The sequence below is a fragment of the Bufo gargarizans genome, chromosome 6 (assembly GCF_014858855.1).
Source record: "Bufo gargarizans isolate SCDJY-AF-19 chromosome 6, ASM1485885v1, whole genome shotgun sequence".
Classification (NCBI taxonomy): Eukaryota; Metazoa; Chordata; class Amphibia; order Anura; family Bufonidae; genus Bufo; species Bufo gargarizans.
Genome location: NC_058085.1, coordinates 245,408,301 through 245,526,842, shown reverse-complemented (window position 1 = coordinate 245,526,842; position 118,542 = coordinate 245,408,301). Strand labels below are relative to the sequence as shown.

General features: G+C 44.0%; 1 protein-coding gene across 1 annotated transcript; it reads left to right on the top strand.

Moving 5' to 3' along the window:
* Positions 1-17,702: 17,702 nt before the first annotated feature.
* LOC122942111 (zinc finger protein 850-like) lies at positions 17,703-74,552 on the top strand. Its single transcript, XM_044299608.1, has 13 exons — positions 17,703-17,799; positions 22,789-23,635; positions 26,386-26,483; positions 26,597-26,678; positions 29,352-30,197; positions 32,161-32,258; positions 32,345-32,456; positions 38,341-38,424; positions 43,361-44,395; positions 70,097-70,162; positions 70,270-70,370; positions 70,445-70,550; positions 72,475-74,552. The coding sequence occupies exons 2-13, from the start codon at positions 22,864-22,866 to the stop codon at positions 73,575-73,577; spliced, it is 4,503 nt and encodes a 1,500-aa protein (XP_044155543.1). The 5' UTR covers positions 17,703-17,799; positions 22,789-22,863; the 3' UTR covers positions 73,578-74,552.
* The last annotated feature ends 43,990 nt before the right edge of the window (positions 74,553-118,542 follow it).

Genomic DNA, 118,542 nt, shown 5'->3' with positions numbered 1-118,542 from the left:
ATGAAGCTTGTCCTACTTTCTGTCAGTTTTTCGGGTCCGTTGTCCATTCAAGTCAATGGATCCGCATGATATGCACAAAACCATACGAATGTCATCCGATTTTGCGGATCCGTTGACAGGAAAATGGATGAAAAAAAAACTGAATAACGGAAACACGGATTCGGAAGCACTTTAGTAAAAAAAAACAAAAAAACGGAAGGTTGTACTGAAAAACGGATCCGCAAAAAAAAGGTTTATCTGGAAAGGTCAAAATACTTAATCCGCTCCGTGTTTCCGTTATTCAGTTTTTTTTTGTTTGTTTTTTCATCCATTTTCCAGTCAACGGATCCGCAAAATCGGATGACAATCGGATGGTTTTGTGCATGCCATCCGCATTTATGCAGATCCATTGACTTGAATGGACAACAGACCCGAAAAACTGGACAAGCTTAATTTTTTTTCAGGATCCGCATACTCAAGAATAGGAACACGGAACGGATTCCGTGATTCGGACAGCACTATGAATGGTGTCCGCATTTTTGCAGAGGCAATTAAAATGAATGGATCTGAAAAAACGGACGTGTGAATGGACCCTAACTGTGACCTCCACAGTAGCCTGCCCCTAGGGTGGCCAAAGTTCCAGTTTTAAGCGGGACAGTCTGGCTTTCAGACTTCCTGTCCTCCGTCTGGCGCAGGGCCTGTACGGACACAAGGATGTCCTTTTGACCAGCTCACTCTCAGACAGTGTGAGCTGCAGGGAGAAAGTCACCGTCCCTCCCACCCCTGCAGCTGACAGAAGTTGATTTTTAACTTCATTTGTTTCAATCCCTGTCGGCTGAGGAGTGGGAGGTGGCCTGGTCTAACTTGATCGGGGCGTGGCTTAGCGGGACCTAGAAGTTGATTTTTAACTTTATTTTTTCAATCCCTGTCGGAGTGGGAGGGTGTGTGGCCTAACTGGATCAGGGCGTGTCCTTTTGAACAGCTCACTCTAAGGCCTCTTTCACACGGGCGTGAGTTTTTTTGCCCGGATAAGAGCCGGGTGCGTTGCGGGAAAATGCACGATTTTCCCGCGCGAGTGCAAAATATTGTCATGCGTTGCACTCGCGTGAGAAAAATCGCGCATGTTTGGTACCCAAACCCGAACTTCTTCATAGAAGTTCGGGCTTGGGATTGATGTTCTGAAGATTGTATTATTTTCCCTTATAACATGGTTATAAGGGAAAATAATAGCATTCTGGATACAGAATGCCTAGTAAAACAGCGCTAGAGGGGTTAAAAAAAAATAATAATAATTTAACTCACCTTAGTCCACTTGATCACGAAGCCGGCATCTCCTTGTGTCTCCTCTGCGCTGAACAGGACCTGGGGTGAGCTGCTCCATTAAATACAGGTTAAGGACCTTCGATGACGTCACTCCGGTCATCACATGGTACGTCACATGATCTTTTACCATGGTGATTCACCATGGTAAAAGACAATGTGATGACCGGAGTGATGTCATCGAAGGTCCTTAAGCTTTTAATGGAGCAGCTCACCCCAGGTCCTGTTCATCAGCAGAGGAGACACAAGGAGATGCCGGGCTTCGCGAGCAAGTGGACTAAGGTGAGTTAAATTATTATTATTATTTTTTTAACCCCTCTAGCGCTATTTTACTATGCATTCTGTATTCAGAATGCTATTATTTTCCCTTATAACCATGTTATAAGGGAAAATAATAATGATCGGGTCTCCATCCCGATCGTCTCCTAGCAACCGTGCGTGCAAATTGCACGGCATCTGTACTTGCTTGCGGATGCCATCCGATTTTCACACACCCCATTCACTTCTATGGGGCCTGCGTCACGTCAAAATCGGACAATATAGAGCATGCTGCGATTTCAACTGAACGCACAAGTGATGCGTTAAAAACATCGCTCATGTGCACAGCCCCATAGAAATGAATGGGTCAGGATTTAGTGCGGGTGCCATACGTTCGCCGCACGGATCGCACCCGCACGGAAAACTCGCCCGTGTGAAAGGGGCCTAAGACAGCAGCACTGTGCTGTCTGAGTGTGAGCTGCAGGGAGAGAGTCACCCTCACACGCCTGCAGCTGACAGAAGTTGATTTTTACCTTCATTTTTTCAATCCCAGTCGGCTGAGTGGGCGTGGTCTAATTAGATCCGGGGTGTGGCTTAGCTGGACCTGGGGGCGCGGTTTTAAGTTCATCTTTTGAGGGTGGACACATTGTGGCAGGGGGCATGTCTGGGCTCCTTCCTGCAAGAGTGACGCCCCTCATAGAAACATAGAATGTGTCGGCAGATAAGAACCATTTGGCCCATCTAGTCTGCCCAATATATCTGAATCCTATGAATAGTCCCTGGCCCTATCTTATATGAAGGATGGTCTTATGCCTATCCCATGCATGCTTAAACTCCTCCACTGTATTTGCAGCTACCACTTCTGCAGGAAGGCTATTCCATGCATCCACTACTCTCTCAGTAAAGTAATACTTCCTTATATTACTTTTAAACCTTTGCCCCTCTAATTTAAAACTGTGTCCTCCTGTGGTAGTTTTTCTTCTTTTAAATATGCTCTCCCTCCTTTACCGAGTTGATTCCCTTTATGTATTTAAAAGTTTCTATCATATCCCCTCGGTCTCTTCTTTCTTCCAAGCTATACATATTAAGGTCTTTTAACCTTTCCTGGTAAGTTTTATCCTGCAATCCATGGACCAGTTTAGTAGCTCTTCTCTGAACTCTCTCTAGAGTATCTATATCCATTCTGGAGATATGGCCTCCAGTACTGCGCACAATACTCCAAGTGAGGTCTCACCAGTGATCTGTACAGCGGCATAAGCACTTCACTCTTTCTACTGCTTATACCTCTCCCTATACATCCAAGCATTCTGCTGGCATTTCGTGCTGCTTTATTACATTGTCTTCCCACCTTTAAGTCTTCTGAAATAATTACTCCTAAATCCCTTTCCTCAGATACTGAGGTCAGGACTGTGTCAAATATTCTATATTCTGCCCTTGGGTTTTTACGCCCCAGGTGCATTATCTTGCACTTATCCACATTAAGTTTCAGTTGCCAGAGTTCTGACCATTCTTCTAGTTTTCCTAAATCCTTTTCCATTTGGCGTTTCCCTCCAGGAACATCAACCCTGTTACATATCTTTGTGTCATCAGCAAAAAGACAAACTTTTGCTGAGCTAGTTTTTCTTCTGCCTGAGCTTTAGAAGTTCTTATAACTTGCTTGGCCTCTTTCTGCCTAATCTTGTAGATTTCCTTATCTTCATTGCTCTGTTTTTTTTTATAATTACAAAATGCTAGCTTTTTATTTTTAATGATTTGGGCCACTTCTGCTGAGTACCACAGTGGTCTCTTCCTTTTTTTGCTTTTACTGACAAGTCTAATGCAATTTTCTGTTGCCTTCAATAATGCACCTTTTAAGTAGTCCCATTTCTCCTGGACTCCATGTAATCCGTTCCAGTCTGATAAGGACTCATTTATGACTAATTTCATTTTTGAAAAGTCTGTTTTTCTAAAATCTAAAACTTTTGTTTTTGTGTGGTGGGACTCTTTCACAGTTCTTATATTAAACCACACTGACTGGTGATCACTAGATCCCAAGGTTTCGCCAACAATGACATCATATACCGAATCCCCATTTGTGAATATCAAATCCAAAATGGCCTCCCTCCGGGTTGGCTCCTCCACCATTTGTTGTAGGGATAACCCCAGTAGGGAATTTAGAATATCTGTACTCCTGGTAGAACTTGCTATTTTGGTTTTCCAGTTTATATCTGGAAGATTGAAATCTCCCATAATGATAACTTCTCCTTTCATTGTCATTTTAGCTATTTCTTCAACTAGTGGGCACCTTACTGGCTCATTTGCATACCAAATAAACTGGATTTTCAGAGGATAAAAACATATATTGCTGGAACAAACACATCTAGAAATAAGGTACTAAGTGCTATTAGGCCATGGCTTTACTTCAATTGTGATTATCCTGGTGACAGATTTTCTTTAAAGCTCACCTACAGCAGTGAAGAAAAATAGCTGGGTTGTTATGGAAACCTGGAGTAAAACTGTGTATGTGGAAGCTAACAGCCTGTGAGCTTCTATTGGCTGACAAGGGTCATGTGACCAAGCTTCTATTGGCTAATGCATTTTTTGTGAATATCTCAGGAACGGTACGTCCTAGAGACCTGGCCTAAAATCCTAAAACATTTCCCGGACACCTGATGTACCTGTGTGCCAAATTTTGTGATTGTAAATGCGACGGTGCGGATTCCTTTAGCGGACATACATACACACACAGATACACTCAGCTTTATATATTAGGGTACTTTCACACTAGTGTTATTCTTTTCCGTCCTAGGGGCTTTATACCGGAAAATAACTGATCAGTTTTATCCCCATGCATTCTGAATGGAGAGCAATCCGTTCAGGATGCATCAGGATGTCTTCAGTTCAGTCTTTTTGACTGATCAGGACAGAGATAAAACAGCAGCATGCTATGGTTTTATCTCCGGACAAAAAAACTGAACACTTGCCTGAATGTATTAGGCCTCTTTCACACTTGCGTTGTCCGGATCCGTTGTGTACTCCACTTGCCGGAATTACACGCCGGATCTGGAAAAACGCAAGTGTACTGAAAGCATTTGAAGACGGATCCGTCTTCAAAATGCTTTCAGTGTTACTATGGCACCCAGGACGCTATTAAAGTCCTGGTTGCCATAGTAGGAGCGGGGGAGCGGTATACTTACAGTCCGTGCGGCTCCCGGGGCGCTCCAGAATGACGTCAGAGCGCCCCATGCGCATGGATGACGTGCCATGCGATCACGTGATCCATGCGCTTGGGGCGCCCTGACGTCACTCTGGAGCGCCCCGGGAACCGCATGGACGGTAAGTATGCTGCTCCCCCGCTCCCCACTACACTTTACCATGGCTGCCAGGACTTTAGCGTCTTGGCAGCCATGGTAACCATTCAGAAAAAGCGAAACGTCGGATCCGGCAATGCGCCGAAACGACGTTTAGCTTAAGGCCGGATCCGGATCAATGCCTTTCAATGGGCATTAATTCCGGATCCGGCCTTGCGGCAAGTCTTCAGGATTTTTGGCCGGAGCAAAAAGCGCAGCATGCTGCGGTATTTTCTCCGGCCAAAAAACGTTCCGGAACTGAAGACATCCTGATGCATCCTGAACGGATTTCACTCCATTCAGAAAAGCATTAGGATAAAACTGATCAGGATTCTTCCGGCATAGAGCCCCGACGACGGAACTCTATGCCGGAAGAAAAGAACGCAAGTGGGAAAGAGCCCTAACCTCTCCAGACATGAGCTCAGAGGAAAAGCCAACTAAAACATGAAGCATCCAGAGAGAACATGCACTGGACAATTGATTTATGCACAGTTTATTGAAAGTTTAGATATACTAAGTAGTACTTGCCTTAAAGGGGTTTTCTCAGCACGTGGCTGACAGTTTGGTGTGTGTGTGTGTGTGTGTGTTCTCCGGCATATATTAACTTACTGTGACAGAGCAGGGGATTGTGATCTCTAACACCATTGCAGGTAAAGCCGTGCTTCTTAGTCCTCACAACACCTGGGCCTTTTTGGTTACTGCAGGTAATCTGGTGCCAGGACGGATACGTTTGGCTCAGGTTCGTCAAGTGGACAGCAAATTGCTGCAGGCAGCGTTTTGGTGTCCGCTTCCAGAGCGGAATGGAGACTGATCGGAGGCAAACTGATGCATTCTGAGCGGATCCTTTTCCATTCAGAATGCATTGGGGCTAAACTGATCCGTTTTGGACGGCTTGTGAGAGCCCTGAACGGATCTCACAAACGGAAAGCCAAAACATGAGTGTGAAAGTAGCCTAAGTTCCCTCTGAGCTCGGTCCCATCATTCCGTGGGGGTGAGGTCACTCTGCTCTCAGCTAATCTGGCATGCAGGTTACCATAGAAACCTGTGGGCAGTGAGAGACCCGCTGAACTGTCCAGACTCTATGGTTCATGACTAAAGTAAAATCTACTGACCAATGGATTTAGAAAATGTCTTCTTTTAACCGTCCCTTTATGTTGAAAGTTAATGTTTGTAACTAGTGAGAAAACCTCTTTAATCCTGTTTTCTCCAGTAGATTGGAGATGAGTGCAGCCATTCCTTCCCTTCACTGCTGCGCATCTACATAAAGGGCAGCACACACTCATCTCAACTAAAAGCCTAGATCCTTAGGTCAGGAATAGAACATTTCATCATTTCCCCAGATTCTTATGAAAATATATTCAGCTCATGCACATAAACGTATTTTCTTTCTGTGTCTGTTCTGTTTTTTTATGTGGAACCATTCACTTCAATGGGTCTGCAAAAAAAAATTTAAGTTACTCTGTGTGCATTCCGTTTCCATATGTCCGTATTTCCGTTCTGCATTACGTTCAAGGATAGGACTGTTCTATTAGGGGCCAGCTGTTCTGTTCCGCAAAATACAAAAAATGCACAAGGATGTCATCCTTATTTTTTGCGGATCCGTTTTTTGCAGACCGCAAAATACATACGGTCATGTGCATGAGCCCTAACACTACATTGTACTAACTTAACCAATTTATTATATATTTTTGGAGTCGGTCCATTTTATAATGACTCCGACTTCACCAAAATGGACACCGACTCCACAGCCCTGGGGGACATCCTCTGGAGGAAAGAAGGTTTGTACACAAACATAGAAGAGGATTCTTTACGGTGAGAGCAGTGAGACTATGGAACTCTCTGCCTGGGGAGGTGGTGATGGTGAGTACAATAAAGGAATTCAAGAGGGGCCTGGATGTATTCCTGTAGTGTAATATCACAGGCTATAGCTACTAGAGAGGGGTCGTTGATCCAGGGAGTTATTCCGATTGCCTGATTGGAGTCGGGAAGGAATATTTTATTCCCCGAAAGTGGGGAAAATTGGCTTCTACCTCACAGGTTTTTTTTTCCTTCCTCTGGATCAATTTTGTAGGATGACAGGCCGAACTGGATGGACAGATGTTTTTTTTCAGCCTTATAAATGCATTGTTATTATCCATATTGCTTCCTTTGCTGGCTGGATTCATTTTTCCATCACATCATACACTACTCATTTCCATGGTTACTACCACCCTGCACTCCAGAAGCAGTGGTGATGCTTGCACACTATAGGAAAAAGTGTCGGCCTCTCTGGTAGCCGGGACTGTGGGAGCGCACATAGGTTGGTGCTTTTTCCTATAGTGTGCAAGCACGGCCACCGTTGATGGACTGCAGGATGGTCGTAACCATGGAAACGTGTAGTGTATAATGTGATGGAAAAATGAATCAAGCCAGCAAAGGAAGCAATATTGACATTCCCAATACATTAGTAACCGCCTTGTATTGACTTTCTCTACATGATAAATTCCACTTGCTGAAGTGAGACAACCCCTTTAATACTGACACATTGACAGGTTACAATTCTGCTGTAGCGACTAGTTAGTTCACTTTTAGCCATGTTGTTGTAAGTGGCCAAATGTGGACATCCCTTTTAATTTTTACTGATCAGTCAGCCTCTCTCTAAAGAATCTGTACACATCTATAAAAGTCACCTACAGCTCAAAAGTCTGGAAGATAGTTTTGGTGTTTAATGGCCATTGCAGACAGGCAGATGTAATCATCAACCACTGGTTGAGATGAAGGCTGACATCCTCAACTATTTGCTATCCATTTCTATGAATGGTAGGATGGGGTGCGTACAACACTGAGAAGAACGAGAAACCATGGGCTCAATATGGCAGCAATAGACCTGTCTCTCATTTAAAGAGGACCTGTCACCACTCCTGATGCGTTCCCCATATAATACACATCCTGGAGCATCTATTCTTATAGCTCTGCAATGTGCCATTCCTTTATTATTTCTGCTAGAAGTCATGAATGAATTGCTAGTAGTCTGCAGTAATGGTACAAAAGGGGTGGTAGCCAGGGTTAACAACTGTCCAAAAATTTCTGGACAGTCAGTAAAAATAGGTGACTTTTTCCCTGTGTCTGCATTTTTTTTTAGGCTGGAGGTTCTTGATTAGTTTATTTTGGTGGTAATTATCATCATTTTACAGCTCACAGTAAATGAGTTATTATCAGTATATTGAGCTGGATTACTTATAATTATTATCATTCATTATGGTTTTCCAGTTTGTCTGTGAAAAATGTTGCCTGTCCGTGATTTGGGGATAATTTGTTAAGAAAAAAGAAAAATTCTGGGTGGCAACCCTGGTGGTAACAAGTTGGAGGTGTTTACCTCCTCAGTCTGAGAATGGCAGCACTGAATGGATAGAGTGAGCCTCCTCTCTGTACCATTACCCTGGGTTCACACCTGAGCGTTTTACAGCGCGTTCAAACGCGCTGTAAAACGCTCAAGACATGAAATCCAATGCTTCCCTATGGGAATGGTTCACACCTGGGCGTTTTACAGCGCGTACGAACGCGCTGTAAAACGCCCGACGCTCAAACAAGTACTTGAGCTTCTTTGGGGCGTTTTGACGCGCGTTTGTGGCCATAGGACACTGCAGTCAATGACACAAACGCGCGTCAAACGCGCGTTTACTATTACAAAAAACGCGCATAAAAACGCGCGACAAAAACGCGCGTAAAACGCGCGTTTGCGCAACGCTCAGGTGTGAACCCAGGGTTACTGCAGACTGCTAGCAATTCATCCATAACGTCTACTAGAAATAATAATGGAATGGCAGAACACAGAGTCATAAGAATAGATGTTCCAGGATTGTTATTATATGGGGGATGCATGAAGTTATTAAAGGGGTTATCCCACTCTACCTTTTTATACTTACCTGCTGCCACCGCGCCGTTCACTTCCTGGATTCTGGCTGGGGGTGGGCTTCATCATGAAGTCTTCTCCCGGCCGGGCCACGCGCTGGACTGAGCGCGCATGCGCCATGGTGACTTATTTCTGGCCAGTCGAGTACAGAGCCGGCGTGCGCATGCGCGGCAACGTGCGCGTTCAGGACAGCGAGCGGCCCATCGAAACGGAGTCTTCTGCACAAGCGCAGCCATCGGGATTTTGGAGAAGAGTGGTGGCTGTAACCAGAGAAGACCGAGTCACAACAATAAGGTAAGTGGGGATGAATTTTATCCTAATCGGTGGGAATTTGTTAATAAAGTATATTTACAAAAATGATCACTGTCAAATCATAAACAGATTCAGCAGATGGTCTTGGTTTGGAGGACTTGTTCCAGGAATGGCTGTAGAAGACATTTGCCATACAGATTTCAGTCAGTTAGACTGTTCTGAAGAGCTGTGGCTTCCACCATTATGTAGGACATGGTTACGGGGAACCATGGGGCAGTCACTGTTAAAGGGGCATTCCAACATGTATCAGATATCCTTAGGGTTGCCACCCACTGGCAAGGCCGGTATTTTTGTGGCCCTGCCGGTATTTTCCATTATGGATTGCTCAATAGTGCAGCCTTTACCCCCCCCCCCCCCCCCTTGTGTTAATAAAAAAAAGCACTCTCCCACTCCATTTGCTTGCGCTGCTCACTGGATGTACAGGACAGGACCTGCGAGACATTATCACGTTGGAGCGCAGGTCCTGTCCGGAGCTTCCAGTGAGCGTTCACCGCAGTGCAAGCAAATGGAGGTGAGTGTTCTTTTTTTTTTTTTTGCAGACGCAGAAAAGGGGACATTATTTTTCCTGGGAGGCAATAATGGGTGGCATTATTCTTCCTGGGACCAGGCACAAATGGGGGGCATTATTCTTCCTGGGGACACAAATGATGGCATTATTCTTCCTGGGGACACAAATGGGGGGTATTATACTTATTGCGGCGCACTAATGAAGGCATTATTTTCACTGGGGGGCACTAATGGGGCCATTGCTCTTATTGGGTGGCATTATTCTTCCTGGGGACACAAATGGTGGCATTATTCTTCCTGGGGACACAAATGGTGGCATTATTCTTCCTGGGGACACAAATGGGGGGTATTATACTTATTGCGGCGCACTAATGAAGGCATTATTTTCACTGGGGGGCACTAATGGGGCCATTGCTCTTATTGGGGGGCATTAATTCTGGAGACCAGTGCTTGTCACGGCTATGGGGCAACTGTGAGTGAGATGCTGTCATTGAGAGCTGGGAGACAAAAGAAAACTACAATACCCGACAGCCTGTGCGCGCAGCTTGCCGCTGACGTCATTAGTCTGCGCGGCAGAGACGTCACCAGGGAAGCGATGATTGGATGAAAGCTGACCGGGGCGGAGCGGTACGCAGGTCAGTGCTCGGTGGCTTTATCCGCTAGTAACTTCATGGCTCGTAAGCCCTTAGAATGATGCGTGGGTGGACGTTGTATATAGAGGTCACCCTCTCCAGACTGTTCCGGATGCTGCCGGATTATAAGGCTGCATGATCGGAATCTCATTTCTCAGGTAGGATGCAGCCCTGCCAGACTACGCTGAGGTGCCTGACCTACCGGACAGCCACTGACATGGGGTCTGGGACCTCAACAATGAAACAGAAAAGTCACGAATTATAGTCCTATATTTACTATAAATGTAGAATGTGTTGTAATTAACCGTTTCTTCTTCTAACAGATGCCGTGCGGAGCATCTTCCCGGCCTCTGAAGCGCGGACCGCGATCATGGAGGCTCTGCAGGAGCCCGGCTCTAACCGCCGTGCTGCACGGGGCTGCTCGTGTACATGTACGTCGTCCAGACAGGACACCGAGACGCAAACGGAAGCCTCATGGCTCCGCTACCCCTCATCGTGCTCCTCCAAGGACTCTCGGGAGGTAAGAGCCTCTGACAACACGCTGTGTATTCTCTATGTCATACCCTAAAAGCAAACAGACGTACGGTTCAGATCCCAGACTGAAAGTGGGAAGTCTGGGGGTTTCAGGGTCCGAGCAGCAGAACCTCGGCTCAAGGTGTCTGTGCTTTACCTCTGCGTGGCCATCTAGTGGCTGTGATGTGAATTGCAGCCTGGCAAGGGTTTTTCTTTTACTAGCTCATGGAAATATTTTATTGAATTTGTTTTTGTAAGTGGTTGGAATCCACTTGATGCATCTGTAGTTTCCCCTTTGAGAACTACCATTGCTTAAAAAATTGACCCCAGATCTAGTGCTAGGAGGATTGTCCCTGGCTGTCTGGAAAAGCAGTCATGAGTCGTAATCTGCAGAGGTATATTGCACGTGCAGTTCCCTAGAATAGGGTCACTGCCAAAAATTTATTGTTGTAATGTTATATTGTTGAGTAAAATGCTCAGATTTAATATGTTTGCATAACCAACAGCATTGTATGGATATGTCAGGGTTAACACCTTGACTCGACTGATTTGGGTTGCCTGGAGATAGACCTGGGTCTGCCCCTTTGTTAGTGCAGCTAGCGTAGAGCCTAGTGCTAGCTGAGGAAGAGATGTGCTTAATCCTCAGCTCAGAGAATCTTCACCTCAGAGATCTCTACATCCAGAGAACACCTTCTGCATTAAAAGGGTTGTGTCACTTCAGCAAATAGCAGCATTTATCATGTAGAGAAAGTGAATACAAGGCACTTACTAATGTATTGCGATTGTCCATATTGCCTCCTCTGCTGGCTGGATTCATTTTCCCATCACATTATCCACTGCTCGTTTCCATGGTTACAGACCACCCTGCAATCCATCAGTGGTGGCTGTGCTTGTACACTAGAGAGGCCAGTGCTTTTTCTTATAGTGTGCAAGCACGACCACCACTGATGGATTGCAGGGTGGTCTGTAACCATGGAAACGAGCAGTGGATAATGTAGTAAAGAGAGACTTATGGATTTATAGCTACTGACTGACTCCTCCATCACCTGCCAGGCACCTAATTCACATTCTTGCCTGACACCCCGCCAAAACACTTAACGTCAAGGGCACCCAGTCACCACCAGGCCGGAGCCCCAAGACCAGGGTGTGCCCTTCTGTCACTGCGCGGTCCCAGGGAGATACAAAGAGGGGGAATTGCCACTGTGAGTACTACTACCACCTTCAGCGCCAAAACTGCCATCCTTGGCGGTCTGCTGCACACGAGACATCCACTTTATTATAAATAATATCTGACGCCGTACCTCACTTGGTTCCATTGTTACGCTGTCTTCTCTATAGCTGATGATTCCTATGACTATATGTATCACTGATACTAGGGCACATTACGAACCTTTAATGGCCCCACTTAAGACTGTGCTCATTAGGTGTGTTTTGTATTGTACTTGTAGACGTCCTCCATGGCTCAGTCATTCCCATCCCAATTAGAGGACATCAAAAGAATTCTAACGCTTGAACAGGACCACAGTCATTTTACTGAGGAAATATTGAAACTGGCTCTGAAGATCATCTACCTGGTGACTGGAGAGGTGAGTGCTTCTGGGAACGTTATTGCATGGCATCACCAGTACATCTGCTCCGGACTCAGTCCTGTCCCTGACTCATCTCAGGTTAATTTGCATATGTATCAAATCGTTCTTTTTACACAATAAAAGCACACAGAGCTATGGGGACTGGGTATTGCGGATGTGCTAGCGGCCATCTAGCAACCCATGTCCTCCGCTCTATACACAAAATCCCGGTGACATGTTCCCTTTAACCCCTTAAGGACACTGCCATATTTCACTTTAAGGACCGGGCCATTTTTTTGCAAATCTGACCAGTGTCACTTTGTGTGAATAACTTAAAACGCTTTTACTTACCCAGGCCATTCTAAGATTGTTTTTTCATCACATATTGTACTTCATGACACTGGTAAAATGGAGTTAAAAAAAAAAATATATATAATTTTACCCAAAATTTTGAAAAATTAGCTAATTTGAATTTCTCTACTTTTATAATAGTAATACCTACAAAAATATTATTATTTTACATTACCTATATGTCTACTTCATGTTTGGATCATTTTGGGAATGCCATTTTATTTTTTGGGGACATTACAAGGTTTAGAAGCAAATCTTTAAATTTTTCAGAAAATTTCTAAAACCCACTTCTTCAGGACCATTTCAGGTCTGAAGTCACTTTGAGGCTTACATAATAGAAACCACCCAAAAATGACACTATTTTGGAAACCACTACATTTATTTTATTTTTTTACGGTATTCACCTGAGGGTTTAAGTCATGTGATATTTTTATAGAGCAGGTTCTTACGGATGCAGCGATACCTAATATATCAACTTTTATTTAAGTTTTACACAATGATTTTATTTTTGAATTGACCGAGTTCGGCGGCGATCGAAAATACACAGGACGTACCTGTGTCCTTAACAGGTTTAAGGGGATGTGCAGGCTCAGAAAAGCATGCCTGCCTTCTTTCATAAACAGTGACACACAGATTATAGGTGAAGCTGGGTGGCACTGTTTGTTAACCCTTTGACTAGAGTTGTTGCGATACCAAATTTTTTATTCTGTTTCGATACCATAAAATAGTATTGCGATATTCGATACTACATGAAAAAAATTAACTCCAAAAAAGCCACGTGCATTTTAAAAAAATGGCGAATCGCGTAGTTTTTATTTTCTGTTCCAGCATTTACCGCATAGATTTTTAAAAATATTTTAATAGTTTGGACTTTTCAGACTTGGCGATATGTTTTATTTATTGTTTATATATTTTTATATTTAAAATTGGGAAAGGGGGGGATTTTTACTTAGGATATGGATATATATATATATATTTATATATATATTCCCCTCTTAGGTGCTAGAACCTGGGATATTTTCATCCCTTGTCCTATTCACCCTAATAGAGCTCTATTAGGGTGAATAGGACTTCACTCTTCCTGCTGCCCTGTGAATAGTACACACAGCAGCAGGGAGATTACCATGGCAGCCAGGGCTTCAGTAGCATCCTGGCTGCCATGGTAACCGATCGGAGCCACAGGATTAGACTGCTGGGGCTCCGATCAGAAGCTGCCACTGCACCACCAATGAGAAGGGGAGGGGACTCTGTGGCTACTGCCTCCAATGATTTTAATACTGGGGGAGTTGAGGGGGGCGGGCGCCACCAATGATTAACCTTTAATACAGGAGGCGGTACTGGCAGCAGATCAGTAGGTGCCGCACCTGAGGGGTTAACTGCAGCTGAACACAGCTCCCTGTCAGAGGTAGGATGCCGGCTATGTGATTCTGCTGCTGGCACCTGCCTCCTGTATTAAAAGTTAAAGACCACCTTTCATGGGTTCGGACTTTAAGCTAGCAGGCTACATAGAGTGGTGCCCAGGGATCTCCCTGCACCTACTATTATTCCTGGGCGCCTTTCCATTCGCCAGTTGTGCCCCCGTTACCGTCTCCTGCTCTGTATGCTAATTACTACTATTGGAGCGATGGGCAGGAGACATCAGCTTCTCTCCTGGGCGTGCGTTCTCCTTGGCTGTGACGTTCTGCACTGTGATTGGACAGCACTACAGCCAGGGAGAAGGAACACCAAGGAGAGAAGCTGATGTCTCCTCCCATTGCTCTGATAGTAGTAATCAGCATACGGAGCAGGAAACTGTGACCAGGAATAATAGTAAGTGCAGGGAGATCCCTGGGCGCCGCTCTATGTAGCCTGCTAAATTAAATTCCGGACCCATGAAAAGTCCTGCTATCATTGGTGGCGCAGTGCGCCCGCCCCTCTCTCCTCATTGGTGGCAGCAGCAGCACAGGGGGGAGGGAAGCACCTGCTTCCTTCTCCCCTGTGCTGCTGAGGGAACATGAGCGCGCTGATAGCAGCGCGCTCATGTTCTGTGATACTAGACTGCGCAGCCCAGTATAGAAAAAATGGAAATCCCTGTATTGTATCGATACCCAATCAATACTTTTGTCTCAGTATCGAAATTTCGATACCCGCAACAACCCTACCCCTGACGTTGTAAACTATTTTCATTTTTAACTTTGTTTTTTGTCCTCCCTGTCTTCAAAGAACCATCATACCTGTCTATTTTTTACTTTCCTGTTCAGATAACGTGTGTGTGTGTGTGGTTACGGCTTAGACAGTCTCCAAATTCCTGATATTTGCCATTTAAATATACCGTGGATGTTGACAAGGATTTAAAGAAAGCAGACATTCTTTTCTAATCCGATAAACCCCCTTTTAAAGGGAATGTGTCTGGTAATTATGGTGCCCTATCCGAGAGCATGATATGATGGAGTAAAGCCTGACAGGACTCCTCGGAGAGACAGTGAGAGTCCTGATTACCCCGCCCACCTAGCATGATTGACAGCTCTTCATGTATCAGTGAGAGTACACAGATGGCTGTGAATCCTGTGTGGGGGGGGGGGGGGGGGATAATCCGGACTCTCTGTCTCTTCTAGGAGTCCTGTCAGGATTTATTTAGCTTTTTACTCTGAAATCCTGATCCAAATCCAGTAATGCATATCAGAGCTCAGGTTCTCTCCTTCTTTCCTGCTCGTAGATGGGACAGCAGAACTCACCTGACCGGTTCACTTTAATGTTTGGACAGAGCAAACTTTTCTACCCCAAAATCGGGCTAGACAACTTTATGTGTAGCTCCCTGACAGGGTTTTAAGAGAGCACCACTAGGGTCTGCGGAGTGGAGTCAGTTGTTAGACCTCGTCCCGTCACTACCCTAGACCAAGAGGGATTTTGGCCTCAGATCTGTAAACCATGGTTCAAGTTGGCATTAGCCAGGGACGTTGGCAGTAACCACAGTACTGCCCTATATCAATTGGAAATTTTAATCCCTTATACCATAGACAACTAGGAATATTAATAGTAACTACCTCACACTAGGCAGCCAGGGTTGTGACCATTAACCATTTATCTACCCAGACTACCAGGGAGAACACCATCAACTCTTGATCCAACAAGACCACTAGGGTGGCAATATTATGTTGTGTTGGCTGCTTTTGATGTTGTGTGACATGGTGTATCTAACTGCTGTATGGCTAATACTATTGGCATTGTATGTCAATATCTATCTGGTGCTATTTTGGATTAGGACATTGCCCCAAATTTTACCGCTCCTAGCTACGAAGCCTTACACACAGTAACCATTGCTTCTTGGAATGTATACAATGATATTGAGCACGCTCTCTGTACACAGGGCGACACAGTAATGAGGACATCTGGTAAATGTGTGATTCCTGGAAGAAGTCCCCAAGTGTCAGAAGGATGTAGCAGGGCCCAGAGCCCCATCACAAAGGAGTCTGCACCTTGGTCACTGATACATGGAAGGAAAAACGAGCAGAAGATTCTAGAAGTGACTTACAAGATCATTGAGCTCCTGACTGGAGAGGTGAGCGCTGCTGGGACATCATGTAGTAATACAAGGGATGATGACTGTATCACTGTGTCAGGTTCCTATAAGGTGTCAGGATGTCACTGTAGTTCTCTGTTGAGGAGTGGGAGTACATAGAAGGACACAAGAACTTGTACAATGATGTGGTGATGGAGAACCCCCATCCCACCACACCACGGGGTACGAGGAGACTTCCATAATTTGTAAAGAACAGAACAGATTTGAGGGTCAACTAAATGCACCTATCATCTGATCGTCACGTCATGTAGGTTTCCACAGATGGATTCCAAGCAGCCAGGCCCTTCTAACCAGTTTTTTTTTTTTTAACAAAACCCTTGCAAAGAGAAAACCTAGTTTTCCTTGCTGTCAATTCCCTGGCTGCTTTTTAGAACGTATAGGACAGGAACCTAGGTGAAATGTAGACTCCTACCACTTTCCCCCTGGTCCTGTCACAGTACTTTCACACTTGCGTTGCCAGAACTGCCTGCCGGATCTGGAAATCCGTGCGCAAACGGATAGCATTTGTAGACTGATGCGGATCCGTCTCACAAATGCATTGCAATAACTGTCATCCAGAAAAAAACGGATCCAGTATTTATTTATTTTTTTTCACATTTTTAAAGGTCTGCTCATGCAGAGACCGGGAAACTGGATCCATTTTGCCGGAAAACTTGGTGCCGGATCCGGCATTAATGAATTTCAATGGAAAATAATGCAAGTGTGAAAGTACCCTAATAATGTATATGTATGCCACACAGACATGTATATGTGCATACACACAGGAACATTTATACTGGAGATTGCTTGCAAATGGAAACCAAACTAGGAGTTACCATTCTCCTTTGTCAGTGGGGCATGTCCAGACACCGCAACGCCTTATTGACAAGGAAAATGGTAACATCCTTTTGTCAGTTAATTCATAGATTTTCCAGAGGTCTATGGGCAGATTTTTCCAGCATTGTTGTTTTTAAAGGAATACAAGCGTTTACTAAAGCAGACATGTCGGGAGCACTGACAGGTCTCCTTAAAGTGTAACTGCTGTTTTATTTTTATTTGTGTAATGTATAGGGGCAGTGATACTGACCATTTTTGTAGTACAACTTTAATTACTGAAATCATACATTTCTATTAGAAAAGTAGCTCTAAAGTGGCCCATTTTGAGCCTCGGCAATGCTCAGTGTTAGCAAGTCGCCACTGTTATGTAAACAAGACAGGAGCGCTGCTGAGGCTCCAAATGGGCCACTTTAGTGCTATTTTTCTAATAGAAATGTATGATTTCAGTAACTAAAAGTATACTACAAATATGGTCAGTATCACTGCCCCTATACACAAATAAAAATAAAACGTCAGTTACACTTTAATTGGTGGCCGTTCTGTACGTGGACATTGATGCAGTGGTAATTTGCCTTACAAGGTTGAGGAAGGCCAGATAAGTTATCTGGCAAGTACCGTATATGACCAAACTTATTACAGCTGATGCACTGGTGCTCTTATTTTTAGGGTGAAGATGAGAACCATATAAAGGTTGAAGCTACAGAGGGAGGAGAGGCTTACCGTATGGACGGTCGGCAGTCTAAGAAGGAGGAGATCCCTATAGGTATCGGCAGAAGTGACTAATGAAATTGGTCTATTTATGCACCTACCTGTGTCATTAAAAAAATAATAATAATTTTTAATTTATTTTTAAAATATAAAAGTTTAGCTTATCCTTAGTATATGCCATCAATGTGCCCAGAAGCCATTGTCCTTTATCTGTAGTTACCGATAAAGTAAGGCTAGACACATACATTAAACCGCTGTCATTCAGCCCACAGCTATCATTCCTGCACCCCTCAGCCAGGCTTGCAGGTATCCTGATCTCAGAAAGAAGAGGAAGCCATATCTGAAACCTCCCGCACTGATTTATATCCCCAAGAACAAAAGGATTGGGCAGTTGAAATTCATCTGCTTTCAGTAGACTAACATGAGATGTTCAGCCGCCCCATGGGTTTGGACTACATGTATCTAATGTGTACAGACGCCTTTACTGCCCTACCTATAAACTCTTCTTTCTTCTGATCAGTGAGGGTTCTGGGGTAGGACCTCCACCTGCACTAACTGTACATGGGGTTTTCATATAAAGGTACAGATAGGTATTTTTCAGACAGAATTGTGACATGCTCCATGGGATGCTATATATACGATGGCACTGTCCCCTAGGTTTTCTAAGGGATAATATCTTTACTTGGTGCACTTGCCTGAGGTGGTACCTGAGGGCTGTACGGCATCGTGCAAACGGCTCATAAAATGACATTCATGATGTGACACCCATTTGTTAACTGGTATCAACTCATGTTTGTCACTGTGCAGGTAGGTCCTTTGTCACTCAGCTCTTCTATAAGCCCCATCTATTACCTGGAGCAGAAAGAAATCTGTAAGAATCAAATCTTTATTTAGTAATGTAGTACAATTTGTTATCTTTCCCAGCAAATGGGTAAGCAGGAGCCAAGCTACTTTTTCCTGTAGAAACATATCTCGGCCATGTGCCATCCCTTAAATTCTGTGACTGCTTTTGGAGTGCTGTGACTCATTCAGCCATCTGATGGATGGGGTAGAACTTTCTGGAATTCAGCCCTTCATACTGTGACGAGGGGCTCCTTTGCTGTTATTACCTACAATTAATCAAGAATGACTATACTGTGGTTAGCCCTTCACAGCAATACCCTGGAAGGCTGCTAGGAGATGGTTTAAAGGGGATGTCCGAGTGTTTTAGAGGAATGACGTCCTGAGGCTAGGTCATCAGTATCTGATCAGTGGGGTCTGACTCCCGGAACCCCCACAGTCAACTGCTTGAAGAGGCTCCAGGTCATCTCAGCTTATCCTAGGCCAGTGACATCATGTTCATTATCGGTCATGTGATCTCAGCGCAGCTCCGTTCCATTAAAGTGAATGCGGCTGAGCTGTGATACCAAGCACAGCCAGTATCCAATGGATGGCTCTGTGCTTAGTAAACTGCAAGGAGGCCACAGTGCTCACCTTATCCTCCTCAAGCTGCTGATTGACTGAGGTCGCGAGAGTTGGACCCCTACCCATCAGATACTGATGGCCTCAAGCAACCTGCCCTAGAATGTGAGCAGTACTACTGGTGCCTCCACTTGCTGAGCGGGGTGAGGGGAGGAGGCCCAGGGGCGGATTAAGTGCATGATAGGCCCGGGGCTGTCTACCCAACTTAGGGCCCCCCCCCCCTCCATTTTAGTTTAGTTTGTTTTTGTATGAAGAGGCTGCGGTGCTTCATGGGCGCCACAGTCTCTTCTTAGGCCATATGACATCTTCAGACTAAAAAAGAATACCCCAAATTGGGTCCTAAACTGAAAAATTTGGTCGCCAAATTTAAAATACATATAATTGTAATAAAAAAGACATAGAGGAGAGCACAGCACCACATACCTGTTACATCCAGTGACATCTCCTGTCATGTAGACCTTCTCTTTCCTCTTCTCCTCCATTTGACCCAGACCACTATGGCAAATTCTTTCAGCCGCATCTCGTCTCTACAGTTTGTAACACAGACATGTTAGATTTCTAAATTTTTCCATCAACTTCCTCATCCTGGTGTCCCCACAGTGTCATCCTGCTGCCACCCCCAATACTGTGCCCGTTGTGCTCCCCAATGCCCCAGGAACTATACTGCTGAAAAAATAGTGACCCTGATAGATATAATTGGGGTAATTTATCAAACTGGTGTAAAGTAGAACTGGATTTCCAAAAGAGCTGTGAAATATGAAAGGTGGAATCTGATTGGCTGCTATGGGCAACTAAGCAGTTCTGCTTTACACCAGTTTGATAAATTACCCCAAATGTTCCTATAGTGTCCACAGCAGTTATAATGTCCCCTAGAGACCCCAGTAATAATAACACCCTATATTGTGCTCCAGGTAATAATCCCTGTATAGTATCCCCAGAAATAGAATTGCCCCTACAGTGCCTCCCCAATAGCAACACCCCCATATAGTAATTTCCACCACACTGCCCCCACATAGTAATCCCCCCATAGTAATTTGCCCCCACACAGTAATTTCCCCCAAACTGCCCCCATATAGTAGCTTGCCCCCACACAGTAATTTGCCCCACACTGCCCCCATATAGTAATTTAGGAATGCCCCAATTTCCCCACACTGTTCCCACACACAATAGTTTTCCCCACACTGCCCCCCCATAGTAATTTGCCCCCACACAGTAATTTCACACAAACTGCACCCATATAGTAGTTTGCCCCCACACAGTAATTTGCCCCACACTGCCCCCATATAGTAATTTGCCCCACACTGCCCCCACATAGTAATTTCCACCAAACTGCCCCCACATAGTAATTTCCCCCCACATAGTAATTTCCCCCCACATAGTAATTTCCCCCCACATAGTAATTTCCCCCCACATAGTAATTTCCCCCCACATAGTAATTTCCCCACACTGTTCCCCCACACAATAGTTTTCCCCACACTGCCCCCACATAGTAATTTCCCCACACTGCCCCCACATAGTAATTTCCCCACACAGAAATTACCCCACACTGTCCCCACATGGCAATTACCCCACACAGAAATTACCCCACACTGTCCCCACATGGCAATTTCCCCCACACAATAGTTTCTCCCACACTGCCCCCACATAGTAGTTTGCCTCCGCATAGCAATTTCCCCACTGTCCTCACATAGAAATTACCCCCACACAATAGTTTCCCCCACACTGCCCCATATAGAAATTTGCCCCACATAGTAGTCCCTCCCATAATAATTTGCCCCCACACTGCCCCCACATAGCAATTTGCCCCCACATAGTAGTCCCTCTCATAATCATTTGCCCCCACATAGCAATTTGCCCCCACACTGCCCCATCTAGTAATTTGCCCCCACATAGTAGTCCCTCTCATAATAATTTGCCCCCACATAGCAATTTGCCCCCAAATAGTGTAGTCCCTCATAATAATTTGCCCCCACACTGCCCCCACATAGCAATTTGCCCCCACATAGTGTAGTCCCTCACATAATAATTTGCCCCCACATAGCAATGTGCCCCCACATAGTGTAGTCCCGCTCATAATAATTTGCCCCCACACTGCCCCATCTAGTAATTTGCCCCCAAATAGTGTAGTCCCTCTCATAATAGTTTGCCCCATACAGCAATTTGCCCCCACATAGTGTAGTCCCTCTCATAATAATTTGCCCCCACCACTGCCCCCCCCCCCCAGAGTAGGCACATGAAATAAAAAAATAAAAAATGAACAAAAAATGAAAAGATAAATACTCACCTATGTCCAGGGCCAGGCGCTTGCTCGCAGAGGAAGGCGGGATGAGTCAGGCGCGTCACAGTGCTGCGTCCTGGCACAGGCGCGCGATGACGTCATCACGCACGCCTGCGCCGGGATTTCACTACCGCATAGGCCTCAGGCCTACAAGGCCTGAAGCCTATGGCGGTGACCGGCGACGGGACAGGGAGCTATGCGCTCCCGTGCCCCGCCGCAGTATGTGGGCGTTCGGGTCAGCGCTGGGCCCCCCAGCGGCGCTGGGCCCCCCAGCGGCGCTGGGCCCGGGGCTGCCGACCCGAACGTCCCTATTATAATCCGCCACTGAGGAGGCCACACTACACTGCTCTACAATGGATGGTAATGATGTGATCCTGCCTACGATCTGCCATCATAGCTGAGCAGCCTGACCAGAATGTTCACCAATGTGTAGTATATGCAGGTGCCAGAGGGTAGTGTGTAGTTAGGATCTAAGCCTTAACCCTCCTAGGCAGCTCTTTAAGTGGAGTCAACCAGTCCTGCTCACATTCTTGGGCAGGTTGCTTGCAGACATTTTAAATCATTACTGGGAAAACCCCATTAAGCACCAGTGCTCTGTGACGTAATAGTACATCACAGAGCATTATTGTCTTAAGCCATTGCCTCTGCAAATCACTTTGTAAATGGCCACTATTGCCCCTTTGTCACATTGTTAGGTATGATTGTGAGATTTTACCTGTTTAGCTGCCTGATCTGTGTATGCTGTTTGCTTATATATGTTCCTTTTTTTCCACATATCCCTTAATATATTGTCAAATTTTTTTTTTTTTGTTATGCCTACAAATATCTAAAGAAATTATATCAAAATAAAAAAAACACAATTTCTTTACACCTACAAACATAACTCAATTTTGATGAAAATTACTATCTGGACAAAACCAAAGAAAATATACCGTAATCCTTGGAATCCCAACAGTTTGTGTTTTTTTTTTTTTTAAATCAGCGGAGAATGCTCTAAAATAATAGAATGGATGCCTTATCAATACGAGCTTCTCCTGTTTAAGCACTTCTGGGGTCCTCTGCCCATCTTTGTATTCTGGCCTCCAGTGATGGCAGGGTGACACAGACATGTGGCTGCAGCAGCCAGTCACTGACTATAGTGGTGACCTGACAACACCATTGCTGGAGGCCAAGGGACTGTGTTAGAACAGCTGCAGTGTGGGTCGTCAATGTATTACTAAATAATATAATTATTGACCATTGGATAAAATTGAAATACCTTTAAAATTTTGCATTAAAGTGTGAATATTTTCTTATCTCTAACAGTTCCACTAATGTGTTCACCTATCTCAGAAAGACACCCTGTTTGGTCTCCGGACATTGTAACCGAACACAACATTGATGTCCAAGATTCTTCTAGAGATATTCTTACTACTCAAGCTATATCTCCAGTTCTTCACAAAGTTGATTTATCATCTGATCCTTCTAATCACAAAGAACATTTTCCTGAAGTTTTCTCTGTTAAGACTGAAACCCCCTGTTACAAAAAATATACCCTCAGTCCTGTACCCTGGAGATCTATCTTCTGATCCCTCTCATGACCTGTCCCATATTTCTACCGGAAGCACAGGTCAAAGAGGAGGGAAAAGGTTGTCATGTTCCGTATGTGGGAAATGTTTTACACAGAAATCCAATCTCATTGTGCATCAGAGAATTCACACAAGAGAGAAGCCATATTCCTGTTCGGAATGTGGGAAATGTTTTAGTCACAAGTCAAATCTTGTTCAACATCGGAGAATTCACACAGGCCAAAGACCACATACATGTTCCGAGTGCGGCAAATGTTTTATTAAAAAGTCTGATTTGGTTAAGCACCAGAGAACACATGGAATGGGAATGCCATTTACTTGTTCAGTGTGCGGGAAATGTTTTTCCATGAAGTCAGACCTTGGGAGGCATGAGAGAATCCACTCCGGCCACAAGCCCTTCTCATGTTCTTACTGTGGAAAGTGTTTCACCCTCAAATCCAATCTTCTTACACATCAGAGGATCCACACAGGAGAGAAGCCATTTTCCTGCCCTGAGTGTGATAAAGCTTTTACTCACAAATCAAATCTTGTTCAGCACCAGAGAATCCACGCAGGAGACAGGCATGTTCCTTACACTGAATATGGTAATTGTTTTATTCAAAAAGTTGTTCTTATTCAATGCCAGAAGAGTCTAGTGCAATACTCACCCAGTCCTTTCTGGTGTATGTATATAATTCAATATAGTATGATGCAGGTTGATGCCCTTCATGCGTCGTCAGTGATTGTGAGCCAAAACCTTATACCTTTATGTCTGTGGAGGCTCTAGTCCTGGTTTTGGCTCACATTTACTGATGGAAGTCACTGACCAAACACTGTGTGAATGAAGCTTTACTGTCTGGTTTTCTTCAATGCTTCATATGTGAAAAGAGCAGGACACTAATGTTTCAAAGACGTTTCACTTGTGCCATTATACCAGGCACTCAGGCAGCGGCTTCTTGTGGGTTTAAATTTCTGCCATTGTGTTCAATGGCGGTTCATGTTGCCACTGTTCTGTGTATTGTTTTAGTTTATGCCTACGTGCTTGTTATTTCTCCTCAGTTCTATATTGCGAGGGTTGGTCTTTCCCTGGCTGAGTGTGTGTGGGCATCTGCCTGTTTAATGAGTTTAAGCTTTATATTTCCTGATGTCTGTCTGGTATATGTCTCTTAAGTTCTGTGACCTGACCTGGTTGTGTAACACGTTTTCCTTGAATCTGCTTAGTTCCTGTCTGTGTCCTGTGTTGGGCTTTGTCTGCCATTACCTGTAGAGTCTGAACTGTGTATTATTGACAGTGTGGGTGTCTGGTGCTTCCTCCCACCTAGACATATTAACCACTGCTGTCCAGTATCGACTGTGTTTGTATGAGTTCCAGTAGTCCATATGTCTGGTTGTTGTACTCATTCTGTCACCAGTGCTCCATGTTTTGTCTAATTCCTGTATCTGTGTTTGCCTTGGATTCACCTGTATTATACCTGGTTCAGATTTAGTGCCTTGTCTGTGCCTCTGGTGCACTAGTGTCTCTGACCTCCATGGGTCAGCTGCCAACTACACTGGGACTATTCCAAGAGGTCATGGCCTGGTGGCTTCCCTACAGTAATGTTCAGATCCCTGTATAAGGGGTTAAAGGGTGAATACTAGGAGACTGCCAGGATAACACCCTCATGTCTAGCCCAAGACAAAACTGGTAACTTGGCACAGTAGTTCCACAACCATTTTCTGTACACCTATCTGTAACAACATTTAATATATGCTTTTTAAAGGTCTTATCAGATAATCATGTCTTGTATATGAAAAAACATAGGTCGATACATAAACCACAAAGCTGCAGATTGATGATTAAGTTGTGTAGATCACTAGATCTACTTTACCATTTATGTATTGAAATGGATCAATTAAATTGATTGTGCGTTGGCAGAATATTGATGAATTATCCCCAGGATAGTTAAACAGTATTGGGGGGGGTTCATATGACTCGCAGCACCCACAAGCGATCTGCTGTTTAAAGAGACCATGGGGCACCATAAGCGCTGCTTCCTCTTCAAAGTTCACGTGCGCTTCATCTACTTTGTAGTGGTGGTGCAGTGTGATTACGGTACTTTCACTTTCATGGGATTGAGCAGTTGTATTTAAACCACTACAAATGACACAACATGCAAGTGAATTATGAAAAGGAAGCGGCTCTTACACGAGTGTCGCAACCCATTCACACAGTTGATTGCCAGGGGTGCCAGGAGTCTGACCTTGCAGATCTGATATCGATGACCCATCTGTGATGAGTTACCTCTGGAACTCCAGCTGTGGTAAAAGTACAACTCCCAAGATGCACACTTGCTTGGCTGTTCTCAGAACTCCATAGATATGAATGGCGCATGCTGGGCGTCGTAGTTTCGCCACAGCTGGAGTGCCGGAGTTTAGCCATCACTTGTCCTATCCTGAGGATAGGTCCTCAATATTATGCCACAAGTTATTCTGACTTTGGGGGTACTTTCTACATGGCTCATACCATACTTTTGCAGATGTACTAAAACTCGTTGCACAACAAGCCTCATTAAACACACCTTATTTTTCAACCAGGTTTCTCACAAGGATGTCATTTGAGATAACATTCTTTACGATATAGATTTTTTTGTAACCATGGAGTCATATGCCTCGTCATAACTTGGCGGCAGCGAACACAGATATGGACTATAATGTGCATATTCTAAGTGATTTGTGCTTTGGGTTGGGGGGGGTTGGGGGGGGGGGGGTTACTATTGTTGTTTTGTATAACAAAATTTTTGAAAAAGCAATACAAATTATCTGATTAAAAAAAAAAAATAACTTGGCGGCAGCCTCCTGCAATGTGCGGGGTTATCATGGATAAATCAGGGCCTTTAGCTTGATCTGAATTTTTTATGTATATATTAGCAGTGGGGGGATCCGTAAGTTAAGTATTTATTTTTACACCATTCTGAATATTGTTTTGTTAATGTAATTGGTCGGACAACCCCAATAATGTAAGGCTAAATCCCTGCAGAAAATTGAGAAATTGGATAATGGCCATGATAAGAGTCTAGAGTAGATTTACAGACATTGATGATTTGCCATTACTGTTCACACTAGCTAAAGTCTGAGAAGTGAAAAAGATTGAGATATTTTATTTATTTTTTTACGCTGCCCCAGCTTTGTCTTGCATAATGCTTGCATTAGCTTTGCAGCAGTCAGTAAAATGAGATGCCTCTTATTGTCGGTGTGCGTAAAACAATGTTCAGGGCCTAATAGACTTATGGCACCCAGTTGCCCTTGAACTTGTACATCCATAGTCTGATAATCACCTATAAACAATGCAGTCAGTCACTGTGTCTATTCACTGCAGATGGAAACCGTAAGCGAAATCCACCAGAGAGATGTCCCAGTCCTCTCTACTTCCAGGATGGTTCAGAGAAAAATCACAATGCTCCTCAGGATTATCAGGTAGTTTGATTTGATGTGTTAATATGTACTCTATAGAAGCTGTGTGATCTATTTTTTTAATTTTTTATTTTTTTTTTTAACAGTATTTTTATGTTAACTGTCTCTGTATTTAGAATGAAGGTTTCCTCAATATTAAAGTTGAAGATCTAGATGATCATCAGTTTGAGACGGAACATCCTTCTGATATCAACGAAGGTGAGTAATAACGGCTAAATGCAGAAATCAATGTGGTCTCTCCAGTGCTTCCTCTTGTCAGGAGCCATGATGTACCACTGTCATTGAGATCCAACATTTATTATCGTAATACTTGATGAATGACTAAAGGCCCCTTAACACGGGCCAGTGATGGGAGCAACTATCGGGGTGGAGCGTTCTTACGAATCCTCCTTCCTGATAATTGCCCTGTCTAAAAGGTGCTACTGATCATTTGATGCTCATTCATTGGGTGAAGGCATCACTGGTGCACTCGCCCAAATCATTGTTTTAGACAGCAGGAATCTGCTGCCCAGAAGCAGTGTTTGGGGATGAGCGATCTCCCTGTCCCTTACAGCAGAGGTGACTGCAGAGTTCTTGTGCCCTGTAACAAACAGCAATTATCAGGAATGAACAGTTAATTCCCAATAATTGCCCACGTAAAAGGCCCTTTAGTAGAGGCCACTTGCATTGCTAGAATTTGTTAAGGTTCAGTGTAGGAATGGCGGATAAACCTGTAAAGGTGGCCTTCCATATCCAGGTAGGCAGGAATTTAATTTACCTTAAAAGTTTTTATGTCTATAATTTTCGTTTAAATGTAGTTTATGAGAAAAAAAAATTGTGCCTTTTTTTTTTTTTTTTTTTTTTTAAGTGTAACATTGTGTGAAACTTACTGAAGGCTGCTATGTTGGAGACAATCACTGCCGTCATGTGTCGTCAGTATAGACAGTACATCTGGGTCTGTTTACTTTGGGGTATATTTGCATTCAACAGGATTGTTGCCGAAATATCTGTGACTGCAAACCTGTTGTATTCAGGGGAATGGGATTGTTTTGGAGGAAGCAAGTGAATTTCTGCAAGCTCCATTCAAATGAATGGGACAGTTGTAGAAACTTCTGAAACTGTTCTGCCATGTGAATATAAATCTAAGTTGGCTATATACCATGAATAGATGTTGGCTTTACCCACCTACTAGTGTGTCACCAGACACTTCCCCCAACAGTAGGTGTTGTGGAAAAGGAGGATGGATTTGAACATACTCAGTGCTTGGTTCCCATATGCTGTAAGGGTCTGGCAGAAGCCTGCTCCCCCTCCTTATTAAAAAAACATGCACATTTAGCTGAGTGTGCATGTTATGGGAGAGTTGGTAGAAGTAACAGTTCACCCTACTTCTAAGATCAAGGGGTTGTCCAATGGGGAAAAACTTTCTCAAATGTCTCAGACTGTTTAAGAAAAATAAAAGTAAGTGATACCTCACCATTCCCTGACAGCTGACCCATCAGTTCCATTGAGTAATGTTATCGCTTTCATCTGAAGGTGGCAAGGGGTCCTGCATGCCACATAGGATTTGTTTTAAGCTGGTTGGGCGACATCCTACACAGGGTTAGGTTCTGATTCTGGTGAGGTGAAAACCTTTTCCCTTCCTTAATATAGATTAAGGCTTCTAAACTATCTGTTTGTATTTTGTCATTTTCTCACCCTTTTCATCACTCTATTTCCCTACCCAAGTGCCAAGTTATCACACCACATAAAAATGTATTTTTCTTTTTATGATGACATTGCCGAGAGGCAAACCTGGAACTACATTCCCATATGTGCACATATAGTTGATGAGGTTGAATAAAGACACAGGTCTATCAAGCCCAACCTATAATCCTACTGTGTGATTCAGAGGAAGCAGAAAAACACCCCATGAGATTGCCAGTCACCACATATTAGGGGGAAAACTTTCTTCCCATCTCCAGAAAAGGCAATCACAATGAATCCCTGGATCGACATCTCTTTACCAGAAATCTTTATTATTTTCTTCAAGAAAGACCTATAGGGCCCCCTTGAACTTGTCCAATGAATCAACCATCACAACCTTCTCCGGCAGAGCTTTTCTATAGTCTCTGCTCATACAGTAGATAATCCCATCTGTATTAGGGTTAAACCTTCTTCCCTCTAGGTGTAGAGGATGCTCTCTTTTCATGGTTACAGGCCTAGGTATAAAACATTCATTATAAAACTCAAAAATCTTTCTAAGGTAACCAAAGCTAGATGTTGCATAAGCATGTGGTGCACCAGTTAGTATGCCCTTTCCCCAGTGGTCTCTGTATCCTGGCCTCCAGCAATGATTTGTCAACACTGCTGTAGCAATGACCTGTTAACTGTGCTGAAGTTACCTCTGCATGATATACAGACCAGTAGGGAATCTGAGAAAAGATTATACAGGATTGATGAGCGATTTGATAAATATTGATTTATTTTTTAGCATTCTAAGCATTTGTATAAATATAAGGTCCCTGGATAATCCTGTTAATTTTTGTTTTTATAAAATATATGCTGCAGGTTATTTTGCATTGTATGCAAACGTATAAAAGAGTTTGGGGGACTTGCAATATTTTGTGACCTTTTTCCAAAAAGTTGCAGGGGGTGGACTTTGCTGGGCTGTCTTCCTGGTGTAGATTTCAATTCTGGCACATGGACTTGCATAGACGCACAACAATTAAGAGGCATGTAACATCTAATGCCAGTAGGGGGTAGATTAAGACCTGTGTGTAAAACTCCATTCTTCATAAATCTTCCACTTTTGAGCCTTAAAGAATAAGTTGTGCTGTTATTCACCTATTAATTTGTTCTGGAAACACTTAAGAAAAAATTCATAGTTTAATGCAATATTTTTATCTCTAACAGGTGAACACATTAGTGGGACTATATCAGAAAGACACCCTGTTTGGTCTCCAGACAATGTGATTGAACACAACATTGATGTCCAAGGTTCTTCTAGAGATATTCTTACTACTCAAGCTATATCTCCAGTTCATCACAAAGTTGATTTATCATCTGATCCTTCTTATCATATAGAACATTTTTCTGAAGCTTCATCTGTTAAGACAGAAAACCTAATTACCAAAAATATACCTTCAGTCCTGTACCCCGGAGATCTATCATCTACTCCCACTGCTGACCTGTCCCATATTTCTGTCGGAAGCACAGGTCAAAGAGGGGGGAAAAGGTTGTCATGTTCAGTATGTGGGAAATGTTTTACACAGAAATCCAATCTCATTGTGCATCAAAGAATTCACACAAGAGAGAAGCCATATTCATGTTTGGAATGTGGGAAATGTTTTAGTCACAAGTCAAACCTTGTTCAGCATCAAAGAATTCACACAGGCCAAAGACCACATACATGTTCCGAGTGCAGCAAATGTTTTATTAAAAAGTCTGATTTGGTTAAGCACCAGAGAACACATGGAATGGGAATGCCATTTACTTGTTCAGTGTGCGGGAAATGTTTTTCCATGAAGTCAGACCTTGGGAGGCATGAGAGAATCCACTCCGGCCACAAGCCCTTCTCATGTTCCTACTGTGGAAAGTGTTTCACCCTCAAATCCAATCTTCTTACACATCAGAGGATCCACACGGGAGAGAAGCCATTTTCCTGCCCTGAGTGTGATAAAGCTTTTACTCACAAATCAAATCTTGTTCAGCACCAGAGAATCCACGCAGGAGACAGGCATGTTCCTTACACTGAATATGGTAATGATTTTATTCAAAAAGTTGCTCTTATTCAATGTCAGAAGAGTCTAGTGCAATACTCACCCAGTCCTTTCAGGTCTTTTGTTTGTGCATAAAATATATATATCTCTGATAGGTGGGGGTTTGACACCGGGGACCCCCACCAATCAGCTGTTTGAGAAGGCACCAGCACTCCCAGTAGCTCCATGGACTTCTTGCTGCTTAACAAGCACAGTGTTGTACATTCACCAATGAACATGACATCATGTGGCCTAGGAATAGCTGCAAGAAGGTTGTGGTACTACTGCAAGCGCCGGTGCTTTCTCAAACAGCTGATAGGCGGGGGTCCCGGGTGTCAGATCAGATACTGATGACCTATCCAGAGGATAGGTCATCAGTAAAAAAGACTTCGAAAATCTGTTTGTTTCAGAACATCTGGTCCTTAGAAGGTCTTCTAATTGGGTAAATGTAACATCAGATTGAAAAAAAAACACACAGCAGATTCCAACGTTTCATAGTTTATTCAACAAAACCTAGGCCAAAATGGGAAACCCTAAGTACACCCCATGAATGGTTTGTTGAACCACCCTTAGCAGCAATAATTTTAAGTAATCTTTTTCCCTATGACTTTCAGTCTCTCACGATGTCATGGAGGAATTCTGGCCCACTCTTTGCAAACGTTGCTTCAGTTCATTGAAGTTCTTCGGCATTTGTTTAAGGTACCACCACAGCATTTCAGTTGGGTTGAAGTTTGGCGTTTGACTAGGCAATTGCAACACCCTAATTCTTTACTTTTTTTCACCCCTTCTGTTGTATATTTGCTGGTTTCCTTGGGATCATTATCCTGTTGCATGATCCAGTTTAAGCCCATCTTTAGCTGTTGGATAGATAGCCTTACATTTGACTATACAGAGGAGTTCATGGTTGACTGTGACTGCAGGGTGCCCAGGTTCTCAGAGCTTTTCCTAGACCAGTGATGACACGTTAATCAGTCACGTGGCCTAGGCGCAGCTCAGCCCCGTTCAAGTGCATGGGGCCGAGCGCAATACCAAGTACAGCGCTATACAGTGTGAAGCGCTGTGCTTGGTAAGCACAGACAAGGTTGCAGCGCTTTTCAAACAGGATAGGTCATCAGTTTAAAGGTTTTATAAAATCCTTTTAATTGTTCACACAGTTTCTGCATTTTGGCTTAGTTTTTGCTAAAAAATTACAGTGTAATTTGTCATGTGGTGTTCATTCAAAGAGGGGTGTACTTTGTTTTTCTCATGGCTGTATGTGTGTGTATTATGTAATTTAAATAGCTGCATTATGTCATTAAAGGGGTTCTCCAGCCTCTTCATAAAATCCTGCCATCTTCTGCCCTGTGTAGGATGGTGTGGTGAATACTTGTATGTCTATTGTGCCGCTGATGCAGCTGTCTCCTCATACTGGCTGTGGGCTCTTCCTCTCAAGTCTCACCGGATTGGTTCCCAGTCACCCTGTTCAGCTGCATATACAGTATTGTTTTCTGGGTTGCGTTTTTTTTCATGGTGTTCACTATTTGGTAAAAATCCAGTGTTCACTATTTGTGGGTCAGTATAATTACAGCAGTACCAAGTTTATAAGTTTTAATACCTTTAAAAAATCAGCGACTGGCGGTAATACCGATTTTGGACATTTAACCCCTCAGATGCCATGCTCAAATGTGGTCAAAAACCCAGAAGCACGTGCTTTCCGAGCAGGAACGCCTCCCCCAGGCAGAGATGGGAAAAGGAGTTCCACTGCAGTAATAAGCTAGAGCCTTTACTAAGCTTATTACTTGCATATTACAATTCAGGCCAGCAGGTGGCAGCACAGTTTTGTAATATACCAATCTTTGTATATGGTAATAGATATAATACTATTACTTTATACAAATTGCATGATTGCAAGTTGGGGTACCTACAAAAAAGTCTGATTAATCACCTAAAACAATGCAGTCAGTCACTATGTCTCTTTACTACAGATGGAAACCACAAGCAAAATCCACCAGAGAGATGTCCCACTCCTCTCTACTTCCAGGATGGTTCACATGAAAATCACAATGCTCCTCAGGATTATCAGGTAGTTTGAGTTGATGTGTGAATATGTACTCTATAGAAGCGGTTTGATCCTTATACAGTATTTTTATGTTAAATGTGTGTATCTAGAATGAAGGTTTCCTCAATATTAAAGTTGAAGATCTAGATGATGAAGTAGACACATTCATGAGGGGTAATCATCAGTTGATTAAGATGGAACATCCTTCTGATATCGACAAAGGTAAGTAATAACTGCTAAATGCAGAAAACTATCAAAAATTCTAAATTACTGTGTGGGGATAGACAATAAACCTGTAAGGGAGGCCATATACAGTACAGACCAAAAGTTTGGACACACCTTCTCCTTCAAAGAGTTTTCTTTATTTTCATGACTATGAAAATTGCAGATTCACACTGAAGGCATCAAAACTATGAATTAACACATGTGGAATTATTTACATAACAAAAAAGTATAAAACAACTGAAAATATATCATATTCTAGGTTCTTCAAAGTAGCCACCTTTTGCTTTGATTACTGCTTTGAACACTCTTGGCATTCTCTTGTTGAGCTTCAAGAGGTAGTCACCTGAAATGGTTTTCACTTCACAGGTGTGCCCTGTCAGGTTTAATAAGTGGGATTTCTTGCCTTATAAATGGGGTTGGGACCATCAGTTGCGTTGTGGAGAAGTCAGGTGGATACACAGCTGATAGTCCTACTGAATAGACTGTTAGCTGCTTTTTTCTTGCCATAATACAAATTCTAAGTAAAGAAAAACGAGTGGCCATCATTACTTTAAGAAATGAAGGTCAGTCAGTCCGAAAAATTGGGAAAACTTTGAAAGTGTCCCCAAGTGCAGTCACAAAAACCATCAAGCGCTACAAAGAAACTGTCTCACATGCGGACCACCCCAGGAAAGGAAGACCAAGAGTCACCTCTGCTGCGGAGGATAAGTTCATCGCAGGTTAACAGCAGCTCAGATTAGAGACCAGGTCAATGCCACACAGAGTTCTAGCAGCAGACACATCTCTAGAACAACTGTTAAGAGGAGACTGTGAATCAGGCCTTCGTGGTAGAATACAGTGCTCCAGACTAAAAAAAATACCTAGTAGCCATTGGCTCCTGAACTGAAAAATTTAGGAGCCAAATAAAATTTTTAGTCGCCAAATCGAAACGAATCAAAATTTTGGTATCGTGACAACGCTACGCCGATCAGATCGGCATAGGGTTGTTTTGATACCAAAATTTTGATTTGCTTTCATCACCATAAAAAAGTATTGCGATACTCAATACTGCGGGGGAAAAAAAAAACGCCCAAAAAAGCTGCGTGCATTTCGCATTTTATGAAACATTCGGCCTATAATAGAACAGTCCTATCCTATTTTTGGGGGTGACAAGGTGACTAAAAAATGGCGAAATGCTCACCGCATAGGAGATATTTTTTAATAATTTAATAGTTTGGACAGCGCTATATAATGTTTATTTATTGTTTATATATTTTATATGTAAAATTGGGAAAGGGGGGATTTAAACTTAATATTTTAGGGTACTTTCGCACTAGCGTTTTTCTTTTCCGGCACGGAGTTCGGTCCTAGGGGCTCAATACCGGAAAAGAACTGATCAGGCATATCCCCATGCATTCTGAATAGAGAGTAATCCGTTCAGGATGCATCAGGATGTCTTCAGTTCAGTCATTTTGACTGATCAGGCAAAAGATAAAACCGCAGCATGCTACGGTTTTATCTCCGGCGAAAAAAACAGAAGATTTGCCTGAATGCCGGATCCAGCATTTTTTCCCATAGGAAAGTATTAGTGCCGAATCTGGCATTCAAAATACCGGAATGCACCCGCACTAAATCCGGACCCATTCACTTCTATGGGGCTGTGCACATGAACGGTGATTTTCACACATCACTTGTGCGTTACGTGAAAATTGCAGCATGCTCTATATTGTGCGTTTTTCACGCAACGCAGACCCCATAGAAGTGAATGGGGCTGCGTGAAAATCGCAAGCATCCGCAAGCAAGTGCGGATGCGGTGCGATTTTCTGCTAGGATGAAAGTCTATTCACTGTATTATTTTCCCTTATAACATGGTTCTAAGGGAAAATAATAGCATTCTTTAATACAGAATGCATAGTAAAAGGTCAATATAATAAACATTGGTGGCATAGTGCGCCCCCCCCAACACCCCAGTATGATAAACATTGGTAGCGCAGTGCGCCCCTCCAATATAAGAAACATTGGTGGCGCAGTGCGCACCCCCTCAACACCCCAGTATAATAAACATTGGTGGCGCAGTGCACCCCCCTCAATATAATAAACATTGGTGGCGCAGTGCGCCCCCCCCCCCCCCCTCAATATAATGAACATTGGTGGTGCAGTGGGCAGTGCCAATGAGGGTTAAAAAAATTTTTAAAAAAATTAACTCACTTCCTCCAATTGATTGTCTCCTGTTATTTCTTCAGGACCTGTCAAAGGACCTGTGGTGACATCACTGTGCTCATCACATGATTCATCACCATGGCAATGGACCATGTGATGAGCTCAGTGACATCACCACAGGTCCTGAAGAAAGAACAGGAGACCGGCAGCTACGCGATCAACTGGAGGAGGTGAGTTAATTTTTTTAACCCTCATTGGCACTTCACACTGAGCCACCAATGTTTCTTATACTGGGGTGTTGGGGGGGGCACACTGTGCCACCAATGTTTCTTATACTGGGGTGTTGGGGGGGCACACTGTGCCACCAATGTTTTTTATACTGGGGTGTTGGGGGGGGGGGGGGGCACACTGTGCCACCAATGTTTTTTATACTGGGGTGTTGGGGGGGGGGGGGGGGCACACTGTGCCTCCAATGTTTCTTATACTGGGGTGTTGGGGGGGGGCACACTGTACAGGGAGTCTAAGAAAGAATCAAATGAGTCACAAGTCGGATCTTTAGTTCTTTTCACCTGTGACTCATTCGATTCTTTCTCCCTGTACTTGTCAGTGACTCAGAGCTGCTAGTGCTCGCCTTGCCTCAGCTCTGATTGGTTGGTGGGCGGGGAGGGGAGGGGCTGGCAGAAGCAGCTTCCACTCTAGGATCAGATTACACTCCTCCCGAGCCCCTCCCCTCCCTGCTGCCAGCGTCTGTGTGCTGTGACCGAGCTGACTCAGGCTGAGGAGAACATCGGCGGCGGGGCAGAGAACTATCAGCTCCTGTGCCCGCCGCTGTTCAACAGCAGAGCTGCCGCGGAGGGTCTAGTCGCAAATGGCGACAGGACTAAAAAGTCTTGTCGCCATTTGTAAATTCTAAGTCGCATTGGCGACCATTTTGGTCGCCATCTGGAGCCCTGGAATATCTGCTAGGAAACCACTGCTAAGGACAGGCAACAAGCAGAAGAGACTTGTTTGGGCTAAAGAACACAAGGAATGGACATTAGACCAGAGGAAATCTGTGCTTTGGTCTGATGAGTCCAAATTTGAGATCTTTGGTTCCAACCCCCATGTCTTTGTGCGACGCAGAAAAGGTGAATAGATTGACTCTACATGCCTGGTTCCCACAGTGAAGCATGGAGGAGGAGGTGTGATGGTGCTTTGCTGGTGACACTGTTGGGGATTTATTCAAAATTGAAGGCATACTGAACCAGCATGGCTACCACAGCATCTTGCAGCGGCATGCTATTCTATCCGGTTTGCGTTTAGTTGGACCATCATTTATTTTTCAACAGGACAATAACCCCAAACACACCTCCAGGCTGTGTAAGGGCTATTTGACCATGAAGGAGAGTGATGGGGTGCTGCGCCAGATGACCTGGCCTCCACAGTCACCGGACCTGAACCCAATCGAGATGGTTTGGGGTGAGCTGGACCGCAGAGTGAAGGCAAAAGGGCCAACAAGTGCTAAGCATCTCTGGGAACTCCTTCAAGACTGTTGGAAGACCATTTCAGGTGACTACCTCTTGAAGCTCATCAAGAGAATGCCAAGAGTGTGCAAAGCAGTAATCAAAGCAAAAGGTGGCTACTTTGAAGAACCTAGAATATGACATTCACACTTTTTTGTTATGTATATAATTCCACATGTGTTAATTCATAGTTTTGATGCCTTCAGTGTGAATCTACAATTTTCATAGTCATGAAAATAAAGAAAACTCTTTGAATGAGAAGGTGTGTCCAAACTTTTGGTCAGTACTGTACATCCATACAGGTGGGAATTGAATTAACCAAAACAGTATAACATTTTAGTTTGTATGACCTCTCAGTTTCTGAAAAGGGAATGTCTTAATTTTAGTTTAACTAAATTAGGTTGGCATAGCCCATGGCTTGAAGACATGCTGCTTGAGCGATCCAACCGGCTCAGGGGATTCCCTCAGGATTACACGTTCTTTGCCTTACTTTTCTAACCCCAATGTCCTGGAATGCAAAATCTCAATTCCTGCATCTTTCCCAACAGTCTTCCACACCACCTATTATAGGTGGTGTAAACGTAGACTAGACCATTCTTTCTTGCACAAGGACAGTTTTTTTGCTCACAGACAGAATTGTAGCGTAAATCTGGCACAGGATTTGCATTACTTTAAATTAACAAAGGTCTAGGAGCTAGAAAAATACAATTGTCTAATATGAAAGGCTAAGTACACCTTCGGGTGCAATTTTATTTTTATGATTACATTTTATTAATTTTTAGCTATAATGAATGTTTAGAAGATCAGAGATGAGGAGCGGTCAGCTGAGCTGCCTGGCTGAACATACTGAAAACTCGGGGCCTGCTGCTAGAGAATCTCAAGGCTGTACAGAGAGAGTGGTTCAACATTTTTAATAAAGATCAAGTGAAAAAATTATTTCTACCTCCAAAAAGAATACAATGCAATAATAATAAAAATGCCCCAAAGGTCCACATAGCCTTTAAGATTGTGACTCGTATTCTTAAACAGTTTAACACTTACTAAATCTACCCCAGTATTCTGATAAGAGATGGTTTTATTAACAAGCAATCTCTATTGAGACAGAATGGGGATGGGAGCCATCCCTATCCATCAAAGGACTGTAGCTTTTCTAGCTAGGAACAGTGCTTCTCTGAGAAATATCCTAGTGTGATGAGGCCATTGCTCCTTCTACAATAAACCCAATAATGGTAATGGAAATAAGCTGATCAAGAATCTCTAGGGACAGTACTTCCTCCCAGAAGGTCAGAGCAATCCCAAAATGCCAACAATTGTGGTCCATATTATGACCTATATGACACCGGACATGTGATAGGTGCCCCAGTCTATGAAGGCAGACTGAGCAACTCTGATGCAGTATATAACTATCAGTTTGTTATTCTTTGATGGGCTTCTGCCCAATCCTCCACAGTTAGGGGGGGTATATGAGCTTTCCAGGCTGACTCAAAAGATTGGACTTGGAAATCCATTCTAGAGCCCAGTAAATCGACATACCAAGTAGATGTTTGGAATGGTTATCAATGGATAAACGGCACAACTGCAAAAATCTATAAAAGCTTATACGTGACACACCAAGTTTCTTCTGTATTTAAACAGCAGACAGAGCTCCATTTACATACACATCTTTCAAGGTAATCCTGCCATGGAGTAATTTCTAACAGTCCAGAAATTTCTGGACAGTCCTTAAAAATAGATGACTTGTTTCCTGTGTCCGTGAAAAAATAATTATTGGTATGTCCGTGATGTTTCATGATTCTGTTCATGATTTTGGGTTAAGTTGTCCAGAAAATAAAAATTCTGGATGGCAACCTTGCCTCATGAGCCTGCCAGTGTCCACTCTAAATCCTACAGTTATGAGAACATTGGATTATCTCACGTTGGCACATTGTGGCAAATCTCTATACTCGTACAAATCCTCACTAGCCAGCCTATGCAAGAGAATAGGCTTCACAGGAAGTAAGGATATTAATTCCAGGACTGGCCATAGTGTATATAGGCCCAGAAGGTGCTTTGAGTTGCGTACATGTGCAGTTATAGTCCGAGAGGGCAGATACCTAAGCTAGCCCACAAGGAACACAGAGCTTCTGAATATATGGTGTTGCAATGGCTAATTCACCAGAAACACCTCATGTATAAGGACCTAACAACAATAGTCCTGCAACTATCTTATTCTCATTTAAAGGAGTACTTTACTTCTACAGTGCTTCCTAGACTCCCCCTCTTAGATTCGGAAGGTGAAGTCACCAGGAAGGAACTAACAAACCTCATGAAAACGACTCCTGCAGGTAAGAGCCCTGGCCCACTTAGCTATATATATATATATATATATGAACTAACTGTCACCATCTCTCACTAATGTGTTTAAAGGGGTTGGGCACTTTCTGGTTAATGTTGACCAATGTGTAGCTAAGATTACTATATGGCTCTTACCAATATAGCCTTTGCTGACATTCTGCCCCATTTTCTATATTTCATGAGATATACCCCTTGTTGGCCATGTCTTTTATCTATCCACTCGGAGGTCCTGTCCATAAAATGGTTGCTCGCAAATCACTCAGTATCCTCCAGTCAAATACTCTGCACGGGCCATCTGCACTTGCATTTTTGGGAGTTTAGTTCAGTTGCAATGTGTTTGAATGGAGGAGGCTGAGTGATGTGTCTGGTCACATGCCTCTCCATCAGCAGCCATTTTATGGACAGGACCTCTTTGTGAAAAGCCCAGAAAAATTGACCAACAAGGGGACAGGGCTTATGAAACATGGCAAATGGCTATATTAATAAGTGCCATATAGTCATCTTACAGACGTATTGGTCACAAGTAGCCAGAAAGTGGCAAACCCCTTTACTTTGATTACCTCTTCATCCATCACTGTGCTCGAACTACTGCCCTATTTTGCTTATCAATTTATATCAAATTGTACTCTGGGATTTTGGCAAACAGATTAACACCAGTCCTCCCTAGTATTTTTACTAATAATCAAGTAGATTTCCTATTCATACTACAGACAGTAGGGATCGACCGATATTGATTTTTTTAGGGCCGATACCGATAATTTGTGAACTTTCAGGCCGATAGCCGATAATTTATACCGATATTCTGGGAATTTTCATTTTTGAAAAAAAAAAAATTCCTACACAAATCAGCTGAAAATTAATGTTTGTTAATGTGTATTTTTTTTTTTTTATATAAGTCATTTTTTTTATTTATACTTAATATTTTGGTGTTATATATATTTTTCTAACTCTTAGCCCCCTTAGGGACTAGAACCCTTGTCCTATTCACCCTGATAGATCTCTATTGGGGTGAATAGGAGCTCTCACTGTCCCTGCTGCTCTGTGCTTTGTGCACACAGCAGCATGGAGCTTATCATAGCAGCCAGGGCTTCAATAGCGTCCTGGCTGCCAAGGTAACCGATCGGAGCCCCAGGCTTACACTGCTGGGGCTCTGATCGGAGGAGCAGGGGAGAGGGGATCCGCTTAACCACCAATGATTAATATACTGGGGGGGGGGGGGCGCTCTGCACCACCAATGAAGTTAAATCTCTCATTTATTCATATACAGGAGGCGGGAGCTGCAGAATTACATAGCCGACTCCCGACCTCTGAGCGGTAGCTGCGATCCGCGGCACCTGAGGGGTTAACCGAGGATCGCAGCTACAGCTCATAGAGGTCGGGAGCCGGCTATGTCATTCTGCACCTCCTGTTCAATTTGAATGAATGAGAGATTTCTCTTCATTGGTGGTGCAGTGGCCACAGCCCCTCCCCTTCTCGTCGCCTGTCCTCCCATTGGCTGCAGCGGCAGCAGCACAGGGGGAGGGAGACACTGCTTCCTTCTCCCCTGTGCTGTTGCTGAGGGAACACTGAGAGCGCCGTCAGCAGCGCGATCTGTGTTCCCAGTACGTTATCGGTATATCGGCAAAATAAATGCTGATAACAGTCAAAATCCTCAGTATCGGCCGATAATATCGGTAAAACCGATAATCGGTCAATCCCTAACAGACAGTACGATTAAATCTATTCCTATATCCCCAGCTAGAAAACAATCCACCCAGCTGTGAGTTCTGTTGACACAGAGCAGGCCTTTTTGATAGGGCCAACTGGACCTTGATGCAAGACTCAAATGAACAAATAAAGTTGATGTCGCACTCCTTCAAAAAAGATGATAATAATAATCTTTGTAGCGAAAGTAATTTTCTGACTGACTGTATTTGTGAGTAATAACCTCCCTTCTGATCCTCAGCAGTATCATGTGATTAGCACTCTGACCCTTCAAATAAAACAGCATCTTATGTGTGGACAGGAAGCCAGTTTCTCTATGTATTCCTATGGGAGCCTCAATGTCTGTCTCATAGGAATGAATAGAGAAGTAAATGACTTCCTGTCTTGTGTCAATTGGAAATCAGTCACGTGACACAGCTTAGGATCAGAAGGAAGGTTCTAACTCACAAATACAGTCTTTGGTAAGATTACCCTCCCTACAGTTTATATTGTGTACCTTTTGTAATTGACCAGAGTGTAATTGTGGGAGTGCTTCTCGAGGTCCCTTTCACACGGGCATCGCGGAAGAAGTGTGGATGCGTTGTGGGAAACCCGTGCGAGTATGTACGCAATTTCAGTCAGTTTTGTTTGCAATTGCGTTGTTCAGTTTTTTTCTGGGTGAATGGTAAAAAAACAATGTTGGTACCCAGACCCAAACCTCTTCACTGGGTTTGGTGTTTTGTAGATTTTGTTATTTTCTATTATAACATGGTTATAATGGAAAATAATAGCATTCTTTAATACAGAATGCTAAGTAAAATGACCATTGAGGGTTAAAAAAAAATATTACTCATCCCTGATTATTCACATCATCTCCTTAGCAAAAATCTGTAAAAATTGGATTGCATCTGCATTTGCTTGCGGACGCAATGCGATTTTTCACGCAGCCCTATTTACTTCTATGGGGCCTGTGTTGCGTGAAAAACGCAGAATATAGAACATGCTGGGATTTTCATGCAACGCACAAGTGATGTGTGAAAAAACATTGCTCATGTACACAGACCCATTGAAATGAATGGGTCCGGATTCAGTGTGGGTGCAATGCGTTCACATCACGCATTGCTCCCGCGAAGAAAACTCTCCCGTGTGAAAGGGGCTCGTTCACACGACTGTTTTTTGCGTTCCGTATACGGTACCATTCATGTCAATGGTTCCGCAAAAAAATAAATAAACTGAATGTACTCCGTATGCATTGTTTCCGTTCCGTTGAAAGATAGAACGTGTCCTATTATTGCCCACAAATCGCGTTCCAGAACTCCATTCAAGTCAGAGTCCGCAAAAAAAAACGGAACTCGTACGGAATGTCTTCTGCATCTGTTCCATTTTTGCGCAACCATCTATTGAAAATTTTTATGCCCAGCCCCATTTTTTTCTATGTAATTACTGTATATGCCAGGGATGGCCAACCTGAGGCTCCCCAGATGTTGTAAAACTACAACTCCCATCATGCCCAGACAGTCTACAGCTATCAGCCTACAGCAGGGCATGGTGGGAGTTGTAGTTTTACAACAGATAGAGAGCCGCAGGTTGGCCATGCCTGGTATATGCCATATGGAAAAACTGAATGGAACTGGAAACACTACTGAAAAAAAAAAAAAAAAACGCGAAAAAAACTGATCCGGGAGAAACTGCCTGCAAAACACTGAAAAAGACATACGGTCGTGTGAATGAACCCCAAGTCTGACTTTCCTATAAAAAAAAATATTGGCTTTATGAATGACCCGTCTGGCAATCCCACCAATTGGCCGTTTACTGCAGCCATTACACTTTGAATGGAGCTGTGACTCGTGCTCCCTGCAGCCGCTGAAACTACTACATTGAATGGAAGAACTGATCGGTGGAGGTGTCAGACCCCCACTTATCTGAGACTGATGACCCATATAGAAGACGGGCAACCAATATCTGAAGCTTGGAAAACCCCTTTACTTTAGTTAATTACTATGTAATGCCTTATTTTATTTGTGCTGTAGAATATGTTGGTGCCATGTAAAGCCCATCATTATTGCTACACACCTAGAATACAGAGTTATCCAGTTGGCATTGTTGTGATTTGTGTCATTTACTAGGATGGTTCTTCTTATTCCTTTCAATTTTTGACCATCGTCATCATCAGTTGGTACATAGGCTGAAATTTCTCAATACTGAGAAAGTGATGTTTCGGGAGGACACCATGACTCATGTCAACCGGAAACATCGCATGGTGAGGGTGTTGGGTATTGAGAAAGTTCAGTCTATGTAACAACTGATAATGTCTGTCAAGTTGTGAACACTAAATGGAAGAATTCCCAAAAAAGGTACGGTATAGTGTTTTGACCAGCATTTTAGAATTACTGGTTTAACAGTGGGGGTCTAATAAATGCCACAAGTCTTCCTTTTGTGTGTGCTTGTTTTTTTTTCACTGATGGTATCATACACTGCACTACATAAGTACTGTAGTGTATTATGTAAGTGATCAAATGATCACATGCCAAAGTCGTCCAGTAGTACTGACATATTATAAATTAGAATTCACAAACTTTTTTTTTTTTTTTTTTTTAAGACTAACCCTAAAGCCTAAATGATCTCTTTATTTATTGCACATGGTGAATGAACGTTCTAAAAATACAAACCAGAACTGCTGTTTTTTTGTCTTCCACCCAAAAAATAAGTGATCAAATAGTCTTCTGTACCCCAAAGTAGTACCTATTATTTTTTTTATTTTTATTTTTTAAATAAATAAAAATATATATATATACACTCAAACCTTCACACAGCTTTGTTGATAAAAAAAAAAAAATATATATGCTATGGGTCTTGGGATGCAGTGATAAAAAAAAAAGGGGGAAAAGCATGTTAAAGTTTTTTGTGCTAAACTAAATGAAAATATGTAAATGTGTTAATGTAAATAGCTGTAATCATATCGACTCAATCATACCCAAAATCACTTTCATCATGGCCACATGCATACTATTTCCATGGAATAGGGCAAGGTAAGGGACAGCCAGCCATCTCTGGCATTATTTCCAGGGACAACAATGGTCTGGATAGGTATGGTTGGACTTTCAACCTGTTGGGTCATGCATTTCTTATTGATTTAACATTGTCTTTACTACGAAGCACATAATTTCAACATTTTAATAGAATGTATTAGCATTTTACATAATTTTGTAATTTTTTTTTATTTATTCTTTTAATCTATCTTAGGTGAACCATTCAATGGCAGTATTTCAAAGCGACACTGTGTTTGGTCCCCAAATGATGGAACAGAACACAAAGTCCCAGAAGAAGTTTTTCCAAGAGAAAATATACTCCCAGTCATTGAAAGTAAAGATCCGCTATCTGGTGCTTCTCAAAACCTCATGACCCAGGATATATCACCAGTGCTTTACAGTGGAGTTCTGTCTTCTGATTCCCCAGATCATGTGGAGTGTTCTCCTGAAGCTTCATATATTATGAAACAAAATATTACTCAAAGTATACCCCCAAGTGTGTATAGTGGGGATCTATCATCTGAACAGTTGGATCATTTTTTGGATCCGACCAACATTTATATTCAAAGTACAGGTGTTATGGGGGGTAAAATGTTTCCATGTTTAGAATGTGGGAAATGCTTCACAAGTAGAGCAACTCTTGTTGTGCACCAGAGAATTCATACAAGCGAGAAGCCGTTTTTGTGTTCGGAATGTGGTAAAGGTTTTAGTCACAAGCAACAGCTTGTTGAGCATTGTAGAATGCACACAGACCAAAAACCACACTCATGTTCAGAGTGTGCAAAATGTTTCGCTCTGAAATCAGACTTGGTGAGACATCAGAGAATCCACACAGGGCAGAGACCATTTTCTTGTTCAGTGTGCGGGAAATGTTTTTCCTTGAAGTCAGACCTTGGGAGGCATGAGAGAATCCACTCCGGCCACAAGCCCTTCTCGTGTTCCTACTGTGGAAAGTGTTTCACCCTCAAATCCAATCTTCTTACACATCAGAGAATCCACACAGGAGAGAAGCCATTTTCCTGTCCTGACTGTGATAAATCTTTTACTCACAAATCAAATCTTGTTCAGCACCAGAGAATCCACGCAGGAGACAGGATGTTTCCCTGTGACCAATGTGGCAAATCTTTTAGTCAAAAATCCAGCCTTATTCAGCATCAGAAGAGTCACTTGGAAGAGAGGCCCACATTACTGTATTCAGACTATGCAAGGTATTTTCTACAGAGGCCTGATCATACCTTTCTGGAAAATTCTTAAGGCAGTGGACAGTTTTGAACTCTTAAAACGTAAATTATTGGTTGTAGAGTTCCATCTTGTGCCATCGATATTTTGGAGGATGTATAAAGACAACTCATCTGGTCACTGAAAGGTACAATCAACTTGAAGTGGAGAAAATAAGAAGAGTGGAACCTCCAGTGATTAGCTCTAGTCTTTGGGTGAACTTAGACGCTAGTGTTCAGTTCTGTCATGGGACACTTTTTGGTGTTCTTTGAACCTGTAATATGGGCAACCTCTCACACTCTGCATAAGCAATACATTTGAGTAAATGTGGTGTAAAGCACCTGCAACAAAAATATTTCTGGTTTACGCACATAGTTTAGTGTACACAGCATGCAGATGGTACTGCTCCTTGGCACACATAGATGTGGAGATCTTGTCCTCAAGCAATACATGTAGAGCTGAATACCTCTGCACATATGGCATCCAATGGAACCTGCCACATTGGATCAGATTACGCACAAATATTACCTAAAACCTTCCACATCTCCATACAAAATAGAGTTGCAGTATGGCCATATCAATGTGCTATCTCATTAAAAAGTTTGCTGTCAACTTGCAGTCAAGAAGAAAATAAGGCACTTACTAAATGCAATGTGTAAGTTGAAGTGCCTCCTATGTTTTTTTTTTTTTTTTTTTCCCCAATCTTCTACCTCACTTTGCTTTTTGTCAGGGAATAAGAGCACCCTTGCACTCTAGCAAGGTATTGTTTGTGGCAGGAACAATTCCTACATGCATGGTGGCCTGCAGCATGCATAGGCATGACTGTGTGCCAGCTCCCACCTCGCATCTGGCTGTCAAGTTGCTATAGTACAGCTCCAGAGCATGTGCAGTAGCCCTAGAGCTGTATTACACTGTTCCTGTCCCAGCCGTGCCAATACTGCTAATTCAAAATACTTCAAGAACAGTGTCAGCAGTGCAATGACATCATCAAAGAGCTGCTGGCCTATGCTGTAAATCTGAAGAAAGGCATCTGCCCTCAGCAGAGGTAGGAAGAGCAGAGCTGGGGACTAGCTTCAGGTCCAAGTGGTGAGATGGGCCAACCCTTTTAAGTTATGGTAAGATAGTTCTTCCTGCAGACTGACCTGCTATTATGTCATGGTGATGGTGAGGGCCCAAGAGTGGTTTGGGTGCTGGCTATAACTATCAACTGACATCACACTGTAATGGCCGAAATTGGAGAGAACGGTGCTAGAAACAAATCGTGCTTCACTGGAAAAATTGTAGTGTATTACTGCTGTCGATCCAGAAGGTCCGGGTAGAGAACTTCAGATGAAGGAAAAGATGGATGATGTCTATGGGCGGTGCTGCTTGTGTGAAGAATTGGGAAAGATTGATTTATTGTATTAAAAGGTGCAGTGACATCACTGGGTCATTGAACCAGATCGATCCCTTCCTCAAATAAAATAAAAATTCTATATTAAACATATTATAAAAAATAAAAAAAATTAGAGGCAAGTGCAGCAGCCTCTTCAACTATTTTTAAAAATGAAAATCGGACATCATATCGTACAGGGATCAGCAGCCTTCTACACTCCAGCTGTTCTGAAACTACAACTCCCAGAATGCTTCATTCATTTCTATTGGTGGTAGAAGAACAGCCGAGTATTTGCATGCTGGGAGTTGTAGTTTCAAAGCAGCTGGAGTGCTGAAGGTTGCTGATCCCCAATATAGCTCATGACAATCTCTAACAAAGCTAGTACCAGCCCAGTACCTCACATGGGTCTAGAGATCTCCTCATCCATTGCTTTCCTAGATTTATATCAAGCTGGCAGCTCAGGGGAGTGTCTGTTCTGCTGCTGTTAAGGGGGCATGTCATCACAACTCAGGAGGCAGTTTAAGGATACAGCTGTGCATGTGCAGCCATCTCAGCGGTGCTCGTGTGAGGGCTATGGTCTCGTCAGTGTTTACCTGAAATTACAAATGTTCGCCTCATTCGAGTGAATAGGCGAGAGAGTAATTACACTATATCGGCATGCAGGTAAACTATGAAGAGACGCAGCCCCCTCAACCAGCTGATTAGAGGCGGTGCAGAGATATTGCTGACCTATCCCAGTGATGGCTAACCTCTGGCACACCAGGTGTGGTGAAACTACGACTCCCAGCATGCTCCATTCATTTCTATGGAGTTCTGAGAACAGCCAAGCAAGTGTAGATCTTGGGAGTCGTAGTTTTACCACAGCTGGAGTGCCGGAGGTTAGCCATCACAAACCTATCCTGACCTGAGTATGGGTCATCAATATCATGAAAAAGGAATAACCCTTTAACTGCTAATAGCGTATTTATTAAAAGTACTTTTTCTCCAGAATAAAGCAACTGACTGAAAGATATCATTACATTCAGCTGAAGTATGCCTACAAGCCATTGGGGGATACAACTGGGGTAAAGGGAAAACTGGCTTAGTTGCCCATTGCAACCAAATTCCATCTTTCATTTTCCAAAGGAGCTCTGTAAAATAAAAAGTGGAATCTGATTGGTTGCTATCGGCAACTAAGCCACTTTTTCTTTACACCAGTTTTGATGACTCTCCCCTTTGTGTCTGATTTTAACAGTGAATTTCCTGGTGATCCCTTTAATCACTTACCTACTGGCAAGTAGATTGGTTTCACACGAGCGAGTGTCACGCTCCGGCCTCTCAGGGCAGCACCCGTCCTGAACTCCCAGCGCTGCCAGGGTCAGATAGCATTATATTGATTTATGATGCTATGTAACCCTTAGAGGTATGGAATGTATTGGATAACACTGTTATGCTGTCACTGTTATCCAATACATTTGAGAACAGTAAGGATGACATAGCATCATAATATAATGCTATGCGACCCCAGCAGTGCTGGGAGTTCAGGACGGGTGCTGCGCTGAGAGGCTGGAGTGTGACAATCGCAAGTGTGAAACCAGCTGTAAGGTCTTTAACCACCCCAGGACTGCCGCACGCAGGATTGCTTCTTTGCCCAGCACTGTTATTCCTCCTGGACGTGCCGGGGCGTCATCTCGCGAGATTTCCTATGACCGTGCACACACAGGCGCGCGCGTGTTCACAGGAACGGAAGGTAAACTAGCTGATCTACAGCCTGCCAGCGGCGATCGTTCGCTGGCAGGCTGTAGATGCGAATTTTTTTTTTTTATTTTTATTTTTTTTTTTTTACCCCTAAACAGCGTCTTATATACCTGCTACCTGGTCCTCTGGTGGTCCGTTTTGCTTGGATCGACCACAAGAGGACACAGGCAGCTCTGTAATAAGTAGCATCAAACACCACTACACTACACCCCCCCCTGTCACTTATTAACCCCTGATCACCCCATATAGACTCCCCCCCCCCCCCCCCCCCCATAAGGCTCCATTCAGACGTCCATATGTGTTTTACAGATCCACAAAACTCATACGGACGTCTGAATGGAGCCTTACAGGGGGTTGATCAATGACATATAGCCCATATAGACTCCCTGATCCCCCCCCCCCCCCCTGTAAGGCTGGCTCCATTCAGAGGTCCGTATGTGTTTTGCGGATCCGCAAAACGCATACGAATGTCTGAATGGAGCCTTACAGGGGGGTGACCACCCCATATAGACTCCCTGATCACCCCACCCCCCGTAAGGCTCCATTCAGACGTCCGTATGTGTTTTGCAGATCCGATCCGTGGATCCGCAAAACACATACGAACCTCTGAATGGAGCCTTACAGGGGGGTGATCATTGACAGGGTGGTGATCACCCCCCTGTAAGGCTCCATTCAGACATTTTTTTTTCTTACAAAGTCTCATATTCCACTAACTTGTGACAAAAAAATAATCTCACATGAACTCCCCATACCCCTCACGGAATCCAAATGCGTAACATTTTTTAGACCTTTTATATTCCAGACTTCTTCTCACGCTTTAGGGCCCCTAAAATGCCAGGGCAGTATAAATACCCCACATGTGACCCCATTTTGGAAAGAAGACACCCCAAGGTATTTTGTGAGGGGCAGAGCGAGTTCATGTAAAATTTTATTTTTTGTCACAAGTTAGCGGAAAGGAAGACTTTGTGAGGAAAAAAAAAATCCAATTTCCGCTAACTTGTGCCAAAAATAAAAAAGTTCTATGAACTCGCCATGCCCCTCACGGAATACCTTGGGGTGTCTTCTTTCCAAACTGGGGTCACATGTGGGGTATTTATACTGCCCTGGCATTTTAGGGGCCCTAAAGCGTGAGAAGAAGTCTGGAATCCAAATGCCCTCCTAAAAGATACTCATTGGAATTTGAGCCCCTTTGTGCACCTAGGCTGCAAAAAAGTGTCACACATGTGGTATCGCCCTACGCAGGAGAAGTTGGGCAATGTGTTTTGGGGTGTCTTTTTACATATACCCATGCTGGGTGAGAGAAATCTCTCTCTATAATGACAACTTTGTATTAAAAAAAAATGTCAAAAGTTGACTTTTAGAGATATTTCTCTCACCCAGCATGGGTATATGTAAAAATACACCCCAAAACACATTGCCCTACTTCTCCTGAGTACGGCGATACCACATGTGACACATTTTTGCAGCCTAGGTGGGCAAAGGGGCCCACATTCAAATGAGTACTTTTAGGATTTTACAGGGCATTTTTTTACACATTTGGATTACAGACTACTTCTCACGCATTAGGGCCCCTAAAATGCCAGGGCAGTATAACTACCCCACAAGTGACCCCATTTTGGAAAGAAGACACCCCAAGGTATTTGGTGATGGGCATAGTGAGTTCATGGAAGTTTTTTATTTAAGTTGCATGACCGAGCGATAAACTGTGAAAGTAGTGCAGTGCAAAATTGTAAAAAGTGGCCTGGTCATTAAAGGGAACCTGTCACCCAAAAATCGTCTATCAAGCTGTTTACAGTACCTTATAGTGCTGTGTACTCGTTTCTTGATGCACTTTTTGTTCGTTTTGCCGCATGTCTGCTCATTCAGAAATCGTAGTTATATTCAGCTGCTGCCCCGTGCTTCAAGTCAGGCTTGAAGTCACGGGGGCAGCGGCCTCGGCGTCTTCCATGGCCCTCTCCCCGCCCCCTGCCTCTGTGACTGACACCCGAACATCCGAATCCGGGACCGCGCTCAACGGCCGCATGCGCAGTAAAGGGCGGCAGGAGCGCGGTCCCGGCTGCCGCGCGTACTACGCGCCGTCTTACTTTCGCCGCACTGCGCATGCGCCCGACATCCTGTATCAAACGCGCCCGCGCCCAGATGCCGGGCGCGGGCGCGTTTGATACAGGATGTCGGGCGCATGCGCAGTGCGGCGAAAGTAAGACGGCGCGTAGTACGCGCGGCAGCCGGGACCGCGCTCCTGCCGCCCTTTACTGCGCATGCGGGCGTTGAGCGCGGTCCCGGATTCGGATGTTCGGGTGTCAGTCACAGAGGCAGGGGGCGGGGAGAGGGCCATGGAAGACGCCGAGGCCGCTGCCCCCGTGACTTCAAGCCTGACTTGAAGCACGGGGCAGCAGCTGAATATAACTACGATTTCTGAATGAGCAGACATGCGGCAAAACGAACAAAAAGTGCATCAAGAAACGAGTACACAGCACTATAAGGTACTGTAAACAGCTTGATAGACGATTTTTGGGTGACAGGTTCCCTTTAAGGGTGTTTAAGCTAGGGGGGCTGAAATGGTTAAATATGGCATCTGCTCAGGAGTTGGGCAGGTACCAGACTCAGACTGCCTGTTCTTTTACACAGCAGACACCTAGAGCTAATGTTTGTGATCTGCAACAGTGCCGATCGCAGACCTCTAACCCCTCAGGTGCCATGGTCAAATTTTGACCATGACATCGGAGAGGCTTTTGCACAGAGCACAGCACTCCCAGAACCTGAACGGCTCCCCTGCACCTGAGCTGTTCGTTCTTTGTGGTAGCCTCGGTCACTGTCAAACATCCAAGGCTACCACAGCAATAGTTGCTATGGAGCCCTGCCTGTGAGAAGGCTCTATAGCAGTGATGGCGAACCTATGGCACGGGTGCCAGAGGCGGCACTCAGAGCCCTCTCTGTGGGCACTTGCACCCTGGAAAAGTCTATGGTGTACCAATATGCCTTAGGCCTCCTGCACACGAACCCCGTGGCCGTGCTGCGGGCCGCAATGCAAGAACACTGACCATGGGGCAGCCGCAGTGGATCATGGACCCATTCACTTTAATGGGTCCACGATCTGCAAAAAGATAGGACATGTTCTATCTTTTTTCGGAACGGAAGTACGGGATGAAACCCCATGGAACCTCTCCGTAGGGTTCCGTTCTGTGCTTCCGTTCCGCATCTCCGGATTTGGCGGACCCATTAAAGTGAAAGCGTCCGCATCCGTGATGCGGAATGCACGTGGAACGGTGCCCATGTATTGCGGATCCGCAAATGCGGTCCTCAATATGGCAACGGGACACCTACAGTCATGTGCAGGAGGCCTTAGACTTTTCCTGCCATTCATCAGCGCAGGCGTACTATGAACACCACAGGCAGCGCACTGAGTGTAAACAGGCTTTTATAGCGAAAAGTACATGGAAGATATACTATACTGGACTGTAGTATTCAGGGGAAATTCCCATGTTGGCACTTTGTGATAAATATGTGGGTTTTGGGGTGCAGTTTGGGCACTCGGTCTCTAAAAGGTTTGCCATCACTGCTCTATAGGAACCTAATGAATCTTCAGTACAACCTTCAGGTTTTTTTTTTTTTACTAAAGTGCTTCCGAATCCGTTCCGTTATTCTGTGTTTGTTTGTTTTGTTTTTTTTCTCAAAAGAAAAAAGAGGACGAATAGATGTTGCTAGGGTACCCCAAAAAAAAAAAACTGGTGAAAACAGAGGACATCTTCTAGAACAGGTGCCATTTTATTGTGCTTTTGGTGTAGTAGGAGCTGTGTAAGAAATCTCTGCCTTGCTAGCTTAGTTTTCTACAGTTATCTCACCAATCGTCATGTCTGAAGACTTGGATAATGTACCTGGATCATAGTGATCAATCGGTCCACTTCATATGCCATTTTGCAGGAGAGCAGAAGATGACCTGAACTTCTCTCACCACAGGCACTGAGGGCTGGACTTAATTTTTATTTTTTATTTTTTTGTTTCCTGTCAACTGATCAGTTAAAAAAACTGATGACATTCGGATGGTTTTGTGCATGTCATCAGTTTTTATGCGGATCCATTGACTTGAATGGACAACGGACCAGAAAAACTGACAGAAAGTAGGACAAGCTTCATTTTTATTTTTTTTTTCAGGATCCGCATGCTCAAAAATAGGAAAACGGAACAGATTCGGTGATTCGGAAAACACTATGATTGGTGTCCGCATTTTTGGGGAGGCAATTTAAATTAATGGATCCGAAAAAACGTTCCGATTTAAAATGGAACGGAAACGGAGTGTTATAACGGACGTGTGAATGGAGCCTAATTCTGATGATCACATGTTCAAGTCCCCTAGGGGGACTTTAAAAAGTTGGAAAAATAAAATAAAAATTAAATCGCCACCTTTCCACTTTTTTTTTTTTTTTTTTTATAAACTATTAATAAAAATAGATAATTTTCACAGCCGCATCCCAAACGCCCGTACTATTATAAAAACTGAAGTAGACTTACCGGTAATTCAGTTTCCATGAGTCATCACAACGGCATACAAGGAGATTGACCCCTGACCTATGTAGGGGCAGGAACAGAGAAAGGTTAAATACCCCCTCCCAACATCAGTGCTTTTTCCATAGCATCATCACGACGGCATACAAGGAGATATACAAAATATATCAGTTAAGGGCGGGGGGCTATGGCCCGGAGGACTTTCCATCCAAAGGACAGATCAGAGGATCTGGAAAGATCCAGGCGGTAGTGTTATATAAATGTATGGATGCTGGACCAAGTGGCAGCTCGACATATTTCTTCCAGGGAGACGCCAGCTCACTCTGCCTGAGAGGAAGACATGGCCCTAGTGGAATGGGCCCTAATGTACTGGACATGGAAGATTTTGAATTTGGTAACACAGGCAAATGGTTTCCTTGATCCATCTCGCTATAGAAGACCAGGAGGCCTTCTGGCCCTTGTACTTTCCTGCAAAGAGTACTAGTAAGTTGTCTGTCAGATTTTCAGAACTTTTCGGTAGCAGATATATAGTTTAGAACTGCCCGTCTAACGTCCAGAGTGTGGAAGGAAGACTGTCATTAGAGGGGTGTTGACAAAAGGAAGGCAGGGTAATTTCCTGGCTCCGATAAAAGATGGATACAACTTTAGGGAGAAAGCCTGGGTCGAGTTGGAGAATGATCCTATCATCCAGGACACGAAGGTAGGGTTCCCTAACGGATAGAGCCTGTAACTCGCCTAATCTGCGGGCCAAGGTTTATTGTAATTAGGAAGACAGTTTTTAGGGACAATTTTATTGGACAATCGGCAATGGGTTCAAATGGTGGTAGAGTGAGACCCGTAAGGACAGTATTTAAATCCCAGGAGGGGACACGGGAGGTGAATGTTGGACGAAGTCTGGTAGGTGCTCTAATCAACCTTCTGACCCAACGATGACTAGCTATATCAGGCATCCTCCAACTGCGGCCCTCCCAGCATGTCCGAACAGCTTACAGGTATCAGCCTACAGCAGGGCATTGTGGGAGTTGTAGTTTTACAACAGCTGGAGGGCCGCAGTTTGAGGATGCCTGAGCTATATCTTGGTAGAAGTAAACAACTTTGGGCTGAGATTTGGACCTTCAGGGTAGAGGGTTTAAGCCCCAGGTCGAGACCCTGTTGCAGGAAATCCAGGATTCTTTGAATGTGGGGTCTATGTAGGTGTGGAGATTTTTCGCCACTCCAGAAGCAGAAGCGCTTCCAGATTTTAAGGCAGATTGCGGATGGTACTTTTTTTTTCCTGGATCCTTTCAAGGTAGTTATAACCTTATCTGATAAGCCCTGTTGTTTTAGAGTCTAGGTCTCAGGATCCATGCTGCTGGTTTCAGAAGCTGTGGGTTTGGGTGTAGAATCGGACCCTGATGGAGTAGATCCCCCCCCCCCCCTCCCCCCCGTATAGGAAGGGGCCAGGGATCCTGGAGGGAGTATCTCTGGAGAGATGCGAACCAGCTTCTCTTCGGCCATAGGGGAGTGATCACGATTACTGTGGCCTTGTCCTGGCGACTTTTCTGGATTACCTTCGGAAATAAAGGAAGCGGAGGGAAGGCATAGCTTCCAATGCCAACGAATGGTGAAGGCGTGAGGTCTGTCCCTGGGGTTTAAGGAACAGAATGTCTCCACCTTGAGTTTAACCTGGTGGCAAATAGGTCCACATCGGGCATCCCCCACTTGTCTACCACCAACCTGAATGTCTCTTAGCTTAGGGACCATTCCGTATGATCGATCCTGTGGCGGCTGAGGAAATCCGCTTCCAGGTTCAGTGTTCCTTTCAGATGAATTGCAGAGATGGAGGCCACTTTCTGCTCTGCCCATGAATTATTATTTTTTGTTGTTGTCAGCGTTTGAAGAGTTGCTGATTGCGTTCCCCCCTTGGTGGGAGAGGTAAGCGATGGCAGTAGTGTTGTCTAAGACCACTCTTATATGGTGAAGACGTAGTATTCCCTCTGCTGCTTTTAATGCCTCCCAGACTGCTCTCAGTTCCCTGAAGTTTGACGACTAGGATTTGATTGATTGTGGCCAGGTGCCCTGAAAAAGATGATCCCCTACCTTTGCGCCCCAGCCGGACAGACTTGCGTCCGTTACTACTTGTATTAGGGGAGTTTTCTGCCAGGGAGTCCCCTTTGATAAATTCTCGTGGTTCTTCCACCAGTTTAGGGACTGAAGTACCCAAATTGGTAGGATTACTCTATGATCCAGGGAGGATTGACGCCAGTTCCAAACGCCCAGGATCCAAGACTGAAGGGGTCTGAAGTGAATCTGGCACTAGGGAACTGCCAGAATACAGGATGTTAACAGACCTAGCAGACTCATTGCTTCTCTGATTGAGCATGACCTTTTCTTCTGAAAGGATTAGATTTTTTTTTTTGCTGAAGAGTCGAGATCTTGTCTTGAGGTAGGAATACCGCTTGCCTTCGGGAGTCCAGGGTCATGCCTAGAAAACTGACTTTTCTTGAGGGGGTGAGGATGGACTTGTTTTAGTTTATAATCCACCCGAGGATGTTTAGGATGGAGAGGAAATATTTCAGATCAGAGCTGATCTGATAGAGATCTTCACTGATCAGGAGAAAGTCGTCCAAGTAGGGTACCACCATAAGTCCCTTTCTCCTGACTAAAGCAACCATCTCTACCACCACTTTGGTAAAGATCCTCGGGGCTGATGATATCCCGAAGGGGGGGTCTTTGAACTGGTAATGATGAATTTTTCCCAGTACATCCTGGATTGCGAACCGGAGAAAACTCTGGGAGTCGACGTGAATAAGAATATATGGTAGTAGGCGTCTCGCAGGTCTTTTGTACACATGAAGATGTCTTTGTTTAGGAGTGGTATAGTAGATGCAAGGGTTTCCATCCTGAATTTCCGGTACAGAATAAATTTGTTTAAAGGTTTCAGGTTTATGATTGTTCGAAATGTGCCTTCTTTTTTCTTGACTAGGAATAATGTTGAATAGTATCCCCGGCCCCTTTCTGGAAGTGGAACTGGGGTGGTTATTCATCAGAAGAAGATTTTGGACTCCCTGCCAAAGGTTGGGTTGAAAACGTGTTTGCAAAAATGTTTGGGGGTTTTGAAGACCACTCTATTTGATAACCTGTTCCAATTATTCTGGAGACCCAGGGATTTTGGGAAATAGATTCCCACTCTGCCAGGAAACTTTAAAGTCTACCCCCCACTCCGGCGTCATTGTTTGTCGGATGGTTTCTGATGGAAAGAGGATTGACCTTTCCCTCTTCCCCCTTTGGGGTAACTCCAGTGCCCTGACTTCCCTTTCCCCCTGTAGCTTTTCTCTTGACCGGAGGAAGAGCGAAAGGGAAATCGACGCCTGAAGGGACGATCCTCCTGCAACCCTTTCTTTTTGTCAGCGGCTTTTTCTAAAATTTTGTCCACGACTGGGCCGAAAACGTACTCCACGGAAAAGGGTATTGAGCAAAGTTTTAATTTTGAAGTCTTGTCCCCGGACCAGCACTTCATCCAAAGTGCCCGTCTGCCCAAGTTGGAAAGTGACGCATCTCTGGCGGAGAATCGGACCGACTCAGCCGATGTGTCCGCCAGGAAGGCAGTAGCAGATTTTAAGAGAGGAAGGGAATTGAGGATTTCTTCTCTAGATGTTTTATTCTTTATATGATCCTCTAATTCTCCCAGCCAAAGAAACGTGGATCTAGCGACGGAAGTAGCCACAATGTTAGTCTTAATATTAAACATAGCAGCCTCCCAAGATTTCCTGAGGAGGCTGTCGGCTTTATGATCCATGGAATCCTTGAGCTGGGAGGCATCCTCAAATGGGAGGGATGTCTTTTTGTTCACCTTAGCAACCTGAACATCTACACTCGCCTAAAGAATTATTAGGAACACCTGTTCTATTTCTCATTAATGCGATCATCTAGTCAACCAATCACATGGCAGTTGCTTCAATGCATGTAGGGTTGTGGTCCTGGTCAAGACAATCTCCTGAACTCCAAACTGAATGTCAGAATGGGAAAGAAAGGTGATTTAAGCAATTTTGAGCGTGGCATGGTTGTTGGGGCCAAACGGGCCGGTCTGAGTATTTCACAATCTGCTCAGTTACTTGGATTTTCACGCACAACCATTTATAGGGTTTACAAAGAATGGTGTGAAAAGGGAAAAACATCCAGTATGCGGCAGTCCTGTGGGCGAAAATGCCTTGTTGATGCTAGAGGTCAGAGGAGAATGGGGTCCGACTGATTCAAGCTGATAGAAGAGCAACGTTGACTAAAATAACCACTCGTTACAACCGAGGTATACAGCAAAGAATTTGTGAAGCCACAACACGCACAACCTTGAAGCGGATGGGCTACAACAGCAGAAGACCCCACCGGGTACTACTCATCTCCACTACAAATAGGAAAAAGAGGCTACAATTTGCACAAGCTCACCAAAATTGGACTGTTGAAGACTGGAAAAATGTTGCCTGGTCTGATGAGTCTTGATCTCTGTTGAGACATTCAAATGGTAGAGTCCGAATTTGGCGTAAACAGAATGAGAACATGTATCCATCATGCCTTGTTACCACTGTGCAGGCTGGTGGTGGTGGTGTAATGCTGTGGGGGATGTTTTCTGGGCACACTTTAGGCCCCTTAGTGCCAATTGGCCATCGTTTAAATACCACGGGCTACCGGAGCAGTTCTGAAGGCAAAAGGGGGTCCAACACCGTATTAGTATGGTGTTCCTAATAATTCTTTAGGTGAGTGTATTTTGGGAATCTCATTGAAGATCTTGGATTCTTCGGGATCAAATAGTAACCTGTTCTTAACCCCTTAAGGACACAGCCTTTTTACACCTTAGGACCAGGCCATTTTTTGCAAATCTGACCAGAGTCACTTTAAGTGCTGATAACTTTAAAACGCTTTGACTTATCCAGGCCGTTCTGAGATTGTTTTTTTGTCACATATTGTACTTCATGACACTGGTAAAATGAAGTAAAAAAAATTTTTACTAAAATTTGGAAAAATTTGTAAATTTCAAAGTTTCAGTTTCTCTACTTCTGTAATACATAGTAATACCCCTAAAAATGGTGATGCCTTTACATTCCCCATATGTCTACTTCATGTTTGAATTATTTTGGGAATGATATTTTATTTTTTGGGGATGTTACAAGGCTTAGAAGTTTAGAAGCAAATCTTGAAATTTTTCAGAAATATACTGTCACGGCTGTTTAAGGGTAACCAGAGCATATACAGTAAGAAGAGCTACTGACCGGACCCCAAACTAGGGAAGAGAAAGGGTGACCCCTGTCAGACCCTCAACACTCTCCCTATGCTGCTAAAGCACATGCCCGGATCCAAATGGTGGAACGAGGCATGCCCGCGTACCTTAGACTGATGAGCCCTGTAACCCCTACAATAGTGGAAGGGGCACGGCCACCGATGCCCTGCTCAGAATATGGAGGGAACCGTGGCCACCTCAGATCCAGTCAGGAAAACACAAGGTACACAACAAAGTCTGCACACTTAGCTGATGGAGCTGCAGCCGCAGAGAAGACGGATCAAATGGCCGCTGGCAATATCCGGAGTGCTTGCAGCAGCAGAACACAGGTCCAGAGATCTAGTAGCTAAAGAAGTGAAGATACTCAAGGCAGAGCTACAACTGAAAAGAGAAATATAATCCACGCCCTGCAATAGGAGGAGGGGTGATTTAAAAGCAGGGAAATCAAACGCAGGAGAGACAGCTGAGAGTAAAGACCTCATCACAGGGGTGGAGAAACAGAACAGTGAGAACACCTCCCAACTCTAAGTGACATCATCACAGGGGTGGAGACACAGAGCTGTGAGAACGTCTCAAAGCTCTGGTAGTGACATATACAAAAAACAAATTTTTAGGGACCACTACAGCTCTGAAGTCACTTTGCGAGGCTTACATAATAGAAACCACCCAAAAATGACCCCATTCTATAAACTACACCCCTCAAGGTATTCAAAACTGATTTTACAAACTTCATTAACCCTTTAGGTGTTGCACAAGAGTTATTGGCAAATAGGGATGAAATTTGAGAATTTCATTTTTTTGGCTAATTTTCCATTTTAACCCATTTTTTCCACTAACAAAGCAAGGGTTAACAGGCAAACAAGACTGTATCTTTATTGCCCTGACTCTGCCGTTTACAGAAACACCCCATATGTGGCCGTAAACTACTGTACGGCCACACAGCGGGGCGTAGAGTGAAAGGTGCGCCATATGGTTTTTGGAAGGCAGGTTTTGCTGGACTGTTTTTTTGACACCATGTCCCATTTGAAGCCCCCTGATGCACCCCTAGAGTAGAAACTCCATAAAAGTGACCCCATCTAAGAAACTACACCCCTCAAGGTATTCAAAACTGATTTTACAAAGTTTAGGCGATACCTAATATGTATAAATAAATTTTTATTTATGTAAGTTTTACACAATGAATTAATTTTTAAAACAAAAAAAAGTCTCCATAGTCTAAGAGCCATAGTTTTTTTTAGTTTTTGGGCGATTATCTCAAGTAGGGTCTCATTTTTTGCGGGATGAGATTACGGTTTTATTGGCACTATTTTGGGGTGCATATGACTTTTTGATCGCTTGCTGTTACACTTTTTGTGAAGTAAGATGACAAAAAATTGCTTTTTTTACACCGTTTTTTTTTTTTTTACGGTGGTCACCTGAGGGGTTAGGTCATGTGATATTTTTATAGAGCCGGTCGATACGGACGCGGCGATACCTAATATGTATACTTTTTTTTATTTATGTAAGTTTTACACAATGATTTCATTTTTGAAACAAAAAAAATCATGTTTTAGTGTTTCCATAGTCTAAGAGCCATAGTTTTTTCAGTTTGGGGGCGATTATCTTGGGTAGGGTATGATTTTTGCGGGATGAGATGACGGTTTGATTGTTACAATTTTGGAGTACATACAACTTTTTTGATCACTTTTATTAACTTTTTTGGGAAGTAAGGTGGGCAAAATTTCAATTTCATCATAGTTTTTAATTTTTTTTTATGGCGTTCACCGTTTGGGTAAAGTAACATGACCGTTTTATAGATCAGGTCGTTACGGACGCGGCGATACCAAACATGTGTAGGGAATTTCATTTTTTTTATTTTTAATCAGTGATAAATGTGTTTTTTGATTTTTACTTTATTTTCACTTTTTTTCACTTTCTTTTTGACCCAGACCCACTTGGTTCTTGAAGATCTAGTGGGTCTGATGTCTGTATAATACAGTACAGTACAATATATAGTACTGTACTGTATTTTACACTTTGTCTGAACAGATCTATGCCTTTCAGCACAGATCTGTTCAGCACCATGGACAGCAGGACGCCTGAGAAGGCGTCCTGTTGCCATGGGAACCTTCCCCGTCTGCTCAGTTATGTTCAGAACTGCGCAGACGGGGAAGGGTGAGGACGGGGCTCTGGGGGGGCTGTCTGGGAGCTCTCTCCCTCTCCATTCGGGGGCTGCAAAGGCACAGCAGCCCCCCGATGGGAGAGGGAGGGAGCTCCCTGCGCTGTTAACCTTTTCCATACAGCGGTCCGTACGGACCGCGGTATGGAAAGGGTTAAACGGCTGACATCGCAGCACAGATGTCAGCCGTTTATACCAGGGTGCCAGCAATGTGCTGGCACTCTGGTATACCCACTAGTAACCAACGATTATTCAAGGGGAGGCGGGCGGGGGATCGCGATCCCGCCTGCCGCACCGCCCGCCTCCCGCACCGCCCGCAACCCTCCCCCTGCACCTCCCACCGTGCTCAAATAACTCAGGGGTGCAGGAACATTTTTGGAATCGTAAAGTTTCTGATCCCCGCGGATCAGAAACTGCAGAAATCGCAGCACACCGCAGGTCTGAATTGACCTGCGGTTTGCCGCGATCGCCGACATGGGGGGGTCATGGGACCCCCCCCGCGCATTTAGCCTAGGTGCCTGCTCAATGATTTGAGCAGGCACCGGGTTCCGATCACTGCCAGCCGCACGGCAGTGATCAGAAATACACAGGGCGTACATGTACGCCCTGTGTCCTTAAGTACCAGGGCACAAGGGCGTACCTGTACGCCCTATGTCCTTAAGAGGTTAAAGGAAGTAGAGACTCCCAGACGTCTTTCAGGGTCTGCCCATTCCTCCAAAACCATGTCCCTAATGTTCTCGTTTATGGGAAACACGTGTTTTTTTTTTTTTTTTTAAACTCTTAGCCCTCCAAACATTTCTTCCTGTATGGAGTGGGTGCGTTGTACTTCCTCCACACCCATTGTGGATCTGACCGCTCTGAGTAGGTCGGACATATCTTCCATATAGAAATAGAATCTGTGGCTACTGTCCACAGAGTCCGAATCAGAGACTCTTTCCCCCTCTTCCCATGGCCGAATGGAGGCTCTCGTCCGCTATGGCCTCAGAGTCAGAAGAGGAAGGTGACCTAGCACGCTTCCTCTTGGGTTGTGGTAAATCAGATGGATTAGCGGATAGGTGGGCCAGAGATGATTGAATTTCATCCTGTATCATAGATTTAAAGAGGACCTTTCACTAGAATAAATAATCTAAACTAAGTATATAGACATGGAGAGCAGCGCGCAGGGATCTCTCTGCACTTATTATCCCTGGGCGCCGCTCCGTTCTCCCGGTATAGGCTCCGGTATCTTTATATGTTCGGCTCAACTGGGTGGAACCTGCCGGCGTCTCCTTCTCCTAGGCTGTAGCGCTGGCCAATTGCAGCGCTCGGCTCATAGCCTGCAAGGTTTTTTTTTTTTTCTCTCGGGCTATGAGCTGACCGCTGCGATTGGCCAGCACTCTAGCCTGGGAGAAGGAGACGCCGGCAGGCTTCACCCAGTTGAGCTGAAAATATGAAGATACCGGAGCGGCGCCCAGGGATAATAGTAAGTGCAGGGAGATCTATTGGCGCCGCTCTCCATGTCTGTATGCTTAGTTTAGATTTTTTATTCTAGTAAAAGGTCCTCTTTAAGTTCCTCTATCAGAGAGGGTGCTTTGTCGTGTACAATGTTTGATATACAATTTTTGCAAAGCTTCTTGGGATAATTGGCTGGAAGTTTGCCATTACAGGAGATACATCTGAGGGATCTCTTGACCTTTTTTTTTCTCTCCTTGGACAACTGAAAGGAGAAGATGGCTATAAGGGGACGGTCAGAGGGAGGGGGGGTTTGGATCCAGAGAGCTGTACACTGGAGCCCGAGGAAGCCGCAGGAGAGGGGGACTAGCATACACACACCAAAATGGTGTCAATAAGTCTATGGCTACACAATGCCATGTGTCGTGCAACAATAAGTCGGGAACAACTACACTGCAACATATGTTGCACAACAATTTTTATAATGATAGTGTATGGTGTTGCACTGCGATGCAACAGAAAAATCTATTTTGGATGGGTTTTTTGCAACTGTTGTTTTGCAATATGTCACAGTGCGACACCATAGACAAATGTCGTGTAGCCCTAGCCTAAATACTACAGATCATGCCACAAAAAATTAGCCATCACAGAGCTCCATATATTTAAATATAAAATAAAAAAATATGGGGGAAGGGGGTCAGAATATGGCAATGCAAATTTTTTATTTTTGTAAAGTATTAAAACACAAGAAAAACTACCGTATATAAATGTGGCATCGCTATGATCAAACTGAGCCTCAATAAGGAGTGAACATACCATTTTTACCGCATAGCGAACGCCTTAAAAACCAGACCCAAAAAAGCATTTTTTTCAGTTCTACCTTATTTGGAATTTTTGTTACCAGCTTCCCACTACATTGTCTGCAATATTAAATGGTGCCATTACAAAGTACAACTTATCCCACAACAAAAAAGAAGCTCTTATATGTGAAATAAAAGTTATAGCTCTGCGAAGGCAGGGAGCGACAAATTGGAAAATTGCTTGGTAATGAAGCAAGGCAGCATTAGTCATAGACTACATAACGTATACTCATCTGCAGCGGTGACATGCCCGTATACGCCAGACACTGCTGTGGGCAAATACTGGTTTCGGTGGTATACAGCACACTATAAACACAGCCCGGCTGGAGGATTCTTTTATCACAAAACGCTGCTTTGACTATTTTTTTTTTTTTTTTAAGACGCACAAACCCTTAGGCCTAGTTCACACGTTAGTGTTTGGTCAGTGATTTCCATCAGTGATTTTTTGCCAAAACCAGTTGCAGATCTTTCCATTCTACCTTATCAGTGGAGGCTCCATTCCTGGTTTTGGTTTAAAAATCACTGATGGAAATCACTGAAGTGTGATGTCCCCCCATTGTCTTATAGGTGCACCTATATTGAGAACGGAGCTCCCATTAATTTCTATGGGGCCAACGGAAATAAACGAGCCAGTGCTTGGCTATTTTCGCTGGCCCCATAGAAAATGAATGAAGTGCAGCTGCGCATGCGCAGTGCGCTTTCCTTCACTTGCGGGGCTCCGTTGTCAATATAGGTGCGGGCAGTGTCGGACTGGGGTACCTAGGGCCCACCAGTAAAATTTATTTTGGGGGCCCACCATACATACATACATTCAAATATAATAAACAATCTAACAAGTTTTTTTTATATGAACATGGTTGAGGTGCTGTACATTGAATATATGTATGCAGTGCAGTAAATAAAAAGTGTTATGTGCCACTTGTGCAGGAAGTGGGAGACTAGGGGCCCACCTTGATCAGGGGCCCACCGGGGGATTTCCCTGTACCCCTGTGGGCCAGTCCGAGCCTGGGTGCGGGAACCAGTGGTGGGACCTGCACCTATAAGACAATGGCATATCCCGGATATGCCCCCATTGTCCACAATGAGACATCATGAGGATAGGTCATCCGTATCAGATCGGCAGGGGTCCGACACCCGGAACTCCAGCCTTTCAGCTATATGAGGAGATGGTAAGTGCAGCACACATGTCCGGTCACCCTTCTCTCCACTGTATGTCTATGGGACAGCAGCAGCGGACATGAAGAGAGAAGCACTGTGTGCGCCATCTTCCTGTACAGCTGATCGGCTGGGGTGCAGGGTGTCGGACCCCCACCGATCTGAAATTGACCTATCTGGACAACCTCTTTAAAGGGATAGTGCCATCTGTTAAGGCATATTGCTAGGATATGCCATAAATGTCCGATACTGGTTCTCACCTCTGGGACTTGCTCCTGTCTCAAAAATAGGGCCTAAAATAAAGGGACAGAAAGCCGCACATGTATGACCGCCCTCCAGTCACGGTTATCGGAGTTCTGACCATAGCGAACTGCTGGATCGGCTATTTTCTTAGGCACATAACGGTGACCGCTGGTCCAGACGCATGCGCACGGTCACTCCATATAAACTCTATGGGACTGCAGGAAATGGCCAAGCCATGTACTCCGCTATCTCTCCTGAGGAGTTTAAAGGGGTTGTCCAGTTTTCTGATATTGATGACCTCACCATAGGTCATGAATATCAGATTGGGGGTGCCTGTTTGAAGGGCTGTGGAGTCCTTGCTGGGAGTCGGACCTATCTTCTGAGGTTAGGGTATCAGTAAAGCGGTGGACAGGCTGCTGCTACACCTGCACAGGGGGGCACAGAAGTCCCATCCTCATATTTGGTGGTGGTTCCCGAGGTTGTGCCCCCCGCTGATATAACTGTTACCCTCTATCCAGTGGACAGGTGCCTACTGGCAGTGCCTGACCAGATACTGTCACAGTAATGAACACAGCCCCCCTATTTGGAAGTGATTCGTCGCCGGGACCACAGAGCCTGCACCACGTGGTTTCCGACGTCACCAGCTCGTGGAAAGGAAGGGACGGGAAACGGGACTACAATTCCCGACATGCACCGTGGAATCCCTGTCCTGGGGCGGTGACCTCATCACTGTGCGGCGCCCGTGCCCGGAGCGGTAAGTGGCCCTGGCTGACCGTACCTAGGTATGTGACCGTGCACCTAGCGTCCTCCACTAATTACAGGCAGGTGACGGCAGCCTGTGCTCCCGGGATCGTCAGTGGTGACGTCACTGCCGGCTCATTACACTGGGCAGCTGTTACATTGCTGTGTGTTGCAGGGGGTTGTTACTTGGCACCAGTGTCATGTGTCAATTGCTAGACGTCAATATTCTGTTACTTTCCTATCCTAGTGCCCACTTCATTAAAGGGCTTGTGGTATTTATTATGGAAGCCACTTACTAATGTATTGTGACTGTCCATATTGCCTCCTTTGGCTTGATTCATTTTTCCATCACATTATACACTGCTTGTTTCCAGGGGATATGGCCTCCGCTGCAGCACAGATACCAGGTGGCCAGGGCGGGAGCTGCTGCGCATGCGTGTTTATGCACACTGCTGTGTACAGCGCTTTTTCCTATAGTGTGCAAGCATGACCACTATAGCATGAATTGGAGGGTGGTCGTAACCATGGAAACTAGCCGTGTATAATGTGATGAAAAAAAATTAATCAAACCAGCAAAGGAGGCAATATGTAAGTACATTAGTAAGTGCCTTGTAATAACGTTCTTGACTTAATGCCATTTGCTTAAAGAGGTTGTCTGCTTTTTCTTTTTTTTAAATTGAAGACCTATCCTCAGGATAGGTAATCAATAGCAGATCGGTGGGGGTCTGACTCCCGGAGCCCCTGCCGATCTGCTGTATGAGGAGAATGCAGTGCTCTTTTTACCTGCTAACTGCAGCAGTCAGCAGCTAGAATTACAGCTCCGCCATCTCATTGGTCATAGGTCAATGGGACGGCATAGTTGTAATTACACCCGCTGCAGTTGCGACAGCGAGCAGGTAAACAATGAAGAGGAGGCTGCGCTTTTCTAATCAATGTGGTTTTTTTTATTGATTTTGAGACATACGAAAGATCATCAATGAACAGTTACATAGTCAGCGCTTCACATAGCCACATTGGCAGCGCGAGGCTGCGCTTTTATGAGTGCTGCTTTCTCTTCAAACCAGGGTGCTGGGAGTCGACCCTTCCCCCTTCCGATCTGATATTGATGACCTGCCCTGAAGATAGATTATCCATATAAACAGGCTGCACAACCCCCTTTAAAAAACAATGGGCCTCTTGTAGCACCTGCCTATCTCCAGTCTCGCAGATGAAAGTCTATGGAGACAGGAGGAGGGACGAGGAGGCAGCTGCCGGCCAGTAAGGGGTTTATTACCTCGCTCTGAACAGTGTTGGAGGCTTATCTTACTAGATATAGTAGAGACTAAAGTACTGCAGGTGGTATGTCTCTCATTCAGGAGACACCTCCTCCTCCTCTTCTCACGTGTGCAGCAGGCGCCATATTTACCCATTGCTCCAGCACCGCACATGGATAGCACTGGTAGCGAAAGGGTTAAGGGGTTTTGTCATCAGGTACATCCCAATAAAACAGTCTCACGTGAGACTTGTGCTTGACAGTTGAACATAATGGTCTTGGTCCCATCTTCCTAGGTACCTGCATTCTTGAGAAAATGGAAGTTTTGTAATATGCAAATGGGCCCCTAGGAGCCACAAGGGTGGTGCTGTTGCACCTCAAAGTTCACAGGAGCATGTTCAAGGGCCTCCATTCATGTACAGCGCGTGCATAGAACAAGCTCCCGCAGGACTTCATGGCCAGGAGTGAGTACGTCTTCACTGCCTGGCCCTGTCAGTCAGTGGCGGGGTACTGGCTGGTATCTTGGTACCAAAGCCCACTTCGGCATCCTATTTTAAAATGTTTCTAAATATGCGGACATTCACTGAAATATCGTGCAACTTTGGGCAAGACGAAGTTTGGCTACACGGAGCCAATACATTTTAAATGGGTTATCCAACCCCAAAAATGCCCCCCCCCCCCTCATGTATCTTAGCATGTACATATCATATACACTACTTACTATAGCCTTACCTTGTTGAGACTAGAGGTTTTCTATGCTTAGAAAGCTAATACATACCAGTGGTTTAGTCACAGGCATGATTATAAAGAAACAAGTAATATGTATTAGCATGGCAAGTATAGAAAACCACTCTTGTCAATATAATAAGGCTGTAGCCTTCTGGTAAGTGATCAGCTTTGCATGTTGATGTTCCAGGTTCATATCCCAGGAGAGACTTCTAAAAAAAATTTCTTCAGTTATTTTTTTCCTAAATGGCTATAATCCTACTATATTGAGAATAGAGCCTTTCTATACTTGGAAAGATAATGCAGATTACTGGTGTCTTTATAATCATCTAAGGCTACTTTCACACTTGCGGCAGTGGGATCCGGCAAGCAGTTCCGTCGACAGAACTGCCCGCCGGATCCGCCGATCTGGATGTGACTAAAAGCATTTGTGAGACTCAGCCCCAATGCTATTATTACAATAGAGGGAGGGAGGGGGGGGGGGGGTTGGGGGGGTGCGCACACTGGCCCCAATGTATTAAAACAATAGAGGGAGGGAGGGGGGGTTGGGGGGGGGGCGCGCACACTGGCCCCAATGTATTAAAACAATAGAGGGAGGGAGGGAGGGGGGTGCGCACACTGGCCACCAACGAGTTAACAACAGGGGAGGGGGGGGGGCCGCACAATGATATTCAAACTGGGGAGGGGGGGGGGGGTCTGCCCCCTGCTGCCTGGCAGCCCTGATCTCTTACAGGGGGATATGATAGTACAATTAACACCTTCAGGTGCCGCACCTGAAGGGGTTAATTGTGCTATCATATCCCCCTGTAAGAGATCGGGTGCTGCCAGGCAGCAGGGGGCAGTCTTGTACACAGTTTGTAGTGTATTCTAACTAGAAGCGTCCCATCACCATGGGAACGCCTCTGTGTTAGAATATACTGTCGGATCCGTCTGTATGAAACTAAAACCTACGGCCACGGATCACGGACACGGATGCCAATCTTGTGTGCATCCGTGTTCTTTCACGGACCCATTGACTTGAATGGGCCCGTGAACCGTTGGCCGTGAAAAAAATAGGACAGGTCATATTTTTTTTACGGCCAGGAAACACGGCTCACGGATGCGGCTGCCAAACGGTGCATTTTCAGATTTTTCCACGGACCCATTGAAAGTCAATGGGTCCGTGAAAAAAAAACGGAAAACGGCACAACGGCCACGGATGCACACAACGGTCGTGTGCATGAGGCCTATTTTGAATGACGAATCCGGCAATAATACATTCCTATGAGGAAAAATGCCGGATCCGGCATTCAGGCAAGGCTTCAGTTTTTTTTTTTGGCCAGAGATAAAACTGTAGCATGCTGCGTGCCTGATCAGTCAAAATGACTGAACTGAAGACATCCTGATCGGATTGCTCTCCATTCAGAATGCATGGGGATAAAACTGATCAGTTCTTTTCCTGTATTGAGCCCCTGTGACGGAACTCTATGCCGGAAAAGAAAAACGCTAGTGTGAAAGTACCCTAATGCCTGTTAGGCCTCCTGCACACAAACTTTTTTTTTTTCCATTTCCGTTCTATTTTTGCGGATTCCGTTTGCAGTCCGTATGCGGAACCAATTATTTCAATGGTTCAGCAAAAAAACGGAATGCACTCCGTATGCATTCCGTTTCTGTATTTCCGTGTATCCGTTCCGCTGAAATATAGAACTTGTCCTATTATTGCCCGCAAATAACGATCCGTGGCTCCATTCAAGTCAGTGGGTCTGCAAAAAATACGGAATGCATAGGAACACATCCGTTTTTTGCAGATCCATGCCCACTTTGCCCATGTGTATACTGTTAAAACACATTACTGTACATTATATTAATGATTAAAAATTTTATGTTTCTGTTTGTGATCCGCAAACAACGGATCGCATATGGAAACCATACAGAGATTTTTTGCGGAACTACGGAACAGAAACAAACAACGGATCCTTTAAGGCTGGGTTCACACCTGAGCGTACGCGCTGTAAAACGCTCAACAAGGAGAAACCAATGCTTCCCTATGGGAATGGTTCACACTTGGGTGTTTTACAGCGCGAACGATCGCGCTGTAAAACGCCCGACGCCCCAAGAAGTACATGAGCTTCTTTGGGGCGTTTTGTCGCGCGTTCCCGTACATAGACTTTCGGGAACGCGCGACAATGGGCATTCGCTTGTCTCTGTATGCGCGATTGTAAACGCCGTACAATCGCGCATACAGAGCGCTCCTTTCAGAACGCTCAGGTGTGAACCCAGGGTTACTGTAAAATACTGAAAAAGCCATAAGGTCGTGTGCAAGAGGCCTTACTCTGATACCTTCACCCTATGCCAGTCATTGCTCCAAGGATTCAGCCCCGCCCTCTGGTGCTCTAATGTGCTAATTTGCATATGAATAAAAACACACCACTCACCCTATAAAACCGTTAACATAGCATGTGCAATAAAGTACCTTCATTCCTGCATGGGTCCTCTTTCTTTTATTAAACTTTTCATTCAGATGAAAAAGCGATTTTTCTGATATGCAAATTAAGTCTCAAGGTGCCCAGAGGGGCGTCATTACTCTGCTCTAGTGCCCAGTAACGCCCCCCTGCAGTGCCCAGCCCGCCTTTCTTCCAAGCCCAGCACGCCTCCTAAGAAATAATTGTACTCCCACATACTTGTCGAACGGCGCCGCCCCCTTCACTAGGTCATTTAATTTATTCACTGCACCGTCCTTGCTTCCTCCTCTCTTGGCCTCCGAAATCCCGCGCAGGCGCAGTATCGCTGAGTGCCTGCGCCTGTACGATACTCCTGCTCCAGAGGGCAACAGCCTCAATAGTGTCACTGGACATGCGCCGAGCCCAGTGATGTAATCGGAGCGCAGGCACACAGGAGTATCGTACAGGCGCAGGCACTCAGCGATACTGCGCCTGCGCAGGATTTCGGAGGACAAGAAAGGAGGAAGCAAGGACGGTGCAGTGAATACATTAAATGACGTAATGGAGGGGGCGGCGCCGTTCGGCAAGTATGTGGGAGTACATTTATTTCTTAGAAGGCTGGGCACTGCAGGGGGGCGTTACTGGGCACTAGAGCAGAGTAATGACGCCCCTCTGGGCACCTTGAGACTTCATTTTCATATCAGAAAAATCGCTTTTTCATCTGAATGAAAAGTTGAATAAAAGAAAAGGGACACATGAAGGTACTTTATTGCACATTGTTATGTTAACGGTTTTATATGGTCAAAATAGGTGACAGATTCCCTTTAACATACAGACAAAAGAAATGTATAATCTTTATCAGCACAATCAACCTTACGAGGCAGTATGCCCGGGTTAAAATGGTTGATCATCCTGATTAAAATTATAACTTTTTGCATATCCACATACCAAGACCCATAACCCATTTATGTTTCATTCTATGGATCTGTTTGAGGACATGATTTTTGTGGATGACTTGTACTTTTTATTGATATCATTTTGGGGTACGTAACATTTTTTGATCACTTTTTATTTAATTTTTTTCTTTATTATTTAATAAAACTTTTTTTAACCATTTACTAGCTTATGCTGTAGAATGCATTATATTAGCAATGCTATACTGACAGTCACCATTAGGGTGCGCCAGAGAGGCGCAGCCCGATGGAAAACACTGCAGGCAGGCTTGGGGCCTTCATTAGGTCCCAGGCTGCTATGCACAGACATTGGCACCCCACAATCTCATTCATAGGGTGCCGATGGGAAATAGAGTTAATCCACTTCATGGTCACTATATATGCTGCAGCGTCTAAGGGGTTAAACTGCCTTGCTTCATACTTCTGACGATCAGGGCTGTAGGAGCAGGAACCTTGCCTCTACATAGAAGACTCGTGCAGTGCTTAGACTGGGCCACCTAAGGCCCCTTAGTGTCCACTGTAAAAAGGCCTATTGGTGGTCACTAAGGGGTTATGCAGTTTTTTTAATACAGATTTTGGCAAGGAAAACACGCTGGCATGCTTGTCAAAAATCCACCATGAACATGCCCTAAATTTGCGGAACCTGTGTTTACTTGCTTATAAGGCATTTCAGGGATCCTTGCAAATCTCTCAAAAATGACTAGAGAGGTGAAAGATTCTGGAAAAAGTGTCATCCTCAAATCTCGTTCCTGTCTGTATACGTGGTATTAACCAGTGTTTTCTTCTACACAGGATTCTGCAGTGTTAAGATTCCTATAAATGTTTGACAAATGCCAAAGATGGATGTGGAGTAGAGCGTAAGATCTAGAGACTCCATGTGCAGCAACGATCAATGAGATCTAATAAGCACAAGACCTCTAAAACAAGTGTCAGACATTAGGATCTGTCCGAAACCATTATATATGGAGGACCAAAGTCTCCCCACGTCACCAGGTAAGAATAGGCATTTATTTGAAGGTTGATCATGAGGAGAGCCAAGTCTGGCTGCTATGGGCAACTGCTCTTCCCTCCATTGTGTTCACTGTGCGTGTTTCCTGTAGATGGATCTAGTAAGAGCAATACACCAGAGAGATGTGAGAGTCCTTATTATTCTCAGGATTGGTCAGAGGAAGATGAGGATGACGACCCACAAGATGAACAGGTACATCATTGAAATAGACCTGCTGAAGAGTCCTTACATGAGACATAGTGTCATCTTTTATGCTTGCGTTTTAGGCAGGTAACCTGGTTATTGTAAAGGTGGAAGAAACAGAGGGTGAAGAGGAGTATGCAAGGAGTGAAGTGCATTACAATGGGGATTACCTTACAGATATCAGCCAAGGTGAGATATCACGACAGCAGCTTTAGGCCACCCTCTCGCAGTGTTTGGTGAGTAATTTCCGTCAGTGTCTTTGAGCCAAAACCAGAGGCGGAGCCCATACAGAAATAAGACATAATGGCAACATTTGCACCTCTTCTGTATTTTTGACCTGCACATGATTTTGGCTCAAAATTGCGGGTGCACAAAATACGGATACCGACTATGTTGCATTTGCATTTTATGCAGGCCCATTGACTTCAACGGATCCGTGGTCCACATTTTTTGCCCAGGTATAGGACATGTTCTATCGTTGCGCTTTCCACATCCGTATGGCCGTTCTGGAGAAAGATAGAATATGTCTGCAAAATGCAGACCACAGACCCATTGAAATCAATGGGTCCAAAAAAAAATGAGGACGGCACACAGACCGCAACCAGTATTTTGTGGATCTGTGTTGTGTGGACCCCAAAACGGATATGGTCGTGTGCATGAGGCCTAATAATGAGGAGCTTCATTACTTGCAACAGGGGCGGCTAAGACCCATCCTGACATTGATGGCATGTCCTAGCCAATCCCTTTAAATACATGGCTCATATGTCCTTAACCCTCTCACTACCAACACCGTACATGTATTGCGGTGGTTACCGTCAATAATGCTGATCACGGTCATTAAAGCCTTTAGATGTCATGATCAAGTGTGATCACAGCATATAAACCTTGAAAAACCCCGGAAGCGCGTGCTTCAAGGTCATTATCGGCATCCCCTTGAGGGCAATGGGGATACTACCCAGCGTATTATAGCTGCATTTCTTATGTTGGCCAGCAGGTGGCAGGCCTTTAATAAATAATAAACATTTCACATATTACCATGCACCTGTATGGAACATGGTAATATTGAATAGAAAGAAAATTGAGCATTGTAGACTCCTAGACTGGCTACCAAAACATAAAAATAAAATAAAAAGTATCAAAATTGCAGATTTGCTATTTTTTTTATCGCTTCTCTTACCCAAAAAATGTAATCAAAAAGTCACACACACTCCAAAATGGTATCAATAAAAACTACAGATCGTCCTCTGCAAGACAAATGAGTCCCCACACAGCTCAATAGACATAACTATAAAAAAAGTTATAGAGGTCAGAATATTGTGATGCAAAAAACTATATTTTTTTAAGTTTTAATTTATTTTTACAGCATTTATACATATAAAACCTATACACATGAGGTATTGTAATCGTACTGACCCAGCGAATCAAGGGCACAGGTCAGTTTTGCTGCCGTAGGGACAAAACCATTAAAACAGTGGAGGAATTTATTATTATTTTTTTCCCCCCACTACATTGTATGCTATATTAAATGGTGGCATTACAAAGTACAACTTGTCCTGCATAAAACAACCCCTTATATGGATATGTGAATAAAAAAATAAAAAAGTTATGGGTTTATGAAGATGGGGAAGAAAAATATAAATGAAAAAACCTCCAGTATACAAAGGGATGATGTGCAACATCTGTCACCAGTTTTCTACTGCCCTCACTTTTCAATCCTAACAGCTCCAGCGCAGGCCAATGAGTCCCTGTATTAATGCGCCCACAGCTCTCCCTGCCCACCTGCCGCTGATTTGACTTTTTTTTCCCAATTGAATCAGTGGCAGGTGGGCAGGAAGAGCTATGAGCTCATGAATATTCCAGACGCGTCATTATGCACGAGAGCAGTTCAATACAAGATTTGGGTAAAATGGCTGGGTCAACAACTAAAGAAAGAGACCCAGCATTTTGTCACCATTATTTATTGCCCTTAGGACACCATAAAACTGGTGACAGATTCCCTTTAAGTGGTTGAACAGACAAAACTGGGAGTATGGTAACTAAGTTGGCTATTGCTGAGGCGGTTCTCTTGTATGATGAAATTAACGGGTACTTCAAATTACCTTATTTTCAACAGATGGAGAAAGTAATAGTAAGACCTCAGATTTTAAGACTGAAGAGAACGATGGAGATTACCCCAGTAGTCCAACTGATTACCCTAACCATGAAGATGTTTGCCCAGATACAAATGATGTTGCTGATACATTCTTTTCATGCACTGAATGTGGCAAGTGTTTTAACCAAAGAATAAATCTCATGAGACATCAGAAGATCCACAAAGGAGAAAAACCATTCCCATGTTCCATATGTGGGAAGTGCTTCACCAACAAGTCTGATGTGGTTCGGCACCAGAGAATTCATACTGGGGAACGGCCATTTCCATGTCTGGTATGTGGAAAGTCTTTTTCGCAGAAATCTGTTCTCATACAACATCAGAGAATTCACAATGGTGAAAAGCCGTTTTCGTGCTCTGAATGTGGCCGTTGTTTTACACAAAAATCTATTCTTATTAAACATCAGAAAGTTCACGCAGAAGAACGGCCATTTTCCTGTCCTGTGTGTGGGAAATGCTTCACAAGGAAATCTGTTCTTCTCGAGCATCAGCGCAGCCACTTCTCCGAGAATCCCTTCCCTTGTTTTGATTGTGGACAGTTTTTTCTGGAAAAATCTGACCTTGAAGAACATCAGGTGATTCACAATAGTGAGAAGCCTTTTTCATGTTCTCAGTGCGATAAATACTTTAAATTCAAATCTGATCTAGTGCGACATGAGAGAATCCACACTGGGGAGAAGCCATTTTCCTGCTCGGAATGTGGGAAGTGTTTCTCTCAGAAGTCTGATGTTGTCATACACCAGAGAATTCATAAAGGAGAGAAGCCTTTCCTGTGCATAGAGTGTGGAAAATCCTTCACACAGAAGTCTGTCCTCCTCAATCATCAGATTATGCACACAGGACAGAAGCCCTTTTCCTGCACCGAATGTGGCAAGTTTTTCACTCGGAAATCCAATCTCATTAAACATCAGTCCATGCATACGGGGGTTAAGCCATTTTCATGTTTGGACTGTGGTAAAAGCTTTACGCGAAGATCTCGTTTCCTCAAACATCAGGAGAATCACAGAAAACCTGACGAGAGCCAGAGACAAGAACTCTTGTATGACAAGACCGAAATTCATCAATAGCAACCTGGGACCTATGCTGATATGTCTTTCACTCAGTGTTTCTAACCGGTGACTCGACTTCCTCAATATGAGGATGTATTCTTCTGGCAGACCAGAAACCTGCTAAACTGAACTTTCTGCCTTTTCCGCAATCAAACAGATTGATAAATTGCCTTTTGAAGGAATTAACGAAAATTATCCAGTCCTCCAAACCTTGACGCACACTAAAATGTTATGATTGTCAGGATTGTCCCACAGAAGTCTTGTGATCTTTGTCAAATTTATTGTATGATGTTTGGAAAGATGTCTACACTGTTGACTCAATGGAATTGTAGTGTATATCTATGTCAATATCTATTTCATGTTAAATTAAGTATACTGATTGGATTTTATCCTGCTCTTCTATGTGTATTCAGTTTTACCAGTCCTATAGGTGACTTCTACGCAATGATCATGAGGGGAATTTTTTTTTTCTCCGTTTTGCACGAGCCAGAGTTGACTTAATTTATCAAGCATTTCATGTTGTATGATATATCAAATAATACATGTCTAAAGATGATACCTCATGTTTTATGCCACTCATTGCCCAAGTTTGCCAGTTTTTTTCACTTAGTTGATAAATCTGGTGTACACCTAATTATCGGTAATATGGCTACCCACACCTACTTTTCCACCCAGAGGGGCACAAAAAATGTTTTACAGCAGAAAATCAACGCATAAGTTTCTCCCCAAATGGTTTTGTCCCAGCACAAATCCAACCATAAATTTCCTCCCAAATGTTTTGGGCTTCTGCATAACCAGTATCCATATACCTGCACCACTGGTTATCACAGAGAACCATAAAATAGGTGGTTTTGTGAAAAAGTTAACTATAGAAACTATATAAATCCACAAAATATGTGTAATTGTACAGACCTACAGAATGAAGTCAAAGGGCATCTGTCAGCAGATTTGTACCTATGGCTGACCTGTGGTATGTACACTTGGCATCTGTGTTGGTCGCATGTTCATACAGTCATGTGAAAAAATTAGGACACCCTTTGAAAGCATGTGGTTTTTTGTAACATTTTTAATAAAAGGTTATTTAATCTCCGTTTCAACAATACAGAGAGATTAAAGTAATCCGACTAAACAAAGAAAACTGAAGAAAAGTCTTTTCAAGATCTTCTGTAAATGTCATTCTACAAAAATGCCTATTCTAACTGAGGAAAAAGATAGGACACCCTTGCCCCTAATAGCGAGTGTTACCTCCTTTGGCTGAAATAACTGCAGTGAGACGGTTCTTGTAGCCATCTACCAGTCTTCGACATCGGTCTGAGGAAATTTTACCCCACTCCTCAATGCAGAACTTTTTCAGCTGTGAGATGTTTGAGGGGTTTCTTGCACGTACAGCCCTTTTCAAGTCACCCCACAGCATCTCAATGGGATTCAAATCTGGACTTTGACTTGGCCATTCCAGGACTCTCCATTTCTTCTTTTTCAGCCAATCTTTGGTTGATTTACTAGTATGTTTTGGGTCATTGTCATGTTGCATGGTCCAGTTCCGCTTCAGCTTTAATTTTCTAACTGATGGTCTCACATGTTCTTCAAGCACCTTCTGATACACAGTAGAATTCATCGTGGATTCTATGATGGTGAGCTGACCAGGTCCTGCTGCAGCAAAGCAGCCCCAAACCATGACACTTCCACCTCCATGCTTCACAGTTGGTATGAGGTTCTTTTCTTGGAATGCTGTGTTTGGTTTACGCCAAACATGTCCTCTGCTGTTGTGTCCAAATAATTCAATTTTGGACTCATCTGTCCAAAGAACATTATTCCAGAAGTCCTGGTCTTTGTCAACTTTATCTGTGGCAAATGTCAGTCTGGCCTCGATGTTTCTCTTGGAAAGCAAAGGTTTCCTCCTTGCACACCTCCCATGCAAGTTAAACTTGTACAGTCTCTTTCTGATTGTAGAGGCATGTACTTCTACATCAACAGTAGCCAGAGCCTGCTGTAGTTCTCGAGATGACACTTTAGGGTTTTTGGAGACCTCTTTTAGCATCTTGCGGTCTGCTCTTGGGGTGAACTTGCTGGGGCGACCAGTCCTGGGCATGTTGGCAGTTGTTTTGAAAGCCCTCCACTTGTAGACTATCTTCCGGACAGTGGAATGGCTGATTTCAAAATCTTTTGAGATCTTTTTAAATCCCTTCCCAGACTCATAGGCTGCTACAATCTTTTTTCTGAAGTCCTCTGACAGCTCTTTTGCTCTCACCATGGTGCTCACTCTCACTTCAACAGTCAGGAGCACACCAAACTAAATGTCTGAGGTTTAAATAGGGCAAGCCTCATTCAACATGCAGAGTAACGATCTACTAATTATGTGCACCTGGTGTGATATACCTGTGTGAGATCTGAGCCAATTTAAGAGGGAATACATGTGAGGGTGTCCTATCTTTTTCCTCAGTTAGAATAGGCATTTTTGTAGAATGACATTTACAGAAGATCTTGAAAAGACTTTTCTTCAGTTTTCTTTGTTTAGTTGGATTACTTTAATCTCTCTGTATTGTTGAAACGGAGATGAAATAACCTTTTATTAAAAATGTTACAAAAAACCACATGCTTTCAAAGGGTGTCCTAATTTTTTCACATGACTGTATGTGTCAAATTGCTGAGAAAAATTATGTTTTAATATATGCAAGTGAGCATCTAGGAGCAACGGGGGCGCTCTGGTTACACCTCGAGGCCCTGCTCTCTCTGTAAGGGCTCATGCACAACCGTGTTTTTTGTCCACAACCCATTCACTTCAATGGGGATGCAAACAGCACACCGTGTGCTATCTGTATGTCCGTTCCTCAGCTCCACAAGAAAATATAACATGTCCAATTATTGTCTGTTATGCTAATAAGGATAGGACATTTCTACAGAGAGTGGGATGTTCCGTTCTGCAAAATGAGCCCCACATCCTACCCACTTTGATGGACAGGGCCAGACAGTGAAAACATCATAATGTCCTGTCCATCAAAGTGGGACGGGTGCGGCAGTTACAATGAGTGCAGAACCTCTAGGTGTAAAGGCAACGCCTCTTTTCCTCCTAGAGGTTCATTTTGCATATATTAAAACATTTTTCTCAGCAATGTGGACACATATGAACATGGGACCAACACAGATGCCTTCAGCTGGTAAGTGCACATGCAACAGGTCAGCCAGTGTCATAGGTACAAATCTGCTGATAGATGCCCTTTAGCATCATTTATACTAGATGGTGAGCACTTCTTCCAAAATGACCCAAAATCAGTAGAATTGATGGGTTTATTTCCACCTGTCCGCAATAAAAAAACGTTTTGCAATAAATTATATGGAACCCAAAATCCAGATGGGCGTTACCAGTTATTTGGAGATGTGTCTCAGCAATATTACACTATTCAGTCACTGGATAGTGTCAGGGACACACCTCCATCTGCTTTTAGTAACTGCCAGCATCCCCTTTGTAATATCAATTCTGGAGCATCTATTCTTATGACTCTATGATGTGCTTTATTATTCCTGCTGGAAATGAATTGCTAGCAATTTGCAATAAAGGTCCAGATGGGTGTTACCAGTTAGAGGGGTGTCCCCACACAGTGACTGGATAGTGTCACGCTATGCCGAGACACACCTCCAACTGGTAACACCCATCTGGACCTTCACTGCAAACTGCTAGCAATTTATTTCTAGCAGAAATAATAAAGCACATCATAGAGTCATAAGAATAGATGCTCCACAATTGCTATTACAAAGGAGATGCTAGTAGTTGATAAACAGGTATGCCAGAAGAGGTTACAGGTCCTCATTAAAGGGTTTTTAAACATAAAAAATATAAAAACCCTCAAAATGGTGTGTGTTATTTATTCATCATTGAGTTGATTTAGAGAATTGTGGCTGTTCTGAGCATTCACTGTTGTTTTCCTGTTCTTCCTTCTGGGCCATTTTCTCCCTCCCTGCACACTGGTGAACTGGCCACAGACTTGGAACATGTGTGGTTGGTCAGAAAATATTGTTTCACAGAGAGTAATAGATGCTTTAAACAAACTTCCAGCAGATGGGTTGGAAAATCTATGGTAAGTGAATTTAAACATGCATGGGAAAAAACAGATCTATCCTAAGAGAGCAATAAAAGTAAATCTAAGGGCAGTCTAGATGGACCATGTGGACTTTTTTTGCCATCATTCTTCTATGTTTCTATGTAACAATGCATGTTATGTAGACTGATTACAAGTGCCAACCCTCTTGGACAGATTGTTACTGATGACATACCATACAGTTGGGGAGTGACATTTAAGAAAGGACCCACACAATCACTTTATTGTAAGTTATTTCTATATGAAATACACACAGCCAGAGTGTTGGTCCACTATCGGATAACAACACACAGCCAGTTTTCAAATGGCAAATGCAATAACTCCTTCTCAACCTCCTGCATTCATGTACGGCAGAAGTTGGGTCTTTAAACTTGGCACCTGGTCAGAAGCTAAGCAGGCCACCATAGCTGCCGAATTTCTGCCGTCTTAAACAGCAGAACTGCCGTCTGTGATTGTTAATAGCGCTGAGCAGAGACATTTAACCCTAAGATGCCGTGGTCAATTGTGACAGCAGTATCTAAGAGTGCTTTCCTATGGAGGGGGGGCGGAGATCAGGGGAGCTATTCATTCGTGGTGGTAGCCTTGAGCCTTTTAAAGACTCAGAGGCTATCATGATAGTTCCTATAGGAAAATAATAAAACTCCCCTAGACTAATAGTAATCCATTGCAGTTTGTGGAAAATGTTACCTAACTACTGCATGTTCAATTCCCCTAAGGGGACCTAACCCTTAGGATACCGGAGGTTTTTTTCGTTTTTGCGTTTTCATTTTTCTTCCCTATCTTCCTTGAGCCAAAACTTTTTATATTTCCAGTCACATAGCTGTATGAGGGCTTATTTTTTTGCGGGACAAGTTGTACTTTCTAATGCCACCATTTATTATGGCATACAATGTAGTGGAAAGCGGTAAAAAAAAATCCAAATGGGCTGGAGTGAAAAAAAAAACACAATTATTCCACCGTTTTACGAGTTTTGTTCCCACAGTGTTCTGTTTGCGTCAGAACTGACCTGTGCCCTTTATTCTCTGGGTCAGTACGATTACAACGATACCCCATCTCTATAGTTTTTTTTTATGTCTAAATAGCGTAAAAATAAATGTAAACGTTGAATAAAAAAAAATTTTTTACATCACCATATTCTGACCCATATAACTTCTTTATCGGTATCTCTACTGAGCTGTGTGGGGGCTCATTTTTTGCAGGATAATCTGTAATTTTTATTGATACCATTTTGGAATATGTGTGACTTTTTGATCATATTTTATTACATTTTTGGGGTAAGAGAAGTAATGAAAAAATTGCAAGTTGGCCATTTTGACCTTTCTTTCTGTTAGGGTTGTTGCGGGTATCGAAATTTCGATACCCAATCGATACTTGTGTCCCAGTATTGAAACGATACCGGGATTTTCATATATTCGATACTGGGCTGCGCTGCTGCGCAGTCTAGTATCTCTAAACATTAGTGCGCTGCTGTCAGCACGCTCATGTTCCCTTGGCAGCACAGGGGAGAAGGAAGCATTCTCTCCCTCCTCCCCCTCCCGTGCTGCTGCTGCCACGAATGAGCGGAGGAGGGGAGGGCGCACTGCGCCACCAATGATAGGACTTTTCCTGGGTCCGGACTTTAAATAGCACGCTACACAGAGCGGCGCCCAGGGATGTCCCAGCACTTACTATTATTCCTGGGCGCCACTCCGTTCGCCCGCAGTGCCCCATTACTGTCTCCTCTCCTGCTCCATATGCTAATTGCTATCGGAGCAATGGGGAGGAGACATCAGCTTCTCTAGTGGGCGTTCCTTCTCCCCTGGCTGTAGCGCTTTCAAATCGCTACTGTCTCCTCCCCATTGCTCCGATAGTAATTAGCATATGGAGCAGGACTGCAAGAGACGGTAATGGGGCATCGGCGCACAGCGGGGCTAACTGCCGCTGATCTGCTGCCAGGACCGCGTCCTGTATTAAGGGTTAATTATCATTGGTGGTGCAGTGCGTCCACCCCATTAAAATTATTGGTGGTGCAGTGCGCCTGCCTCCCTCAACTCCCCCAGTATTAAAATCATTGGTGGCAGTGGCCACAGGGTCCCCTCCCCTCCTCCTCATTGGTGGCAGTGGCAGCTTCTGATCAGAGCACAAGCAGTGTAATCCTGGGGCTCTGATCAGTTACCATGGCAGCCAGGACGCTACTGAAGCCCCTGCTGCTGTGTGCACAAAGCACAGGGCAGCAGGTAGAGCGTGAAGTCCTATTCACCCTGATAGAGATCTATTAGGGTTAATAGGACAAGGGATTAGAAGATCCCAGGATAGTTATTAAATAAAATTTAAAAAAAGTTTAAAAAAACAGAACAAAATATCAAGTGTAAATCCCAATTTTACATACAAAATATATAAACAATAAATAAACATTGCCACGTCTGAAAAGTCCAAACTATTAAAATACTAAAAAATCAGCGCAATTCGCCAGTTTTAAAAATGCGGAATGCACGTGGCTTTTTTGTTTTATTTTTTTTTCACGTTGTATCGAGTATCGCAATACTTTTTTATGGTATCGAAACTGAATAAAAATTTTGGTATCGCAACAACTCTACTTTCTGTTATGCCATTCGCAGTATTGGAAAAATATTATAATATTTTAATACTATGTATTTTCGGTTGTGGTGATACTCATGATTTTTTTTGTTATTTAGTTTTGTTTATTCTACGGAAAATGGGGTGATTTTAAACTTTTTCTTTCCTTTTTTTATTCATTTAAAAAATCCATGATTGTTCAAAATCTAGTTATTGAATCAGAATTGCTAATTTCTTATGTTGGCCTGCCACCTGGTGGACAAAATTAGAATTGAAGCTTTAATGCCCTGAGCCTCTTCAGCGAGGCTCAGCGTAATAAAAATCAATTTACAGCATCCACACTTGCCGCAGTGAGGGTTTTTTACCCTTTAGATGCCGTGATCTCACTTGATCACGGCATCTAAGGCCTCTTTCACACGGCATCTAAGGCCTCTTTCAATGTATTTTGCATGCGCGTGAGAAAAATCGCCATGTTTGGTACCCAGACCCGAACCCGGACTTCTTTACAGAAGTTCGGGTTTGGGTTAGGTGTTGTGTAGATTTTATTATTTTCCCTTATAACATGGTTATAAAGGAAAAATAATGGCATTCTTAATACAGAATGCTAAGTAAAATAGGGTTGGAGGGGTTAAAAAAAAATATATAATAATTGAACTTTCCTCATCCACTTGTTCGCGCAGCCCGGCTTTTCTTCTTTCTTCTTCTTTGAGGAAACGTCACTGCGCTTGTCACATGGTCCGTCACCATTGTTTTTTAATCCCTCCAGCCCTATTTTACTATGCATTCTGTATTCAGAATACTATTATTTCATGTTATGAAGGAAAATAATAATGATCGGGTCCCCATCCCGATCGTCTCCTAGCAACCGTGCGTGAAAATCGCACCGCAATTTTCACGCATCCCCATTCGCTTCTACGTTGTGCGTGAAAAATGCACAAAATAGAGCATGCTGCGATAAAATCACCGCACATGTGCGCAGCCACAAATAATTGAATGGGTCCGGATTCAGTGCGGGTGCAATGCGTTCACCTCACACATTGCACCCGCGCGGAAATCTCGCCCGTATGAAAAAGGCCTAAAGACTTTAGTTACCACAATCAGCATTACGCTGGGTTCACACCTGAGCGTTCGGGATGTCGCGCTCTGTATGCGCGATTGTACCGGCGTTTGCAATCGCGCATACAGAGACAAGCGAACGCCCATTGACGCGCGTTCCCAAAAGTCTATGTACGGGAACTCGCGACAAGACGCCCCAAAGAAGCTCATGTACTTCTTGGGGCGTCGGGCGTTTTACAGCGCGATCGTACGCGCTGTAAAACGCCCAGGTGAGAACCATGCCGATAGGGAAGCATTGGTTTCTCCTTGTTGAGCGTTTTCGCGCTGTAAAATGCTCAGGTGTGAACCCAGCCTTATTTTGGGTGAAAGAGCTGACGTTCTCTGTTCAGTATGCACCCCAGGGATGAGAGAGTCTGTAGAACCAGATCCACATGTGCTAACAGAATATTCTGAGATGCAGCAGCTGTCAGGATGCCTTTGAGACGAAGGATGCTGGAAACTTCGGTCATTATTTTGGTAAATATTCTGGGAGCAGAAGGAGGACTGAAAGAAGGGGCTTGAAATTGTAAATGACAAATGTGGCCTTTGAACCTATGTGGGTCTAGAGCAGGGCTGCTGATGAGGGCCTTTTGGATATTTGTAACATCGTTTGCGGGCCATACAAAATTCCAGTGCGCTATATTCTCAGGGATTACAGAAATGCGTCAACAGAGGGTTAATACACTTCTACACTCCAAGGAATACATTTCTGCAGCTACTTGCAGGACAAATAGTACTTTTATATGTTTATAATTAACCAAACCGGTTTGGCACTAGCCGACAGAATTTGCATTTCAATGGAAAAAATCCAGAGCGCTGTATTCTTGCAGCACGCTATGTCGCTATATATGTGTGTGTATATATATATATATATATATATATATATATGGGGGGGGAAACTTTTCAAGATGGGTGGTGACCATGGTGGCCATTTTGAAGTTGGCCATTTTGAATCCAATTTTTTTTATAGGAAGAGGGTCATGAGTTATTTGCAAGTTTCTGACCACTTATAAAATGTGTTCCATGTGCTGCCCATTGTGTTGGATTGTCAATGCAACCCTCTTCTCCCACTCTTCACACACTGATGATGTTTTTCCCTCTTTATGCACTGAAGCTGGCACGTTCCCTGAGTTTTTCCAGCAAGATGGTGCACCACCACATTATGGGTGTCAGGTCCGAGCATTCCTAGATGAACAGTTTCTTGGAAAGTGGATTGGTCGTCGTGGGCCAGTTGAATGGCCCCCAAGGTCTCCCGATCTGACCCCCTTAGACTTTTATCTTTGGGGTCATCTGAAGGCAATTGTCTATGCTGTGAAGATACGAGATGTGCAGCACCTGAAACTACGGATACTGGAAGCCTGTGCTAGCATTTCTCCTGCGGTGTTGCTATCAGTGTGTGAAGAGTGGGAGAAGAGGGTTGCATTGACAATCCAACACAATGGGCAGCACATTGAACACATTTTATAAGTGGTCAGAAACTTGTAAATAACTCATGACCCTCTTCCTATTGAAAAAACAAAAGTTGGATTCAAAATGGCCGCCATGGTCACCACCCATCTTGAAAAGTTTCCCCCCTCACATATACTAATGTGCCACAAACAGGAAGTTAATATCACCAACCATTCCTATTTTATTAAGGTGTATCCATATAAATGGCCCACCCTGTATATCACTATATTCTCTATATATTTGCAAATTCTCGAAGTGCCGATATTCGCCCCCAACACTATTGATGACTTCTGTCATCATATCACATCTTGCAGCATTACCTGCTACTAGTTGGCGGATGGCCGGGTAGGAACATCGCTTCTACAAACGTCGCAAGAAGTGATTTGATGACAGAAGTCATCACAACACTTCTCACGGTAATATTAGTTTATAGCTAGCATCAGTGAATGCTCTGGAAGGGAGTGGGGGCCATATGAAATGATCCCGCGGGCCGTATTCCCCACCCCTGCTCTAGTGAGACCGAAGAAAATACTTATTTATGTAAGAGGATTGAGACTAGGGCTAGTTGACATTGCTTTGGAGGAAGTTTTTTGTTTACCATGAAGCGATGAGGAAGGAGGGAGAATAACTATTCTGTAGTCATTTCAAATGGTGTTGTGTACTCTAAACTGGGAGATAATATTTTAACCTGCTGTCTACCTGAGGCCTGGCATCATTGTGAAGCACAGTGTGTATTGTCTGGGTAAGGGTCCATTCACACGTCCGTTGTTTCTTTCCTGATCTGTTCCGTTTTTTGCGGAACAGATCTGGACCAGATCTGTACCCATTCATTTTCAATGGGTCCTGAAAAAAATCGGACAGCACAATGTCAGATTTTTTTAAGGAGCCATTGAAAATGAATGGGTCCAGATCTGTTCCGCAAAAAAGGAACGGATCAGGAAAGAAACAACGAGCGTGTGAATGGACCCTTAAAGAGAAAACCTTTCCCCTTAGATATTTGATTCTTAACTGTACCTTCCTTTCTTTTCTGATCTTGTCTGATTTTCCTTTGATTGTGAAAGGAACATCTCTGAATATAGTATTTAGTCTCAGAAGGACATCTTTTCTTTTTATCAGCGGCTGTAACCAAAATATAATCTGGGAAGAGCTAGAGTTCATTTCTCTCACAGGGAATAGAACATAATTAGTTCTTCGAGCTTGTGTCACCAGACCGAGAACAAAGCAAAACAGCTCAATGGGTAGCATTAGACAGGACAAAGGACCAGGCTGAGAGTCTTACTAAATCCACCAAAGCATCAGCTATAAAATTTTAATCTTTTTTAAGCATGGGGATATGTGAGAGATGGGCTTTATTTCTCTTTGGCGCCACACAAAGATGAGAATCGCATGAATTGCAATTACATTTTGGCATGCCTGGGTGGGCAGACAGCTTGCACAATTTCCAATTCAAACGCACAAGAGGACTTGTGCAAAACCATCAGACGAGGTCACAAGCTGCAGAAAAAGGTAAGAAAGCTTTATTTCTTACAAAACCTTCTCTGAGCCTTTTGCCCAAGTAGATTCTCAAGAGTTGAATTGGTGTTATCGCGATAGAAGGGTACAAATTATAGCTAATCTGTCCTTTAGAATGAAAGAACCCATTTAAGTATTCGTTCTTTGTGTGGCTTTTCATGTGGTAGGACATGCTGGAACTAAGCGGAAACTGGTAGATAGCTGAGTCAGATAACTGTGATATAGAATTGGGTCCCAGCCAAGCTCTGATGATTGAGTCTTGGACCAAGCTCTGATGAGAGTTTGAAGACTCATGAGTAGTGACCAGGGATCCTCATGAGTGAGTAGGATTAACACCAATTCGATTGGAAGTTATTACGATTGTGTATCCCTCTGGAATGTGCTCCTCCAGATGAAACCCCTCCCATTGTGTATTGTGCTCCTTTTCTTTTCTATGTGCTCTTACTAAAACCCCCTCCTCAGGAATTCAACCTCCCTCTTTATATGGGGGTGGGGGGCTGGTAATTAGTAATGCATCTGCAGACTGTGAAGATACTAACGTGTGTTATCTATAGATCTTCCAGACAGGGCTCCAGCATTGGATTAGATACAATGATGTCTGCAATTAACCTTTCCCAATGATGCCAACTGGAAGTATCTCTGAGGAATCCAGTCAATCTAAGGTTGTACCCATTGAAGATCATTGAGTCTGGGAGGAAGCATTTAGGTGATTACCCTGTCACATTGTCTGAATATGCATCAGGACAGAACAAAGAGTGTGGAGAAAGTTTTCACTAGACTCCAGGAAAGTTGGGTGGATTTAGGTTTTTGAGAATACCTTAGATATGCATGAGAAAATTCTAAGTGCTGCCTTTGTGGATGGTCTTAACGATCATCTGGAAAGGTCTAGTGTTGGCTAGGCCTGAGTAAAGTTCATTTTGTCCCTCCATGTTGTTAAAGTTGAATTGAACAAAGGCCTAAGGCAGGCTTGACTGCTTATCAGTCCTCCCCACTAGAGGGGGGAAGGAAGACTATGTATGTACTTGCCCACTTCATCATCCGTGGGAGGAGCTACAAATTTTCAGCCCTTCAAGTGCAACGCCCATAGGGAATTAACAACCCAGAATCAAATGCTGGATCCCTATTATCTATACAATCCTTAGGATCTAGGCATTGCCTCATAGCAAACATGTTCCATGATCTCTCGTGGCTAAGGTTAGTATCACATGTGTAGGAGTAGATACAGTCCTGATCAAAATTTTAAGACCACTTGAAAAATGGCAAAAAAATCATATTTAGCATGGCTGGATCTTAACAAGGTTCCAAGTAGAGCTTCAACATGCAACAAGAAGTAATGAGAGTGAGACAAAATATCATACACTCCAGGAAGTTGTATAAATCGCAAAGTGATGCAGTATGGGAAGGGATTTAAAGGGATGCAATCAGTCCAACTACATGTCAGCTGAGAGAGGCTAACGAGATGAGGAACTGAAAACTAAAAACAAAGAAAACTCAAGGAGGAGGTTCTGAAAGGCAATTGTCAGAGCTTCTCAGATGTCTGGTTGTGACAGTACCCCTCCCTCTACGAGTGGACTCCGGACACTCAGAGCCCACCTTCTCAGGATGGGACCTATGGAAAGCCCTGATGAGACGAGTGGCCTTAATGTCCGTCACTGGGACCCACATCCTCTCCTCAGGACCATAACCCTCCCAATGAACGAGGTACTGGAGAGAACCGCGGACAACACGAGATTCCACAATCCTAGAGACCTGAAATTCTAGATTCCCATCAACCATAATCGGAGGAGGAGGCAAAGGCAAGGGTACAATGGGTTGAACATAAGGTTTCAATAAGGACTTATGAAAAACATTATGGATCTTCCAAGTCTGAGGAAGATCAAGACGGTAGGCAACAGGATTGATGACAGACAGGATTTTGTAAGGCCCAATAAACCTAGGACCCAACTTCCAGGAGGGAACCTTCAATTTGATATTCTTGGTAGACAACCACACCAGATCACCAACATTCAGGTCCGGACCAAGCACACGTCTCTTATCTGCCACACGCTTATATCTCTCACTCATGCTCTTTAGATTATCCTGAATCTTTTGCCAAATCGATGACAAAGATGAGGAGAATCTGTCCTCATCAGGTAAACCAGAAGACCCCTCTCCCGAGAAAGTCCCAAACTGCGGATGAAACCCATATGCACCAAAAAATGGTGACTTATCAGAGGACTCCTGACGACGGTTATTTAAAGCAAATTCAGCAAGGGACAAAAAAGAACACCAATCCTCCTGATTCTCCGCCACAAAACAGCGCATATATATCTCCAGATTCTGATTGACGCGCTCCGTCTGGCCATTCGACTGCGGGTGGAAAGCAGAAGAGAATGACAACCGAACCCCCAAGCGAGAACAGAAAGCCTTCCAGAATCTGGAAACAAACTGCGTGCCCCTATCAGAGACTATGTCTGAAGGAATATCGTGCAATTTGACAATGTGATCAATAAATGCCTGTGCCAGCGTCTTAGCATTGGGCAAACCAGGAAAAGGGATGAAATGCACCATTTTGCTAAAACGGTCCACCACCACCAGAATCACAGTCTTCCCCGAGGAACGAGGCAGGTCCATTATGAAGTCCATGGACAGATGTGTCCAAGGACGGGAAGGAATGGGTAAGGGAAGGAGAGGACCAGACGGCCGTGAATGAGGGACTTTGGCACGAGCGCAAGTCTCGCAGGCTGCCACAAAACCCTCAACCGACTTACGAAGCGCAGGCCACCAGACTCTCCGAGCGATGAGATCCAGTGTGGCTCTTGCCCCTGGGTGCTCAGCAAGGACCGTATCGTGGTGTTCCTTAAAAATCTTGTGTCTTAAAGCGAGAGGCACAAACAACCTCCCAGGAGGACAAAGATCAGGAGCCTCTGACTGGGCTGCCTGCACCTCTGCCTCCAATTCAGAAAAAAGAGCAGAGACCACCACACCTTCGGCCAAAATGGGACCCGGGTCTTCAAAATTCCCGCCTCCCGGAAAACAACGTGACAGGGCATCTGCCTTCACATTCTTAACCCCAGGGCCGAACGTGACAACAAAATTAAATCTTGAAAAGAACAAAGACCATCTGGCCTGTCTCGGGTTCAGACGCTTGGCTGACTCCAAGTAGGCCAGATTTTTATGGTCAGTAAACACGATAATAGGGTGTCTGGCTCCCTCCAGCCAATGGCGCCATTCCTCAAAAGCCAACTTGATGGCCAACAATTCCCTATCTCCCACATCGTAATTTCTCTCTGCGGAGGAGAGTTTTTTCGAGAAAAAGGCACACGGTCGCCATTTGGCAGGAGAGGAACCCTGAGACAAGACCGCACCCACACCCACCTCAGAAGCATCAACCTCAACTATGAAGGGTAAAGAAATATCAGGTTGCACCAAGATGGGAGCGGAAGCAAAACTCTCCTTGATATTAGAAAAAGCCTTACGTGCCTCTACCGACCAAGAAGAAAAATCTACCCCCTTTCTGGTCATATCAGTGAGTGGTTTAACAATAGAGGAATAATTCAAAATAAACTTCCTGTAATAATTGGCAAAGCCCAAAAAACGCATCAGCGCCTTCTGATTCTCAGGAAGCTCCCACTCAAGCACAGCGCGGACCTTCTCGGGGTCCATGCGAAAACCAGAAGCGGAGAGAAGAAACCCCAGAAATTCAATTTCTGGAACCGCAAACACACATTTTTCCAGTTTCGCATATAATTTATTCTCCCGCAGAATGAGCAAGACCTGACGTAAATGTTCCTTATGAGTTTTGAAATCAGGAGAAAAAAATCAAAATATCATCCAAATACACTAATACAAATTTCCCCATCAAATGATAAAAAATGCTGTTCACGAAATGCTGAAAAACGGCTGGGGCATTCATCAAACCAAAAGGCATAACCAAATTTTCAAAATGGCCCTCAGGGGTATTGAAGGCCGTCTTCCATTCGTCTCCTTCTCTGACCCTGACCAGGTTGTATGCCCCTCTTAGATCTAATTTGGAAAAGACTTTAGCCCCAACAACCTGGTTAAACAGGTCCGGGATCAGAGAAAGCGGATAAGGGTCACGAATAGTGATACTGTTCAGCTCCCTGAAATCCAGACAAGGTCTTAGAGAACCATCTTTTTTCTTAACAAAGAAAAAACCAGCGGCAACAGGTGACTTCGAGGGTCGTATGTGTCCTTTTCTCAGACTCTCAGAGATATAAGCACGCATAGCGATCCTTTCAGGTTGGGAAAGATTGTATAAACGAGATTTAGGCAGCTTGGCGCCTGGGATGAGATTAATAGGGCAATCGTACTCCCTGTGCGGGGGCAAATCCTGAACTCCACTCTCAGAGAAGACATTCGAAAATTCAGAGAGAAAAGATGGTACAGTCTTAGTAGAAACAGATGACGTGAGGCAATTCTCTCTGCAAAAGTCACTCCAACCATTTATTTGCCTCGCTTGCCAATCAATGGTGGGATTATGTTTAGTGAGCCAGGGTAGCCCCAACACTAGAGGAGTAGGCAAACCGCTAAGGACGAAACATGACACATCCTCAACATGAGCATCACTCACAATTAAACGGATATTGTGAACTATGCCCTTTAATGATTTCTGAGAAAGTGGAGCGGAATCAATAGCAAAAACAGGAATATCCTTTCCCAAAGTGCACACCTGGAAACCATGAGTTATTGCAAATTGACTATCAATGAGATTGACCGCTGCTCCACTATCCACAAAAATCTCACAAAAAATGCTCTTGCTCACTAGCGCCACCCTAGCAGGCAGGACAAAACGGGAACTACAAGCAAACGTAAAACCTTCAATTTCCACCTCAACCCTGCCAATAGTAACAGACGGAACATTTTTAAAAGATTTTTTCCACTTTGTTTCTTTATTACTCCCAGAGAACTGCCTGAATCTCCTAGAGGGACAAACATTTGCCAAATGATTTATACCTCCACAACAAAAACAAACCCTCCCATGCGGGCTGAATATTCTATTGTCAGAAGCAATCAACCCCAGCTGCATGGGCTCCTGCTCAGAACGGGCTGACAGCGACTGAGACTCCTGCGCACAGAATGGGACCGCTGCACTGTCCTGGGACTAAGTATGACAGGAAGGAGAGATCTCTCCTCTCTCTCTAAGACGCCTGTCAATACGACCGGCCTGAGACATAGCAGAGTCCAAGGAAATAGGCCTTTCATGAAAGGCAAATGCATCTTTCAATCCCTCTGAAAGACCATGGCAAAATTGACTTTGGAGTGCAGCATCATTCCAACCAGTATCAGCTGCCCATCTCCGAAATTCTGAGCAGTATATCTCTGCGGATTGTTTACCCTGGCATAATAGATGTAGTCTAGACTCAGCCAGAGCAACACGATCCGGATCATCATATATCTGACCCAGGGCTAAAAGGAATTCATCCACTGAACGGAGGGGCCGTGCCCCCTCCAGCAGCGAAAAGGCCCAGGACTGAGCGTTACCCCTGAGCAGCGATATAATGATCCCCACCCTCCGATCCTCATCACCAGAGGAATAGGGAAGAAGGCGAAAACGGAGTTTGCAAGCCTCTCTAAAACGCACAAAATTCTCACTACCCCCGGAAAACGTATCCGGGAGCGAGATCTTAGGCTCAGAACAAACTCCATGAACGCCAGCTGAACCGGTCACTTGAAGCTGAGAAAAAGTCCTGCGGAGATCAGCTACCTCCAATGAAAGACCCTGAAGGCGTTCAGCCAAAAGTGAAACCGAATCCATGCTTGAGACGGTTTTGGCGGCTTATAATGTCACGGACGGTGTACAGGAAACAAGACAAAGCAACATGCATATATGACTCACTGGATCCAAAGCTAAGGAACCAAAAGGGAGACCCCTGCACAAGACCTAGCACTTTCCCTGGCTGCTCAGCCTATGCAAAGATCCCAAAGGTGGATGGTTGCATATCCACGTACCTCGACTATATAACCCCTTAACACCCTACAATAGTGAGGGGACACGACCACCGGCTCCCTACACCAGACACGGAGGGAGTCAGGGTCACCAGAAAATAACAGATAAATGTACAGCACTTAACTTTGTAGCAGACTGGGAAACAGGATCAGCATGCACACACACTCCAGGAAGAAGTATAAGCCGCCCAGTAATGCATTATGGGGTGGAATTTAAAGGGATGCAATCAGTCCAACTACATGACAGCTGAGAGAGGCTAACGAGATGAGGAACTGAACACCACAACAAAGAAAACTCAAGGAGGAGGTTCTGAAAGGCTTCCGTCAGAGCTTCTCAGCTGTCTGGTTGTGACAGGTGACCCTAGTAAGGGCTACCCTGGTGCGGTCCCCTGTATATACTGGCCGTAAAGTCGGGGTGCTGTGCATCCATGGAGACTTAAAGGGGTTCTGTCACCTGAAAAATGGGTATTAAGCTTGCTGACATTAGCGATGTGCTAATGTCAGCTGAACATAACTATATTAGTGCCACCTCACTGCCTGCCACCGTTATTGAGAAAAACAAACTATTATAATATGCTAATTAGCCTCTAGTAGCAGGGGAACCTTGCTCTGAAGTCCAAATAAAAGTCGATGATGTGAGATGCTGCTGATACCGTCTGCATTTATCAACACATCTTTGTCATTCTAGACTACGCCACTGCGACATACCTCATCCAAACTCATAGCTAAGGAATTAATGGAGATGTTTTCCCGAGTAGGACTACCTAAAGAGGTTCTGACTGACCAAGGGACCCCTTTTATGTCCAACGTGCACATACAAAAAAAGTTGCTGCACATAAAACAGCTACGGATGTCCGTTTACCATCCGCCATCGGACGGTCTGGTAGAAAGGTTTAACCAAACATTCAAAAATATGTTGAAAAGGGTGGTGGCTAAAGATGGGAAGGACTGGGACCTCCTTCTGCCCTATCTCATGTTCGTAGTGCGGGAGGTACCTCAGGCCTCTACTGGATTCTCGCCCTTCGAACTGCTATATGGCAGACACTCTCCATGTCTCTTGGACGTGGCCAAAGAGGCGTGGGAACAACAACCCACTCCACATAAAAGTGTCATTGAGTACGTTACCCAGATGCAAGATCGGATAGAGACAGTGTTGTCTCTTGTTAGGGAGCATATGGAGGCAGCTCAGCGAGCCCAGAGTTGGGTATATAATCGCAGGTTCGGGTCCGGATCTTTAACCCAGGTGATTGGCTTTTGTTTCTGGTGCCGGCCGTGGACAGTTAGTTCCTGGCTAGGTGGCAGGGACCCTACGAGGTACTTGAGAAAATTGGAGATGTAAACTACAAGGTACACCAGCCAGGGCCGCAAAAGCCAGAGCAGGTTTACCATGTGAATTTACTCAAACCGTGGAAAGATAGGGAAACCTGTACAGAAGACAGCCCGCGGCCAGGTTTTCTAGGAGAAGAGGTACCGGCCCCTCTGTCTGATGCAAGAGAGGCAGCTGCCACAGTAAACATTTCTGACATCCTCTCCTATAAACAGACTCAGGAGGCCAGGGAGTTCGTTAGTCGGAACACGGATATGTTCTCGTGACGAACTTCCATAATCCAGCATGACATTGTCACTGAGCCTCAGGCAAAAGTCCAATAAAAACCATACCGGGTACCCAAGGCTCGGTGACAAGCCATATTGGAGGAGGTGCAGCTAATGTTGCAGCTAGACGTCATTGAGGAGTCAAAAAGTCAGTGGGCCAGTCCTATAGTATAGATACCCAAGCCGGATGGGACGTTGCGATTTTGTAACGACTTTCGAAAACTTAACGAGGTTCAATGCGTATCCTATGCCCCGGGTGGATGGGCTCATCGAGAGGTTAGGACAAGCCTAGTATTTTTCTGTTTTGGACAAAAGGGTACTGGCAGGAGCCCTTAACGGAGGCTGCCAAAGAGAAAACTGCCTTCGTCACGCCTGAGGGGCTGTATCAATATAAGGTCTTACCCTTTAGTCTCCATGCACACCCGCCACTTTTCAGCGACTAATGGACATCGTCCTTTGTCCACATTGTCGGTGCGCTTCGGCTTACCTGGATGATATTGTCATCCACAGTACCGACTGGGAAAGTCACCTACCCAAAGTGCAGGCTGTAGTGGACTCCCTCCGGAAAGTTGGCCTAACCGCTTACCCCAAAAAATGTGCGATAGGGTTAGAAGAGACTAATTACCTGGGGTATGTCATTGGGCATGGAGTCATCAAACCCCAAGTGAACAAAATAGAGGCGATACCGAATAGGCCCCAACCTGTCACCACTAGGCAAATAAAGTCTTTCCTGGGAATGGTGGGCTATTACATGAGGTTTGTTCCCCACTTTGCTACTATAGCTGCGCCCTTGACAGGACTCTTGACGGGACACAAGTCAATGATGGTTCGCTGGGATGATCGGGCAGAAGAGGCTTTCTCCGCTTTGAAGTCGGCCCTGTGCGGGTCCCCGGTTTTGGTGACGCCCGACTTAAAAAGGGAGTTTATAGTACAGACCGATGCCTCCGAAGTAGGCCTCGGTGCTGTACTGTCTCAGGAAGTCAACGGGGAGGAGCATCCCGTTGTCTTCCTCGGCCGTAAGCTTATCTCAGCCGAGACCCGGTATAGTATAGTGGAGAGAGGTTGCCTGGCTATCAAGTGGGCACTAGAATCTCTCCGCTATTATTTATTGGGGAGAAAATTCTGCCTGGTGACTGACCACTCCCCTCTCAAGTGGATGAGCCAGGCCAAGGACAGAAATGCCCGGGTCGCCCGATGGTTTCTCACCGTACAAAACTTTAAGTTTTCAGTGGCACACAGGGCAGGCCAAATACAGGGAAACGCGGATGCCCTGTCCTGAGTACACTGGCGTGTGTTCACCCCCTCAGGGTTGAACAAAATGGGGGGAATATGTGACACAGTGAGAGGTTTTGTCTGGGAAAACAGATATTTTCCTCCCAACATGTGCTGCTGGGTTGATTTACAGCCAGGTGAGGTCAAATACCGGACCGGATTTTAAGTGCCGCTCCGGGTTTTGGCAGCACCTGGCTGTCCTTAGATAGGCATCTGGGCTCAGAAGCCAGGTCACTGTGTTGGGATCTGGGAACCTTGTGTCTGGATGAAGGCTTGCTACCTGTTTGGCGTGAAAACAGGTTGGTGCTGCTATGGTCAAGGAATCTTTGAGGCAGAATTGCCGCATGGTGTGAATTACCACCAACACCGCAAGGTGACTTTTTGTTTGATTATGACTGCTTGTTTTGTGAGTAAAAAATGGAACTGTTTGATTCAAAGAACTTGTTGCTTCTATACTGCGTCCGCTAATCCTGTCTAACAGAGCGAAACCCCACAGAGGTTAAAATTTCTGCTACTTTTTTTTTATCATGGATTGCTGATCTATGTTGGCCTGCCACCTGGTGGCCAACATAGGAAATGCAGCTCTAATACGCTAGGTCTCTTCAGAAAGACCCAGCCTATTAGAATTAATGACCGGCATCTATGATCGCCGCAAGGGGATGCCGGTCTTAACCTAAAAGCACACGCTTCCATGTTTTTCACCCTTTAGATGCCGTGATAACATTTGATCCCAGCATCCAAAAGCTGTAATGTCCACGATCTGCATTACTGCCAGTTGCAGATAATAGCCATGGGGCTCTGCTGTTCTAAACAGCAGAGACCCACCGGCTATGGCGCCGGCAGCACGCACGTGTCAGCGCCATGTTTAAAAACTGCACCAGTGTCGTACATGTATAGCACTGGTAGTGAAAGTGTTAAATGAATAAAAATGATTTTCTATAAAGAAGAAGGCGTATCTCTTTTCTGCCCAATAACCAACGTACAGTGGCGGAAATAATTATTTGACCCCTCACTGATTTTGTAAGTTTGTCCAATGACAAAGAAATGAAAAGTCTCAGAACAGTATCATTTCAATGGTAGGTTTATTGTAACAGTGGCAGATAGCACATCAAAAGGAAAATCGAAAAAATAACTTTAAATAAAAGATAGCAACTGATTTGCATTTCATTGAGTGAAATAAGTATTTGAACCCCTACCAACCATTAAGAGTTCTGGCTCCCACAGAGTGGTTAGACACTTCTACTCAATTAGTCACCCTCATTAAGGACACCTGTCTTAACTAGTCACCTGTATAAAAGACACCTGTCCACAGAATCAATCAATCAAGCAGACTCCAAACTCTCCAACATGGGAAAGACCAAAGAGCTGTCCAAGGATGTCAGAGACAAAATTGTAGACCTGCACAAGGCTGGAATGGGCTACAAAACCATTAGCAAGAAGCTGGGAGAGAAGGTGACAACTGTTGGTGCGATTGTTCGAAAATGGAAGGAGCACAAAATGACCATCAATCGACCTCGCTCTGGGGCTCCACGCAAGATCTCACCTCGTGGGGTGTCAATGGTTCTGAGAAAGGTGAAAAAGCATCCTAGAACTACACGGGAGGAGTTAGTTAATGACCTCAAATTAGCAGGGACCACAGTCACCAAGAAAACCATTGGAAACACATTACACCGCAATGGATTAAAATCCTGCAGGGCTCGCAAGGTCCCCCTGCTCAGGAAGGCACATGTGCAGGCCCGTCTGAAGTTTGCCAATGAACACCTGAATGATTCAGAGAGTGACTGGGAGAAGGTGCTGTGGTCTGATGAGACCAAAATAGAGCTCTTTGGCATTAACTCAACTCGCTGTGTTTGGAGGAAGAAAAATGCTGCCTATGACCCCCAAAACACCGTCCCCACCGTCAAGCATGGGGGTGGAAACATTTTGCTTTGGGGGTGTTTTTCTGCTAAGGGCACAGGACAACTTATTCGCATAAACGGGAAAATGGACGGAGCCATGTATCGTGAAATCCTGAGCGACAACCTCCTTCCCTCTGCCAGGAAACTGAAAATGGGTCGTGGATGGGTGTTCCAGCACGACAATGACCCAAAACATACAGCAAAGGCAACAAAGGAGTGGCTCAAGAAGAAGCACATTAAGGTCATGGAGTGGCCTAGTCAGTCTCCGGACCTTAATCCAATCGAAAACCTATGGAGGGAGCTCAAGCTCAGAGTTGCACAGAGACAGCCTCGAAACCTTAGGGATTTAGAGATGATCTGCAAAGAGGAGTGGACCAACATTCCTCCTAAAATGTGCGCAAACTTGGTCATCAATTACAAGAAACGTTTGACCTCTGTGCTTGCAAACAAGGGTTTTTCCACCAAGTATTAAGTCTTTTTTTGTTAGAGGGTTCAAATACTTATTTCACTCAATGAAATGCAAATCAGTTGCTATCTTTTATTTAAAGTTATTTTTTCGATTTTCCTTTTGATGTGCTATCTGCCACTGTTACAATAAACCTACCATTGAAATGATACTGTTCTGAGACTTTTCATTTCTTTGTCATTGGACAAACTTACAAAATCAGTGAGGGGTCAAATAATTATTTCCTCCACTGTAATCTTGCCCATGTCAGTGATTTCTAATCAGCTACAGAGGAGAAGCAATATACTGTAACACTTCTGGTCCCCCCATGTACCTCCAAACTACACCCACACGATTACAAGCACCCGACAAGCTCTCCATATACCTTTCATAAGGGCCAAAAAAAAAAAAATCTCAAGCATGCCATCATCCTCTGTCCCTCGATCAGACCGTGCCAGTGCTAAACCATGTTAGCCCAGTGCACCTACAGAATCCTAACCAGTAGTACACCATTTTAAATGTGCCTAAACTGTACTTTCCATAGAGAGATGCTACCCCCAAATTCTGACCTAGCCCGCCTCTCACCCAGTTAAAGGGGGCCTTTCACTTCAGCACATAGCATTCATCATGTAGTTAATACAAGCCACTTACTAATGTTTTGTGATTGTCCACATTGCTTCCACTGCTGGCTGGATTCATTTTTCCATCACAGACAAAAAAGCCTTATATGCAGGGCTTTTGTGTCTGGTATAAAGACAGATCTTGAACAGAAACTGAACGGACTCCATCATAGTCGGCGAAGTCTGTTCAGCTTCTTCACTGTCAGTTAGGCCTGGTTCACATTACATTTTTGTCATGCATTTAATGTATATATGGTAACAGGTGCCTCAGACAGATGCCATACTGTGGTATCCATCACCATATAGTACCATAGTGTAAAAAAATATATACGTTAGCCTATACGTTTTTTTCAAGATGGAAAACTGCAAACTGCAACAGTGGTACTCTACTCTTTCCCATCCTGCAGAGTCCTACAAAAAAAAAATATATATACTTTACTTTTTAACAATGGAACTCCACGGTGACGGATGCCACAGTACAGCATCTGTCTGAGGCGTCCGATAATGTATGTTTTGTGTATGTTGACAAAAACCCACCCTTATGTGCCGTATCCAGAACTTCCGTTATTTTTGTTGTTCTGCTCATCTAACCGAGCAGAACAGAAATAAATAGCGGTGGTGTGAATATGCCCTGAGAGGTGAGCATGCAGGAAACCGTTACTGGTCTTAATAACATGAGGTAATTATAGTGAAGTGATAAAGTCCGGTCCAATATGGCGGATCCTCCCTGTAATTTACCACTTGGCTTTAATAGCCTGCATTCACTACATGCATTTCATGTAGTGGGTCACTGCGTGATGTATGAAAAGCGTGTGGGGCAGTGCAAGGTGTATGTGGTGCAGTGCAGTGTGTGAGGTGTATGTGGTGCAGTGTGTGAGGTGTATGTGGTGCAGTGTGTGAGGTGAAGTGTGTGAGGCGTATGTGGTGCAGTGTGTGATGTATGAGGTGTATGTGGTGCAGTGTGTGATGCATGAGGTGTATGTGGTGTAGTGTGTGAGGTGTATGTGGTGTAGTGTGTGAGGTGTATGTGGGGCAGTGTGTGATGTATGAGGTGTATGTGGTGCAGTGTGTGAGGTGTATGTGGAGCAGTGTGTGAGGTGTATGTGGTGCAGTGTGAGGTGTATGTGGTGCGGTGTATGTGGTGCAGTGTGTGATGTATGAGGTGTATGTGGTGAAGTGTGTGAGGAGTATGTGGTGCAGTGTGATGTATGAGGTGTATGTGGTGCAGTGTGTGATGCATGAGGTGTATGTGGTGTAGTGTGTGAGGTGTATGTTGGGCAGTGTGTGATGTATGAGGTGTATATGGTGCAGTGCAGTGTGTGAGGTGTATGTGGTGCAGTGTGTGATGTATGAGGTGTATGTGGTGCAGTGTGTGATGTATGAGGTGTAGTGTGTGATGTATGAGCTGTAGTGTGTGAGGTGTATGTGGGGCAGTGTATGATGTGTGAGGTGTATGTGGTGCAGTGCAGTGTGTGAGGTGTATGTGGTGCAGTGTGTGATGTATGAGGTGTATGTGGTGCGGTGTGTGAGGTGTATGTGGTGCAGTGTGTGATGTATGAGGTGTATGTGGTGAAGTGTGTGAGGAGTATGTGGTGCAGTGTGATGTATGAGGTGTATGTGGTGCAGTGTGTGATGCATGAGGTGTATGTGGTGTAGTGTGTGAGGTGTATGTTGGGCAGTGTGTGATGTATGAGGTGTATATGGTGCAGTGCAGTGTGTGAGGTGTATGTGGTGCAGTGTGTGATGTATGAGGTGTATGTGGTGCAGTGTGTGATGTATGAGGTGTAGTGTGTGATGTATGAGCTGTAGTGTGTGAGGTGTATGTGGGGCAGTGTATGATGTGTGAGGTGTATGTGGTGCAGTGCAGTGTGTGAGGTGTATGTGGTGCAGTGTGTGATGTATGAGGTGTATGTGGTGCGGTGTGTGAGGTGTATGTGGGGCAGTGTGTGATGATCACACACTGCACCACATACATCGATAGATTAGACACTGCTGTCACCTAGTTCTGCGCGTCCATCTTGATGTCTGGCATGTAGTCTTCAGCTCCACCGCCGCCATATTTGCCGGGGTCCTTGTGAAGCGTGCCTGGCTCTCCTTACATAGCAACCCCAGGAGCTAGCCCCTCCCCCTTACAGCTCCCACCAGCTTTCTCTGCTGCAGGACACTGTACCGCCCAAACTAACCAATAACAACGCTTCTAATTTCAGGCGCCCTGCGCTGATGAATGCAAGTGAAAAGTCCACGACGTATTGGTACACCTTTTTTCAGAGAATAAAACAGCCTGGACAGGCATCTATGCCACTTGTACAGGTGTTATTGCGACCTCTGGTTTAAAGTCATCCCAACATGTAGTGTAATAGTATATACTGTCCATCATAAAGGTTTGAATAATGATACTGTACATTATAACTGTAGTGTAATAGTATATACTTCCCATTATAATAGCCTGGACTATGATACTGTACATTATAACTGTAGTGTAATAGTATATACTGTCCATCATAATGGTCTGGACTATGATACTGTACATTATAACTGTAGTGTAATAGTATATACTGTCCATCATAATGGTTTGAATAATGATACTGTACATTATAACTGTAGTGTAATAGTATATACTTCCCATTATAATAGCCTGGACTATGATACTGTACATTATAACTGTAGTGTAATAGTATATACTTCCCATTATAATAGCCTGGACTATGATACTGTACATTATAACTGTAGTGTAATAGTATATACTGTCCATCATAATGGTCTGGACTATGATACTGTACATTATAACTGTAGTGTAATAGTATATACTGTCCATCATAATGGTCTGGACTATGATACTGTACATTATAACTGTAGTGTAATAGTATATACTGTCCATTATAATGGCCTGGACTATGATACTGTACATTATAACTGTAGTGTAATAGTATATACTGTCCATTATAATGGCCTGGACTATGATACTGTACATTATAACTGTAGTGTAATAGTATATACTGTCCATTATAATGGCCTGGACTATGATACTGTACATTATAACTGTAGTGTAATAGTATATACTGTCCATTATAATGGCCTGGACTATGATACTTAACATTATAACTGTAGTGTAATAGTATATACTGTCCATTATAATGACCTGGACTATGATGGTGTACATTATAACTGTAGTGTAATAGTATATACTGTCTATTATAATGGCCTGAACTATGATACTGTATATTATAACTGTAGTGTAATAGTATATACTGTCTATTATAATGGCCTGGACTATGATACTGTACATTATAACTGTAGTGTAATAGTATATACTGTCCATTATAATGGCCTGGACTATGATACTGTGCATGGTGTCATATAACCCAATATGACCGATCCCTTCTTGTCAGTAAATAATAAATTAGACACATCTTGAATAAATCTTAACGTTTATTTATTAGTGGAATATAATTGGCCACGATGCCTAATGTTACCTGTACTTATTACATAAAACTCCATTGGTAAAACCAACCAATTAATACGGTATATATGAATGACCATCAAAAAATGAGTCTGCCCTCACCAAGAGCGACTTTACCCCATACCGCCATGCAGGGAAGCTGAATGGCTAAAAGGCACCACAACCACCTTCAATCATTTTGGAATCCAACATTAAGTATATCTAAACCAATATCAGATAGGATCTTTCCGGAGTCATCATATAATCCACTGACAAAGCCTTCCAACTCTTACATGTCTTTACCTTTTATCGACCCTAAGAGTTTTTCCATTCTCTTATGAATACGGATTTTGATCTTTTCCATGAAGACCGCGTTCTTACTTCTCCAAGCCCATCTGGGTGCTATTTCCCCAAAAATGATCTTACTTTTCAGGAATGTTTTTAACTCTTTTATTAACTCACGTGTTTTTAACTTGCCCATGTCAAATGAAACAGCATGTATAATCATCAGGTTATGGTTTTTATTCGCATTCCAACCATACTTTTCCAAAATATTTTAACCTTGTCGTTGAAGCCTAAGTTGCATGATTAAAATTTTATTGTAGATCGCTTTTTTGCTGCCAAAATGAGTTAATTTCCAATATTCCAGATGATCTTCACCGGATCTGGAAAAAAATTATATTAATAACTCGGGTCTAATATACAATTTATATCTAATTGAGGTCCATCTTCCTATTTTCTTTTAAACCAATTTTTGATGCCAATGTAGCTGCACCAATTCTGAATGAATGAGCTGAAATCTTCTCATTTTGTAATCCAGCTTTGTTTTTACATTCCTGTAGAATAAAGTTGAACTGGAATTTTGTTAGCGGTGACATTAGAATGAACAAATAGAGGGCCCTGAATGTAAGACCTGACCATTAACCATTCTTTCATGGCCAAAACTGGACAAAGAGTAGATGATTGGTCTGTTTTTCATCTTTTTCTGAACAGTTTGATGTCATTTGAATGGATCAGCAAATCAGTAATTAAATAATGGTACGTCTGAATTTTAATTCGCAGCTGCAGTTTCGTTGATGCGGAGTGCTCCAACGACAGCAAGTAGAAATGCAGCTTTGTAATAAGAAGGACATATAGAAGTTTAGTAATCTAAGAATTTAATTAGCAATTCTAATGACATTGGCCTGGTTTTATTTTGTTAGTATTACATCTTTTCATACCTTTAATTATTTGTTTGAGTAAAAAAATTGATGTAATAGGTTCAGAGTTGTAAATCTTTTGATATAATGAAATACCAGCTAGGATTTTTTGTATGTATTATTCGGCTTTACAGCCCTATTTAAATAAGTCTGCAACAAATTGGATGTTGTGTACAATCTTGTTATCTAATACCGTTATATCGTTTTCCAACTGTTTCATGCAGCTGTATACACAGCCCATGTATTAGAAGCTAAAAATTTGCTGACTAAGGGCTTGTTTACACACCCGTGTGGCTTCCGCAATTTGCGGAACGGAACAGGAGGCCCATTATAGAAATGCCTATTCTTGTCCACAAAACGGACAAAAATAAGACAGGACTCATAATTTCTGCGGGGCCACAGAATGGAGCAACGGCTGCGGACAGCACACAGAGTGCTGTCCGCATCTTTTGCAGCCCGATTGAAGTGAATGGGTCCGCACCCGAGCCACAAAAAATGCGGTTCAGATGCGGACCAAAGCCACGGTCCTGTGAACAAGCCCTAAATGGTAGATTAATTCCATATTTCCTTCCAAAGCTGATGAGGGCAAGGAATATTTGTCACCTCTGCGTCTGGTACCAATTGCCTGCATAGTGCGAAGTTCTGCCGGGATAAAGAATCAGCTATTATATTGTTCTTACCTTGTATATATTTGGCTTTCAGACAAATGTTATTATTTAGGCAGGTTAAAGTAATATGTCTCAAAATGTTTACGACTGCTTGAGATTTTGCAGCTAAACAGTTTATTGCAAAAACAACTCCTTTGTTGTCAGAAAAAAGTTAAATACGTCTATTTCAGAATTTATTGTGCCAAACTGATAATGAAATTAAAGGGAACCTGTCACCGGGATTTTGGGTATAGAGCTGAGGACATGGGTTGCTAGATCGCCGCTAGCATATCCGCAATACCCAGTCCCCATAGCTCTGTGTGCTTTTATTGTAAAAAAATAAAATAATGATTTTATACATATGCAAATTAACCTGAGAGAGGTCCTGTCCCTGACTCATCTCAGGTTAATTTGCATATGTATCAAATCGTTTTTGTTTACACAATAAAAGCACACAGAGCTATAGGGACTGGGTATTGCAGATGTGCTAGCGACCATCTAGCAACCCATGTCCTCAGCTCTATACACAAAATCCCGGTGACAGGTTCCCTTTAAGACTGGAACGAGTTCTAAGAAAACGATGTTTTTTATAATTGAATGGTCTAGCAAATTTTTTGGCCATCGTTCAGCTGACCATTGGTTTTTGTAAAATGCAGCGTAACCCACCAATGCAGCCGCATCTGTGCATAGTTGCATAGCATCTGAGTCTATAAATTCCTGTTGCCAAATTGTTCTACCATTAAAGTTTTCCAAGAAGTGAAGCCATATAATCACATCGTCCTTTATCTGTTTTGAAGACGAATATGGTTGGAAAGTGAGTTTTTTCCTCTAGTAGCTGCGTACATACGTACGTTTGAAAAAAACTCTTCCCATTGGGATAACTCTGGCTATGAAATTTAACGAGCCCAGAGCCTATTGTAATCTTTTAATGTAGTTTTCTTAGACAATAGTAAATTCTTTAATAAAATTCTAGATGCAACTATTTTTTCTTCTGGTATTTTAAATTCCATATTTACCGTATCTATAGAGATACCTAAAAAAGTGATGATATTAGTGGGAAGAACCGTCTTTTCTTCTGCTAATGGCATATTGAATGGCAATGAAATAATCTGTAATGTTATTGAAAGTTTTTAGTAAATTGTAACAATCGTCAGTTCCGTGTCTACCTATAAACAAAAAATCATCCAGGTGGTGGATTACAAAACCACCCACTGAATGACTTTCTAACATCCATTGCAAAAAGCTGGAAAATGCCTCAAAGTAAAAACAGGATAGTGAAAAGCCCATTGGAAGTGCTTTGTAGTAGTAGTAATTACCTTCAAATTGGAAACCCAGGGAGTTATAACCCTCTGGGTTAGCTGGTAGTAATCTGAAGGCCGATTGATATCTGTTTTTGCTAACAAAGCACTTTTACCTGATTTGTTTAATAATTGCAATGCTTGATCAAAAGACGAATAGTGTACCAAAGTGATATTTTTATCAATTAGATCGTTTAATGAATGGTCTATAGGACATGATAAGTGGTGAATAAGCCGGTAACTATTCGTCTCCTTTTTCGGGACTAGCCCCAAGGGGGGTATTCTAAAATTTTTGAACGGATGGGATTTAAACAGACCTGCTACCCTAATTTTCAAGAATTTCTTTATTTCTTTTCTAAAATTGCATTCTTTTTCTTATTTACAGATTTCAAGTTGTTGACAAACTAACAACCAGAACCTGTAAATAGAGATGGCCTTGCGGTTCGCGGCGAACTTTGCTCATTCGCAATTCGCCGAACATGCGAACATATGGCGATATTCGCGCCCGCCATATTCTTTTACATTGTGAAGAACTTTGACCCATCCATCAGGTGGTACAGGACAGCCAATTGAGACGTTTCAGCACATGGACATACCCCCTACCTTATAAATAGACCTGATCTGGCTGCCATTTTACATTCTGTCTTTTGTCAGTGTAGGGAGAGGTTGCTGTGTGGAGCAGGGACAGGCTGTTAAAGGGGTATTCCCTTCACAATGATCACTGTTAAATCTGTTAATGATTTGACAGTGATAATTTTTGTAAATACATTTAATTACCCAATTCCTACCCTTTTTGAGAAAATAAGTCCTCTCTTACCTGATCGTTGTCTTTCGTCTCCCCTGATTATGGCCACCTCTCCTGTCGAATCCCACCGGGCTGCACTTGTGCAGAAGACTGAAGATTTTCTCCCGGCCTGGCCGCGCAATGTCCTGAACGCGCAAGCCGCCACGCATGCGCCATAATGACTTCTTCCTGGCCAGTATAGTACAGAGCCGCGGACGTGCACGCCGGCTCTGTACTATACAGGCCAGGAATAAGTCACCATGGCGCATGTGCGGCGGCGGGCACGTTCAGGACATTGCGCGGCCCGGCCGGGAGAGAATCTTCAGTCTTCTGTGCAAGCGCGGCCCGGCCGGGAGAAGAATCCAGGAAGTGAACGTCGCGCTCAACAAGGGTAAGTATGAAAAAGTGAAGACGGGAATACCCCTTTAATGACACAAATCGCTAGCTAATAGGTTCACAAAAGTCCTTTTAAGGACTGGTATAGGTGTACTATTGATAGGTGTGTGCAGTACAGAGGGGTGTAATACACTTATAATATACTTTCTAACATGGAAAGCATATTATAGTGGATTTGTATAGCGCAGCATTGTGACTGGTGATCGGTTCTGCAGCGATACTACAACTACAAAGTGTGACAAACGCAATTAGAAAAAATTATTATAACTGGTGTGATATACCAGTCGCCCCCCAAAACGACAGATTGAAGCAGGGTGTTATATACCAATATACTTTCCTAATAGTGTATTTGGGTGCTGCAACATTTTTTTTTACTGTTTGGCTGCGTTCCCTCTGCTACACTCACTGACAAACAGTACTGGAAAAAAAATATTATAACTGGTGTTATATACCAGTCACCCCCAAAAACGACAGATTGAAGTGGGGTGTTATATACCAATATACTTTCATAATAGTGTATTTGGGTACTGCAGCATTTTTCAGCTGTTTTTCTGCGTTCCCTCTGCTACACACAGTGAAAACGGTACTGGAAAAAAATTATTATAACTGGTGTGATAGACCAGTCGCCCCCCAAAATGATAGATTGGCTTGTCGGAACTGCTAGCCCGTCAACTACTGCCATATAAACTGGTGGACTCGGAGGCCTTTAGAAAATGTGTGGCCATTGGAACACCGCAATGGAAGGTCCCAGGAAGGAAAAAAAAAAAATGCACTTTTTTGGCAGATTTTCCATTTTAACCACCTCCCGACCGCTGTACGCACCGATGCGTCCGGGAGGTGGTTGATTTGTTCCTCCTGGACGCATCGGCGCGTCTTCTCGCGAGACGCGAGATTACGTCACAGCCGGCCCGCGCATGCGCATCGCGGGCCGGCATTTCGAAGCAAAGTATTTCGTCAGCAGCCTGCCGGCCACGATCATTGGCTGGCAGGCTGCTGATTTTTAAAAAATCCAATCAGCAGCCATTTAACCCCACATATTAGTAAATATGATGGGGTTATATGGCTGCTGTGCTCCTCTGCTCCTTCTTTTGGTCGGTTGGTTCCAGCAGAGGAGCAGAGGAGCAGACATCACTGTGAGTACCCACTACACCACACTTAGCCCCCAGATCACCCCAATTAACCCTTTGATCACCCCTTTGATCGCCCCTGTCAATCACTAGTGAAAGGAAAAAAGTGATCAGTGCAAACTGTCACTTTTTTTTTTCACTGGTATTGACCGTTAGGTTTCAGTATAGTTTAGGCCCCTTGGTTAGGTAGTTTAGGGATCGGTTAGCGCCCAGCCCACCGCACCGCAGTCCCTTATTCGCTGATTAGCGTATCGCTAATCAGCATTTGTACTTTTATAGTATCTGGAAGTGATCAAAACTGATCACGGTCAGATCTATAATTGTACTAGTGTCACTTTAGTTCTCCCTCCACCCAAAACGCAGTGTTTGCCCGATCAGGCCTGATCGGTCGCCCACACGTGCGTACACCCACGCCCGCCCCACCGCAGTGACAAAAAAAAATATTTTTTTTTGATCGCTGCACATTCACTTTACACGCACTGCGGCGATAAAAAAATCAGTTTTGATATTTTTTATCAACCGCAGCGGCCTCCGGTACTTCGCTAGCCTCCCATTTGTAAGACAGGCTTGCTTTTTTTTTCTTGGGTAGTCTCAGGGAATACCCCGAAATTTAGTTGCCCACATGTCTAACAGGGGGTATTCTTCTGAAGAGGCCTACAGGCTTCTGACCCAGTCGGATGAGGAGTGGGAACCCTCATCTGATGAATCCAGCGGGTCAGAATACGAAGAAGCAGAAAGCAGTGGCTCTCTGACCCAAAGTTCGGACGAGGAGGCTGAGGTCCCTGATAGCACCAGGCGTACCCGGCCCCGTGTCGCTAGACCGCAGGTTGCGCAGGATCCGCTTCAAGAGCAGCAGAGTGGGGCTGGTGCTGTCGGATTACGTGGTGAGGCATACACCAGCAGCCCAGCCCTTCCTGGACCTAGTACCAGCACTGCCGTACAACCTGGTGAAGTAGCGAGCACCAGAAGGGCAGTTGAAGCTGGTACGGTGGCACGTGCAGTAGTGACCCCGTCGCAGCCACCGCAAAGACGTGCCCGTAGAGCCCCTAGAATCCCAGAGGTGCTGGCAAACCCTGATTGGCAGTCCCCAACTTCAGCCGCACCCGTAGTTTTCCCTTTCACCGCCCAGTCTGGAGTTCGGGTTGAGACAGCTCAGATCGATTCGGCCCTGGGATTTTTTGAGCTGTTCTTGACTGCGGAGCTTTTAGACTTAGTCGTGGCAGAGACAAACAGGTATGCCACACAATTTATCACCGCTAACCCGGAAAGCTTTTATGCCCAGCCTTTCCGGTGGAAACCAGTCCAAGTTTCCGAATTTAAAACTTTTCTGGGCCTCCTCCTCAACATGGGCCTGACAAAAAAGCATGAATTGCGGTCATATTGGTCCATGAACCCGATTCATCACATGCCCATGTTCTCTGCTGCTATGTCCAGGACACAATTTGAGGTCATCCTGCGTTTCCTGCACTTTAGTGACAACACCGCCTCCCGTCCCAGGGGCCACCCTGCTTTTGACCGGCTCCACAAAATTCGGCCCCTCATAGACCATTTCAACCTGAAATTTGCAGATTTGTATACCCCTGAGCAAAACATCTGCATAGACGAGTCCCTGATACATTTTACCGGGCGCCTTGGCTTCAAACAATACATCCCAAGCAAGCGCGCCCGGTATGGGGTCAAATTGTATAAGCTCTGTGAAAGGGCCACAGGCTATACCCACAAATTTCGGGTCTATGAGGGAAAAGATCAGACCCTGGAGCCGGTCGGTTGCCCTGACTACCTGGGGAGCAGTGGGAAGACAGTTTGGGACTTGGTGTCACCCTTATTCGGCAAGGGGTACCATCTTTATGTGGACAATTTCTACACAAGTGTGGCCCTCTTTAGGCATTTGTTTCTAGAACGGATTGGCGCCTGTGGTACCGCGCGAACTAGTCGCGCGGGCTTCCCCCAACGGCTCGTTAGCACCCGTCTTGCAAGGGGGCAGAGGGCCGCACTGTGTAACAAAGAACTGCTCGCGGTGAAATGGAGAGACAAGCGTGACGTTTACATGCTCTCCTCCATTCACGCAGACACGACAATACAAATTGAGCGAGCAACCCGTGTCATTGAAAAGCCCCTCTCAGTCAACGACTATAACCTCCACATGGGAGGGGTCGACTTCAATGACCAGATGTTGGCTCCGTATTTAGTTTCCCGACACACCAGACGCTGGTATAAGAAGGTGTCTGTATATTTAATTCAATTGGCTCTGTACAATAGTTTTGTTCTCTACAGTAAGGCTGGGAGAACTGGATCCTTCCTCAAATTTCAGGAAGAGATCATCGCGAACCTCCTGTATCCAGGAGGTTCCGTGGCCCCATCCACCAGTGTAGTTAGCCGTCTACACGAGCGACACTTCCCCAGTGTCGTTGCTGGTACCTCAAACCGACCGCCACCCCGAAAAAAATGTCGTGTCTTTAGCAGGAGTGGAATAAGGCGTGACACCCGCTATTTCTGTCCTGACTGTCCCGACCACCCTGCCCTATGCTTAGGGGAGTGTTTCCGAAAGTACCACACACAGGTACACCTAGCATAGGGATCATCTCACCAGGATAGGCACACAGGGCTATTAGGGCCCATTCACTCACAGCTGCTGCAAACGTCTCCTTTCACATGGAACAAAGTGCATAACGCACTTCGCCACATCTTTGGGCGATTTGCGCTTTGCACATTGACCCATGGGGAAGGAGAGGTTTGTTCTATAAAGGTAAAAAAACAAAAAAAAAAACAAAAAAAAAAAACAGGTAAGCAAACAGGTTAATGTTTAGTTCCAAATGTTAAAGTTACATGTTCTGTTCCAAAGTTAATAAAATTATTGCGTTGTGGCCTGGTTTTTTCTTTTTTTTTTTTTTCTTTTTTTACCTTCCAGGTGGACCAACCGATCTACTAGCTGCAGCACCGATGTGCATTCTGACAGAAGCATTGCGCTGCTGTCAGATTACACGCAAGTCGGTGTATGCGGCGCTGCAAGACGGGATTTTCTCCTCTGCAGTGACAGATACGTTTGCCGAGGCATACGAGCTGAGGAGGAGGCGGCGTTCCTATGCTTTGGCAAGCACTTTGTATATAGATATATATATATATATATATATATAAAAAAAAAATCCCGGCAATGATTTATTCATCCACATCGATTGATGCGAATGGAGAAATCTGGTTTGCCAGGGCATACGAGCTAAGTGGGTATGGATGTAGGGCGGAGCTCCTATGTCCTGGCAGACGCCTTTCCCCTCCATTTTTTTTTTTTGGCAGACATTTTTTCATCCACATTGATCGATGCGAATGAAGAAATCTGTGCCGTTCATTTTTTTCTTTCAGCCCAGAGGCTGAACGGAAAAAAAAATCTCATTACCTGTATGCTCAATATAAGGAGGATAGCAGAAACTCCTAATGCTGGCCATACATGTAATGATTGCGGAGACCCTCAAATGCCAGGGCAGTACAAACACCCCACAACTGACCCCATTTTGGAAAGAAGACACCCCAAGGTATTTGCTGAGGGGCATATTGAGTCCATGAAAGATTGAAATTTTTGTCCTAAGTTAGCGGAAAGTGAGACTTTGTGAGAAAAAACAAAAAAAAATCAATTTCCGCTAACTTATGCGAAAAAAAAAAAATTCTATGAACTTGCCAGGCCCCTCATTGGATACCTTGGGGTGTCTTCTTTCCAAAGTGGGGTCACATGTGGGGTATTTATACTGCCCTGGCTTTTTAGGGGCCCTAAAGCGTGAGAAGAAGTCTGGGATCCAAATGTCTAAAAATGCCCTCCTAAAAGGAATTTGGGCACCTTTGCGCATCTAGGCTGCAAAAAAGTGTGACACATCTGGTATCGCCGTACTCAGAAGAAGTTGGGGAATGTGTTTTGGGGTGTCATTTTACATATACCCATGCTGGGTGAGATAAATATCTTGGTCAAATGCCAACTTTGTATAAAAAAATGGGAAAAGTTGTCTTTTGCCAACATATTTCTCTCACCCAGCATGGGTATATGTAAAATGGCACCCCAAAACACATTCCCCAACTTCTCCTGAGTACGGCGATACCAGATGTGTGACACTTTTTTGATGCCAAGGTGGGCAAAGGGGCACATATTCCAAAGTGCACCTTTCGGATTTTGCAGGCCATTTTTTACACATTTTGATTGCAAAGTACTTCTCACACATATTGGGCCCCTAAATTGCCAGGGCAGTATAACTACCCCACAAGTGACCCCATTTTGGAAAGAAGACACCCCAAGGTATTCTGTGAGGGGCATGGTGAGTTCCTAGAATTTTTTATTTTTTGTCGCAAGTTAGTGGAATATGAGACTTTGTAAGAAAAAAAAAAAAAAAAAAACATCATCATTTTCCGCTAACTTGTGACAAAAAAAAATAAATTCTAGGAACTCGCAGTGCCCCTCACGGAATACCTTAGGGTGTCTTCTTTCCAAAATGGGGTCACTTGTGGCGTAGTTATACTGCCCTGGCAATTTAGGGGCCCATATGTGTGAGAAGAACTTTGCAATCAAAATGTGTAAAAAATGGCCTGCAAAATCCGAAAGGTGCACTTTGGAATATGTGCCCCTTTGCCCACCTTGGCAGCAAAAAAGTGTGACACATCTGGTATCGCCGTACTCAGGAGAAGTTGGGGAATGTGTTTTGGGGTGTCATTTTACATATACCCATGCTGGGTGAGAAAAATATCTTGGTCAAATGCCAACTTTGTATAAAAAAATAGGGAAAAGTTGTCGTTTGCCAAGATATTTCTCTCACCCAGCATGGGTATATGTAAAATGACACCCCAAAACACATTCCCCAACTTCTCCTGAGTACGGCGATACCAGATGTGTGACACTTTTTTGATGCCAAGGTGGGCAAAGGGGCGCATATTCCAAAGTGCACCTTTCGGATTTCACCGGTCATTTTTTACAGATTTTGATTGCAAAGTACTTCTCACACATATGGGCCCCTAAATTGCCAGGGCAGTATAACTACGCCACAAGTGACCCCATTTTGGAAAGAAGACACCCCAAGGTATTCCGTGAGGGGCATGGCGAGTTCCTAGAATTTTTTGTCGCAAGTTAGTGGAATATGAGACTTTGTAAGGAAAAAAGAGAGAAAAAAAAAAATCATCATTTTCCGCTAACTTGTGACAAAAAATAAAAAATTCTAGGAACTCGCAGTGCCCCTCACGGAATACCTTGGGGTGTCTTCTTTCCAAAATGGGGTAACTTGTGGCGTAGTTATACTGCCCTGGAAATTATGGGGCCCTAATGTGTGAGAAGTACTTTACAATCAAAATCTGTAAAAAATGACCGGTGAAATCCGAAAGGTGCACTTTGGAATATGCGCCCCTTTGCCCACCTAGGCTGCAATAAAGTGTCACACATGTGGTATCGCCGTACTCAGGAGAAGTTGGGGAATGTGTTTTGGGGTGTCATTTTACATATACCCATGCTGGGTGAGAAAAATATCTTGGTCAAATGCCAACTTTGTATAAAAAAATGGGAAAAGTTGTCTTTTGCCAAGATATTTCTCTCACCCAGCATGGGTATATGTAAAATGACACCCCAAAACACATTCCCCAACTTCTCCTGAGTACGGCGATACCACATGTGTGACACTTTTTTGCTGCCAAGGTGGGCAAAGGGGCGCATATTCCAAAGTGCACCTTTCGGATTTCACCGTTCATTTCTTACACATTTTGATTGCAAAGTTCTTCTCACACATTTGGGCCCCTAAATTGCCAGGGCAGTATAACTACCCCACAAGTGACCCCATTTTGGAAAGAAGACACCCCAAGGTATTCTGTGAGGGGCATGGTGAGTTCCTAGAATTTTTTATTTTTTGTCGCAAGTTAGTGGAATATGAGACTTTGTAAGAAAAAAAAAAAAAAAAATCATCATCATTTTCCGCTAACTTGTGACAAAAAATAAAAAGTTCTATGAACTCACTATGCCCATCAGCGAATACCTTAGGGTGTCTACTTTCCGAAATGGGGTCATTTGTGGGGGTTTTCTACTGTCTGGGCATTGTAGAACCTCAGGAAACATGACAGGTGCTCAGAAAATCAGAGCCGTTTCAAAAAGCGGAAATTCACATTTTTGTACCATAGTGTGTAAATGCTATAACTTTTACCCAAACCATTTTTTTTTTTGCCCAAACATTATTTTTTTTATCAAAGACATGTAGAACTATAGATTTAGCGAAAAATTTATATATGGATGTCGTTTTTTTTGCAAAATTTCACAGCTGAAAGTGAAAAATGTCATTTTTTTGCAAAAAAATCGTTACATTTTGATTAATAACAAAAAAAGTAAAAATGTCAGCAGCAATAAAATACCACCAAATGAAAGCTCTATTAGTGAGAAGAAAAGGAGGTAAAATTCATTTGGGTGGTAAGTTGCATGACCGAGCGATAAACGGTGAAAGTAGTGTAGTGCCGAAGTGTAAAAAGTGGCCTGGTCATGAAGGGGGTTTCACCTAGCGGGGCTGAAGTGGTTAATCCAATTTTTTCTTTAACACATCGATGGTTAACAGCCAAACAAAACTCAATATTTATTACCCAGATTCTGCGGTTTACAGAAACCCCCCACATGTGGTCATAAACTGCTGAATGGGCACACGGCAGGGCGCAGAAGATAAGGAGCGCCACATGGTTTTTAGATGCCATGTCCCATTTGAAACCCTGATGCACCCTTACAGTAGAAACTCCCAAGAAGTGACCCCATTTTGGAAACTAGGGGATAAGGCACCAGTTTTATTGGTACTATTTTTGGTACATATGATTTTTTGATCATTCATTATAACACTTTATGGTGCAAGGTGACCCAAAAATTGGTTGTTTTAGCACAGGTTTTATTTTCCTTTTTTTTGCAGTGTTCACCCGAGGGGTTAGGGAATGTAATATTTTTATAGAGCTGGTTGTTACGGACGCGGCAATACCTAATACGTATACTTTTTATTATTTATTTAAGTTTTACACAATAATAGCATTTTCAAAATTATGTTTTAATGTGTCCATGTTCTGAGAGCTATAGTTTTTTTTGTTTTTTTCGAGCGATTTTCTTATGATGGGGCTCATTTTTTCCGTGATGAGGTGACGGTTTTATTGATACCATTTTGTGGGACATATGCCTTTTTGATCACTTGGTGTTGCACTTTTTGTGATGTAAGGTGACAAAAATAGCTTTTTTTGACCCAGTTTTTATTTTTATTTTTAGGGGTTAGGTCATGATATTTTTATAGAGCTGGTGTTTACGGACGCGGCGATACCCAATATGTATACATTTTTTTTTATTTCACTTTAACACAATAAAAGCATTTTTGAAACCAAATAAATGATGTTTTAGTGTCTCCATGTTCTGAGAGCAATAATTTTCTTCTTTTTTTTAGCAATTTTCTTATGTAGGGGCTCATTTTTTGCGGAATGAGGTTTTATTGATACCATTTTGTGGGACATACGCCTTTTTGATCACTTGGTGTTGCGCTTTTTGTGATGTAAGGTGACAAAAATTTGTCAATGCTTTTTTTGACACCGTTTTATAATGTTTTTTATGGTGTTTATCGGACTGGGTCGATCATGTGATATATTTATAGAGCCGATTGTCACGGAAGCAGCAATACCAAATTTTATTTCTTCTATTTTTAACATTTTTATTTTATTCCTTACTTGGGGAATTTCTTTTTACATGTGAAACATTTTTTTTAACACGTTATTTTTATTTATTTTTTTACATACAAGACCTCTGGGGGACATTTAACTTCACATCTTTTTTTCACTGTTGATTTCTCCTGTAACTGGGGCTGACATAGCAGCCCCAGTTACAGGAGAAATACACCCCCCACAGAGGCTGTACAGCGCTCAGTGCAGGGCTAATCAAGGTCTTTGAAAGACCTCACAGCTCCTGCACTCTCCCGGCCCCCTGCGATCACATGACTGCCGGGCCGGAACAGGAAGCGCTGTGTATACAGCGATCTAGAAGGCAGGGACACCTGGGAACTGTGCCTGCCTTCTCTAAGGGTTACCTGCTGTCACTGATAAACCAGGGCTGTCTTCTCTTCATGTCTGACCATTTGTTTATGATGGCCAGATGGCGGTGTTTGAGACCCATTTTGCGCCAGATCTCAAATGCCAGCTCCCGTACAATCCGCTCCTTCTCGGCGTGGGACCGGGTGTGGTCGTATCACCGACCCAACATCCGCTGCAAGATAAAAATGCAAGCATATAATCCCAATTTTTAATAATAATAGTATTGAAAATAATTCACTCAAGTAAACTGCAAAAAGTATTTAAGTCTTTGAAGTGGAAATATTAGATTTAGTTTTTTTCACAACTATGGACCGTACAAACCTGTCCTGCCGAGTGGACGAGCGCACGGTGTCATTGGTTGCTATGACGCCGCGTGTTTCCGACCACCACCGCTGTACTGTGATACACTTGTATGATCTGTACAAGTGTATTACTGTACAGCGGTGGCGGCAAGAAACGCACGGCGTCACAGCGAGTTAGCAACCAATGACGTTGTGTGCTCGTCCACTCTGCAGGACAGCAGCCTGGGTTTTTACGGTCCGTTGTTGTGAAAAAACACGCCTGTGTGCATGTGGCCTTACTGTTACGGTTAGAAGATGGGATTGTATTACGACTGTATGTAGGTGGGGTCTGAGCTATCAGATATTGTCCAGCTAAGCAGAGATGTACCTGTCTAGTGAAGTGACGGTACGGTATGGGGTGTACAGCTGGTTCGCCTCCCCGGGATGCACCCTGGGTAACTATAAATGAACCAGCAAATACTGGCGGTCTGACAAAGAAAGCTTCTCCTGAGTCCTGACCAACAGGATACAAACTATAATCTATAGACTCTGTGTGTGCGTGCGGTATATAGTGTGTGTGTGTGATATATAGTGTGTGTCTGTGTGCGGTATATAGTGTGTGTGTGATATATAGTGTGTGTCTGTGCGGTATATAGTGTGTGTGTGCGGTATATAGTGTGTGTGTGCGGTATATAGTGTGTGTGTGCGGTATATAGTGTGTGTGTCTGTGTGTGTGCGGTATATAGTGTGTGTTTGCGGTATATAGTGTGTGTGTGCGGTATATAGTGTGTGTGTGCGGTATATAGTGTGTGTCTGTGTGTGTGCGGTATATAGCGTGTGTGTGTGGTATATAGTGTGTGTGGTATATAGTGTGTGTGCGGTATATAGTGTGTGTGTGCGGTATCTAGTGTGTGTCTGTGTGTGTGGTATATAGTGTGTGTGTGCGGTATATAGTGTGTTTGTGCGGTATATACTGTGTGTCTGTGTGTGTGCGGTATATAGTGTGTGTGTGTGCGGTATATAGTGTGTGTCTGGTATATAGTGTGTGTGTGCGGTATATAGTGTGTGTGTGCGGTATATAGTGTGTGTCTGTGTGTGTGCGGTATATAGTGTGTGTGTGGTATATAGTGTGTGTGTGCGGTATATAGTGTGTGTCTGTGTGTGTGCGGTATATAGTGTGTGTGTGTGCGGTATATAGTGTGTGTGCGGTATATAGTGTGTGTCTGTGCGGTATATAGTGTGTGTGTGGTATATAGTGTGTGTGCGGTATATAGTGTGTGTGTGCGGTATATTGTGTGTGTTCCGCGGCCGTGAGCGGTCCATGGTATGCCGGCCTGGATTCCTGCTGACTCGTATAGATTATACCAGTGTATTACTGTAGTGCAGCGGCGGCATGAAGTGCACGGCGTCATAGCAACCAATGATGCCTTGCGCTCCTTCTGTCAGCAGGAATCCAGGCCGGCATACCACGGACCACTCACGGCCGCGTGCATTTGGCCTAAGCGATTGTTCAGACATGCAGGTGAAATGTAATCAAATACACTACTTTAATGTAAGATTACTTACAGTCCCTGAACTTGGTTCCAATCATCACATCCATCTAATTTCTAGTCGGGGCAAACCAGTTGCTGGAGGCCATTCCTTCCTAGCGCATGTGCTCTTGCGATTAATACTTTGCCGAAATTTTGCATATAAAAAAATAATGCTTGTAGATCGCAGATTTGCTTAAGGCCTCTTTCACACGGGCGTCATGTTTTTTGCCCGGATAAGAGGCGGGTGCGTTGCGGGAAAATGTGCTATGTTTGGTAGCCAAACCCGAACTTTTTCACAGAAGTTCGGGCTTGGGATTGATGTTCTGAAGATTGTATTATTTTCCCTTATAACATGGTTATAAGGGAAAATAATAGCATTCTGACTACAGAATGCAGAGTATAATAGCTGCTGGAAGGGTTAAAAATAATAAAAAAGTTAACTCACCTTATCCTCTTAATCGCGTAGTTCCCGGTCGGTCTCTTCTTTAGCTGTGGGCTGAATGACCTGTGGTGACGTCAGATCACATGCTCCAATCACATGGTCCATCACCATGGTGATGGAGCATGTGATCTGACATCACCACAGGTCCTTTAGCCCACAGCTAAAGAAGAGACCGACCGGGAACTACGCAATCAAGAGGATAAGGTGAGTTATCTTTTTTATTTTTTTTAACCCTTCCAGCACTATTATACTAAGCATTCTGTATTATGAATGCTATTATTTTCCCTTATAACCATGTTATAAGGGAAAATAATACAGTGAATAGACTGTCACCTAGAACCCATGCGTGAAAATCGCACCGCATCCGCACTTGCTTGCGGATGCTTGCGATTTTCACGCAGCCCCATTCACTTCTATGGGGCCTGCGTTACGTGGATTATCGCACCGCAACGCACAAAGAGGAGCATGCTGCGATTTTCACGCAACGCATAAGTGAGGCGTGAAAATCACCGCTCATGTGAACAGCCCCATAGAAATGAATGGGTCAGGATTCAGTGCGGGTGCAATGCGTTCAACTCACGCATCGCACCCGTGCGGAATACTCGCTTGTGTGAAAGGGGCCTTATACTTCTGGTATGTCAGTGTCCATGTTGTGGGACTATGTGTGCGTATCTAGTAAGTATTTTGTGGCTGAAAATATGACCTGGAGGTTTTTCAGGTTCGCCTGCCATTAAAATGAATGGGACCCGCTGCGAACCCGCGGTTCGCCAACATTTGATCGCGTTCGCGAACCATCCCAGCAGATGTTCGTCCATCACTACCTGTAAACGAAGGTATGAAAAAAACAAATGATAAACTGTCAATTAGTATTTGGGCCATCGTTTTGTTTGGATAGAAGTTTAAACATTGAATGAATTGGTATGATCAGTGGGGTCACTCGCTCTATTCGTCTATTAGATTCATCATTTTAGAATTTTGTTTCTTATAACATTTTGTTGCTGGGTGACTCCCTGAACAAGCACTCATGTTTGTATTTCCAATTGTTTTGCCATCAACATACTGACTCATTGTAAGCGAAGATTCGACCTCTGTGGTAACATAAGGTTAATCCAGAGGCCGAAGTCTTTCACCCCCAATTTAATTCTGGACATAACGCAAGTTTTTAACAGAAATCATATTTATACCGTGCGGTACCTCCAACATTTTTGTAGGCTTCCAATATGCTATGTCAGTGATGAAACAATCCACAACAGAGGTCTGGGTGTTTCTCACCTATAACTGCTGAATATATGCAGACGGCTTGTAACCAATTAAGGGCTCTTTCACACCTGCGTTATTGTCTTCCGGCATAGAGTTCCGTCGTCGGGGCTCTATGCCGGAAGAATCCTGATCAGGATTATCCTAATGCATTCTGAATGGAGTGAAATCCGTTCAGGATGCATCAGGATGTCTTCAGTTCCGGAACGGAACGTTTTTTGGCCGGAGAAAATACCGCAGCATGCTGCGCTTTTTGCTCCGGCCAAAAATCCTGAAGACTTGCCGCAAGGCCGGATCCGGAATTAATGCCCATCGAAAGGCATTGATCCGGATCCGGCCTTAAAGGGGTTCTGCACTTTCAATTAACTGATGATCTATCCTCTGGATAGATCATCAGCTTCTGATCGGCGGGGGTCCGACACCCGGGACCCCCGCCGATCAGCTGTTTGAGAAGGCAGCGGCGCTCCAGCAGCGGCGCGGCCTTCTCACTGTTTACCGCCGGGCCGCCCGACCACTGACGTCACGACTTGTATCAACTAGAGTGGGCGCGGCTAAGCTCCATTCAAGTGAACAGAGCTTAGCCGCACCCACTCTAGTTGATACAAGTCAGTGGGCGGGCGGCCCGGCGGTAAACAGTGAGAAGGCCGCAGCGCTGCTGGAGCGCCGCTGCCTTCTCAAACAGCTGATCGGCGGGGGTCCCGGGTGTCGGACCCCCGCCGATCAGAAGCTGATGATCTATCCAGAGGATAGATCATCAGTTAATTGAAAGTGCAGAACCCCTTTAAGCTAAACGTCGTTTCGGCGCATTGCCGGATACGATGTTTAGCTTTTTCTCAATGGTTACCATGGCTGCCGGGACGCTAAAGTCCTGGCAGCCATGGTAAAGTGTAGTGGGGAGCGGGGGAGCAGCATACTTACCGTCCGTGCGGCTCCCGGGGCGCTCCAGAGTGACGTCAGGGCGCCCCACGCGCATGGATCACGTGATTGCATGGCACGTTATCCATGCGCATGGGGCGCCCTGACGTCATTCTGGAGCGCCCTGGGAGCCGCGCGGACTGTAAGTATGTTGCTCCCCCGCTCACCGCTCCTACTATGGCAACCAGGACTTTAATAGCGTCTTGGCTGCCATAGTAACACTGAAAGCATTTTGAAGACGGATCCGTCTTCAAATGCTTTCAGTACACTTGCGTTTTTCCGGATCCGGCGTGTACCTTCGGCAAGTGGAGTACACGCCGGATCCGGACAACGCAAGTGTGAAAGAGGCCTAAAGAAAGTTTTTTGTTGAATTCTTTTTCTCTCATCCTCATCTTTATTGTGTGATTTTAACGTTTTCCGATGGGAGGAGAGAAAAAAATATCAATAAATTCCACATTTTTTCTTTTATCTGGCTTGAAAGACGAAAGCCCAAAAGGAGATATTTGGCCGGGCATCATTTCTTTTACTGAACTTTCTTTTATGCCGCTGCTCGTTTCTAATAATGGGACAAAACATCTGTCTTTATTTGTGATTAGGGCTGTTTTAGGCTACATGCACACGACCGTATTTTGTTTCAGTGTCCGATCCGTTTTTTTTGCGGATAGGATGCGGACCCATTCATTTCAATGGGTCCGCAAAAAACAAGGACAGCACACAGTGTGCTGTCCGCATCAGTATGTCCGTTCCGTTGCTCCGCTAAAAAAATAGTGCATGTCCTATTTTTTTCTAGTTTGCGGACAAGGATAGGCATTATTACAATGGATCCGCAAAAAAAACAGATCCGCAAAAAAAAAACGGATGCCATACGTAACATCATCCGTTTTTTGGGCGGATCCGCAATTTGCGGACCGCAAAACACATACGGTCGTGTGCATGTAGCCTTAGCTGAAGGATATGTCATAGAAGCAATATATTCATTCTCTTTATGGCTATCAATATCCGATTGTCTGCCTGCGGAAGACCAGACAGGAATAGGATTTTTGATAGTATCTTTGTTGGACATGAATGAAATAAATGTACCTTATCAGCAGAAAAGGTATCTGCATCAAAAGAAGTGTCATAATAAAGGTGTCA

Bases quoted from the DNA above. Each gene is read 5' to 3' on its own strand.
- LOC122942111 (XM_044299608.1), top strand. From the start codon at position 22,864: ATGTCCAAGATTCTTCTAGAGATATTCTTACTACTCAAGCTATATCTC. The intron at 23,636-26,385 runs GTAATTGTTTTA...TATTCACTGCAG, and splicing joins TGTTCCTTACACTGAATATG to ATGGAAACCGTAAGCGAAAT. The intron at 26,484-26,596 runs GTAGTTTGATTT...CTCTGTATTTAG, and splicing joins ATGCTCCTCAGGATTATCAG to AATGAAGGTTTCCTCAATAT.